Source organism: Microcebus murinus, chromosome 24, assembly GCF_040939455.1.
Source record: "Microcebus murinus isolate Inina chromosome 24, M.murinus_Inina_mat1.0, whole genome shotgun sequence".
Taxonomy (NCBI): Eukaryota; Metazoa; Chordata; class Mammalia; order Primates; family Cheirogaleidae; genus Microcebus; species Microcebus murinus.
Window position 1 is genome coordinate 31,766,867 of NC_134127.1, and position 110,831 is coordinate 31,877,697.

The following is a 110,831-nucleotide window of genomic DNA, read 5'->3' on the forward strand; positions in this document are numbered from 1 at the left end:
CCAAGGTGGAGCCCTCCCAGCCCCCCTCGTCTCCTCGCCCGGCCTCCTTCACCTACCCGCTGCCCACCCCCAGCGCGTCGCTGCCTGCCGCTGACTGCGCACGCGCGGGACGCTCGCCCTTTGACCCCAGCCAGGGGCCGCCCTCCCCCACAACCCCTTTCAGCTGCGCCCCCCCCCTCGCCCTGTGGGTGGGCTGCCGCCTATTCCCCCGGGCCAGGGCTGGGGCACAGCCAGTGTCTGGGGCGTCTCTCTCTGGGGATGTGTCCCATGGGTGGGGTGGGGTGGCGTGGTTTGGGGGGCGCTGAAGAAATCAGTCCCCTCCATCTCCTACCTCTGGAAAACGCCCAAGCCCGTGGAGAACTGCCGGCACCGCTTCGTGGGGGCCGGGACCCTCCTCCGTGTCCTCCTGTGGCCCAGTCCAAGGGGCCTGGGCCTGGCCGGGGCTGCATTGGACCCCGACCACCCTGGCGTGTGGACTCGCTAAAATCGGCCATTAGATATTGGATTCCAGCTTCCTGGAGGTCATTTCACTAATGAGTGCACCGGAAAGAGTTTCCTAATCCATCTGTGAGGGTGGCAACTGAAAGAGAATTTGAAAGCTGACAGAATAGGCGAGGGAAGGCATAGGAGATTTCCACACCCAGCAAGGAAGACTTTCCCGAAATGGAAGAAAGAAACGAGCAAACAGAGACACCGGTAGCCCGCCCGGAAAAGAGTCTGCCCCTTAGAGAAAGCACCCTGACCAGGTTCACCCGTGGGTGGGTGGCGAGCTAGCGGCATTCAGAAGAGCGAGGCCCGCAGTCTGTGCGGAAGACACCTGCGCTCGGGTGTGTGTGGCGGCGCGATTCACAAGCAGCTCTAGACGTTAAACCAAGGAGAAGCCAGGGAGTTCCCAACGCCCCAGGTGTCCTCAGCCCACGACTGGCTGCTGTGGGAATGCGAAGCCCGGCTCCTGGTCTCAGAGCGGGGTTCCCAGGAGGATCAGGCTGAAGCTGGGACTCGGCCTCAAAGTGTCCCCTCGCATGGCCACCCCCTTCCCCTTCCTGCTCCTCTACGCCTGGTGCCCCTCCATCCAGGGGCCAGACCTTAAAGAGTCACCGCAAGAGAATCCTGGTCCCAAAGGAGCCTTCTGGGGGACCGGTGCTGAGAGAGGTTGTGGGCATGGCCCGCTGGGGCTCTGCCCGACCCAGGGCTGAGAGATGCCACCTCCCAGCTCTGGGTCCCTGCAGGAAGTGTTGGCAAGCACAGGGCCGGTCCTCCAAAGGCCCAGGTGCAGGGAGCCCAGGCCAAGCAGCCTGTGGAAGAAGCCACTTGCCGTGCCACCCCGGGAACACGACTGCAGGCCCCGGCCCTTCCCACCTCCTCCTCCTCCTCCTCCTCCTCCTCCTCCTCCCCCCCCGGCCCCCCCCCCACAGGGCACAGGGCTCAGAGACACCTCAGACTCTTGCTACCCAAAGTGCAAAGGGCATCAGTTGCTCCTCCAACCCCCCCCCCCGCCCAGCAGACCACGTTGTCCAGCCAGCCCCCGGGCCTCCCTGGGGTGCCCAGCACAAAAGTGCAGACACCCACCGGACCCTCAATCTCAGTTTTCGGATGTTTTTGCCACTCTAAGGACCCGCAGGCCAGCTGGGCCTTCGGGCAGGACAGAGAGCCCCGGAATCCGACGTGGAGAGCTGCGTGTACGTCCCCATCAGGAGGCGGTCCCCACCTCCGCGGCTCTCCCCTTGCGGGGAGCGGCAGCCCAGCCGGCAGCCGCAGGGCCTCAGGGAAGACACCAGGCTGGGCCCCCGCGGCACAGCGGGGGCACGTCCCCCGCACTCACGCGACTTAGGGACGGCTGCTGGAGACTGCTGCGGCCACCCTGCTGCCGGGTTTCTGGAGGGCTTCCTGGAAGCAGCGTCCACACCAAGCCCTTGGAAGGCCCAGGCGACGGAGGAGCCGGTCAGGCAGGGGCCGAGGACGGTGAGAGGCCGGGCGGGCGGGAAGGAGCATGTCAGGCAGGGGCAGAGGACGGTGACAGGCCGGGCGGGGAGGAGCCGGTCAGGCGGGGGCCCAGGACAGTGACGGGCCTGGCCGGGGAGGAGTGCGTCAGGCAGGGGCAGAGGAGACGGGGGCTGGGTAAGGGTTAGGGTGACAGTTAGGGCACAATTCACAATCGCAAAGACGTGGAAGCGACCCGAGTGCCCATCCATCCAGGAGTGCATGAATAAAATGTGGCGCGTGGACACCACGGAGTGCCATTCGGCTGTGAGGAGCAGCGGTGAGAGGGCGCCTCTCGTGTTCTCCTGGCCAGAGCTGGAACCCGTTCCAGTAAGCCAGGTATCCCAAGAATGGACACACGAGCACCACGTGAGCGCGCTCACCAGCAAATTGGTACGAACGGATGGACGCCTAAGTGGACGGAGAGGAGTCACCTTCATCGGGTGGGTGTCGGGCGGGTGGGGGGAGGGGAGGGGCATACACATCCATTAGGCATGGGGTGGGTGCGCACCGACTGGGGGATGGGCGCACTTGAAGCTCTGACCCGAGGGGGGAGGCTTGGAGAGGGCAAGGCACCCGACCTTAACATTGGTACCCCCACAATACGCTGGAACAACATGAGAGGTATATGAATAAGAACACAGGGGGGGCCGGGCGCGGTAGCTCACGCCTGTAATCCTAGCTCTCTGGGAGGCCGAGGCGGGCGGATTGCTCCAGGTCAGGAGTTCGAAACCAGCCTGAGCAAGAGCGAGACCCCGTCTCTACTAAAAATAGAAAGAAATTAATTGGCCAACTAATATATATAGAAAAACAGAGCCGGGCGTGGTGGTGCATGCCTGTAGTCCCAACTACTCGGGAGGCTGAGGCAGCAGGATTGCTTGAGCCCGGAGATTGAGGTTGCTGTGAGCTAGGCTGACGCCATGGCACTCACTCTAGCCTGGGCAGCAAAACGAGACTCTGTCTCAAAAAAAAAAAAAAAAGAACACAGGGGGGAGGGGGGCACGGGCAACACATGTCACCTGAATACTTGTACTCCCATCATCTGCTTGAAGAGAGAGAGAAAAGAAAATGCAATCCTAGAGGTAAGAGACACTTTTTAAAAATAATGAATCCGAAGAGAAAAGTAAAAGGAGGCCTGTGGAGCAGGTCTGGGTGTGACTCCGGATCCCCCAACATCAGGTGCCACCACCAAAGATTCCTGCGTGTAGCCCATAGAACCCCAAAAGCAACGGGACGAGTTCTGGTCACATACTCCCTCAAAATGACATCCTGGCCTTCTTCTGGAACTCCCTCCCCTCTCAGACTCTCAAGGTTTCCTCCAGCGTGTCGGTTCCCACAGAGCAGACCTTTGGTCTGAGACCTGACAGTCCAGATGCCACGCATGCTGCCGCGTGGCGGCGGTGTCGCGGCTTGGGACAAGAGGAGGCCCCACGGTGCGGGCTGGGGCGCCAGGCACCGCGGGCGGGCGCTGAGGGTGGGGGTGACCCCCACCCCGGGCCGCCGCCGCGCTCCCAGAAAGGGGACAGAACAAGAGGCAAAAAAAAAAAAAAAAAAAAGCAGCAGCCTGTGGCACCCGGTATTCCCAGGCGGTCTCCCATCCAAGTACTAACCGGGCCCGACCCTGCTTAGCTTCCGAGACCAGACGAGATCGGGGGCGTTCAGGGTGGTGTGGCCCTAGACGGCGGCGGAGGGCGCCCCTGCCCCGCTCAAGAAGCCGAGCCTCTCTGGGCTTCCCCGCCGCCGCCGCCTCCCGCCCCAGGCCCCGCGCCGGGCCGGGCCGGGCCGGTTGAGTTCGCCGGCCGGGTCCCGCGGGCTCCCAGGGACGGGGGTGATGGGCGGGGCGGGGCGGGGCGGGGGGCTGTCTCTGTATACACACACACACACACTCACACTCACTCACACTCACACAAGATGCGCCTCCACGGCTGGACTCGCCAAGGTGGAGCCCTCCCAGCCCCCCTCGTCTCCTCGCCCGGCCTCCTTCACCTACCCGCTGCCCACCCCCAGCGCGTCGCTGCCTGCCGCTGACTGCGCACGCGCGGGACGCTCGCCCTTTGACCCCAGCCAGGGGCCGCCCTCCCCCACAACCCCTTTCAGCTGCGCCCCCCCCCTCGCCCTGTGGGTGGGCTGCCGCCTATTCCCCCGGGCCAGGGCTGGGGCACAGCCAGTGTCTGGGGCGTCTCTCTCTGGGGATGTGTCCCATGGGTGGGGTGGGGTGGCGTGGTTTGGGGGGCGCTGAAGAAATCAGTCCCCTCCATCTCCTACCTCTGGAAAACGCCCAAGCCCGTGGAGAACTGCCGGCACCGCTTCGTGGGGGCCGGGACCCTCCTCCGTGTCCTCCTGTGGCCCAGTCCAAGGGGCCTGGGCCTGGCCGGGGCTGCATTGGACCCCGACCACCCTGGCGTGTGGACTCGCTAAAAATCGGCCATTAGATATTGGATTCCAGCTTCCTGGAGGTCATTTCACTAATGAGTGCACCGGAAAGAGTTTCCTAATCCATCTGTGAGGGTGGCAACTGAAAGAGAATTTGAAAGCTGACAGAATAGGCGAGGGAAGGCATAGGAGATTTCCACACCCAGCAAGGAAGACTTTCCCGAAATGGAAGAAAGAAACGAGCAAACAGAGACACCGGTAGCCCGCCCGGAAAAGAGTCTGCCCCTGAGAGAAAGCACCCTGACCAGGTTCACCCGTGGGTGGGTGGCGAGCTAGCGGCATTCAGAAGAGCGAGGCCCGCAGTCTGTGCGGAAGACACCTGCGCTCGGGTGTGTGTGGCGGCGCGATTCACAAGCAGCTCTAGACGTTAAACCAAGGAGAAGCCAGGGAGTTCCCAACGCCCCAGGTGTCCTCAGCCCACGACTGGCTGCTGTGGGAATGCGAAGCCCGGCTCCTGGTCTCAGAGCGGGGTTCCCAGGAGGATCAGGCTGAAGCTGGGACTCGGCCTCAAAGTGTCCCCTCGCATGGCCACCCCCTTCCCCTTCCTGCTCCTCTACGCCTGGTGCCCCTCCATCCAGGGGCCAGACCTTAAAGAGTCACCGCAAGAGAATCCTGGTCCCAAAGGAGCCTTCTGGGGGACCGGTGCTGAGAGAGGTTGTGGGCATGGCCCGCTGGGGCTCTGCCCGACCCAGGGCTGAGAGATGCCACCTCCCAGCTCTGGGTCCCTGCAGGAAGTGTTGGCAAGCACAGGGCCGGTCCTCCAAAGGCCCAGGTGCAGGGAGCCCAGGCCAAGCAGCCTGTGGAAGAAGCCACTTGCCGTGCCACCCCGGGAACACGACTGCAGGCCCCGGCCCTTCCCACCTCCTCCTCCTCCTCCTCCTCCTCCTCCCCCCCCGGCCCCCCCCCACAGGGCACAGGGCTCAGAGACACCTCAGACTCTTGCTACCCAAAGTGCAAAGGGCATCAGTTGCTCCTCCAACCCCCCCCCCCGCCCAGCAGACCACGTTGTCCAGCCAGCCCCCGGGCCTCCCTGGGGTGCCCAGCACAAAAGTGCAGACACCCACCGGACCCTCAATCTCAGTTTTCGGATGTTTTTGCCACTCTAAGGACCCGCAGGCCAGCTGGGCCTTCGGGCAGGACAGAGAGCCCCGGAATCCGACGTGGAGAGCTGCGTGTACGTCCCCATCAGGAGGCGGTCCCCACCTCCGCGGCTCTCCCCTTGCGGGGAGCGGCAGCCCAGCCGGCAGCCGCAGGGCCTCAGGGAAGACACCAGGCTGGGCCCCCGCGGCACAGCGGGGGCACGTCCCCCGCACTCACGCGACTTAGGGACGGCTGCTGGAGACTGCTGCGGCCACCCTGCTGCCGGGTTTCTGGAGGGCTTCCTGGAAGCAGCGTCCACACCAAGCCCTTGGAAGGCCCAGGCGACGGAGGAGCCGGTCAGGCAGGGGCCGAGGACGGTGAGAGGCCGGGCGGGCGGGAAGGAGCATGTCAGGCAGGGGCAGAGGACGGTGACAGGCCGGGCGGGGAGGAGCCGGTCAGGCGGGGGCCCAGGACAGTGACGGGCCTGGCCGGGGAGGAGTGCGTCAGGCAGGGGCAGAGGAGACGGGGGCTGGGTAAGGGTTAGGGTGACAGTTAGGGCACAATTCACAATCGCAAAGACGTGGAAGCGACCCGAGTGCCCATCCATCCAGGAGTGCATGAATAAAATGTGGCGCGTGGACACCACGGAGTGCCATTCGGCTGTGAGGAGCAGCGGTGAGAGGGCGCCTCTCGTGTTCTCCTGGCCAGAGCTGGAACCCGTTCCAGTAAGCCAGGTATCCCAAGAATGGACACACGAGCACCACGTGAGCGCGCTCACCAGCAAATTGGTACGAACGGATGGACGCCTAAGTGGACAGAGAGGAGTCACCTTCATCGGGTGGGTGTCGGGCGGGTGGGGGGAGGGGAGGGGCATACACATCCATTAGGCATGGGGTGGGTGCGCACCGACTGGGGGATGGGCGCACTTGAAGCTCTGACCCGAGGGGGGAGGCTTGGAGAGGGCAAGGCACCCGACCTTAACATTGGTACCCCCACAATACGCTGGAACAACATGAGAGGTATATGAATAAGAACACAGGGGGGGCCGGGCGCGGTAGCTCACGCCTGTAATCCTAGCTCTCTGGGAGGCCGAGGCGGGCGGATTGCTCCAGGTCAGGAGTTCGAAACCAGCCTGAGCAAGAGCGAGACCCCGTCTCTACTAAAAATAGAAAGAAATTAATTGGCCAACTAATATATATAGAAAAACAGAGCCGGGCGTGGTGGTGCATGCCTGTAGTCCCAACTACTCGGGAGGCTGAGGCAGCAGGATTGCTTGAGCCCGGAGATTGAGGTTGCTGTGAGCTAGGCTGACGCCATGGCACTCACTCTAGCCTGGGCAGCAAAACGAGACTCTGTCTCAAAAAAAAAAAAAAAAGAACACAGGGGGGAGGGGGGCACGGGCAACACATGTCACCTGAATACTTGTACTCCCATCATCTGCTTGAAGAGAGAGAGAAAAGAAAATGCAATCCTAGAGGTAAGAGACACTTTTTAAAAATAATGAATCCGAAGAGAAAAGTAAAAGGAGGCCTGTGGAGCAGGTCTGGGTGTGACTCCGGATCCCCCAACATCAGGTGCCACCACCAAAGATTCCTGCGTGTAGCCCATAGAACCCCAAAAGCAACGGGACGAGTTCTGGTCACATACTCCCTCAAAATGACATCCTGGCCTTCTTCTGGAACTCCCTCCCCTCTCAGACTCTCAAGGTTTCCTCCAGCGTGTCGGTTCCCACAGAGCAGACCTTTGGTCTGAGACCTGACAGTCCAGATGCCACGCATGCTGCCGCGTGGCGGCGGTGTCGCGGCTTGGGACAAGAGGAGGCCCCACGGTGCGGGCTGGGGCGCCAGGCACCGCGGGCGGGCGCTGAGGGTGGGGGTGACCCCCACCCCGGGCCGCCGCCGCGCTCCCAGAAAGGGGACAGAACAAGAGGCAAAAAAAAAAAAAAAAAAAAGCAGCAGCCTGTGGCACCCGGTATTCCCAGGCGGTCTCCCATCCAAGTACTAACCGGGCCCGACCCTGCTTAGCTTCCGAGACCAGACGAGATCGGGGGCGTTCAGGGTGGTGTGGCCCTAGACGGCGGCGGAGGGCGCCCCTGCCCCGCTCAAGAAGCCGAGCCTCTCTGGGCTTCCCCGCCGCCGCCGCCTCCCGCCCCAGGCCCCGCGCCGGGCCGGGCCGGGCCGGTTGAGTTCGCCGGCCGGGTCCCGCGGGCTCCCAGGGACGGGGGTGATGGGCGGGGCGGGGCGGGGCGGGGGGCTGTCTCTGTATACACACACACACACACTCACACTCACTCACACTCACACAAGATGCGCCTCCACGGCTGGACTCGCCAAGGTGGAGCCCTCCCAGCCCCCCTCGTCTCCTCGCCCGGCCTCCTTCACCTACCCGCTGCCCACCCCCAGCGCGTCGCTGCCTGCCGCTGACTGCGCACGCGCGGGACGCTCGCCCTTTGACCCCAGCCAGGGGCCGCCCTCCCCCACAACCCCTTTCAGCTGCGCCCCCCCCCTCGCCCTGTGGGTGGGCTGCCGCCTATTCCCCCGGGCCAGGGCTGGGGCACAGCCAGTGTCTGGGGCGTCTCTCTCTGGGGATGTGTCCCATGGGTGGGGTGGGGTGGCGTGGTTTGGGGGGCGCTGAAGAAATCAGTCCCCTCCATCTCCTACCTCTGGAAAACGCCCAAGCCCGTGGAGAACTGCCGGCACCGCTTCGTGGGGGCCGGGACCCTCCTCCGTGTCCTCCTGTGGCCCAGTCCAAGGGGCCTGGGCCTGGCCGGGGCTGCATTGGACCCCGACCACCCTGGCGTGTGGACTCGCTAAAAATCGGCCATTAGATATTGGATTCCAGCTTCCTGGAGGTCATTTCACTAATGAGTGCACCGCAAAGAGTTTCCTAATCCATCTGTGAGGGTGGCAACTGAAAGAGAATTTGAAAGCTGACAGAATAGGCGAGGGAAGGCATAGGAGATTTCCACACCCAGCAAGGAAGACTTTCCCGAAATGGAAGAAAGAAACGAGCAAACAGAGACACCGGTAGCCCGCCCGGAAAAGAGTCTGCCCCTTAGAGAAAGCACCCTGACCAGGTTCACCCGTGGGTGGGTGGCGAGCTAGCGGCATTCAGAAGAGCGAGGCCCGCAGTCTGTGCGGAAGACACCTGCGCTCGGGTGTGTGTGGCGGCGCGATTCACAAGCAGCTCTAGACGTTAAACCAAGGAGAAGCCAGGGAGTTCCCAACGCCCCAGGTGTCCTCAGCCCACGACTGGCTGCTGTGGGAATGCGAAGCCCGGCTCCTGGTCTCAGAGCGGGGTTCCCAGGAGGATCAGGCTGAAGCTGGGACTCGGCCTCAAAGTGTCCCCTCGCATGGCCACCCCCTTCCCCTTCCTGCTCCTCTACGCCTGGTGCCCCTCCATCCAGGGGCCAGACCTTAAAGAGTCACCGCAAGAGAATCCTGGTCCCAAAGGAGCCTTCTGGGGGACCGGTGCTGAGAGAGGTTGTGGGCATGGCCCGCTGGGGCTCTGCCCGACCCAGGGCTGAGAGATGCCACCTCCCAGCTCTGGGTCCCTGCAGGAAGTGTTGGCAAGCACAGGGCCGGTCCTCCAAAGGCCCAGGTGCAGGGAGCCCAGGCCAAGCAGCCTGTGGAAGAAGCCACTTGCCGTGCCACCCCGGGAACACGACTGCAGGCCCCGGCCCTTCCCACCTCCTCCTCCTCCTCCTCCTCCTCCTCCCCCCCCGGCCCCCCCCCCACAGGGCACAGGGCTCAGAGACACCTCAGACTCTTGCTACCCAAAGTGCAAAGGGCATCAGTTGCTCCTCCAACCCCCCCCCCCCCGCCCAGCAGACCACGTTGTCCAGCCAGCCCCCGGGCCTCCCTGGGGTGCCCAGCACAAAAGTGCAGACACCCACCGGACCCTCAATCTCAGTTTTCGGATGTTTTTGCCACTCTAAGGACCCGCAGGCCAGCTGGGCCTTCGGGCAGGACAGAGAGCCCCGGAATCCGACGTGGAGAGCTGCGTGTACGTCCCCATCAGGAGGCGGTCCCCACCTCCGCGGCTCTCCCCTTGCGGGGAGCGGCAGCCCAGCCGGCAGCCGCAGGGCCTCAGGGAAGACACCAGGCTGGGCCCCCGCGGCACAGCGGGGGCACGTCCCCCGCACTCACGCGACTTAGGGACGGCTGCTGGAGACTGCTGCGGCCACCCTGCTGCCGGGTTTCTGGAGGGCTTCCTGGAAGCAGCGTCCACACCAAGCCCTTGGAAGGCCCAGGCGACGGAGGAGCCGGTCAGGCAGGGGCCGAGGACGGTGAGAGGCCGGGCGGGCGGGAAGGAGCATGTCAGGCAGGGGCAGAGGACGGTGACAGGCCGGGCGGGGAGGAGCCGGTCAGGCGGGGGCCCAGGACAGTGACGGGCCTGGCCGGGGAGGAGTGCGTCAGGCAGGGGCAGAGGAGACGGGGGCTGGGTAAGGGTTAGGGTGACAGTTAGGGCACAATTCACAATCGCAAAGACGTGGAAGCGACCCGAGTGCCCATCCATCCAGGAGTGCATGAATAAAATGTGGCGCGTGGACACCACGGAGTGCCATTCGGCTGTGAGGAGCAGCGGTGAGAGGGCGCCTCTCGTGTTCTCCTGGCCAGAGCTGGAACCCGTTCCAGTAAGCCAGGTATCCCAAGAATGGACACACGAGCACCACGTGAGCGCGCTCACCAGCAAATTGGTACGAACGGATGGACGCCTAAGTGGACAGAGAGGAGTCACCTTCATCGGGTGGGTGTCGGGCGGGTGGGGGGAGGGGAGGGGCATACACATCCATTAGGCATGGGGTGGGTGCGCACCGACTGGGGGATGGGCGCACTTGAAGCTCTGACCCGAGGGGGGAGGCTTGGAGAGGGCAAGGCACCCGACCTTAACATTGGTACCCCCACAATACGCTGGAACAACATGAGAGGTATATGAATAAGAACACAGGGGGGGCCGGGCGCGGTAGCTCACGCCTGTAATCCTAGCTCTCTGGGAGGCCGAGGCGGGCGGATTGCTCCAGGTCAGGAGTTCGAAACCAGCCTGAGCAAGAGCGAGACCCCGTCTCTACTAAAAATAGAAAGAAATTAATTGGCCAACTAATATATATAGAAAAACAGAGCCGGGCGTGGTGGTGCATGCCTGTAGTCCCAACTACTCGGGAGGCTGAGGCAGCAGGATTGCTTGAGCCCGGAGATTGAGGTTGCTGTGAGCTAGGCTGACGCCATGGCACTCACTCTAGCCTGGGCAGCAAAACGAGACTCTGTCTCAAAAAAAAAAAAAAAAGAACACAGGGGGGAGGGGGGCACGGGCAACACATGTCACCTGAATACTTGTACTCCCATCATCTGCTTGAAGAGAGAGAGAAAAGAAAATGCAATCCTAGAGGTAAGAGACACTTTTTAAAAATAATGAATCCGAAGAGAAAAGTAAAAGGAGGCCTGTGGAGCAGGTCTGGGTGTGACTCCGGATCCCCCAACATCAGGTGCCACCACCAAAGATTCCTGCGTGTAGCCCATAGAACCCCAAAAGCAACGGGACGAGTTCTGGTCACATACTCCCTCAAAATGACATCCTGGCCTTCTTCTGGAACTCCCTCCCCTCTCAGACTCTCAAGGTTTCCTCCAGCGTGTCGGTTCCCACAGAGCAGACCTTTGGTCTGAGACCTGACAGTCCAGATGCCACGCATGCTGCCGCGTGGCGGCGGTGTCGCGGCTTGGGACAAGAGGAGGCCCCACGGTGCGGGCTGGGGCGCCAGGCACCGCGGGCGGGCGCTGAGGGTGGGGGTGACCCCCACCCCGGGCCGCCGCCGCGCTCCCAGAAAGGGGACAGAACAAGAGGCAAAAAAAAAAAAAAAAAAAAGCAGCAGCCTGTGGCACCCGGTATTCCCAGGCGGTCTCCCATCCAAGTACTAACCGGGCCCGACCCTGCTTAGCTTCCGAGACCAGACGAGATCGGGGGCGTTCAGGGTGGTGTGGCCCTAGACGGCGGCGGAGGGCGCCCCTGCCCCGCTCAAGAAGCCGAGCCTCTCTGGGCTTCCCCGCCGCCGCCTCCCGCCCCAGGCCCCGCGCCGGGCCGGGCCGGGCCGGTTGAGTTCGCCGGCCGGGTCCCGCGGGCTCCCAGGGACGGGGGTGATGGGCGGGGCGGGGCGGGGCGGGGGGCTGTCTCTGTATACACACACACACACACACTCACACTCACTCACACTCACACAAGATGCGCCTCCACGGCTGGACTCGCCAAGGTGGAGCCCTCCCAGCCCCCCTCGTCTCCTCGCCCGGCCTCCTTCACCTACCCGCTGCCCACCCCCAGCGCGTCGCTGCCTGCCGCTGACTGCGCACGCGCGGGACGCTCGCCCTTTGACCCCAGCCAGGGGCCGCCCTCCCCCACAACCCCTTTCAGCTGCGCCCCCCCCCTCGCCCTGTGGGTGGGCTGCCGCCTATTCCCCCGGGCCAGGGCTGGGGCACAGCCAGTGTCTGGGGCGTCTCTCTCTGGGGATGTGTCCCATGGGTGGGGTGGGGTGGCGTGGTTTGGGGGGCGCTGAAGAAATCAGTCCCCTCCATCTCCTACCTCTGGAAAACGCCCAAGCCCGTGGAGAACTGCCGGCACCGCTTCGTGGGGGCCGGGACCCTCCTCCGTGTCCTCCTGTGGCCCAGTCCAAGGGGCCTGGGCCTGGCCGGGGCTGCATTGGACCCCGACCACCCTGGCGTGTGGACTCGCTAAAAATCGGCCATTAGATATTGGATTCCAGCTTCCTGGAGGTCATTTCACTAATGAGTGCACCGGAAAGAGTTTCCTAATCCATCTGTGAGGGTGGCAACTGAAAGAGAATTTGAAAGCTGACAGAATAGGCGAGGGAAGGCATAGGAGATTTCCACACCCAGCAAGGAAGACTTTCCCGAAATGGAAGAAAGAAACGAGCAAACAGAGACACCGGTAGCCCGCCCGGAAAAGAGTCTGCCCCTTAGAGAAAGCACCCTGACCAGGTTCACCCGTGGGTGGGTGGCGAGCTAGCGGCATTCAGAAGAGCGAGGCCCGCAGTCTGTGCGGAAGACACCTGCGCTCGGGTGTGTGTGGCGGCGCGATTCACAAGCAGCTCTAGACGTTAAACCAAGGAGAAGCCAGGGAGTTCCCAACGCCCCAGGTGTCCTCAGCCCACGACTGGCTGCTGTGGGAATGCGAAGCCCGGCTCCTGGTCTCAGAGCGGGGTTCCCAGGAGGATCAGGCTGAAGCTGGGACTCGGCCTCAAAGTGTCCCCTCGCATGGCCACCCCCTTCCCCTTCCTGCTCCTCTACGCCTGGTGCCCCTCCATCCAGGGGCCAGACCTTAAAGAGTCACCGCAAGAGAATCCTGGTCCCAAAGGAGCCTTCTGGGGGACCGGTGCTGAGAGAGGTTGTGGGCATGGCCCGCTGGGGCTCTGCCCGACCCAGGGCTGAGAGATGCCACCTCCCAGCTCTGGGTCCCTGCAGGAAGTGTTGGCAAGCACAGGGCCGGTCCTCCAAAGGCCCAGGTGCAGGGAGCCCAGGCCAAGCAGCCTGTGGAAGAAGCCACTTGCCGTGCCACCCCGGGAACACGACTGCAGGCCCCGGCCCTTCCCACCTCCTCCTCCTCCTCCTCCTCCTCCTCCCCCCCCGGCCCCCCCCCCACAGGGCACAGGGCTCAGAGACACCTCAGACTCTTGCTACCCAAAGTGCAAAGGGCATCAGTTGCTCCTCCAACCCCCCCCCCCCCCGCCCAGCAGACCACGTTGTCCAGCCAGCCCCCGGGCCTCCCTGGGGTGCCCAGCACAAAAGTGCAGACACCCACCGGACCCTCAATCTCAGTTTTCGGATGTTTTTGCCACTCTAAGGACCCGCAGGCCAGCTGGGCCTTCGGGCAGGACAGAGAGCCCCGGAATCCGACGTGGAGAGCTGCGTGTACGTCCCCATCAGGAGGCGGTCCCCACCTCCGCGGCTCTCCCCTTGCGGGGAGCGGCAGCCCAGCCGGCAGCCGCAGGGCCTCAGGGAAGACACCAGGCTGGGCCCCCGCGGCACAGCGGGGGCACGTCCCCCGCACTCACGCGACTTAGGGACGGCTGCTGGAGACTGCTGCGGCCACCCTGCTGCCGGGTTTCTGGAGGGCTTCCTGGAAGCAGCGTCCACACCAAGCCCTTGGAAGGCCCAGGCGACGGAGGAGCCGGTCAGGCAGGGGCCGAGGACGGTGAGAGGCCGGGCGGGCGGGAAGGAGCATGTCAGGCAGGGGCAGAGGACGGTGACAGGCCGGGCGGGGAGGAGCCGGTCAGGCGGGGGCCCAGGACAGTGACGGGCCTGGCCGGGGAGGAGTGCGTCAGGCAGGGGCAGAGGAGACGGGGGCTGGGTAAGGGTTAGGGTGACAGTTAGGGCACAATTCACAATCGCAAAGACGTGGAAGCGACCCGAGTGCCCATCCATCCAGGAGTGCATGAATAAAATGTGGCGCGTGGACACCACGGAGTGCCATTCGGCTGTGAGGAGCAGCGGTGAGAGGGCGCCTCTCGTGTTCTCCTGGCCAGAGCTGGAACCCGTTCCAGTAAGCCAGGTATCCCAAGAATGGACACACGAGCACCACGTGAGCGCGCTCACCAGCAAATTGGTACGAACGGATGGACGCCTAAGTGGACAGAGAGGAGTCACCTTCATCGGGTGGGTGTCGGGCGGGTGGGGGGAGGGGAGGGGCATACACATCCATTAGGCATGGGGTGGGTGCGCACCGACTGGGGGATGGGCGCACTTGAAGCTCTGACCCGAGGGGGGAGGCTTGGAGAGGGCAAGGCACCCGACCTTAACATTGGTACCCCCACAATACGCTGGAACAACATGAGAGGTATATGAATAAGAACACAGGGGGGGCCGGGCGCGGTAGCTCACGCCTGTAATCCTAGCTCTCTGGGAGGCCGAGGCGGGCGGATTGCTCCAGGTCAGGAGTTCGAAACCAGCCTGAGCAAGAGCGAGACCCCGTCTCTACTAAAAATAGAAAGAAATTAATTGGCCAACTAATATATATAGAAAAACAGAGCCGGGCGTGGTGGTGCATGCCTGTAGTCCCAACTACTCGGGAGGCTGAGGCAGCAGGATTGCTTGAGCCCGGAGATTGAGGTTGCTGTGAGCTAGGCTGACGCCATGGCACTCACTCTAGCCTGGGCAGCAAAACGAGACTCTGTCTCAAAAAAAAAAAAAAAAGAACACAGGGGGGAGGGGGGCACGGGCAACACATGTCACCTGAATACTTGTACTCCCATCATCTGCTTGAAGAGAGAGAGAAAAGAAAATGCAATCCTAGAGGTAAGAGACACTTTTTAAAAATAATGAATCCGAAGAGAAAAGTAAAAGGAGGCCTGTGGAGCAGGTCTGGGTGTGACTCCGGATCCCCCAACATCAGGTGCCACCACCAAAGATTCCTGCGTGTAGCCCATAGAACCCCAAAAGCAACGGGACGAGTTCTGGTCACATACTCCCTCAAAATGACATCCTGGCCTTCTTCTGGAACTCCCTCCCCTCTCAGACTCTCAAGGTTTCCTCCAGCGTGTCGGTTCCCACAGAGCAGACCTTTGGTCTGAGACCTGACAGTCCAGATGCCACGCATGCTGCCGCGTGGCGGCGGTGTCGCGGCTTGGGACAAGAGGAGGCCCCACGGTGCGGGCTGGGGCGCCAGGCACCGCGGGCGGGCGCTGAGGGTGGGGGTGACCCCCACCCCGGGCCGCCGCCGCGCTCCCAGAAAGGGGACAGAACAAGAGGCAAAAAAAAAAAAAAAAAAAAGCAGCAGCCTGTGGCACCCGGTATTCCCAGGCGGTCTCCCATCCAAGTACTAACCGGGCCCGACCCTGCTTAGCTTCCGAGACCAGACGAGATCGGGGGCGTTCAGGGTGGTGTGGCCCTAGACGGCGGCGGAGGGCGCCCCTGCCCCGCTCAAGAAGCCGAGCCTCTCTGGGCTTCCCCGCCGCCGCCGCCTCCCGCCCCAGGCCCCGCGCCGGGCCGGGCCGGGCCGGTTGAGTTCGCCGGCCGGGTCCCGCGGGCTCCCAGGGACGGGGGTGATGGGCGGGGCGGGGCGGGGCGGGGGGCTGTCTCTGTATACACACACACACACACACTCACACTCACTCACACTCACACAAGATGCGCCTCCACGGCTGGACTCGCCAAGGTGGAGCCCTCCCAGCCCCCCTCGTCTCCTCGCCCGGCCTCCTTCACCTACCCGCTGCCCACCCCCAGCGCGTCGCTGCCTGCCGCTGACTGCGCACGCGCGGGACGCTCGCCCTTTGACCCCAGCCAGGGGCCGCCCTCCCCCACAACCCCTTTCAGCTGCGCCCCCCCCCTCGCCCTGTGGGTGGGCTGCCGCCTATTCCCCCGGGCCAGGGCTGGGGCACAGCCAGTGTCTGGGGCGTCTCTCTCTGGGGATGTGTCCCATGGGTGGGGTGGGGTGGCGTGGTTTGGGGGGCGCTGAAGAAATCAGTCCCCTCCATCTCCTACCTCTGGAAAACGCCCAAGCCCGTGGAGAACTGCCGGCACCGCTTCGTGGGGGCCGGGACCCTCCTCCGTGTCCTCCTGTGGCCCAGTCCAAGGGGCCTGGGCCTGGCCGGGGCTGCATTGGACCCCGACCACCCTGGCGTGTGGACTCGCTAAAAATCGGCCATTAGATATTGGATTCCAGCTTCCTGGAGGTCATTTCACTAATGAGTGCACCGGAAAGAGTTTCCTAATCCATCTGTGAGGGTGGCAACTGAAAGAGAATTTGAAAGCTGACAGAATAGGCGAGGGAAGGCATAGGAGATTTCCACACCCAGCAAGGAAGACTTTCCCGAAATGGAAGAAAGAAACGAGCAAACAGAGACACCGGTAGCCCGCCCGGAAAAGAGTCTGCCCCTTAGAGAAAGCACCCTGACCAGGTTCACCCGTGGGTGGGTGGCGAGCTAGCGGCATTCAGAAGAGCGAGGCCCGCAGTCTGTGCGGAAGACACCTGCGCTCGGGTGTGTGTGGCGGCGCGATTCACAAGCAGCTCTAGACGTTAAACCAAGGAGAAGCCAGGGAGTTCCCAACGCCCCAGGTGTCCTCAGCCCACGACTGGCTGCTGTGGGAATGCGAAGCCCGGCTCCTGGTCTCAGAGCGGGGTTCCCAGGAGGATCAGGCTGAAGCTGGGACTCGGCCTCAAAGTGTCCCCTCGCATGGCCACCCCCTTCCCCTTCCTGCTCCTCTACGCCTGGTGCCCCTCCATCCAGGGGCCAGACCTTAAAGAGTCACCGCAAGAGAATCCTGGTCCCAAAGGAGCCTTCTGGGGGACCGGTGCTGAGAGAGGTTGTGGGCATGGCCCGCTGGGGCTCTGCCCGACCCAGGGCTGAGAGATGCCACCTCCCAGCTCTGGGTCCCTGCAGGAAGTGTTGGCAAGCACAGGGCCGGTCCTCCAAAGGCCCAGGTGCAGGGAGCCCAGGCCAAGCAGCCTGTGGAAGAAGCCACTTGCCGTGCCACCCCGGGAACACGACTGCAGGCCCCGGCCCTTCCCACCTCCTCCTCCTCCTCCTCCTCCTCCTCCCCCCCCGGCCCCCCCCCCACAGGGCACAGGGCTCAGAGACACCTCAGACTCTTGCTACCCAAAGTGCAAAGGGCATCAGTTGCTCCTCCAACCCCCCCCCCCCCCGCCCAGCAGACCACGTTGTCCAGCCAGCCCCCGGGCCTCCCTGGGGTGCCCAGCACAAAAGTGCAGACACCCACCGGACCCTCAATCTCAGTTTTCGGATGTTTTTGCCACTCTAAGGACCCGCAGGCCAGCTGGGCCTTCGGGCAGGACAGAGAGCCCCGGAATCCGACGTGGAGAGCTGCGTGTACGTCCCCATCAGGAGGCGGTCCCCACCTCCGCGGCTCTCCCCTTGCGGGGAGCGGCAGCCCAGCCGGCAGCCGCAGGGCCTCAGGGAAGACACCAGGCTGGGCCCCCGCGGCACAGCGGGGGCACGTCCCCCGCACTCACGCGACTTAGGGACGGCTGCTGGAGACTGCTGCGGCCACCCTGCTGCCGGGTTTCTGGAGGGCTTCCTGGAAGCAGCGTCCACACCAAGCCCTTGGAAGGCCCAGGCGACGGAGGAGCCGGTCAGGCAGGGGCCGAGGACGGTGAGAGGCCGGGCGGGCGGGAAGGAGCATGTCAGGCAGGGGCAGAGGACGGTGACAGGCCGGGCGGGGAGGAGCCGGTCAGGCGGGGGCCCAGGACAGTGACGGGCCTGGCCGGGGAGGAGTGCGTCAGGCAGGGGCAGAGGAGACGGGGGCTGGGTAAGGGTTAGGGTGACAGTTAGGGCACAATTCACAATCGCAAAGACGTGGAAGCGACCCGAGTGCCCATCCATCCAGGAGTGCATGAATAAAATGTGGCGCGTGGACACCACGGAGTGCCATTCGGCTGTGAGGAGCAGCGGTGAGAGGGCGCCTCTCGTGTTCTCCTGGCCAGAGCTGGAACCCGTTCCAGTAAGCCAGGTATCCCAAGAATGGACACACGAGCACCACGTGAGCGCGCTCACCAGCAAATTGGTACGAACGGATGGACGCCTAAGTGGACAGAGAGGAGTCACCTTCATCGGGTGGGTGTCGGGCGGGTGGGGGGAGGGGAGGGGCATACACATCCATTAGGCATGGGGTGGGTGCGCACCGACTGGGGGATGGGCGCACTTGAAGCTCTGACCCGAGGGGGGAGGCTTGGAGAGGGCAAGGCACCCGACCTTAACATTGGTACCCCCACAATACGCTGGAACAACATGAGAGGTATATGAATAAGAACACAGGGGGGGCCGGGCGCGGTAGCTCACGCCTGTAATCCTAGCTCTCTGGGAGGCCGAGGCGGGCGGATTGCTCCAGGTCAGGAGTTCGAAACCAGCCTGAGCAAGAGCGAGACCCCGTCTCTACTAAAAATAGAAAGAAATTAATTGGCCAACTAATATATATAGAAAAACAGAGCCGGGCGTGGTGGTGCATGCCTGTAGTCCCAACTACTCGGGAGGCTGAGGCAGCAGGATTGCTTGAGCCCGGAGATTGAGGTTGCTGTGAGCTAGGCTGACGCCATGGCACTCACTCTAGCCTGGGCAGCAAAACGAGACTCTGTCTCAAAAAAAAAAAAAAAAGAACACAGGGGGGAGGGGGGCACGGGCAACACATGTCACCTGAATACTTGTACTCCCATCATCTGCTTGAAGAGAGAGAGAAAAGAAAATGCAATCCTAGAGGTAAGAGACACTTTTTAAAAATAATGAATCCGAAGAGAAAAGTAAAAGGAGGCCTGTGGAGCAGGTCTGGGTGTGACTCCGGATCCCCCAACATCAGGTGCCACCACCAAAGATTCCTGCGTGTAGCCCATAGAACCCCAAAAGCAACGGGACGAGTTCTGGTCACATACTCCCTCAAAATGACATCCTGGCCTTCTTCTGGAACTCCCTCCCCTCTCAGACTCTCAAGGTTTCCTCCAGCGTGTCGGTTCCCACAGAGCAGACCTTTGGTCTGAGACCTGACAGTCCAGATGCCACGCATGCTGCCGCGTGGCGGCGGTGTCGCGGCTTGGGACAAGAGGAGGCCCCACGGTGCGGGCTGGGGCGCCAGGCACCGCGGGCGGGCGCTGAGGGTGGGGGTGACCCCCACCCCGGGCCGCCGCCGCGCTCCCAGAAAGGGGACAGAACAAGAGGCAAAAAAAAAAAAAAAAAAAAGCAGCAGCCTGTGGCACCCGGTATTCCCAGGCGGTCTCCCATCCAAGTACTAACCGGGCCCGACCCTGCTTAGCTTCCGAGACCAGACGAGATCGGGGGCGTTCAGGGTGGTGTGGCCCTAGACGGCGGCGGAGGGCGCCCCTGCCCCGCTCAAGAAGCCGAGCCTCTCTGGGCTTCCCCGCCGCCGCCGCCTCCCGCCCCAGGCCCCGCGCCGGGCCGGGCCGGGCCGGTTGAGTTCGCCGGCCGGGTCCCGCGGGCTCCCAGGGACGGGGGTGATGGGCGGGGCGGGGCGGGGCGGGGGGCTGTCTCTGTATACACACACACACACACTCACACTCACTCACACTCACACAAGATGCGCCTCCACGGCTGGACTCGCCAAGGTGGAGCCCTCCCAGCCCCCCTCGTCTCCTCGCCCGGCCTCCTTCACCTACCCGCTGCCCACCCCCAGCGCGTCGCTGCCTGCCGCTGACTGCGCACGCGCGGGACGCTCGCCCTTTGACCCCAGCCAGGGGCCGCCCTCCCCCACAACCCCTTTCAGCTGCGCCCCCCCCCTCGCCCTGTGGGTGGGCTGCCGCCTATTCCCCCGGGCCAGGGCTGGGGCACAGCCAGTGTCTGGGGCGTCTCTCTCTGGGGATGTGTCCCATGGGTGGGGTGGGGTGGCGTGGTTTGGGGGGCGCTGAAGAAATCAGTCCCCTCCATCTCCTACCTCTGGAAAACGCCCAAGCCCGTGGAGAACTGCCGGCACCGCTTCGTGGGGGCCGGGACCCTCCTCCGTGTCCTCCTGTGGCCCAGTCCAAGGGGCCTGGGCCTGGCCGGGGCTGCATTGGACCCCGACCACCCTGGCGTGTGGACTCGCTAAAAATCGGCCATTAGATATTGGATTCCAGCTTCCTGGAGGTCATTTCACTAATGAGTGCACCGGAAAGAGTTTCCTAATCCATCTGTGAGGGTGGCAACTGAAAGAGAATTTGAAAGCTGACAGAATAGGCGAGGGAAGGCATAGGAGATTTCCACACCCAGCAAGGAAGACTTTCCCGAAATGGAAGAAAGAAACGAGCAAACAGAGACACCGGTAGCCCGCCCGGAAAAGAGTCTGCCCCTTAGAGAAAGCACCCTGACCAGGTTCACCCGTGGGTGGGTGGCGAGCTAGCGGCATTCAGAAGAGCGAGGCCCGCAGTCTGTGCGGAAGACACCTGCGCTCGGGTGTGTGTGGCGGCGCGATTCACAAGCAGCTCTAGACGTTAAACCAAGGAGAAGCCAGGGAGTTCCCAACGCCCCAGGTGTCCTCAGCCCACGACTGGCTGCTGTGGGAATGCGAAGCCCTGCTCCTGGTCTCAGAGCGGGGTTCCCAGGAGGATCAGGCTGAAGCTGGGACTCGGCCTCAAAGTGTCCCCTCGCATGGCCACCCCCTTCCCCTTCCTGCTCCTCTACGCCTGGTGCCCCTCCATCCAGGGGCCAGACCTTAAAGAGTCACCGCAAGAGAATCCTGGTCCCAAAGGAGCCTTCTGGGGGACCGGTGCTGAGAGAGGTTGTGGGCATGGCCCGCTGGGGCTCTGCCCGACCCAGGGCTGAGAGATGCCACCTCCCAGCTCTGGGTCCCTGCAGGAAGTGTTGGCAAGCACAGGGCCGGTCCTCCAAAGGCCCAGGTGCAGGGAGCCCAGGCCAAGCAGCCTGTGGAAGAAGCCACTTGCCGTGCCACCCCGGGAACACGACTGCAGGCCCCGGCCCTTCCCACCTCCTCCTCCTCCTCCTCCTCCTCCTCCTCCTCCCCCCCCGGCCCCCCCCCACAGGGCACAGGGCTCAGAGACACCTCAGACTCTTGCTACCCAAAGTGCAAAGGGCATCAGTTGCTCCTCCAACCCCCCCCCCCGCCCAGCAGACCACGTTGTCCAGCCAGCCCCCGGGCCTCCCTGGGGTGCCCAGCACAAAAGTGCAGACACCCACCGGACCCTCAATCTCAGTTTTCGGATGTTTTTGCCACTCTAAGGACCCGCAGGCCAGCTGGGCCTTCGGGCAGGACAGAGAGCCCCGGAATCCGACGTGGAGAGCTGCGTGTACGTCCCCATCAGGAGGCGGTCCCCACCTCCGCGGCTCTCCCCTTGCGGGGAGCGGCAGCCCAGCCGGCAGCCGCAGGGCCTCAGGGAAGACACCAGGCTGGGCCCCCGCGGCACAGCGGGGGCACGTCCCCCGCACTCACGCGACTTAGGGACGGCTGCTGGAGACTGCTGCGGCCACCCTGCTGCCGGGTTTCTGGAGGGCTTCCTGGAAGCAGCGTCCACACCAAGCCCTTGGAAGGCCCAGGCGACGGAGGAGCCGGTCAGGCAGGGGCCGAGGACGGTGAGAGGCCGGGCGGGCGGGAAGGAGCATGTCAGGCAGGGGCAGAGGACGGTGACAGGCCGGGCGGGGAGGAGCCGGTCAGGCGGGGGCCCAGGACAGTGACGGGCCTGGCCGGGGAGGAGTGCGTCAGGCAGGGGCAGAGGAGACGGGGGCTGGGTAAGGGTTAGGGTGACAGTTAGGGCACAATTCACAATCGCAAAGACGTGGAAGCGACCCGAGTGCCCATCCATCCAGGAGTGCATGAATAAAATGTGGCGCGTGGACACCACGGAGTGCCATTCGGCTGTGAGGAGCAGCGGTGAGAGGGCGCCTCTCGTGTTCTCCTGGCCAGAGCTGGAACCCGTTCCAGTAAGCCAGGTATCCCAAGAATGGACACACGAGCACCACGTGAGCGCGCTCACCAGCAAATTGGTACGAACGGATGGACGCCTAAGTGGACAGAGAGGAGTCACCTTCATCGGGTGGGTGTCGGGCGGGTGGGGGGAGGGGAGGGGCATACACATCCATTAGGCATGGGGTGGGTGCGCACCGACTGGGGGATGGGCGCACTTGAAGCTCTGACCCGAGGGGGGAGGCTTGGAGAGGGCAAGGCACCCGACCTTAACATTGGTACCCCCACAATACGCTGGAACAACATGAGAGGTATATGAATAAGAACACAGGGGGGGCCGGGCGCGGTAGCTCACGCCTGTAATCCTAGCTCTCTGGGAGGCCGAGGCGGGCGGATTGCTCCAGGTCAGGAGTTCGAAACCAGCCTGAGCAAGAGCGAGACCCCGTCTCTACTAAAAATAGAAAGAAATTAATTGGCCAACTAATATATATAGAAAAACAGAGCCGGGCGTGGTGGTGCATGCCTGTAGTCCCAACTACTCGGGAGGCTGAGGCAGCAGGATTGCTTGAGCCCGGAGATTGAGGTTGCTGTGAGCTAGGCTGACGCCATGGCACTCACTCTAGCCTGGGCAGCAAAACGAGACTCTGTCTCAAAAAAAAAAAAAAAAGAACACAGGGGGGAGGGGGGCACGGGCAACACATGTCACCTGAATACTTGTACTCCCATCATCTGCTTGAAGAGAGAGAGAAAAGAAAATGCAATCCTAGAGGTAAGAGACACTTTTTAAAAATAATGAATCCGAAGAGAAAAGTAAAAGGAGGCCTGTGGAGCAGGTCTGGGTGTGACTCCGGATCCCCCAACATCAGGTGCCACCACCAAAGATTCCTGCGTGTAGCCCATAGAACCCCAAAAGCAACGGGACGAGTTCTGGTCACATACTCCCTCAAAATGACATCCTGGCCTTCTTCTGGAACTCCCTCCCCTCTCAGACTCTCAAGGTTTCCTCCAGCGTGTCGGTTCCCACAGAGCAGACCTTTGGTCTGAGACCTGACAGTCCAGATGCCACGCATGCTGCCGCGTGGCGGCGGTGTCGCGGCTTGGGACAAGAGGAGGCCCCACGGTGCGGGCTGGGGCGCCAGGCACCGCGGGCGGGCGCTGAGGGTGGGGGTGACCCCCACCCCGGGCCGCCGCCGCGCTCCCAGAAAGGGGACAGAACAAGAGGCAAAAAAAAAAAAAAAAAAAAGCAGCAGCCTGTGGCACCCGGTATTCCCAGGCGGTCTCCCATCCAAGTACTAACCGGGCCCGACCCTGCTTAGCTTCCGAGACCAGACGAGATCGGGGGCGTTCAGGGTGGTGTGGCCCTAGACGGCGGCGGAGGGCGCCCCTGCCCCGCTCAAGAAGCCGAGCCTCTCTGGGCTTCCCCGCCGCCGCCGCCTCCCGCCCCAGGCCCCGCGCCGGGCCGGGCCGGGCCGGTTGAGTTCGCCGGCCGGGTCCCGCGGGCTCCCAGGGACGGGGGTGATGGGCGGGGCGGGGCGGGGCGGGGGGCTGTCTCTGTATACACACACACACACACACTCACACTCACTCACACTCACACAAGATGCGCCTCCACGGCTGGACTCGCCAAGGTGGAGCCCTCCCAGCCCCCCTCGTCTCCTCGCCCGGCCTCCTTCACCTACCCGCTGCCCACCCCCAGCGCGTCGCTGCCTGCCGCTGACTGCGCACGCGCGGGACGCTCGCCCTTTGACCCCAGCCAGGGGCCGCCCTCCCCCACAACCCCTTTCAGCTGCGCCCCCCCCCCTCGCCCTGTGGGTGGGCTGCCGCCTATTCCCCCGGGCCAGGGCTGGGGCACAGCCAGTGTCTGGGGCGTCTCTCTCTGGGGATGTGTCCCATGGGTGGGGTGGGGTGGCGTGGTTTGGGGGGCGCTGAAGAAATCAGTCCCCTCCATCTCCTACCTCTGGAAAACGCCCAAGCCCGTGGAGAACTGCCGGCACCGCTTCGTGGGGGCCGGGACCCTCCTCCGTGTCCTCCTGTGGCCCAGTCCAAGGGGCCTGGGCCTGGCCGGGGCTGCATTGGACCCCGACCACCCTGGCGTGTGGACTCGCTAAAAATCGGCCATTAGATATTGGATTCCAGCTTCCTGGAGGTCATTTCACTAATGAGTGCACCGGAAAGAGTTTCCTAATCCATCTGTGAGGGTGGCAACTGAAAGAGAATTTGAAAGCTGACAGAATAGGCGAGGGAAGGCATAGGAGATTTCCACACCCAGCAAGGAAGACTTTCCCGAAATGGAAGAAAGAAACGAGCAAACAGAGACACCGGTAGCCCGCCCGGAAAAGAGTCTGCCCCTTAGAGAAAGCACCCTGACCAGGTTCACCCGTGGGTGGGTGGCGAGCTAGCGGCATTCAGAAGAGCGAGGCCCGCAGTCTGTGCGGAAGACACCTGCGCTCGGGTGTGTGTGGCGGCGCGATTCACAAGCAGCTCTAGACGTTAAACCAAGGAGAAGCCAGGGAGTTCCCAACGCCCCAGGTGTCCTCAGCCCACGACTGGCTGCTGTGGGAATGCGAAGCCCGGCTCCTGGTCTCAGAGCGGGGTTCCCAGGAGGATCAGGCTGAAGCTGGGACTCGGCCTCAAAGTGTCCCCTCGCATGGCCACCCCCTTCCCCTTCCTGCTCCTCTACGCCTGGTGCCCCTCCATCCAGGGGCCAGACCTTAAAGAGTCACCGCAAGAGAATCCTGGTCCCAAAGGAGCCTTCTGGGGGACCGGTGCTGAGAGAGGTTGTGGGCATGGCCCGCTGGGGCTCTGCCCGACCCAGGGCTGAGAGATGCCACCTCCCAGCTCTGGGTCCCTGCAGGAAGTGTTGGCAAGCACAGGGCCGGTCCTCCAAAGGCCCAGGTGCAGGGAGCCCAGGCCAAGCAGCCTGTGGAAGAAGCCACTTGCCGTGCCACCCCGGGAACACGACTGCAGGCCCCGGCCCTTCCCACCTCCTCCTCCTCCTCCTCCTCCTCCTCCTCCTCCCCCCCCGGCCCCCCCCCACAGGGCACAGGGCTCAGAGACACCTCAGACTCTTGCTACCCAAAGTGCAAAGGGCATCAGTTGCTCCTCCAACCCCCCCCCCCGCCCAGCAGACCACGTTGTCCAGCCAGCCCCCGGGCCTCCCTGGGGTGCCCAGCACAAAAGTGCAGACACCCACCGGACCCTCAATCTCAGTTTTCGGATGTTTTTGCCACTCTAAGGACCCGCAGGCCAGCTGGGCCTTCGGGCAGGACAGAGAGCCCCGGAATCCGACGTGGAGAGCTGCGTGTACGTCCCCATCAGGAGGCGGTCCCCACCTCCGCGGCTCTCCCCTTGCGGGGAGCGGCAGCCCAGCCGGCAGCCGCAGGGCCTCAGGGAAGACACCAGGCTGGGCCCCCGCGGCACAGCGGGGGCACGTCCCCCGCACTCACGCGACTTAGGGACGGCTGCTGGAGACTGCTGCGGCCACCCTGCTGCCGGGTTTCTGGAGGGCTTCCTGGAAGCAGCGTCCACACCAAGCCCTTGGAAGGCCCAGGCGACGGAGGAGCCGGTCAGGCAGGGGCCGAGGACGGTGAGAGGCCGGGCGGGCGGGAAGGAGCATGTCAGGCAGGGGCAGAGGACGGTGACAGGCCGGGCGGGGAGGAGCCGGTCAGGCGGGGGCCCAGGACAGTGACGGGCCTGGCCGGGGAGGAGTGCGTCAGGCAGGGGCAGAGGAGACGGGGGCTGGGTAAGGGTTAGGGTGACAGTTAGGGCACAATTCACAATCGCAAAGACGTGGAAGCGACCCGAGTGCCCATCCATCCAGGAGTGCATGAATAAAATGTGGCGCGTGGACACCACGGAGTGCCATTCGGCTGTGAGGAGCAGCGGTGAGAGGGCGCCTCTCGTGTTCTCCTGGCCAGAGCTGGAACCCGTTCCAGTAAGCCAGGTATCCCAAGAATGGACACACGAGCACCACGTGAGCGCGCTCACCAGCAAATTGGTACGAACGGATGGACGCCTAAGTGGACAGAGAGGAGTCACCTTCATCGGGTGGGTGTCGGGCGGGTGGGGGGAGGGGAGGGGCATACACATCCATTAGGCATGGGGTGGGTGCGCACCGACTGGGGGATGGGCGCACTTGAAGCTCTGACCCGAGGGGGGAGGCTTGGAGAGGGCAAGGCACCCGACCTTAACATTGGTACCCCCACAATACGCTGGAACAACATGAGAGGTATATGAATAAGAACACAGGGGGGGCCGGGCGCGGTAGCTCACGCCTGTAATCCTAGCTCTCTGGGAGGCCGAGGCGGGCGGATTGCTCCAGGTCAGGAGTTCGAAACCAGCCTGAGCAAGAGCGAGACCCCGTCTCTACTAAAAATAGAAAGAAATTAATTGGCCAACTAATATATATAGAAAAACAGAGCCGGGCGTGGTGGTGCATGCCTGTAGTCCCAACTACTCGGGAGGCTGAGGCAGCAGGATTGCTTGAGCCCGGAGATTGAGGTTGCTGTGAGCTAGGCTGACGCCATGGCACTCACTCTAGCCTGGGCAGCAAAACGAGACTCTGTCTCAAAAAAAAAAAAAAAAGAACACAGGGGGGAGGGGGGCACGGGCAACACATGTCACCTGAATACTTGTACTCCCATCATCTGCTTGAAGAGAGAGAGAAAAGAAAATGCAATCCTAGAGGTAAGAGACACTTTTTAAAAATAATGAATCCGAAGAGAAAAGTAAAAGGAGGCCTGTGGAGCAGGTCTGGGTGTGACTCCGGATCCCCCAACATCAGGTGCCACCACCAAAGATTCCTGCGTGTAGCCCATAGAACCCCAAAAGCAACGGGACGAGTTCTGGTCACATACTCCCTCAAAATGACATCCTGGCCTTCTTCTGGAACTCCCTCCCCTCTCAGACTCTCAAGGTTTCCTCCAGCGTGTCGGTTCCCACAGAGCAGACCTTTGGTCTGAGACCTGACAGTCCAGATGCCACGCATGCTGCCGCGTGGCGGCGGTGTCGCGGCTTGGGACAAGAGGAGGCCCCACGGTGCGGGCTGGGGCGCCAGGCACCGCGGGCGGGCGCTGAGGGTGGGGGTGACCCCCACCCCGGGCCGCCGCCGCGCTCCCAGAAAGGGGACAGAACAAGAGGCAAAAAAAAAAAAAAAAAAAAGCAGCAGCCTGTGGCACCCGGTATTCCCAGGCGGTCTCCCATCCAAGTACTAACCGGGCCCGACCCTGCTTAGCTTCCGAGACCAGACGAGATCGGGGGCGTTCAGGGTGGTGTGGCCCTAGACGGCGGCGGAGGGCGCCCCTGCCCCGCTCAAGAAGCCGAGCCTCTCTGGGCTTCCCCGCCGCCGCCGCCTCCCGCCCCAGGCCCCGCGCCGGGCCGGGCCGGGCCGGTTGAGTTCGCCGGCCGGGTCCCGCGGGCTCCCAGGGACGGGGGTGATGGGCGGGGCGGGGCGGGGCGGGGGGCTGTCTCTGTATACACACACACACACACACTCACACTCACTCACACTCACACAAGATGCGCCTCCACGGCTGGACTCGCCAAGGTGGAGCCCTCCCAGCCCCCCTCGTCTCCTCGCCCGGCCTCCTTCACCTACCCGCTGCCCACCCCCAGCGCGTCGCTGCCTGCCGCTGACTGCGCACGCGCGGGACGCTCGCCCTTTGACCCCAGCCAGGGGCCGCCCTCCCCCACAACCCCTTTCAGCTGCGCCCCCCCCCTCGCCCTGTGGGTGGGCTGCCGCCTATTCCCCCGGGCCAGGGCTGGGGCACAGCCAGTGTCTGGGGCGTCTCTCTCTGGGGATGTGTCCCATGGGTGGGGTGGGGTGGCGTGGTTTGGGGGGCGCTGAAGAAATCAGTCCCCTCCATCTCCTACCTCTGGAAAACGCCCAAGCCCGTGGAGAACTGCCGGCACCGCTTCGTGGGGGCCGGGACCCTCCTCCGTGTCCTCCTGTGGCCCAGTCCAAGGGGCCTGGGCCTGGCCGGGGCTGCATTGGACCCCGACCACCCTGGCGTGTGGACTCGCTAAAAATCGGCCATTAGATATTGGATTCCAGCTTCCTGGAGGTCATTTCACTAATGAGTGCACCGGAAAGAGTTTCCTAATCCATCTGTGAGGGTGGCAACTGAAAGAGAATTTGAAAGCTGACAGAATAGGCGAGGGAAGGCATAGGAGATTTCCACACCCAGCAAGGAAGACTTTCCCGAAATGGAAGAAAGAAACGAGCAAACAGAGACACCGGTAGCCCGCCCGGAAAAGAGTCTGCCCCTTAGAGAAAGCACCCTGACCAGGTTCACCCGTGGGTGGGTGGCGAGCTAGCGGCATTCAGAAGAGCGAGGCCCGCAGTCTGTGCGGAAGACACCTGCGCTAGGGTGTGTGTGGCGGCGCGATTCACAAGCAGCTCTAGACGTTAAACCAAGGAGAAGCCAGGGAGTTCCCAACGCCCCAGGTGTCCTCAGCCCACGACTGGCTGCTGTGGGAATGCGAAGCCCGGCTCCTGGTCTCAGAGCGGGGTTCCCAGGAGGATCAGGCTGAAGCTGGGACTCGGCCTCAAAGTGTCCCCTCGCATGGCCACCCCCTTCCCCTTCCTGCTCCTCTACGCCTGGTGCCCCTCCATCCAGGGGCCAGACCTTAAAGAGTCACCGCAAGAGAATCCTGGTCCCAAAGGAGCCTTCTGGGGGACCGGTGCTGAGAGAGGTTGTGGGCATGGCCCGCTGGGGCTCTGCCCGACCCAGGGCTGAGAGATGCCACCTCCCAGCTCTGGGTCCCTGCAGGAAGTGTTGGCAAGCACAGGGCCGGTCCTCCAAAGGCCCAGGTGCAGGGAGCCCAGGCCAAGCAGCCTGTGGAAGAAGCCACTTGCCGTGCCACCCCGGGAACACGACTGCAGGCCCCGGCCCTTCCCACCTCCTCCTCCTCCTCCTCCTCCTCCTCCCCCCCCGGCCCCCCCCCCACAGGGCACAGGGCTCAGAGACACCTCAGACTCTTGCTACCCAAAGTGCAAAGGGCATCAGTTGCTCCTCCAACCCCCCCCCCCCCGCCCAGCAGACCACGTTGTCCAGCCAGCCCCCGGGCCTCCCTGGGGTGCCCAGCACAAAAGTGCAGACACCCACCGGACCCTCAATCTCAGTTTTCGGATGTTTTTGCCACTCTAAGGACCCGCAGGCCAGCTGGGCCTTCGGGCAGGACAGAGAGCCCCGGAATCCGACGTGGAGAGCTGCGTGTACGTCCCCATCAGGAGGCGGTCCCCACCTCCGCGGCTCTCCCCTTGCGGGGAGCGGCAGCCCAGCCGGCAGCCGCAGGGCCTCAGGGAAGACACCAGGCTGGGCCCCCGCGGCACAGCGGGGGCACGTCCCCCGCACTCACGCGACTTAGGGACGGCTGCTGGAGACTGCTGCGGCCACCCTGCTGCCGGGTTTCTGGAGGGCTTCCTGGAAGCAGCGTCCACACCAAGCCCTTGGAAGGCCCAGGCGACGGAGGAGCCGGTCAGGCAGGGGCCGAGGACGGTGAGAGGCCGGGCGGGCGGGAAGGAGCATGTCAGGCAGGGGCAGAGGACGGTGACAGGCCGGGCGGGGAGGAGCCGGTCAGGCGGGGGCCCAGGACAGTGACGGGCCTGGCCGGGGAGGAGTGCGTCAGGCAGGGGCAGAGGAGACGGGGGCTGGGTAAGGGTTAGGGTGACAGTTAGGGCACAATTCACAATCGCAAAGACGTGGAAGCGACCCGAGTGCCCATCCATCCAGGAGTGCATGAATAAAATGTGGCGCGTGGACACCACGGAGTGCCATTCGGCTGTGAGGAGCAGCGGTGAGAGGGCGCCTCTCGTGTTCTCCTGGCCAGAGCTGGAACCCGTTCCAGTAAGCCAGGTATCCCAAGAATGGACACACGAGCACCACGTGAGCGCGCTCACCAGCAAATTGGTACGAACGGATGGACGCCTAAGTGGACAGAGAGGAGTCACCTTCATCGGGTGGGTGTCGGGCGGGTGGGGGGAGGGGAGGGGCATACACATCCATTAGGCATGGGGTGGGTGCGCACCGACTGGGGGATGGGCGCACTTGAAGCTCTGACCCGAGGGGGGAGGCTTGGAGAGGGCAAGGCACCCGACCTTAACATTGGTACCCCCACAATACGCTGGAACAACATGAGAGGTATATGAATAAGAACACAGGGGGGGCCGGGCGCGGTAGCTCACGCCTGTAATCCTAGCTCTCTGGGAGGCCGAGGCGGGCGGATTGCTCCAGGTCAGGAGTTCGAAACCAGCCTGAGCAAGAGCGAGACCCCGTCTCTACTAAAAATAGAAAGAAATTAATTGGCCAACTAATATATATAGAAAAACAGAGCCGGGCGTGGTGGTGCATGCCTGTAGTCCCAACTACTCGGGAGGCTGAGGCAGCAGGATTGCTTGAGCCCGGAGATTGAGGTTGCTGTGAGCTAGGCTGACGCCATGGCACTCACTCTAGCCTGGGCAGCAAAACGAGACTCTGTCTCAAAAAAAAAAAAAAAAGAACACAGGGGGGAGGGGGGCACGGGCAACACATGTCACCTGAATACTTGTACTCCCATCATCTGCTTGAAGAGAGAGAGAAAAGAAAATGCAATCCTAGAGGTAAGAGACACTTTTTAAAAATAATGAATCCGAAGAGAAAAGTAAAAGGAGGCCTGTGGAGCAGGTCTGGGTGTGACTCCGGATCCCCCAACATCAGGTGCCACCACCAAAGATTCCTGCGTGTAGCCCATAGAACCCCAAAAGCAACGGGACGAGTTCTGGTCACATACTCCCTCAAAATGACATCCTGGCCTTCTTCTGGAACTCCCTCCCCTCTCAGACTCTCAAGGTTTCCTCCAGCGTGTCGGTTCCCACAGAGCAGACCTTTGGTCTGAGACCTGACAGTCCAGATGCCACGCATGCTGCCGCGTGGCGGCGGTGTCGCGGCTTGGGACAAGAGGAGGCCCCACGGTGCGGGCTGGGGCGCCAGGCACCGCGGGCGGGCGCTGAGGGTGGGGGTGACCCCCACCCCGGGCCGCCGCCGCGCTCCCAGAAAGGGGACAGAACAAGAGGCAAAAAAAAAAAAAAAAAAAAGCAGCAGCCTGTGGCACCCGGTATTCCCAGGCGGTCTCCCATCCAAGTACTAACCGGGCCCGACCCTGCTTAGCTTCCGAGACCAGACGAGATCGGGGGCGTTCAGGGTGGTGTGGCCCTAGACGGCGGCGGAGGGCGCCCCTGCCCCGCTCAAGAAGCCGAGCCTCTCTGGGCTTCCCCGCCGCCGCCTCCCGCCCCAGGCCCCGCGCCGGGCCGGGCCGGGCCGGTTGAGTTCGCCGGCCGGGTCCCGCGGGCTCCCAGGGACGGGGGTGATGGGCGGGGCGGGGCGGGGCGGGGGGCTGTCTCTGTATACACACACACACACACTCACACTCACTCACACTCACACAAGATGCGCCTCCACGGCTGGACTCGCCAAGGTGGAGCCCTCCCAGCCCCCCTCGTCTCCTCGCCCGGCCTCCTTCACCTACCCGCTGCCCACCCCCAGCGCGTCGCTGCCTGCCGCTGACTGCGCACGCGCGGGACGCTCGCCCTTTGACCCCAGCCAGGGGCCGCCCTCCCCCACAACCCCTTTCAGCTGCGCCCCCCCCCTCGCCCTGTGGGTGGGCTGCCGCCTATTCCCCCGGGCCAGGGCTGGGGCACAGCCAGTGTCTGGGGCGTCTCTCTCTGGGGATGTGTCCCATGGGTGGGGTGGGGTGGCGTGGTTTGGGGGGCGCTGAAGAAATCAGTCCCCTCCATCTCCTACCTCTGGAAAACGCCCAAGCCCGTGGAGAACTGCCGGCACCGCTTCGTGGGGGCCGGGACCCTCCTCCGTGTCCTCCTGTGGCCCAGTCCAAGGGGCCTGGGCCTGGCCGGGGCTGCATTGGACCCCGACCACCCTGGCGTGTGGACTCGCTAAAAATCGGCCATTAGATATTGGATTCCAGCTTCCTGGAGGTCATTTCACTAATGAGTGCACCGCAAAGAGTTTCCTAATCCATCTGTGAGGGTGGCAACTGAAAGAGAATTTGAAAGCTGACAGAATAGGCGAGGGAAGGCATAGGAGATTTCCACACCCAGCAAGGAAGACTTTCCCGAAATGGAAGAAAGAAACGAGCAAACAGAGACACCGGTAGCCCGCCCGGAAAAGAGTCTGCCCCTTAGAGAAAGCACCCTGACCAGGTTCACCCGTGGGTGGGTGGCGAGCTAGCGGCATTCAGAAGAGCGAGGCCCGCAGTCTGTGCGGAAGACACCTGCGCTCGGGTGTGTGTGGCGGCGCGATTCACAAGCAGCTCTAGACGTTAAACCAAGGAGAAGCCAGGGAGTTCCCAACGCCCCAGGTGTCCTCAGCCCACGACTGGCTGCTGTGGGAATGCGAAGCCCGGCTCCTGGTCTCAGAGCGGGGTTCCCAGGAGGATCAGGCTGAAGCTGGGACTCGGCCTCAAAGTGTCCCCTCGCATGGCCACCCCCTTCCCCTTCCTGCTCCTCTACGCCTGGTGCCCCTCCATCCAGGGGCCAGACCTTAAAGAGTCACCGCAAGAGAATCCTGGTCCCAAAGGAGCCTTCTGGGGGACCGGTGCTGAGAGAGGTTGTGGGCATGGCCCGCTGGGGCTCTGCCCGACCCAGGGCTGAGAGATGCCACCTCCCAGCTCTGGGTCCCTGCAGGAAGTGTTGGCAAGCACAGGGCCGGTCCTCCAAAGGCCCAGGTGCAGGGAGCCCAGGCCAAGCAGCCTGTGGAAGAAGCCACTTGCCGTGCCACCCCGGGAACACGACTGCAGGCCCCGGCCCTTCCCACCTCCTCCTCCTCCTCCTCCTCCTCCTCCCCCCCCGGCCCCCCCCCACAGGGCACAGGGCTCAGAGACACCTCAGACTCTTGCTACCCAAAGTGCAAAGGGCATCAGTTGCTCCTCCAACCCCCCCCCCCGCCCAGCAGACCACGTTGTCCAGCCAGCCCCCGGGCCTCCCTGGGGTGCCCAGCACAAAAGTGCAGACACCCACCGGACCCTCAATCTCAGTTTTCGGATGTTTTTGCCACTCTAAGGACCCGCAGGCCAGCTGGGCCTTCGGGCAGGACAGAGAGCCCCGGAATCCGACGTGGAGAGCTGCGTGTACGTCCCCATCAGGAGGCGGTCCCCACCTCCGCGGCTCTCCCCTTGCGGGGAGCGGCAGCCCAGCCGGCAGCCGCAGGGCCTCAGGGAAGACACCAGGCTGGGCCCCCGCGGCACAGCGGGGGCACGTCCCCCGCACTCACGCGACTTAGGGACGGCTGCTGGAGACTGCTGCGGCCACCCTGCTGCCGGGTTTCTGGAGGGCTTCCTGGAAGCAGCGTCCACACCAAGCCCTTGGAAGGCCCAGGCGACGGAGGAGCCGGTCAGGCAGGGGCCGAGGACGGTGAGAGGCCGGGCGGGCGGGAAGGAGCATGTCAGGCAGGGGCAGAGGACGGTGACAGGCCGGGCGGGGAGGAGCCGGTCAGGCGGGGGCCCAGGACAGTGACGGGCCTGGCCGGGGAGGAGTGCGTCAGGCAGGGGCAGAGGAGACGGGGGCTGGGTAAGGGTTAGGGTGACAGTTAGGGCACAATTCACAATCGCAAAGACGTGGAAGCGACCCGAGTGCCCATCCATCCAGGAGTGCATGAATAAAATGTGGCGCGTGGACACCACGGAGTGCCATTCGGCTGTGAGGAGCAGCGGTGAGAGGGCGCCTCTCGTGTTCTCCTGGCCAGAGCTGGAACCCGTTCCAGTAAGCCAGGTATCCCAAGAATGGACACACGAGCACCACGTGAGCGCGCTCACCAGCAAATTGGTACGAACGGATGGACGCCTAAGTGGACAGAGAGGAGTCACCTTCATCGGGTGGGTGTCGGGCGGGTGGGGGGAGGGGAGGGGCATACACATCCATTAGGCATGGGGTGGGTGCGCACCGACTGGGGGATGGGCGCACTTGAAGCTCTGACCCGAGGGGGGAGGCTTGGAGAGGGCAAGGCACCCGACCTTAACATTGGTACCCCCACAATACGCTGGAACAACATGAGAGGTATATGAATAAGAACACAGGGGGGGCCGGGCGCGGTAGCTCACGCCTGTAATCCTAGCTCTCTGGGAGGCCGAGGCGGGCGGATTGCTCCAGGTCAGGAGTTCGAAACCAGCCTGAGCAAGAGCGAGACCCCGTCTCTACTAAAAATAGAAAGAAATTAATTGGCCAACTAATATATATAGAAAAACAGAGCCGGGCGTGGTGGTGCATGCCTGTAGTCCCAACTACTCGGGAGGCTGAGGCAGCAGGATTGCTTGAGCCCGGAGATTGAGGTTGCTGTGAGCTAGGCTGACGCCATGGCACTCACTCTAGCCTGGGCAGCAAAACGAGACTCTGTCTCAAAAAAAAAAAAAAAAGAACACAGGGGGGAGGGGGGCACGGGCAACACATGTCACCTGAATACTTGTACTCCCATCATCTGCTTGAAGAGAGAGAGAAAAGAAAATGCAATCCTAGAGGTAAGAGACACTTTTTAAAAATAATGAATCCGAAGAGAAAAGTAAAAGGAGGCCTGTGGAGCAGGTCTGGGTGTGACTCCGGATCCCCCAACATCAGGTGCCACCACCAAAGATTCCTGCGTGTAGCCCATAGAACCCCAAAAGCAACGGGACGAGTTCTGGTCACATACTCCCTCAAAATGACATCCTGGCCTTCTTCTGGAACTCCCTCCCCTCTCAGACTCTCAAGGTTTCCTCCAGCGTGTCGGTTCCCACAGAGCAGACCTTTGGTCTGAGACCTGACAGTCCAGATGCCACGCATGCTGCCGCGTGGCGGCGGTGTCGCGGCTTGGGACAAGAGGAGGCCCCACGGTGCGGGCTGGGGCGCCAGGCACCGCGGGCGGGCGCTGAGGGTGGGGGTGACCCCCACCCCGGGCCGCCGCCGCGCTCCCAGAAAGGGGACAGAACAAGAGGCAAAAAAAAAAAAAAAAAAAAGCAGCAGCCTGTGGCACCCGGTATTCCCAGGCGGTCTCCCATCCAAGTACTAACCGGGCCCGACCCTGCTTAGCTTCCGAGACCAGACGAGATCGGGGGCGTTCAGGGTGGTGTGGCCCTAGACGGCGGCGGAGGGCGCCCCTGCCCCGCTCAAGAAGCCGAGCCTCTCTGGGCTTCCCCGCCGCCGCCGCCTCCCGCCCCAGGCCCCGCGCCGGGCCGGGCCGGGCCGGTTGAGTTCGCCGGCCGGGTCCCGCGGGCTCCCAGGGACGGGGGTGATGGGCGGGGCGGGGCGGGGCGGGGGGCTGTCTCTGTATACACACACACACACACTCACACTCACTCACACTCACACAAGATGCGCCTCCACGGCTGGACTCGCCAAGGTGGAGCCCTCCCAGCCCCCCTCGTCTCCTCGCCCGGCCTCCTTCACCTACCCGCTGCCCACCCCCAGCGCGTCGCTGCCTGCCGCTGACTGCGCACGCGCGGGACGCTCGCCCTTTGACCCCAGCCAGGGGCCGCCCTCCCCCACAACCCCTTTCAGCTGCGCCCCCCCCCTCGCCCTGTGGGTGGGCTGCCGCCTATTCCCCCGGGCCAGGGCTGGGGCACAGCCAGTGTCTGGGGCGTCTCTCTCTGGGGATGTGTCCCATGGGTGGGGTGGGGTGGCGTGGTTTGGGGGGCGCTGAAGAAATCAGTCCCCTCCATCTCCTACCTCTGGAAAACGCCCAAGCCCGTGGAGAACTGCCGGCACCGCTTCGTGGGGGCCGGGACCCTCCTCCGTGTCCTCCTGTGGCCCAGTCCAAGGGGCCTGGGCCTGGCCGGGGCTGCATTGGACCCCGACCACCCTGGCGTGTGGACTCGCTAAAAATCGGCCATTAGATATTGGATTCCAGCTTCCTGGAGGTCATTTCACTAATGAGTGCACCGCAAAGAGTTTCCTAATCCATCTGTGAGGGTGGCAACTGAAAGAGAATTTGAAAGCTGACAGAATAGGCGAGGGAAGGCATAGGAGATTTCCACACCCAGCAAGGAAGACTTTCCCGAAATGGAAGAAAGAAACGAGCAAACAGAGACACCGGTAGCCCGCCCGGAAAAGAGTCTGCCCCTTAGAGAAAGCACCCTGACCAGGTTCACCCGTGGGTGGGTGGCGAGCTAGCGGCATTCAGAAGAGCGAGGCCCGCAGTCTGTGCGGAAGACACCTGCGCTCGGGTGTGTGTGGCGGCGCGATTCACAAGCAGCTCTAGACGTTAAACCAAGGAGAAGCCAGGGAGTTCCCAACGCCCCAGGTGTCCTCAGCCCACGACTGGCTGCTGTGGGAATGCGAAGCCCGGCTCCTGGTCTCAGAGCGGGGTTCCCAGGAGGATCAGGCTGAAGCTGGGACTCGGCCTCAAAGTGTCCCCTCGCATGGCCACCCCCTTCCCCTTCCTGCTCCTCTACGCCTGGTGCCCCTCCATCCAGGGGCCAGACCTTAAAGAGTCACCGCAAGAGAATCCTGGTCCCAAAGGAGCCTTCTGGGGGACCGGTGCTGAGAGAGGTTGTGGGCATGGCCCGCTGGGGCTCTGCCCGACCCAGGGCTGAGAGATGCCACCTCCCAGCTCTGGGTCCCTGCAGGAAGTGTTGGCAAGCACAGGGCCGGTCCTCCAAAGGCCCAGGTGCAGGGAGCCCAGGCCAAGCAGCCTGTGGAAGAAGCCACTTGCCGTGCCACCCCGGGAACACGACTGCAGGCCCCGGCCCTTCCCACCTCCTCCTCCTCCTCCCCCCCCGGCCCCCCCCCACAGGGCACAGGGCTCAGAGACACCTCAGACTCTTGCTACCCAAAGTGCAAAGGGCATCAGTTGCTCCTCCAACCCCCCCCCCGCCCAGCAGACCACGTTGTCCAGCCAGCCCCCGGGCCTCCCTGGGGTGCCCAGCACAAAAGTGCAGACACCCACCGGACCCTCAATCTCAGTTTTCGGATGTTTTTGCCACTCTAAGGACCCGCAGGCCAGCTGGGCCTTCGGGCAGGACAGAGAGCCCCGGAATCCGACGTGGAGAGCTGCGTGTACGTCCCCATCAGGAGGCGGTCCCCACCTCCGCGGCTCTCCCCTTGCGGGGAGCGGCAGCCCAGCCGGCAGCCGCAGGGCCTCAGGGAAGACACCAGGCTGGGCCCCCGCGGCACAGCGGGGGCACGTCCCCCGCACTCACGCGACTTAGGGACGGCTGCTGGAGACTGCTGCGGCCACCCTGCTGCCGGGTTTCTGGAGGGCTTCCTGGAAGCAGCGTCCACACCAAGCCCTTGGAAGGCCCAGGCGACGGAGGAGCCGGTCAGGCAGGGGCCGAGGACGGTGAGAGGCCGGGCGGGCGGGAAGGAGCATGTCAGGCAGGGGCAGAGGACGGTGACAGGCCGGGCGGGGAGGAGCCGGTCAGGCGGGGGCCCAGGACAGTGACGGGCCTGGCCGGGGAGGAGTGCGTCAGGCAGGGGCAGAGGAGACGGGGGCTGGGTAAGGGTTAGGGTGACAGTTAGGGCACAATTCACAATCGCAAAGACGTGGAAGCGACCCGAGTGCCCATCCATCCAGGAGTGCATGAATAAAATGTGGCGCGTGGACACCACGGAGTGCCATTCGGCTGTGAGGAGCAGCGGTGAGAGGGCGCCTCTCGTGTTCTCCTGGCCAGAGCTGGAACCCGTTCCAGTAAGCCAGGTATCCCAAGAATGGACACACGAGCACCACGTGAGCGCGCTCACCAGCAAATTGGTACGAACGGATGGACGCCTAAGTGGACAGAGAGGAGTCACCTTCATCGGGTGGGTGTCGGGCGGGTGGGGGGAGGGGAGGGGCATACACATCCATTAGGCATGGGGTGGGTGCGCACCGACTGGGGGATGGGCGCACTTGAAGCTCTGACCCGAGGGGGGAGGCTTGGAGAGGGCAAGGCACCCGACCTTAACATTGGTACCCCCACAATACGCTGGAACAACATGAGAGGTATATGAATAAGAACACAGGGGGGGCCGGGCGCGGTAGCTCACGCCTGTAATCCTAGCTCTCTGGGAGGCCGAGGCGGGCGGATTGCTCCAGGTCAGGAGTTCGAAACCAGCCTGAGCAAGAGCGAGACCCCGTCTCTACTAAAAATAGAAAGAAATTAATTGGCCAACTAATATATATAGAAAAACAGAGCCGGGCGTGGTGGTGCATGCCTGTAGTCCCAACTACTCGGGAGGCTGAGGCAGCAGGATTGCTTGAGCCCGGAGATTGAGGTTGCTGTGAGCTAGGCTGACGCCATGGCACTCACTCTAGCCTGGGCAGCAAAACGAGACTCTGTCTCAAAAAAAAAAAAAAAAGAACACAGGGGGGAGGGGGGCACGGGCAACACATGTCACCTGAATACTTGTACTCCCATCATCTGCTTGAAGAGAGAGAGAAAAGAAAATGCAATCCTAGAGGTAAGAGACACTTTTTAAAAATAATGAATCCGAAGAGAAAAGTAAAAGGAGGCCTGTGGAGCAGGTCTGGGTGTGACTCCGGATCCCCCAACATCAGGTGCCACCACCAAAGATTCCTGCGTGTAGCCCATAGAACCCCAAAAGCAACGGGACGAGTTCTGGTCACATACTCCCTCAAAATGACATCCTGGCCTTCTTCTGGAACTCCCTCCCCTCTCAGACTCTCAAGGTTTCCTCCAGCGTGTCGGTTCCCACAGAGCAGACCTTTGGTCTGAGACCTGACAGTCCAGATGCCACGCATGCTGCCGCGTGGCGGCGGTGTCGCGGCTTGGGACAAGAGGAGGCCCCACGGTGCGGGCTGGGGCGCCAGGCACCGCGGGCGGGCGCTGAGGGTGGGGGTGACCCCCACCCCGGGCCGCCGCCGCGCTCCCAGAAAGGGGACAGAACAAGAGGCAAAAAAAAAAAAAAAAAAAAGCAGCAGCCTGTGGCACCCGGTATTCCCAGGCGGTCTCCCATCCAAGTACTAACCGGGCCCGACCCTGCTTAGCTTCCGAGACCAGACGAGATCGGGGGCGTTCAGGGTGGTGTGGCCCTAGACGGCGGCGGAGGGCGCCCCTGCCCCGCTCAAGAAGCCGAGCCTCTCTGGGCTTCCCCGCCGCCGCCGCCTCCCGCCCCAGGCCCCGCGCCGGGCCGGGCCGGGCCGGTTGAGTTCGCCGGCCGGGTCCCGCGGGCTCCCAGGGACGGGGGTGATGGGCGGGGCGGGGCGGGGCGGGGGGCTGTCTCTGTATACACACACACACACACTCACACTCACTCACACTCACACAAGATGCGCCTCCACGGCTGGACTCGCCAAGGTGGAGCCCTCCCAGCCCCCCTCGTCTCCTCGCCCGGCCTCCTTCACCTACCCGCTGCCCACCCCCAGCGCGTCGCTGCCTGCCGCTGACTGCGCACGCGCGGGACGCTCGCCCTTTGACCCCAGCCAGGGGCCGCCCTCCCCCACAACCCCTTTCAGCTGCGCCCCCCCCCTCGCCCTGTGGGTGGGCTGCCGCCTATTCCCCCGGGCCAGGGCTGGGGCACAGCCAGTGTCTGGGGCGTCTCTCTCTGGGGATGTGTCCCATGGGTGGGGTGGGGTGGCGTGGTTTGGGGGGCGCTGAAGAAATCAGTCCCCTCCATCTCCTACCTCTGGAAAACGCCCAAGCCCGTGGAGAACTGCCGGCACCGCTTCGTGGGGGCCGGGACCCTCCTCCGTGTCCTCCTGTGGCCCAGTCCAAGGGGCCTGGGCCTGGCCGGGGCTGCATTGGACCCCGACCACCCTGGCGTGTGGACTCGCTAAAAATCGGCCATTAGATATTGGATTCCAGCTTCCTGGAGGTCATTTCACTAATGAGTGCACCGCAAAGAGTTTCCTAATCCATCTGTGAGGGTGGCAACTGAAAGAGAATTTGAAAGCTGACAGAATAGGCGAGGGAAGGCATAGGAGATTTCCACACCCAGCAAGGAAGACTTTCCCGAAATGGAAGAAAGAAACGAGCAAACAGAGACACCGGTAGCCCGCCCGGAAAAGAGTCTGCCCCTTAGAGAAAGCACCCTGACCAGGTTCACCCGTGGGTGGGTGGCGAGCTAGCGGCATTCAGAAGAGCGAGGCCCGCAGTCTGTGCGGAAGACACCTGCGCTCGGGTGTGTGTGGCGGCGCGATTCACAAGCAGCTCTAGACGTTAAACCAAGGAGAAGCCAGGGAGTTCCCAACGCCCCAGGTGTCCTCAGCCCACGACTGGCTGCTGTGGGAATGCGAAGCCCGGCTCCTGGTCTCAGAGCGGGGTTCCCAGGAGGATCAGGCTGAAGCTGGGACTCGGCCTCAAAGTGTCCCCTCGCATGGCCACCCCCTTCCCCTTCCTGCTCCTCTACGCCTGGTGCCCCTCCATCCAGGGGCCAGACCTTAAAGAGTCACCGCAAGAGAATCCTGGTCCCAAAGGAGCCTTCTGGGGGACCGGTGCTGAGAGAGGTTGTGGGCATGGCCCGCTGGGGCTCTGCCCGACCCAGGGCTGAGAGATGCCACCTCCCAGCTCTGGGTCCCTGCAGGAAGTGTTGGCAAGCACAGGGCCGGTCCTCCAAAGGCCCAGGTGCAGGGAGCCCAGGCCAAGCAGCCTGTGGAAGAAGCCACTTGCCGTGCCACCCCGGGAACACGACTGCAGGCCCCGGCCCTTCCCACCTCCTCCTCCTCCTCCTCCTCCTCCTCCCCCCCCGGCCCCCCCCCACAGGGCACAGGGCTCAGAGACACCTCAGACTCTTGCTACCCAAAGTGCAAAGGGCATCAGTTGCTCCTCCAACCCCCCCCCCGCCCAGCAGACCACGTTGTCCAGCCAGCCCCCGGGCCTCCCTGGGGTGCCCAGCACAAAAGTGCAGACACCCACCGGACCCTCAATCTCAGTTTTCGGATGTTTTTGCCACTCTAAGGACCCGCAGGCCAGCTGGGCCTTCGGGCAGGACAGAGAGCCCCGGAATCCGACGTGGAGAGCTGCGTGTACGTCCCCATCAGGAGGCGGTCCCCACCTCCGCGGCTCTCCCCTTGCGGGGAGCGGCAGCCCAGCCGGCAGCCGCAGGGCCTCAGGGAAGACACCAGGCTGGGCCCCCGCGGCACAGCGGGGGCACGTCCCCCGCACTCACGCGACTTAGGGACGGCTGCTGGAGACTGCTGCGGCCACCCTGCTGCCGGGTTTCTGGAGGGCTTCCTGGAAGCAGCGTCCACACCAAGCCCTTGGAAGGCCCAGGCGACGGAGGAGCCGGTCAGGCAGGGGCCAAGGACGGTGAGAGGCCGGGCGGGCGGGAAGGAGCATGTCAGGCAGGGGCAGAGGACGGTGACAGGCCGGGCGGGGAGGAGCCGGTCAGGCGGGGGCCCAGGACAGTGACGGGCCTGGCCGGGGAGGAGTGCGTCAGGCAGGGGCAGAGGAGACGGGGGCTGGGTAAGGGTTAGGGTGACAGTTAGGGCACAATTCACAATCGCAAAGACGTGGAAGCGACCCGAGTGCCCATCCATCCAGGAGTGCATGAATAAAATGTGGCGCGTGGACACCACGGAGTGCCATTCGGCTGTGAGGAGCAGCGGTGAGAGGGCGCCTCTCGTGTTCTCCTGGCCAGAGCTGGAACCCGTTCCAGTAAGCCAGGTATCCCAAGAATGGACACACGAGCACCACGTGAGCGCGCTCACCGGCAAATTGGTACGAACGGATGGACGCCTAAGTGGACAGAGAGGAGTCACCTTCATCGGGTGGGTGTCGGGCGGGTGGGGGGAGGGGAGGGGCATACACATCCATTAGGCATGGGGTGGGTGCGCACCGACTGGGGGATGGGCGCACTTGAAGCTCTGACCCGAGGGGGGAGGCTTGGAGAGGGCAAGGCACCCGACCTTAACATTGGTACCCCCACAATACGCTGGAACAACATGAGAGGTATATGAATAAGAACACAGGGGGGGCCGGGCGCGGTAGCTCACGCCTGTAATCCTAGCTCTCTGGGAGGCCGAGGCGGGCGGATTGCTCCAGGTCAGGAGTTCGAAACCAGCCTGAGCAAGAGCGAGACCCCGTCTCTACTAAAAATAGAAAGAAATTAATTGGCCAACTAATATATATAGAAAAACAGAGCCGGGCGTGGTGGTGCATGCCTGTAGTCCCAACTACTCGGGAGGCTGAGGCAGCAGGATTGCTTGAGCCCGGAGATTGAGGTTGCTGTGAGCTAGGCTGACGCCATGGCACTCACTCTAGCCTGGGCAGCAAAACGAGACTCTGTCTCAAAAAAAAAAAAAAAAAAAACACAGGGGGGAGGGGGGCACGGGCAACACATGTCACCTGAATACTTGTACTCCCATCATCTGCTTGAAGAGAGAGAGAAAAGAAAATGCAATCCTAGAGGTAAGAGACACTTTTTAAAAATAATGAATCCGAAGAGAAAAGTAAAAGGAGGCCTGTGGAGCAGGTCTGGGTGTGACTCCGGATCCCCCAACATCAGGTGCCACCACCAAAGATTCCTGCGTGTAGCCCATAGAACCCCAAAAGCAACGGGACGAGTTCTGGTCACATACTCCCTCAAAATGACATCCTGGCCTTCTTCTGGAACTCCCTCCCCTCTCAGACTCTCAAGGTTTCCTCCAGCGTGTCGGTTCCCACAGAGCAGACCTTTGGTCTGAGACCTGACAGTCCAGATGCCACGCATGCTGCCGCGTGGCGGCGGTGTCGCGGCTTGGGACAAGAGGAGGCCCCACGGTGCGGGCTGGGGCGCCAGGCACCGCGGGCGGGCGCTGAGGGTGGGGGTGACCCCCACCCCGGGCCGCCGCCGCGCTCCCAGAAAGGGGACAGAACAAGAGGCAAAAAAAAAAAAAAAAAAAGCAGCAGCCTGTGGCACCCGGTATTCCCAGGCGGTCTCCCATCCAAGTACTAACCGGGCCCGACCCTGCTTAGCTTCCGAGACCAGACGAGATCGGGGGCGTTCAGGGTGGTGTGGCCCTAGACGGCGGCGGAGGGCGCCCCTGCCCCGCTCAAGAAGCCGAGCCTCTCTGGGCTTCCCCGCCGCCGCCTCCCGCCCCAGGCCCCGCGCCGGGCCGGGCCGGGCCGGTTGAGTTCGCCGGCCGGGTCCCGCGGGCTCCCAGGGACGGGGGTGATGGGCGGGGCGGGGCGGGGCGGGGGGCTGTCTCTGTATACACACACACACACACTCACACTCACTCACACTCACACAAGATGCGCCTCCACGGCTGGACTCGCCAAGGTGGAGCCCTCCCAGCCCCCCTCGTCTCCTCGCCCGGCCTCCTTCACCTACCCGCTGCCCACCCCCAGCGCGTCGCTGCCTGCCGCTGACTGCGCACGCGCGGGACGCTCGCCCTTTGACCCCAGCCAGGGGCCGCCCTCCCCCACAACCCCTTTCAGCTGCGCCCCCCCCCTCGCCCTGTGGGTGGGCTGCCGCCTATTCCCCCGGGCCAGGGCTGGGGCACAGCCAGTGTCTGGGGCGTCTCTCTCTGGGGATGTGTCCCATGGGTGGGGTGGGGTGGCGTGGTTTGGGGGGCGCTGAAGAAATCAGTCCCCTCCATCTCCTACCTCTGGAAAACGCCCAAGCCCGTGGAGAACTGCCGGCACCGCTTCGTGGGGGCCGGGACCCTCCTCCGTGTCCTCCTGTGGCCCAGTCCAAGGGGCCTGGGCCTGGCCGGGGCTGCATTGGACCCCGACCACCCTGGCGTGTGGACTCGCTAAAAATCGGCCATTAGATATTGGATTCCAGCTTCCTGGAGGTCATTTCACTAATGAGTGCACCGCAAAGAGTTTCCTAATCCATCTGTGAGGGTGGCAACTGAAAGAGAATTTGAAAGCTGACAGAATAGGCGAGGGAAGGCATAGGAGATTTCCACACCCAGCAAGGAAGACTTTCCCGAAATGGAAGAAAGAAACGAGCAAACAGAGACACCGGTAGCCCGCCCGGAAAAGAGTCTGCCCCTTAGAGAAAGCACCCTGACCAGGTTCACCCGTGGGTGGGTGGCGAGCTAGCGGCATTCAGAAGAGCGAGGCCCGCAGTCTGTGCGGAAGACACCTGCGCTCGGGTGTGTGTGGCGGCGCGATTCACAAGCAGCTCTAGACGTTAAACCAAGGAGAAGCCAGGGAGTTCCCAACGCCCCAGGTGTCCTCAGCCCACGACTGGCTGCTGTGGGAATGCGAAGCCCGGCTCCTGGTCTCAGAGCGGGGTTCCCAGGAGGATCAGGCTGAAGCTGGGACTCGGCCTCAAAGTGTCCCCTCGCATGGCCACCCCCTTCCCCTTCCTGCTCCTCTACGCCTGGTGCCCCTCCATCCAGGGGCCAGACCTTAAAGAGTCACCGCAAGAGAATCCTGGTCCCAAAGGAGCCTTCTGGGGGACCGGTGCTGAGAGAGGTTGTGGGCATGGCCCGCTGGGGCTCTGCCCGACCCAGGGCTGAGAGATGCCACCTCCCAGCTCTGGGTCCCTGCAGGAAGTGTTGGCAAGCACAGGGCCGGTCCTCCAAAGGCCCAGGTGCAGGGAGCCCAGGCCAAGCAGCCTGTGGAAGAAGCCACTTGCCGTGCCACCCCGGGAACACGACTGCAGGCCCCGGCCCTTCCCACCTCCTCCTCCTCCTCCTCCTCCTCCTCCCCCCCCGGCCCCCCCCCACAGGGCACAGGGCTCAGAGACACCTCAGACTCTTGCTACCCAAAGTGCAAAGGGCATCAGTTGCTCCTCCAACCCCCCCCCCGCCCAGCAGACCACGTTGTCCAGCCAGCCCCCGGGCCTCCCTGGGGTGCCCAGCACAAAAGTGCAGACACCCACCGGACCCTCAATCTCAGTTTTCGGATGTTTTTGCCACTCTAAGGACCCGCAGGCCAGCTGGGCCTTCGGGCAGGACAGAGAGCCCCGGAATCCGACGTGGAGAGCTGCGTGTACGTCCCCATCAGGAGGCGGTCCCCACCTCCGCGGCTCTCCCCTTGCGGGGAGCGGCAGCCCAGCCGGCAGCCGCAGGGCCTCAGGGAAGACACCAGGCTGGGCCCCCGCGGCACAGCGGGGGCACGTCCCCCGCACTCACGCGACTTAGGGACGGCTGCTGGAGACTGCTGCGGCCACCCTGCTGCCGGGTTTCTGGAGGGCTTCCTGGAAGCAGCGTCCACACCAAGCCCTTGGAAGGCCCAGGCGACGGAGGAGCCGGTCAGGCAGGGGCCGAGGACGGTGAGAGGCCGGGCGGGCGGGAAGGAGCATGTCAGGCAGGGGCAGAGGACGGTGACAGGCCGGGCGGGGAGGAGCCGGTCAGGCGGGGGCCCAGGACAGTGACGGGCCTGGCCGGGGAGGAGTGCGTCAGGCAGGGGCAGAGGAGACGGGGGCTGGGTAAGGGTTAGGGTGACAGTTAGGGCACAATTCACAATCGCAAAGACGTGGAAGCGACCCGAGTGCCCATCCATCCAGGAGTGCATGAATAAAATGTGGCGCGTGGACACCACGGAGTGCCATTCGGCTGTGAGGAGCAGCGGTGAGAGGGCGCCTCTCGTGTTCTCCTGGCCAGAGCTGGAACCCGTTCCAGTAAGCCAGGTATCCCAAGAATGGACACACGAGCACCACGTGAGCGCGCTCACCAGCAAATTGGTACGAACGGATGGACGCCTAAGTGGACAGAGAGGAGTCACCTTCATCGGGTGGGTGTCGGGCGGGTGGGGGGAGGGGAGGGGCATACACATCCATTAGGCATGGGGTGGGTGCGCACCGACTGGGGGATGGGCGCACTTGAAGCTCTGACCCGAGGGGGGAGGCTTGGAGAGGGCAAGGCACCCGACCTTAACATTGGTACCCCCACAATACGCTGGAACAACATGAGAGGTATATGAATAAGAACACAGGGGGGGCCGGGCGCGGTAGCTCACGCCTGTAATCCTAGCTCTCTGGGAGGCCGAGGCGGGCGGATTGCTCCAGGTCAGGAGTTCGAAACCAGCCTGAGCAAGAGCGAGACCCCGTCTCTACTAAAAATAGAAAGAAATTAATTGGCCAACTAATATATATAGAAAAACAGAGCCGGGCGTGGTGGTGCATGCCTGTAGTCCCAACTACTCGGGAGGCTGAGGCAGCAGGATTGCTTGAGCCCGGAGATTGAGGTTGCTGTGAGCTAGGCTGACGCCATGGCACTCACTCTAGCCTGGGCAGCAAAACGAGACTCTGTCTCAAAAAAAAAAAAAAAAGAACACAGGGGGGAGGGGGGCACGGGCAACACATGTCACCTGAATACTTGTACTCCCATCATCTGCTTGAAGAGAGAGAGAAAAGAAAATGCAATCCTAGAGGTAAGAGACACTTTTTAAAAATAATGAATCCAGGCCGGGCGCTGTGGCTCACGCCTGTAATCCTAGCTCTTGGGAGGCCGAGGCGGGCGGATTGCTCAAGGTCAGGAGTTCAAAACCAGCCTGAGCAAGAGTGAGACCCCGTCTCTACTATAAATACAAAGAAATTAATTGGCCAACTGATATATATATAAAAAATTAGCCGGGCATGGTGGCGCATGCCTGTAGTCCCAGCTACCCGGGAGGCTGAGGCAGAAGGATCGCTCGAGCCCAGGAGTTTGAGGTTGCTGTGAGCTAGGCTGACGCCACGGCACTCACTCTAGCCTGGGCAACAAAGTGAGACTCTGTCTCAAAAAAAAAAAAAAAAAAAAAATAAAAAAAAAAAAAAAAAATAATGAATCCGAAGAGAAAAGTAAAAGGAGGCCTGTGGAGCAGGTCTGGGTGTGACTCCGGATCCCCCAACATCAGGTGCCACCACCAAAGATTCCTGCGTGTAGCCCATAGAACCCCAAAAGCAACGGGACGAGTTCTGGTCACATACTCCCTCAAAATGACATCCTGGCCTTCTTCTGGAACTCCCTCCCCTCTCAGACTCTCAAGGTTTCCTCCAGCGTGTCGGTTCCCACAGAGCAGACCTTTGGTCTGAGACCTGACAGTCCAGATGCCACGCATGCTGCCGCGTGGCGGCGGTGTCGCGGCTTGGGACAAGAGGAGGCCCCACGGTGCGGGCTGGGGCGCCAGGCACCGCGGGCGGGCGCTGAGGGTGGGGGTGACCCCCACCCCGGGCCGCCGCCGCGCTCCCAGAAAGGGGACAGAACAAGAGGCAAAAAAAAAAAAAAAAAAAAGCAGCAGCCTGTGGCACCCGGTATTCCCAGGCGGTCTCCCATCCAAGTACTAACCGGGCCCGACCCTGCTTAGCTTCCGAGACCAGACGAGATCGGGGGGGTTCAGGGTGGTGTGGCCCTAGACGGCGGCGGAGGGCGCCCCTGCCCCGCTCAAGAAGCCGAGCCTCTCTGGGCTTCCCCGCCGCCGCCGCCTCCCGCCCCAGGCCCCGCGCCGGGCCGGGCCGGGCCGGTTGAGTTCGCCGGCCGGGTCCCGCGGGCTCCCAGGGACGGGGGTGATGGGCGGGGCGGGGCGGGGCGGGGGGCTGTCTCTGTATACACACACACACACACTCACACTCACTCACACTCACACAAGATGCGCCTCCACGGCTGGACTCGCCAAGGTGGAGCCCTCCCAGCCCCCCTCGTCTCCTCGCCCGGCCTCCTTCACCTACCCGCTGCCCACCCCCAGCGCGTCGCTGCCTGCCGCTGACTGCGCACGCGCGGGACGCTCGCCCTTTGACCCCAGCCAGGGGCCGCCCTCCCCCACAACCCCTTTCAGCTGCGCCCCCCCCCTCGCCCTGTGGGTGGGCTGCCGCCTATTCCCCCGGGCCAGGGCTGGGGCACAGCCAGTGTCTGGGGCGTCTCTCTCTGGGGATGTGTCCCATGGGTGGGGTGGGGTGGCGTGGTTTGGGGGGCGCTGAAGAAATCAGTCCCCTCCATCTCCTACCTCTGGAAAACGCCCAAGCCCGTGGAGAACTGCCGGCACCGCTTCGTGGGGGCCGGGACCCTCCTCCGTGTCCTCCTGTGGCCCAGTCCAAGGGGCCTGGGCCTGGCCGGGGCTGCATTGGACCCCGACCACCCTGGCGTGTGGACTCGCTAAAAATCGGCCATTAGATATTGGATTCCAGCTTCCTGGAGGTCATTTCACTAATGAGTGCACCGCAAAGAGTTTCCTAATCCATCTGTGAGGGTGGCAACTGAAAGAGAATTTGAAAGCTGACAGAATAGGCGAGGGAAGGCATAGGAGATTTCCACACCCAGCAAGGAAGACTTTCCCGAAATGGAAGAAAGAAACGAGCAAACAGAGACACCGGTAGCCCGCCCGGAAAAGAGTCTGCCCCTTAGAGAAAGCACCCTGACCAGGTTCACCCGTGGGTGGGTGGCGAGCTAGCGGCATTCAGAAGAGCGAGGCCCGCAGTCTGTGCGGAAGACACCTGCGCTCGGGTGTGTGTGGCGGCGCGATTCACAAGCAGCTCTAGACGTTAAACCAAGGAGAAGCCAGGGAGTTCCCAACGCCCCAGGTGTCCTCAGCCCACGACTGGCTGCTGTGGGAATGCGAAGCCCGGCTCCTGGTCTCAGAGCGGGGTTCCCAGGAGGATCAGGCTGAAGCTGGGACTCGGCCTCAAAGTGTCCCCTCGCATGGCCACCCCCTTCCCCTTCCTGCTCCTCTACGCCTGGTGCCCCTCCATCCAGGGGCCAGACCTTAAAGAGTCACCGCAAGAGAATCCTGGTCCCAAAGGAGCCTTCTGGGGGACCGGTGCTGAGAGAGGTTGTGGGCATGGCCCGCTGGGGCTCTGCCCGACCCAGGGCTGAGAGATGCCACCTCCCAGCTCTGGGTCCCTGCAGGAAGTGTTGGCAAGCACAGGGCCGGTCCTCCAAAGGCCCAGGTGCAGGGAGCCCAGGCCAAGCAGCCTGTGGAAGAAGCCACTTGCCGTGCCACCCCGGGAACACGACTGCAGGCCCCGGCCCTTCCCACCTCCTCCTCCTCCTCCTCCTCCTCCTCCCCCCCCGGCCCCCCCCCACAGGGCACAGGGCTCAGAGACACCTCAGACTCTTGCTACCCAAAGTGCAAAGGGCATCAGTTGCTCCTCCAACCCCCCCCCCGCCCAGCAGACCACGTTGTCCAGCCAGCCCCCGGGCCTCCCTGGGGTGCCCAGCACAAAAGTGCAGACACCCACCGGACCCTCAATCTCAGTTTTCGGATGTTTTTGCCACTCTAAGGACCCGCAGGCCAGCTGGGCCTTCGGGCAGGACAGAGAGCCCCGGAATCCGACGTGGAGAGCTGCGTGTACGTCCCCATCAGGAGGCGGTCCCCACCTCCGCGGCTCTCCCCTTGCGGGGAGCGGCAGCCCAGCCGGCAGCCGCAGGGCCTCAGGGAAGACACCAGGCTGGGCCCCCGCGGCACAGCGGGGGCACGTCCCCCGCACTCACGCGACTTAGGGACGGCTGCTGGAGACTGCTGCGGCCACCCTGCTGCCGGGTTTCTGGAGGGCTTCCTGGAAGCAGCGTCCACACCAAGCCCTTGGAAGGCCCAGGCGACGGAGGAGCCGGTCAGGCAGGGGCCGAGGACGGTGAGAGGCCGGGCGGGCGGGAAGGAGCATGTCAGGCAGGGGCAGAGGACGGTGACAGGCCGGGCGGGGAGGAGCCGGTCAGGCGGGGGCCCAGGACAGTGACGGGCCTGGCCGGGGAGGAGTGCGTCAGGCAGGGGCAGAGGAGACGGGGGCTGGGTAAGGGTTAGGGTGACAGTTAGGGCACAATTCACAATCGCAAAGACGTGGAAGCGACCCGAGTGCCCATCCATCCAGGAGTGCATGAATAAAATGTGGCGCGTGGACACCACGGAGTGCCATTCGGCTGTGAGGAGCAGCGGTGAGAGGGCGCCTCTCGTGTTCTCCTGGCCAGAGCTGGAACCCGTTCCAGTAAGCCAGGTATCCCAAGAATGGACACACGAGCACCACGTGAGCGCGCTCACCGGCAAATTGGTACGAACGGATGGACGCCTAAGTGGACAGAGAGGAGTCACCTTCATCGGGTGGGTGTCGGGCGGGTGGGGGGAGGGGAGGGGCATACACATCCATTAGGCATGGGGTGGGTGCGCACCGACTGGGGGATGGGCGCACTTGAAGCTCTGACCCGAGGGGGGAGGCTTGGAGAGGGCAAGGCACCCGACCTTAACATTGGTACCCCCACAATACGCTGGAACAACATGAGAGGTATATGAATAAGAACACAGGGGGGGCCGGGCGCGGTAGCTCACGCCTGTAATCCTAGCTCTCTGGGAGGCCGAGGCGGGCGGATTGCTCCAGGTCAGGAGTTCGAAACCAGCCTGAGCAAGAGCGAGACCCCGTCTCTACTAAAAATAGAAAGAAATTAATTGGCCAACTAATATATATAGAAAAACAGAGCCGGGCGTGGTGGTGCATGCCTGTAGTCCCAACTACTCGGGAGGCTGAGGCAGCAGGATTGCTTGAGCCCGGAGATTGAGGTTGCTGTGAGCTAGGCTGACGCCATGGCACTCACTCTAGCCTGGGCAGCAAAACGAGACTCTGTCTCAAAAAAAAAAAAAAAAAAAACACAGGGGGGAGGGGGGCACGGGCAACACATGTCACCTGAATACTTGTACTCCCATCATCTGCTTGAAGAGAGAGAGAAAAGAAAATGCAATCCTAGAGGTAAGAGACACTTTTTAAAAATAATGAATCCGAAGAGAAAAGTAAAAGGAGGCCTGTGGAGCAGGTCTGGGTGTGACTCCGGATCCCCCAACATCAGGTGCCACCACCAAAGATTCCTGCGTGTAGCCCATAGAACCCCAAAAGCAACGGGACGAGTTCTGGTCACATACTCCCTCAAAATGACATCCTGGCCTTCTTCTGGAACTCCCTCCCCTCTCAGACTCTCAAGGTTTCCTCCAGCGTGTCGGTTCCCACAGAGCAGACCTTTGGTCTGAGACCTGACAGTCCAGATGCCACGCATGCTGCCGCGTGGCGGCGGTGTCGCGGCTTGGGACAAGAGGAGGCCCCACGGTGCGGGCTGGGGCGCCAGGCACCGCGGGCGGGCGCTGAGGGTGGGGGTGACCCCCACCCCGGGCCGCCGCCGCGCTCCCAGAAAGGGGACAGAACAAGAGGCAAAAAAAAAAAAAAAAAAAAGCAGCAGCCTGTGGCACCCGGTATTCCCAGGCGGTCTCCCATCCAAGTACTAACCGGGCCCGACCCTGCTTAGCTTCCGAGACCAGACGAGATCGGGGGCGTTCAGGGTGGTGTGGCCCTAGACGGCGGCGGAGGGCGCCCCTGCCCCGCTCAAGAAGCCGAGCCTCTCTGGGCTTCCCCGCCGCCGCCTCCCGCCCCAGGCCCCGCGCCGGGCCGGGCCGGGCCGGTTGAGTTCGCCGGCCGGGTCCCGCGGGCTCCCAGGGACGGGGGTGATGGGCGGGGCGGGGCGGGGCGGGGGGCTGTCTCTGTATACACACACACACACACTCACACTCACTCACACTCACACAAGATGCGCCTCCACGGCTGGACTCGCCAAGGTGGAGCCCTCCCAGCCCCCCTCGTCTCCTCGCCCGGCCTCCTTCACCTACCCGCTGCCCACCCCCAGCGCGTCGCTGCCTGCCGCTGACTGCGCACGCGCGGGACGCTCGCCCTTTGACCCCAGCCAGGGGCCGCCCTCCCCCACAACCCCTTTCAGCTGCGCCCCCCCCCTCGCCCTGTGGGTGGGCTGCCGCCTATTCCCCCGGGCCAGGGCTGGGGCACAGCCAGTGTCTGGGGCGTCTCTCTCTGGGGATGTGTCCCATGGGTGGGGTGGGGTGGCGTGGTTTGGGGGGCGCTGAAGAAATCAGTCCCCTCCATCTCCTACCTCTGGAAAACGCCCAAGCCCGTGGAGAACTGCCGGCACCGCTTCGTGGGGGCCGGGACCCTCCTCCGTGTCCTCCTGTGGCCCAGTCCAAGGGGCCTGGGCCTGGCCGGGGCTGCATTGGACCCCGACCACCCTGGCGTGTGGACTCGCTAAAAATCGGCCATTAGATATTGGATTCCAGCTTCCTGGAGGTCATTTCACTAATGAGTGCACCGCAAAGAGTTTCCTAATCCATCTGTGAGGGTGGCAACTGAAAGAGAATTTGAAAGCTGACAGAATAGGCGAGGGAAGGCATAGGAGATTTCCACACCCAGCAAGGAAGACTTTCCCGAAATGGAAGAAAGAAACGAGCAAACAGAGACACCGGTAGCCCGCCCGGAAAAGAGTCTGCCCCTTAGAGAAAGCACCCTGACCAGGTTCACCCGTGGGTGGGTGGCGAGCTAGCGGCATTCAGAAGAGCGAGGCCCGCAGTCTGTGCGGAAGACACCTGCGCTCGGGTGTGTGTGGCGGCGCGATTCACAAGCAGCTCTAGACGTTAAACCAAGGAGAAGCCAGGGAGTTCCCAACGCCCCAGGTGTCCTCAGCCCACGACTGGCTGCTGTGGGAATGCGAAGCCCGGCTCCTGGTCTCAGAGCGGGGTTCCCAGGAGGATCAGGCTGAAGCTGGGACTCGGCCTCAAAGTGTCCCCTCGCATGGCCACCCCCTTCCCCTTCCTGCTCCTCTACGCCTGGTGCCCCTCCATCCAGGGGCCAGACCTTAAAGAGTCACCGCAAGAGAATCCTGGTCCCAAAGGAGCCTTCTGGGGGACCGGTGCTGAGAGAGGTTGTGGGCATGGCCCGCTGGGGCTCTGCCCGACCCAGGGCTGAGAGATGCCACCTCCCAGCTCTGGGTCCCTGCAGGAAGTGTTGGCAAGCACAGGGCCGGTCCTCCAAAGGCCCAGGTGCAGGGAGCCCAGGCCAAGCAGCCTGTGGAAGAAGCCACTTGCCGTGCCACCCCGGGAACACGACTGCAGGCCCCGGCCCTTCCCACCTCCTCCTCCTCCTCCTCCTCCTCCTCCCCCCCCGGCCCCCCCCCACAGGGCACAGGGCTCAGAGACACCTCAGACTCTTGCTACCCAAAGTGCAAAGGGCATCAGTTGCTCCTCCAACCCCCCCCCCGCCCAGCAGACCACGTTGTCCAGCCAGCCCCCGGGCCTCCCTGGGGTGCCCAGCACAAAAGTGCAGACACCCACCGGACCCTCAATCTCAGTTTTCGGATGTTTTTGCCACTCTAAGGACCCGCAGGCCAGCTGGGCCTTCGGGCAGGACAGAGAGCCCCGGAATCCGACGTGGAGAGCTGCGTGTACGTCCCCATCAGGAGGCGGTCCCCACCTCCGCGGCTCTCCCCTTGCGGGGAGCGGCAGCCCAGCCGGCAGCCGCAGGGCCTCAGGGAAGACACCAGGCTGGGCCCCCGCGGCACAGCGGGGGCACGTCCCCCGCACTCACGCGACTTAGGGACGGCTGCTGGAGACTGCTGCGGCCACCCTGCTGCCGGGTTTCTGGAGGGCTTCCTGGAAGCAGCGTCCACACCAAGCCCTTGGAAGGCCCAGGCGACGGAGGAGCCGGTCAGGCAGGGGCCGAGGACGGTGAGAGGCCGGGCGGGCGGGAAGGAGCATGTCAGGCAGGGGCAGAGGACGGTGACAGGCCGGGCGGGGAGGAGCCGGTCAGGCGGGGGCCCAGGACAGTGACGGGCCTGGCCGGGGAGGAGTGCGTCAGGCAGGGGCAGAGGAGACGGGGGCTGGGTAAGGGTTAGGGTGACAGTTAGGGCACAATTCACAATCGCAAAGACGTGGAAGCGACCCGAGTGCCCATCCATCCAGGAGTGCATGAATAAAATGTGGCGCGTGGACACCACGGAGTGCCATTCGGCTGTGAGGAGCAGCGGTGAGAGGGCGCCTCTCGTGTTCTCCTGGCCAGAGCTGGAACCCGTTCCAGTAAGCCAGGTATCCCAAGAATGGACACACGAGCACCACGTGAGCGCGCTCACCAGCAAATTGGTACGAACGGATGGACGCCTAAGTGGACAGAGAGGAGTCACCTTCATCGGGTGGGTGTCGGGCGGGTGGGGGGAGGGGAGGGGCATACACATCCATTAGGCATGGGGTGGGTGCGCACCGACTGGGGGATGGGCGCACTTGAAGCTCTGACCCGAGGGGGGAGGCTTGGAGAGGGCAAGGCACCCGACCTTAACATTGGTACCCCCACAATACGCTGGAACAACATGAGAGGTATATGAATAAGAACACAGGGGGGGCCGGGCGCGGTAGCTCACGCCTGTAATCCTAGCTCTCTGGGAGGCCGAGGCGGGCGGATTGCTCCAGGTCAGGAGTTCGAAACCAGCCTGAGCAAGAGCGAGACCCCGTCTCTACTAAAAATAGAAAGAAATTAATTGGCCAACTAATATATATAGAAAAACAGAGCCGGGCGTGGTGGTGCATGCCTGTAGTCCCAACTACTCGGGAGGCTGAGGCAGCAGGATTGCTTGAGCCCGGAGATTGAGGTTGCTGTGAGCTAGGCTGACGCCATGGCACTCACTCTAGCCTGGGCAGCAAAACGAGACTCTGTCTCAAAAAAAAAAAAAAAAGAACACAGGGGGGAGGGGGGCACGGGCAACACATGTCACCTGAATACTTGTACTCCCATCATCTGCTTGAAGAGAGAGAGAAAAGAAAATGCAATCCTAGAGGTAAGAGACACTTTTTAAAAATAATGAATCCGAAGAGAAAAGTAAAAGGAGGCCTGTGGAGCAGGTCTGGGTGTGACTCCGGATCCCCCAACATCAGGTGCCACCACCAAAGATTCCTGCGTGTAGCCCATAGAACCCCAAAAGCAACGGGACGAGTTCTGGTCACATACTCCCTCAAAATGACATCCTGGCCTTCTTCTGGAACTCCCTCCCCTCTCAGACTCTCAAGGTTTCCTCCAGCGTGTCGGTTCCCACAGAGCAGACCTTTGGTCTGAGACCTGACAGTCCAGATGCCACGCATGCTGCCGCGTGGCGGCGGTGTCGCGGCTTGGGACAAGAGGAGGCCCCACGGTGCGGGCTGGGGCGCCAGGCACCGCGGGCGGGCGCTGAGGGTGGGGGTGACCCCCACCCCGGGCCGCCGCCGCGCTCCCAGAAAGGGGACAGAACAAGAGGCAAAAAAAAAAAAAAAAAAAAGCAGCAGCCTGTGGCACCCGGTATTCCCAGGCGGTCTCCCATCCAAGTACTAACCGGGCCCGACCCTGCTTAGCTTCCGAGACCAGACGAGATCGGGGGCGTTCAGGGTGGTGTGGCCCTAGACGGCGGCGGAGGGCGCCCCTGCCCCGCTCAAGAAGCCGAGCCTCTCTGGGCTTCCCCGCCGCCGCCGCCTCCCGCCCCAGGCCCCGCGCCGGGCCGGGCCGGGCCGGTTGAGTTCGCCGGCCGGGTCCCGCGGGCTCCCAGGGACGGGGGTGATGGGCGGGGCGGGGCGGGGCGGGGGGCTGTCTCTGTATACACACACACACACACTCACACTCACTCACACTCACACAAGATGCGCCTCCACGGCTGGACTCGCCAAGGTGGAGCCCTCCCAGCCCCCCTCGTCTCCTCGCCCGGCCTCCTTCACCTACCCGCTGCCCACCCCCAGCGCGTCGCTGCCTGCCGCTGACTGCGCACGCGCGGGACGCTCGCCCTTTGACCCCAGCCAGGGGCCGCCCTCCCCCACAACCCCTTTCAGCTGCGCCCCCCCCCTCGCCCTGTGGGTGGGCTGCCGCCTATTCCCCCGGGCCAGGGCTGGGGCACAGCCAGTGTCTGGGGCGTCTCTCTCTGGGGATGTGTCCCATGGGTGGGGTGGGGTGGCGTGGTTTGGGGGGCGCTGAAGAAATCAGTCCCCTCCATCTCCTACCTCTGGAAAACGCCCAAGCCCGTGGAGAACTGCCGGCACCGCTTCGTGGGGGCCGGGACCCTCCTCCGTGTCCTCCTGTGGCCCAGTCCAAGGGGCCTGGGCCTGGCCGGGGCTGCATTGGACCCCGACCACCCTGGCGTGTGGACTCGCTAAAAATCGGCCATTAGATATTGGATTCCAGCTTCCTGGAGGTCATTTCACTAATGAGTGCACCGCAAAGAGTTTCCTAATCCATCTGTGAGGGTGGCAACTGAAAGAGAATTTGAAAGCTGACAGAATAGGCGAGGGAAGGCATAGGAGATTTCCACACCCAGCAAGGAAGACTTTCCCGAAATGGAAGAAAGAAACGAGCAAACAGAGACACCGGTAGCCCGCCCGGAAAAGAGTCTGCCCCTTAGAGAAAGCACCCTGACCAGGTTCACCCGTGGGTGGGTGGCGAGCTAGCGGCATTCAGAAGAGCGAGGCCCGCAGTCTGTGCGGAAGACACCTGCGCTCGGGTGTGTGTGGCGGCGCGATTCACAAGCAGCTCTAGACGTTAAACCAAGGAGAAGCCAGGGAGTTCCCAACGCCCCAGGTGTCCTCAGCCCACGACTGGCTGCTGTGGGAATGCGAAGCCCGGCTCCTGGTCTCAGAGCGGGGTTCCCAGGAGGATCAGGCTGAAGCTGGGACTCGGCCTCAAAGTGTCCCCTCGCATGGCCACCCCCTTCCCCTTCCTGCTCCTCTACGCCTGGTGCCCCTCCATCCAGGGGCCAGACCTTAAAGAGTCACCGCAAGAGAATCCTGGTCCCAAAGGAGCCTTCTGGGGGACCGGTGCTGAGAGAGGTTGTGGGCATGGCCCGCTGGGGCTCTGCCCGACCCAGGGCTGAGAGATGCCACCTCCCAGCTCTGGGTCCCTGCAGGAAGTGTTGGCAAGCACAGGGCCGGTCCTCCAAAGGCCCAGGTGCAGGGAGCCCAGGCCAAGCAGCCTGTGGAAGAAGCCACTTGCCGTGCCACCCCGGGAACACGACTGCAGGCCCCGGCCCTTCCCACCTCCTCCTCCTCCTCCTCCTCCTCCTCCCCCCCCGGCCCCCCCCCACAGGGCACAGGGCTCAGAGACACCTCAGACTCTTGCTACCCAAAGTGCAAAGGGCATCAGTTGCTCCTCCAACCCCCCCCCCCCGCCCAGCAGACCACGTTGTCCAGCCAGCCCCCGGGCCTCCCTGGGGTGCCCAGCACAAAAGTGCAGACACCCACCGGACCCTCAATCTCAGTTTTCGGATGTTTTTGCCACTCTAAGGACCCGCAGGCCAGCTGGGCCTTCGGGCAGGACAGAGAGCCCCGGAATCCGACGTGGAGAGCTGCGTGTACGTCCCCATCAGGAGGCGGTCCCCACCTCCGCGGCTCTCCCCTTGCGGGGAGCGGCAGCCCAGCCGGCAGCCGCAGGGCCTCAGGGAAGACACCAGGATGGGCCCCCGCGGCACAGCGGGGGCACGTCCCCCGCACTCACGCGACTTAGGGACGGCTGCTGGAGACTGCTGCGGCCACCCTGCTGCCGGGTTTCTGGAGGGCTTCCTGGAAGCAGCGTCCACACCAAGCCCTTGGAAGGCCCAGGCGACGGAGGAGCCGGTCAGGCAGGGGCCGAGGACGGTGAGAGGCCGGGCGGGCGGGAAGGAGCATGTCAGGCAGGGGCAGAGGACGGTGACAGGCCGGGCGGGGAGGAGCCGGTCAGGCGGGGGCCCAGGACAGTGACGGGCCTGGCCGGGGAGGAGTGCGTCAGGCAGGGGCAGAGGAGACGGGGGCTGGGTAAGGGTTAGGGTGACAGTTAGGGCACAATTCACAATCGCAAAGACGTGGAAGCGACCCGAGTGCCCATCCATCCAGGAGTGCATGAATAAAATGTGGCGCGTGGACACCACGGAGTGCCATTCGGCTGTGAGGAGCAGCGGTGAGAGGGCGCCTCTCGTGTTCTCCTGGCCAGAGCTGGAACCCGTTCCAGTAAGCCAGGTATCCCAAGAATGGACACACGAGCACCACGTGAGCGCGCTCACCAGCAAATTGGTACGAACGGATGGACGCCTAAGTGGACAGAGAGGAGTCACCTTCATCGGGTGGGTGTCGGGCGGGTGGGGGGAGGGGAGGGGCATACACATCCATTAGGCATGGGGTGGGTGCGCACCGACTGGGGGATGGGCGCACTTGAAGCTCTGACCCGAGGGGGGAGGCTTGGAGAGGGCAAGGCACCCGACCTTAACATTGGTACCCCCACAATACGCTGGAACAACATGAGAGGTATATGAATAAGAACACAGGGGGGGCCGGGCGCGGTAGCTCACGCCTGTAATCCTAGCTCTCTGGGAGGCCGAGGCGGGCGGATTGCTCCAGGTCAGGAGTTCGAAACCAGCCTGAGCAAGAGCGAGACCCCGTCTCTACTAAAAATAGAAAGAAATTAATTGGCCAACTAATATATATAGAAAAACAGAGCCGGGCGTGGTGGTGCATGCCTGTAGTCCCAACTACTCGGGAGGCTGAGGCAGCAGGATTGCTTGAGCCCGGAGATTGAGGTTGCTGTGAGCTAGGCTGACGCCATGGCACTCACTCTAGCCTGGGCAGCAAAACGAGACTCTGTCTCAAAAAAAAAAAAAAAAGAACACAGGGGGGAGGGGGGCACGGGCAACACATGTCACCTGAATACTTGTACTCCCATCATCTGCTTGAAGAGAGAGAGAAAAGAAAATGCAATCCTAGAGGTAAGAGACACTTTTTAAAAATAATGAATCCGAAGAGAAAAGTAAAAGGAGGCCTGTGGAGCAGGTCTGGGTGTGACTCCGGATCCCCCAACATCAGGTGCCACCACCAAAGATTCCTGCGTGTAGCCCATAGAACCCCAAAAGCAACGGGACGAGTTCTGGTCACATACTCCCTCAAAATGACATCCTGGCCTTCTTCTGGAACTCCCTCCCCTCTCAGACTCTCAAGGTTTCCTCCAGCGTGTCGGTTCCCACAGAGCAGACCTTTGGTCTGAGACCTGACAGTCCAGATGCCACGCATGCTGCCGCGTGGCGGCGGTGTCGCGGCTTGGGACAAGAGGAGGCCCCACGGTGCGGGCTGGGGCGCCAGGCACCGCGGGCGGGCGCTGAGGGTGGGGGTGACCCCCACCCCGGGCCGCCGCCGCGCTCCCAGAAAGGGGACAGAACAAGAGGCAAAAAAAAAAAAAAAAAAAAGCAGCAGCCTGTGGCACCCGGTATTCCCAGGCGGTCTCCCATCCAAGTACTAACCGGGCCCGACCCTGCTTAGCTTCCGAGACCAGACGAGATCGGGGGCGTTCAGGGTGGTGTGGCCCTAGACGGCGGCGGAGGGCGCCCCTGCCCCGCTCAAGAAGCCGAGCCTCTCTGGGCTTCCCCGCCGCCGCCTCCCGCCCCAGGCCCCGCGCCGGGCCGGGCCGGGCCGGTTGAGTTCGCCGGCCGGGTCCCGCGGGCTCCCAGGGACGGGGGTGATGGGCGGGGCGGGGCGGGGCGGGGGGCTGTCTCTGTATACACACACACACACACACTCACACTCACTCACACTCACACAAGATGCGCCTCCACGGCTGGACTCGCCAAGGTGGAGCCCTCCCAGCCCCCCTCGTCTCCTCGCCCGGCCTCCTTCACCTACCCGCTGCCCACCCCCAGCGCGTCGCTGCCTGCCGCTGACTGCGCACGCGCGGGACGCTCGCCCTTTGACCCCAGCCAGGGGCCGCCCTCCCCCACAACCCCTTTCAGCTGCGCCCCCCCCCTCGCCCTGTGGGTGGGCTGCCGCCTATTCCCCCGGGCCAGGGCTGGGGCACAGCCAGTGTCTGGGGCGTCTCTCTCTGGGGATGTGTCCCATGGGTGGGGTGGGGTGGCGTGGTTTGGGGGGCGCTGAAGAAATCAGTCCCCTCCATCTCCTACCTCTGGAAAACGCCCAAGCCCGTGGAGAACTGCCGGCACCGCTTCGTGGGGGCCGGGACCCTCCTCCGTGTCCTCCTGTGGCCCAGTCCAAGGGGCCTGGGCCTGGCCGGGGCTGCATTGGACCCCGACCACCCTGGCGTGTGGACTCGCTAAAAATCGGCCATTAGATATTGGATTCCAGCTTCCTGGAGGTCATTTCACTAATGAGTGCACCGGAAAGAGTTTCCTAATCCATCTGTGAGGGTGGCAACTGAAAGAGAATTTGAAAGCTGACAGAATAGGCGAGGGAAGGCATAGGAGATTTCCACACCCAGCAAGGAAGACTTTCCCGAAATGGAAGAAAGAAACGAGCAAACAGAGACACCGGTAGCCCGCCCGGAAAAGAGTCTGCCCCTGAGAGAAAGCACCCTGACCAGGTTCACCCGTGGGTGGGTGGCGAGCTAGCGGCATTCAGAAGAGCGAGGCCCGCAGTCTGTGCGGAAGACACCTGCGCTCGGGTGTGTGTGGCGGCGCGATTCACAAGCAGCTCTAGACGTTAAACCAAGGAGAAGCCAGGGAGTTCCCAACGCCCCAGGTGTCCTCAGCCCACGACTGGCTGCTGTGGGAATGCGAAGCCCGGCTCCTGGTCTCAGAGCGGGGTTCCCAGGAGGATCAGGCTGAAGCTGGGACTCGGCCTCAAAGTGTCCCCTCGCATGGCCACCCCCTTCCCCTTCCTGCTCCTCTACGCCTGGTGCCCCTCCATCCAGGGGCCAGACCTTAAAGAGTCACCGCAAGAGAATCCTGGTCCCAAAGGAGCCTTCTGGGGGACCGGTGCTGAGAGAGGTTGTGGGCATGGCCCGCTGGGGCTCTGCCCGACCCAGGGCTGAGAGATGCCACCTCCCAGCTCTGGGTCCCTGCAGGAAGTGTTGGCAAGCACAGGGCCGGTCCTCCAAAGGCCCAGGTGCAGGGAGCCCAGGCCAAGCAGCCTGTGGAAGAAGCCACTTGCCGTGCCACCCCGGGAACACGACTGCAGGCCCCGGCCCTTCCCACCTCCTCCTCCTCCTCCTCCTCCTCCTCCCCCCCCGGCCCCCCCCCACAGGGCACAGGGCTCAGAGACACCTCAGACTCTTGCTACCCAAAGTGCAAAGGGCATCAGTTGCTCCTCCAACCCCCCCCCCGCCCAGCAGACCACGTTGTCCAGCCAGCCCCCGGGCCTCCCTGGGGTGCCCAGCACAAAAGTGCAGACACCCACCGGACCCTCAATCTCAGTTTTCGGATGTTTTTGCCACTCTAAGGACCCGCAGGCCAGCTGGGCCTTCGGGCAGGACAGAGAGCCCCGGAATCCGACGTGGAGAGCTGCGTGTACGTCCCCATCAGGAGGCGGTCCCCACCTCCGCGGCTCTCCCCTTGCGGGGAGCGGCAGCCCAGCCGGCAGCCGCAGGGCCTCAGGGAAGACACCAGGCTGGGCCCCCGCGGCACAGCGGGGGCACGTCCCCCGCACTCACGCGACTTAGGGACGGCTGCTGGAGACTGCTGCGGCCACCCTGCTGCCGGGTTTCTGGAGGGCTTCCTGGAAGCAGCGTCCACACCAAGCCCTTGGAAGGCCCAGGCGACGGAGGAGCCGGTCAGGCAGGGGCCGAGGACGGTGAGAGGCCGGGCGGGCGGGAAGGAGCATGTCAGGCAGGGGCAGAGGACGGTGACAGGCCGGGCGGGGAGGAGCCGGTCAGGCGGGGGCCCAGGACAGTGACGGGCCTGGCCGGGGAGGAGTGCGTCAGGCAGGGGCAGAGGAGACGGGGGCTGGGTAAGGGTTAGGGTGACAGTTAGGGCACAATTCACAATCGCAAAGACGTGGAAGCGACCCGAGTGCCCATCCATCCAGGAGTGCATGAATAAAATGTGGCGCGTGGACACCACGGAGTGCCATTCGGCTGTGAGGAGCAGCGGTGAGAGGGCGCCTCTCGTGTTCTCCTGGCCAGAGCTGGAACCCGTTCCAGTAAGCCAGGTATCCCAAGAATGGACACACGAGCACCACGTGAGCGCGCTCACCAGCAAATTGGTACGAACGGATGGACGCCTAAGTGGACAGAGAGGAGTCACCTTCATCGGGTGGGTGTCGGGCGGGTGGGGGGAGGGGAGGGGCATACACATCCATTAGGCATGGGGTGGGTGCGCACCGACTGGGGGATGGGCGCACTTGAAGCTCTGACCCGAGGGGGGAGGCTTGGAGAGGGCAAGGCACCCGACCTTAACATTGGTACCCCCACAATATGCTGGAACAACATGAGAGGTATATGAATAAGAACACAGGGGGGGCCGGGCGCGGTAGCTCACGCCTGTAATCCTAGCTCTCTGGGAGGCCGAGGCGGGCGGATTGCTCCAGGTCAGGAGTTCGAAACCAGCCTGAGCAAGAGCGAGACCCCGTCTCTACTAAAAATAGAAAGAAATTAATTGGCCAACTAATATATATAGAAAAACAGAGCCGGGCGTGGTGGTGCATGCCTGTAGTCCCAACTACTCGGGAGGCTGAGGCAGCAGGATTGCTTGAGCCCGGAGATTGAGGTTGCTGTGAGCTAGGCTGACGCCATGGCACTCACTCTAGCCTGGGCAGCAAAACGAGACTCTGTCTCAAAAAAAAAAAAAAAAGAACACAGGGGGGAGGGGGGCACGGGCAACACATGTCACCTGAATACTTGTACTCCCATCATCTGCTTGAAGAGAGAGAGAAAAGAAAATGCAATCCTAGAGGTAAGAGACACTTTTTAAAAATAATGAATCCGAAGAGAAAAGTAAAAGGAGGCCTGTGGAGCAGGTCTGGGTGTGACTCCGGATCCCCCAACATCAGGTGCCACCACCAAAGATTCCTGCGTGTAGCCCATAGAACCCCAAAAGCAACGGGACGAGTTCTGGTCACATACTCCCTCAAAATGACATCCTGGCCTTCTTCTGGAACTCCCTCCCCTCTCAGACTCTCAAGGTTTCCTCCAGCGTGTCGGTTCCCACAGAGCAGACCTTTGGTCTGAGACCTGACAGTCCAGATGCCACGCATGCTGCCGCGTGGCGGCGGTGTCGCGGCTTGGGACAAGAGGAGGCCCCACGGTGCGGGCTGGGGCGCCAGGCACCGCGGGCGGGCGCTGAGGGTGGGGGTGACCCCCACCCCGGGCCGCCGCCGCGCTCCCAGAAAGGGGACAGAACAAGAGGCAAAAAAAAAAAAAAAAAAAAGCAGCAGCCTGTGGCACCCGGTATTCCCAGGCGGTCTCCCATCCAAGTACTAACCGGGCCCGACCCTGCTTAGCTTCCGAGACCAGACGAGATCGGGGGCGTTCAGGGTGGTGTGGCCCTAGACGGCGGCGGAGGGCGCCCCTGCCCCGCTCAAGAAGCCGAGCCTCTCTGGGCTTCCCCGCCGCCGCCGCCTCCCGCCCCAGGCCCCGCGCCGGGCCGGGCCGGGCCGGTTGAGTTCGCCGGCCGGGTCCCGCGGGCTCCCAGGGACGGGGGTGATGGGCGGGGCGGGGCGGGGCGGGGGGCTGTCTCTGTATACACACACACACACACTCACACTCACTCACACTCACACAAGATGCGCCTCCACGGCTGGACTCGCCAAGGTGGAGCCCTCCCAGCCCCCCTCGTCTCCTCGCCCGGCCTCCTTCACCTACCCGCTGCCCACCCCCAGCGCGTCGCTGCCTGCCGCTGACTGCGCACGCGCGGGACGCTCGCCCTTTGACCCCAGCCAGGGGCCGCCCTCCCCCACAACCCCTTTCAGCTGCGCCCCCCCCCTCGCCCTGTGGGTGGGCTGCCGCCTATTCCCCCGGGCCAGGGCTGGGGCACAGCCAGTGTCTGGGGCGTCTCTCTCTGGGGATGTGTCCCATGGGTGGGGTGGGGTGGCGTGGTTTGGGGGGCGCTGAAGAAATCAGTCCCCTCCATCTCCTACCTCTGGAAAACGCCCAAGCCCGTGGAGAACTGCCGGCACCGCTTCGTGGGGGCCGGGACCCTCCTCCGTGTCCTCCTGTGGCCCAGTCCAAGGGGCCTGGGCCTGGCCGGGGCTGCATTGGACCCCGACCACCCTGGCGTGTGGACTCGCTAAAAATCGGCCATTAGATATTGGATTCCAGCTTCCTGGAGGTCATTTCACTAATGAGTGCACCGGAAAGAGTTTCCTAATCCATCTGTGAGGGTGGCAACTGAAAGAGAATTTGAAAGCTGACAGAATAGGCGAGGGAAGGCATAGGAGATTTCCACACCCAGCAAGGAAGACTTTCCCGAAATGGAAGAAAGAAACGAGCAAACAGAGACACCGGTAGCCCGCCCGGAAAAGAGTCTGCCCCTTAGAGAAAGCACCCTGACCAGGTTCACCCGTGGGTGGGTGGCGAGCTAGCGGCATTCAGAAGAGCGAGGCCCGCAGTCTGTGCGGAAGACACCTGCGCTCGGGTGTGTGTGGCGGCGCGATTCACAAGCAGCTCTAGACGTTAAACCAAGGAGAAGCCAGGGAGTTCCCAACGCCCCAGGTGTCCTCAGCCCACGACTGGCTGCTGTGGGAATGCGAAGCCCGGCTCCTGGTCTCAGAGCGGGGTTCCCAGGAGGATCAGGCTGAAGCTGGGACTCGGCCTCAAAGTGTCCCCTCGCATGGCCACCCCCTTCCCCTTCCTGCTCCTCTACGCCTGGTGCCCCTCCATCCAGGGGCCAGACCTTAAAGAGTCACCGCAAGAGAATCCTGGTCCCAAAGGAGCCTTCTGGGGGACCGGTGCTGAGAGAGGTTGTGGGCATGGCCCGCTGGGGCTCTGCCCGACCCAGGGCTGAGAGATGCCACCTCCCAGCTCTGGGTCCCTGCAGGAAGTGTTGGCAAGCACAGGGCCGGTCCTCCAAAGGCCCAGGTGCAGGGAGCCCAGGCCAAGCAGCCTGTGGAAGAAGCCACTTGCCGTGCCACCCCGGGAACACGACTGCAGGCCCCGGCCCTTCCCACCTCCTCCTCCTCCTCCTCCTCCTCCTCCTCCTCCCCCCCCGGCCCCCCCCCCACAGGGCACAGGGCTCAGAGACACCTCAGACTCTTGCTACCCAAAGTGCAAAGGGCATCAGTTGCTCCTCCAACCCCCCCCCCCGCCCAGCAGACCACGTTGTCCAGCCAGCCCCCGGGCCTCCCTGGGGTGCCCAGCACAAAAGTGCAGACACCCACCGGACCCTCAATCTCAGTTTTCGGATGTTTTTGCCACTCTAAGGACCCGCAGGCCAGCTGGGCCTTCGGGCAGGACAGAGAGCCCCGGAATCCGACGTGGAGAGCTGCGTGTACGTCCCCATCAGGAGGCGGTCCCCACCTCCGCGGCTCTCCCCTTGCGGGGAGCGGCAGCCCAGCCGGCAGCCGCAGGGCCTCAGGGAAGACACCAGGCTGGGCCCCCGCGGCACAGCGGGGGCACGTCCCCCGCACTCACGCGACTTAGGGACGGCTGCTGGAGACTGCTGCGGCCACCCTGCTGCCGGGTTTCTGGAGGGCTTCCTGGAAGCAGCGTCCACACCAAGCCCTTGGAAGGCCCAGGCGACGGAGGAGCCGGTCAGGCAGGGGCCGAGGACGGTGAGAGGCCGGGCGGGCGGGAAGGAGCATGTCAGGCAGGGGCAGAGGACGGTGACAGGCCGGGCGGGGAGGAGCCGGTCAGGCGGGGGCCCAGGACAGTGACGGGCCTGGCCGGGGAGGAGTGCGTCAGGCAGGGGCAGAGGAGACGGGGGCTGGGTAAGGGTTAGGGTGACAGTTAGGGCACAATTCACAATCGCAAAGACGTGGAAGCGACCCGAGTGCCCATCCATCCAGGAGTGCATGAATAAAATGTGGCGCGTGGACACCACGGAGTGCCATTCGGCTGTGAGGAGCAGCGGTGAGAGGGCGCCTCTCGTGTTCTCCTGGCCAGAGCTGGAACCCGTTCCAGTAAGCCAGGTATCCCAAGAATGGACACACGAGCACCACGTGAGCGCGCTCACCAGCAAATTGGTACGAACGGATGGACGCCTAAGTGGACAGAGAGGAGTCACCTTCATCGGGTGGGTGTCGGGCGGGTGGGGGGAGGGGAGGGGCATACACATCCATTAGGCATGGGGTGGGTGCGCACCGACTGGGGGATGGGCGCACTTGAAGCTCTGACCCGAGGGGGGAGGCTTGGAGAGGGCAAGGCACCCGACCTTAACATTGGTACCCCCACAATACGCTGGAACAACATGAGAGGTATATGAATAAGAACACAGGGGGGGCCGGGCGCGGTAGCTCACGCCTGTAATCCTAGCTCTCTGGGAGGCCGAGGCGGGCGGATTGCTCCAGGTCAGGAGTTCGAAACCAGCCTGAGCAAGAGCGAGACCCCGTCTCTACTAAAAATAGAAAGAAATTAATTGGCCAACTAATATATATAGAAAAACACAGCCGGGCGTGGTGGTGCATGCCTGTAGTCCCAACTACTCGGGAGGCTGAGGCAGCAGGATTGCTTGAGCCCGGAGATTGAGGTTGCTGTGAGCTAGGCTGACGCCATGGCACTCACTCTAGCCTGGGCAGCAAAACGAGACTCTGTCTCAAAAAAAAAAAAAAAAGAACACAGGGGGGAGGGGGGCACGGGCAACACATGTCACCTGAATACTTGTACTCCCATCAGCTTGAAGAGAGAGAGAAAAGAAAATGCAATCCTAGAGGTAAGAGACACTTTTTAAAAATAATGAATCCGAAGAGAAAAGTAAAAGGAGGCCTGTGGAGCAGGTCTGGGTGTGACTCCGGATCCCCCAACATCAGGTGCCACCACCAAAGATTCCTGCGTGTAGCCCATAGAACCCCAAAAGCAACGGGACGAGTTCTGGTCACATACTCCCTCAAAATGACATCCTGGCCTTCTTCTGGAACTCCCTCCCCTCTCAGACTCTCAAGGTTTCCTCCAGCGTGTCGGTTCCCACAGAGCAGACCTTTGGTCTGAGACCTGACAGTCCAGATGCCACGCATGCTGCCGCGTGGCGGCGGTGTCGCGGCTTGGGACAAGAGGAGGCCCCACGGTGCGGGCTGGGGCGCCAGGCACCGCGGGCGGGCGCTGAGGGTGGGGGTGACCCCCACCCCGGGCCGCCGCCGCGCTCCCAGAAAGGGGACAGAACAAGAGGCAAAAAAAAAAAAAAAAAAAAGCAGCAGCCTGTGGCACCCGGTATTCCCAGGCGGTCTCCCATCCAAGTACTAACCGGGCCCGACCCTGCTTAGCTTCCGAGACCAGACGAGATCGGGGGCGTTCAGGGTGGTGTGGCCCTAGACGGCGGCGGAGGGCGCCCCTGCCCCGCTCAAGAAGCCGAGCCTCTCTGGGCTTCCCCGCCGCCGCCGCCTCCCGCCCCAGGCCCCGCGCCGGGCCGGGCCGGGCCGGTTGAGTTCGCCGGCCGGGTCCCGCGGGCTCCCAGGGACGGGGGTGATGGGCGGGGCGGGGCGGGGCGGGGGGCTGTCTCTGTATACACACACACACACACACTCACACTCACTCACACTCACACAAGATGCGCCTCCACGGCTGGACTCGCCAAGGTGGAGCCCTCCCAGCCCCCCTCGTCTCCTCGCCCGGCCTCCTTCACCTACCCGCTGCCCACCCCCAGCGCGTCGCTGCCTGCCGCTGACTGCGCACGCGCGGGACGCTCGCCCTTTGACCCCAGCCAGGGGCCGCCCTCCCCCACAACCCCTTTCAGCTGCGCCCCCCCCCTCGCCCTGTGGGTGGGCTGCCGCCTATTCCCCCGGGCCAGGGCTGGGGCACAGCCAGTGTCTGGGGCGTCTCTCTCTGGGGATGTGTCCCATGGGTGGGGTGGGGTGGCGTGGTTTGGGGGGCGCTGAAGAAATCAGTCCCCTCCATCTCCTACCTCTGGAAAACGCCCAAGCCCGTGGAGAACTGCCGGCACCGCTTCGTGGGGGCCGGGACCCTCCTCCGTGTCCTCCTGTGGCCCAGTCCAAGGGGCCTGGGCCTGGCCGGGGCTGCATTGGACCCCGACCACCCTGGCGTGTGGACTCGCTAAAAATCGGCCATTAGATATTGGATTCCAGCTTCCTGGAGGTCATTTCACTAATGAGTGCACCGGAAAGAGTTTCCTAATCCATCTGTGAGGGTGGCAACTGAAAGAGAATTTGAAAGCTGACAGAATAGGCGAGGGAAGGCATAGGAGATTTCCACACCCAGCAAGGAAGACTTTCCCGAAATGGAAGAAAGAAACGAGCAAACAGAGACACCGGTAGCCCGCCCGGAAAAGAGTCTGCCCCTTAGAGAAAGCACCCTGACCAGGTTCACCCGTGGGTGGGTGGCGAGCTAGCGGCATTCAGAAGAGCGAGGCCCGCAGTCTGTGCGGAAGACACCTGCGCTCGGGTGTGTGTGGCGGCGCGATTCACAAGCAGCTCTAGACGTTAAACCAAGGAGAAGCCAGGGAGTTCCCAACGCCCCAGGTGTCCTCAGCCCACGACTGGCTGCTGTGGGAATGCGAAGCCCGGCTCCTGGTCTCAGAGCGGGGTTCCCAGGAGGATCAGGCTGAAGCTGGGACTCGGCCTCAAAGTGTCCCCTCGCATGGCCACCCCCTTCCCCTTCCTGCTCCTCTACGCCTGGTGCCCCTCCATCCAGGGGCCAGACCTTAAAGAGTCACCGCAAGAGAATCCTGGTCCCAAAGGAGCCTTCTGGGGGACCGGTGCTGAGAGAGGTTGTGGGCATGGCCCGCTGGGGCTCTGCCCGACCCAGGGCTGAGAGATGCCACCTCCCAGCTCTGGGTCCCTGCAGGAAGTGTTGGCAAGCACAGGGCCGGTCCTCCAAAGGCCCAGGTGCAGGGAGCCCAGGCCAAGCAGCCTGTGGAAGAAGCCACTTGCCGTGCCACCCCGGGAACACGACTGCAGGCCCCGGCCCTTCCCACCTCCTCCTCCTCCTCCTCCTCCTCCTCCTCCTCCCCCCCCGGCCCCCCCCCCACAGGGCACAGGGCTCAGAGACACCTCAGACTCTTGCTACCCAAAGTGCAAAGGGCATCAGTTGCTCCTCCAACCCCCCCCCCCGCCCAGCAGACCACGTTGTCCAGCCAGCCCCCGGGCCTCCCTGGGGTGCCCAGCACAAAAGTGCAGACACCCACCGGACCCTCAATCTCAGTTTTCGGATGTTTTTGCCACTCTAAGGACCCGCAGGCCAGCTGGGCCTTCGGGCAGGACAGAGAGCCCCGGAATCCGACGTGGAGAGCTGCGTGTACGTCCCCATCAGGAGGCGGTCCCCACCTCCGCGGCTCTCCCCTTGCGGGGAGCGGCAGCCCAGCCGGCAGCCGCAGGGCCTCAGGGAAGACACCAGGCTGGGCCCCCGCGGCACAGCGGGGGCACGTCCCCCGCACTCACGCGACTTAGGGACGGCTGCTGGAGACTGCTGCGGCCACCCTGCTGCCGGGTTTCTGGAGGGCTTCCTGGAAGCAGCGTCCACACCAAGCCCTTGGAAGGCCCAGGCGACGGAGGAGCCGGTCAGGCAGGGGCCGAGGACGGTGAGAGGCCGGGCGGGCGGGAAGGAGCATGTCAGGCAGGGGCAGAGGACGGTGACAGGCCGGGCGGGGAGGAGCCGGTCAGGCGGGGGCCCAGGACAGTGACGGGCCTGGCCGGGGAGGAGTGCGTCAGGCAGGGGCAGAGGAGACGGGGGCTGGGTAAGGGTTAGGGTGACAGTTAGGGCACAATTCACAATCGCAAAGACGTGGAAGCGACCCGAGTGCCCATCCATCCAGGAGTGCATGAATAAAATGTGGCGCGTGGACACCACGGAGTGCCATTCGGCTGTGAGGAGCAGCGGTGAGAGGGCGCCTCTCGTGTTCTCCTGGCCAGAGCTGGAACCCGTTCCAGTAAGCCAGGTATCCCAAGAATGGACACACGAGCACCACGTGAGCGCGCTCACCAGCAAATTGGTACGAACGGATGGACGCCTAAGTGGACAGAGAGGAGTCACCTTCATCGGGTGGGTGTCGGGCGGGTGGGGGGAGGGGAGGGGCATACACATCCATTAGGCATGGGGTGGGTGCGCACCGACTGGGGGATGGGCGCACTTGAAGCTCTGACCCGAGGGGGGAGGCTTGGAGAGGGCAAGGCACCCGACCTTAACATTGGTACCCCCACAATACGCTGGAACAACATGAGAGGTATATGAATAAGAACACAGGGGGGGCCGGGCGCGGTAGCTCACGCCTGTAATCCTAGCTCTCTGGGAGGCCGAGGCGGGCGGATTGCTCCAGGTCAGGAGTTCGAAACCAGCCTGAGCAAGAGCGAGACCCCGTCTCTACTAAAAATAGAAAGAAATTAATTGGCCAACTAATATATATAGAAAAACAGAGCCGGGCGTGGTGGTGCATGCCTGTAGTCCCAACTACTCGGGAGGCTGAGGCAGCAGGATTGCTTGAGCCCGGAGATTGAGGTTGCTGTGAGCTAGGCTGACGCCATGGCACTCACTCTAGCCTGGGCAGCAAAACGAGACTCTGTCTCAAAAAAAAAAAAAAAAGAACACAGGGGGGAGGGGGGCACGGGCAACACATGTCACCTGAATACTTGTACTCCCATCATCTGCTTGAAGAGAGAGAGAAAAGAAAATGCAATCCTAGAGGTAAGAGACACTTTTTAAAAATAATGAATCCGAAGAGAAAAGTAAAAGGAGGCCTGTGGAGCAGGTCTGGGTGTGACTCCGGATCCCCCAACATCAGGTGCCACCACCAAAGATTCCTGCGTGTAGCCCATAGAACCCCAAAAGCAACGGGACGAGTTCTGGTCACATACTCCCTCAAAATGACATCCTGGCCTTCTTCTGGAACTCCCTCCCCTCTCAGACTCTCAAGGTTTCCTCCAGCGTGTCGGTTCCCACAGAGCAGACCTTTGGTCTGAGACCTGACAGTCCAGATGCCACGCATGCTGCCGCGTGGCGGCGGTGTCGCGGCTTGGGACAAGAGGAGGCCCCACGGTGCGGGCTGGGGCGCCAGGCACCGCGGGCGGGCGCTGAGGGTGGGGGTGACCCCCACCCCGGGCCGCCGCCGCGCTCCCAGAAAGGGGACAGAACAAGAGGCAAAAAAAAAAAAAAAAAAAAGCAGCAGCCTGTGGCACCCGGTATTCCCAGGCGGTCTCCCATCCAAGTACTAACCGGGCCCGACCCTGCTTAGCTTCCGAGACCAGACGAGATCGGGGGCGTTCAGGGTGGTGTGGCCCTAGACGGCGGCGGAGGGCGCCCCTGCCCCGCTCAAGAAGCCGAGCCTCTCTGGGCTTCCCCGCCGCCGCCGCCTCCCGCCCCAGGCCCCGCGCCGGGCCGGGCCGGGCCGGTTGAGTTCGCCGGCCGGGTCCCGCGGGCTCCCAGGGACGGGGGTGATGGGCGGGGCGGGGCGGGGCGGGGGGCTGTCTCTGTATACACACACACACACACACTCACACTCACTCACACTCACACAAGATGCGCCTCCACGGCTGGACTCGCCAAGGTGGAGCCCTCCCAGCCCCCCTCGTCTCCTCGCCCGGCCTCCTTCACCTACCCGCTGCCCACCCCCAGCGCGTCGCTGCCTGCCGCTGACTGCGCACGCGCGGGACGCTCGCCCTTTGACCCCAGCCAGGGGCCGCCCTCCCCCACAACCCCTTTCAGCTGCGCCCCCCCCCTCGCCCTGTGGGTGGGCTGCCGCCTATTCCCCCGGGCCAGGGCTGGGGCACAGCCAGTGTCTGGGGCGTCTCTCTCTGGGGATGTGTCCCATGGGTGGGGTGGGGTGGCGTGGTTTGGGGGGCGCTGAAGAAATCAGTCCCCTCCATCTCCTACCTCTGGAAAACGCCCAAGCCCGTGGAGAACTGCCGGCACCGCTTCGTGGGGGCCGGGACCCTCCTCCGTGTCCTCCTGTGGCCCAGTCCAAGGGGCCTGGGCCTGGCCGGGGCTGCATTGGACCCCGACCACCCTGGCGTGTGGACTCGCTAAAAATCGGCCATTAGATATTGGATTCCAGCTTCCTGGAGGTCATTTCACTAATGAGTGCACCGGAAAGAGTTTCCTAATCCATCTGTGAGGGTGGCAACTGAAAGAGAATTTGAAAGCTGACAGAATAGGCGAGGGAAGGCATAGGAGATTTCCACACCCAGCAAGGAAGACTTTCCCGAAATGGAAGAAAGAAACGAGCAAACAGAGACACCGGTAGCCCGCCCGGAAAAGAGTCTGCCCCTTAGAGAAAGCACCCTGACCAGGTTCACCCGTGGGTGGGTGGCGAGCTAGCGGCATTCAGAAGAGCGAGGCCCGCAGTCTGTGCGGAAGACACCTGCGCTCGGGTGTGTGTGGCGGCGCGATTCACAAGCAGCTCTAGACGTTAAACCAAGGAGAAGCCAGGGAGTTCCCAACGCCCCAGGTGTCCTCAGCCCACGACTGGCTGCTGTGGGAATGCGAAGCCCGGCTCCTGGTCTCAGAGCGGGGTTCCCAGGAGGATCAGGCTGAAGCTGGGACTCGGCCTCAAAGTGTCCCCTCGCATGGCCACCCCCTTCCCCTTCCTGCTCCTCTACGCCTGGTGCCCCTCCATCCAGGGGCCAGACCTTAAAGAGTCACCGCAAGAGAATCCTGGTCCCAAAGGAGCCTTCTGGGGGACCGGTGCTGAGAGAGGTTGTGGGCATGGCCCGCTGGGGCTCTGCCCGACCCAGGGCTGAGAGATGCCACCTCCCAGCTCTGGGTCCCTGCAGGAAGTGTTGGCAAGCACAGGGCCGGTCCTCCAAAGGCCCAGGTGCAGGGAGCCCAGGCCAAGCAGCCTGTGGAAGAAGCCACTTGCCGTGCCACCCCGGGAACACGACTGCAGGCCCCGGCCCTTCCCACCTCCTCCTCCTCCTCCTCCTCCTCCTCCTCCTCCCCCCCCGGCCCCCCCCCACAGGGCACAGGGCTCAGAGACACCTCAGACTCTTGCTACCCAAAGTGCAAAGGGCATCAGTTGCTCCTCCAACCCCCCCCCCCGCCCAGCAGACCACGTTGTCCAGCCAGCCCCCGGGCCTCCCTGGGGTGCCCAGCACAAAAGTGCAGACACCCACCGGACCCTCAATCTCAGTTTTCGGATGTTTTTGCCACTCTAAGGACCCGCAGGCCAGCTGGGCCTTCGGGCAGGACAGAGAGCCCCGGAATCCGACGTGGAGAGCTGCGTGTACGTCCCCATCAGGAGGCGGTCCCCACCTCCGCGGCTCTCCCCTTGCGGGGAGCGGCAGCCCAGCCGGCAGCCGCAGGGCCTCAGGGAAGACACCAGGCTGGGCCCCCGCGGCACAGCGGGGGCACGTCCCCCGCACTCACGCGACTTAGGGACGGCTGCTGGAGACTGCTGCGGCCACCCTGCTGCCGGGTTTCTGGAGGGCTTCCTGGAAGCAGCGTCCACACCAAGCCCTTGGAAGGCCCAGGCGACGGAGGAGCCGGTCAGGCAGGGGCCGAGGACGGTGAGAGGCCGGGCGGGCGGGAAGGAGCATGTCAGGCAGGGGCAGAGGACGGTGACAGGCCGGGCGGGGAGGAGCCGGTCAGGCGGGGGCCCAGGACAGTGACGGGCCTGGCCGGGGAGGAGTGCGTCAGGCAGGGGCAGAGGAGACGGGGGCTGGGTAAGGGTTAGGGTGACAGTTAGGGCACAATTCACAATCGCAAAGACGTGGAAGCGACCCGAGTGCCCATCCATCCAGGAGTGCATGAATAAAATGTGGCGCGTGGACACCACGGAGTGCCATTCGGCTGTGAGGAGCAGCGGTGAGAGGGCGCCTCTCGTGTTCTCCTGGCCAGAGCTGGAACCCGTTCCAGTAAGCCAGGTATCCCAAGAATGGACACACGAGCACCACGTGAGCGCGCTCACCAGCAAATTGGTACGAACGGATGGACGCCTAAGTGGACAGAGAGGAGTCACCTTCATCGGGTGGGTGTCGGGCGGGTGGGGGGAGGGGAGGGGCATACACATCCATTAGGCATGGGGTGGGTGCGCACCGACTGGGGGATGGGCGCACTTGAAGCTCTGACCCGAGGGGGGAGGCTTGGAGAGGGCAAGGCACCCGACCTTAACATTGGTACCCCCACAATACGCTGGAACAACATGAGAGGTATATGAATAAGAACACAGGGGGGGCCGGGCGCGGTAGCTCACGCCTGTAATCCTAGCTCTCTGGGAGGCCGAGGCGGGCGGATTGCTCCAGGTCAGGAGTTCGAAACCAGCCTGAGCAAGAGCGAGACCCCGTCTCTACTAAAAATAGAAAGAAATTAATTGGCCAACTAATATATATAGAAAAACAGAGCCGGGCGTGGTGGTGCATGCCTGTAGTCCCAACTACTCGGGAGGCTGAGGCAGCAGGATTGCTTGAGCCCGGAGATTGAGGTTGCTGTGAGCTAGGCTGACGCCATGGCACTCACTCTAGCCTGGGCAGCAAAACGAGACTCTGTCTCAAAAAAAAAAAAAAAAGAACACAGGGGGGAGGGGGGCACGGGCAACACATGTCACCTGAATACTTGTACTCCCATCATCTGCTTGAAGAGAGAGAGAAAAGAAAATGCAATCCTAGAGGTAAGAGACACTTTTTAAAAATAATGAATCCGAAGAGAAAAGTAAAAGGAGGCCTGTGGAGCAGGTCTGGGTGTGACTCCGGATCCCCCAACATCAGGTGCCACCACCAAAGATTCCTGCGTGTAGCCCATAGAACCCCAAAAGCAACGGGACGAGTTCTGGTCACATACTCCCTCAAAATGACATCCTGGCCTTCTTCTGGAACTCCCTCCCCTCTCAGACTCTCAAGGTTTCCTCCAGCGTGTCGGTTCCCACAGAGCAGACCTTTGGTCTGAGACCTGACAGTCCAGATGCCACGCATGCTGCCGCGTGGCGGCGGTGTCGCGGCTTGGGACAAGAGGAGGCCCCACGGTGCGGGCTGGGGCGCCAGGCACCGCGGGCGGGCGCTGAGGGTGGGGGTGACCCCCACCCCGGGCCGCCGCCGCGCTCCCAGAAAGGGGACAGAACAAGAGGCAAAAAAAAAAAAAAAAAAAAGCAGCAGCCTGTGGCACCCGGTATTCCCAGGCGGTCTCCCATCCAAGTACTAACCGGGCCCGACCCTGCTTAGCTTCCGAGACCAGACGAGATCGGGGGCGTTCAGGGTGGTGTGGCCCTAGACGGCGGCGGAGGGCGCCCCTGCCCCGCTCAAGAAGCCGAGCCTCTCTGGGCTTCCCCGCCGCCGCCGCCTCCCGCCCCAGGCCCCGCGCCGGGCCGGGCCGGGCCGGTTGAGTTCGCCGGCCGGGTCCCGCGGGCTCCCAGGGACGGGGGTGATGGGCGGGGCGGGGCGGGGCGGGGGGCTGTCTCTGTATACACACACACACACACACTCACACTCACTCACACTCACACAAGATGCGCCTCCACGGCTGGACTCGCCAAGGTGGAGCCCTCCCAGCCCCCCTCGTCTCCTCGCCCGGCCTCCTTCACCTACCCGCTGCCCACCCCCAGCGCGTCGCTGCCTGCCGCTGACTGCGCACGCGCGGGACGCTCGCCCTTTGACCCCAGCCAGGGGCCGCCCTCCCCCACAACCCCTTTCAGCTGCGCCCCCCCCCTCGCCCTGTGGGTGGGCTGCCGCCTATTCCCCCGGGCCAGGGCTGGGGCACAGCCAGTGTCTGGGGCGTCTCTCTCTGGGGATGTGTCCCATGGGTGGGGTGGGGTGGCGTGGTTTGGGGGGCGCTGAAGAAATCAGTCCCCTCCATCTCCTACCTCTGGAAAACGCCCAAGCCCGTGGAGAACTGCCGGCACCGCTTCGTGGGGGCCGGGACCCTCCTCCGTGTCCTCCTGTGGCCCAGTCCAAGGGGCCTGGGCCTGGCCGGGGCTGCATTGGACCCCGACCACCCTGGCGTGTGGACTCGCTAAAAATCGGCCATTAGATATTGGATTCCAGCTTCCTGGAGGTCATTTCACTAATGAGTGCACCGGAAAGAGTTTCCTAATCCATCTGTGAGGGTGGCAACTGAAAGAGAATTTGAAAGCTGACAGAATAGGCGAGGGAAGGCATAGGAGATTTCCACACCCAGCAAGGAAGACTTTCCCGAAATGGAAGAAAGAAACGAGCAAACAGAGACACCGGTAGCCCGCCCGGAAAAGAGTCTGCCCCTTAGAGAAAGCACCCTGACCAGGTTCACCCGTGGGTGGGTGGCGAGCTAGCGGCATTCAGAAGAGCGAGGCCCGCAGTCTGTGCGGAAGACACCTGCGCTCGGGTGTGTGTGGCGGCGCGATTCACAAGCAGCTCTAGACGTTAAACCAAGGAGAAGCCAGGGAGTTCCCAACGCCCCAGGTGTCCTCAGCCCACGACTGGCTGCTGTGGGAATGCGAAGCCCGGCTCCTGGTCTCAGAGCGGGGTTCCCAGGAGGATCAGGCTGAAGCTGGGACTCGGCCTCAAAGTGTCCCCTCGCATGGCCACCCCCTTCCCCTTCCTGCTCCTCTACGCCTGGTGCCCCTCCATCCAGGGGCCAGACCTTAAAGAGTCACCGCAAGAGAATCCTGGTCCCAAAGGAGCCTTCTGGGGGACCGGTGCTGAGAGAGGTTGTGGGCATGGCCCGCTGGGGCTCTGCCCGACCCAGGGCTGAGAGATGCCACCTCCCAGCTCTGGGTCCCTGCAGGAAGTGTTGGCAAGCACAGGGCCGGTCCTCCAAAGGCCCAGGTGCAGGGAGCCCAGGCCAAGCAGCCTGTGGAAGAAGCCACTTGCCGTGCCACCCCGGGAACACGACTGCAGGCCCCGGCCCTTCCCACCTCCTCCTCCTCCTCCTCCTCCTCCTCCTCCTCCCCCCCCGGCCCCCCCCCACAGGGCACAGGGCTCAGAGACACCTCAGACTCTTGCTACCCAAAGTGCAAAGGGCATCAGTTGCTCCTCCAACCCCCCCCCCCGCCCAGCAGACCACGTTGTCCAGCCAGCCCCCGGGCCTCCCTGGGGTGCCCAGCACAAAAGTGCAGACACCCACCGGACCCTCAATCTCAGTTTTCGGATGTTTTTGCCACTCTAAGGACCCGCAGGCCAGCTGGGCCTTCGGGCAGGACAGAGAGCCCCGGAATCCGACGTGGAGAGCTGCGTGTACGTCCCCATCAGGAGGCGGTCCCCACCTCCGCGGCTCTCCCCTTGCGGGGAGCGGCAGCCCAGCCGGCAGCCGCAGGGCCTCAGGGAAGACACCAGGCTGGGCCCCCGCGGCACAGCGGGGGCACGTCCCCCGCACTCACGCGACTTAGGGACGGCTGCTGGAGACTGCTGCGGCCACCCTGCTGCCGGGTTTCTGGAGGGCTTCCTGGAAGCAGCGTCCACACCAAGCCCTTGGAAGGCCCAGGCGACGGAGGAGCCGGTCAGGCAGGGGCCGAGGACGGTGAGAGGCCGGGCGGGCGGGAAGGAGCATGTCAGGCAGGGGCAGAGGACGGTGACAGGCCGGGCGGGGAGGAGCCGGTCAGGCGGGGGCCCAGGACAGTGACGGGCCTGGCCGGGGAGGAGTGCGTCAGGCAGGGGCAGAGGAGACGGGGGCTGGGTAAGGGTTAGGGTGACAGTTAGGGCACAATTCACAATCGCAAAGACGTGGAAGCGACCCGAGTGCCCATCCATCCAGGAGTGCATGAATAAAATGTGGCGCGTGGACACCACGGAGTGCCATTCGGCTGTGAGGAGCAGCGGTGAGAGGGCGCCTCTCGTGTTCTCCTGGCCAGAGCTGGAACCCGTTCCAGTAAGCCAGGTATCCCAAGAATGGACACACGAGCACCACGTGAGCGCGCTCACCAGCAAATTGGTACGAACGGATGGACGCCTAAGTGGACAGAGAGGAGTCACCTTCATCGGGTGGGTGTCGGGCGGGTGGGGGGAGGGGAGGGGCATACACATCCATTAGGCATGGGGTGGGTGCGCACCGACTGGGGGATGGGCGCACTTGAAGCTCTGACCCGAGGGGGGAGGCTTGGAGAGGGCAAGGCACCCGACCTTAACATTGGTACCCCCACAATACGCTGGAACAACATGAGAGGTATATGAATAAGAACACAGGGGGGGCCGGGCGCGGTAGCTCACGCCTGTAATCCTAGCTCTCTGGGAGGCCGAGGCGGGCGGATTGCTCCAGGTCAGGAGTTCGAAACCAGCCTGAGCAAGAGCGAGACCCCGTCTCTACTAAAAATAGAAAGAAATTAATTGGCCAACTAATATATATAGAAAAACAGAGCCGGGCGTGGTGGTGCATGCCTGTAGTCCCAACTACTCGGGAGGCTGAGGCAGCAGGATTGCTTGAGCCCGGAGATTGAGGTTGCTGTGAGCTAGGCTGACGCCATGGCACTCACTCTAGCCTGGGCAGCAAAACGAGACTCTGTCTCAAAAAAAAAAAAAAAAGAACACAGGGGGGAGGGGGGCACGGGCAACACATGTCACCTGAATACTTGTACTCCCATCATCTGCTTGAAGAGAGAGAGAAAAGAAAATGCAATCCTAGAGGTAAGAGACACTTTTTAAAAATAATGAATCCGAAGAGAAAAGTAAAAGGAGGCCTGTGGAGCAGGTCTGGGTGTGACTCCGGATCCCCCAACATCAGGTGCCACCACCAAAGATTCCTGCGTGTAGCCCATAGAACCCCAAAAGCAACGGGACGAGTTCTGGTCACATACTCCCTCAAAATGACATCCTGGCCTTCTTCTGGAACTCCCTCCCCTCTCAGACTCTCAAGGTTTCCTCCAGCGTGTCGGTTCCCACAGAGCAGACCTTTGGTCTGAGACCTGACAGTCCAGATGCCACGCATGCTGCCGCGTGGCGGCGGTGTCGCGGCTTGGGACAAGAGGAGGCCCCACGGTGCGGGCTGGGGCGCCAGGCACCGCGGGCGGGCGCTGAGGGTGGGGGTGACCCCCACCCCGGGCCGCCGCCGCGCTCCCAGAAAGGGGACAGAACAAGAGGCAAAAAAAAAAAAAAAAAAAAGCAGCAGCCTGTGGCACCCGGTATTCCCAGGCGGTCTCCCATCCAAGTACTAACCGGGCCCGACCCTGCTTAGCTTCCGAGACCAGACGAGATCGGGGGCGTTCAGGGTGGTGTGGCCCTAGACGGCGGCGGAGGGCGCCCCTGCCCCGCTCAAGAAGCCGAGCCTCTCTGGGCTTCCCCGCCGCCGCCGCCTCCCGCCCCAGGCCCCGCGCCGGGCCGGGCCGGGCCGGTTGAGTTCGCCGGCCGGGTCCCGCGGGCTCCCAGGGACGGGGGTGATGGGCGGGGCGGGGCGGGGCGGGGGGCTGTCTCTGTATACACACACACACACACACTCACACTCACTCACACTCACACAAGATGCGCCTCCACGGCTGGACTCGCCAAGGTGGAGCCCTCCCAGCCCCCCTCGTCTCCTCGCCCGGCCTCCTTCACCTACCCGCTGCCCACCCCCAGCGCGTCGCTGCCTGCCGCTGACTGCGCACGCGCGGGACGCTCGCCCTTTGACCCCAGCCAGGGGCCGCCCTCCCCCACAACCCCTTTCAGCTGCGCCCCCCCCCTCGCCCTGTGGGTGGGCTGCCGCCTATTCCCCCGGGCCAGGGCTGGGGCACAGCCAGTGTCTGGGGCGTCTCTCTCTGGGGATGTGTCCCATGGGTGGGGTGGGGTGGCGTGGTTTGGGGGGCGCTGAAGAAATCAGTCCCCTCCATCTCCTACCTCTGGAAAACGCCCAAGCCCGTGGAGAACTGCCGGCACCGCTTCGTGGGGGCCGGGACCCTCCTCCGTGTCCTCCTGTGGCCCAGTCCAAGGGGCCTGGGCCTGGCCGGGGCTGCATTGGACCCCGACCACCCTGGCGTGTGGACTCGCTAAAAATCGGCCATTAGATATTGGATTCCAGCTTCCTGGAGGTCATTTCACTAATGAGTGCACCGGAAAGAGTTTCCTAATCCATCTGTGAGGGTGGCAACTGAAAGAGAATTTGAAAGCTGACAGAATAGGCGAGGGAAGGCATAGGAGATTTCCACACCCAGCAAGGAAGACTTTCCCGAAATGGAAGAAAGAAACGAGCAAACAGAGACACCGGTAGCCCGCCCGGAAAAGAGTCTGCCCCTTAGAGAAAGCACCCTGACCAGGTTCACCCGTGGGTGGGTGGCGAGCTAGCGGCATTCAGAAGAGCGAGGCCCGCAGTCTGTGCGGAAGACACCTGCGCTCGGGTGTGTGTGGCGGCGCGATTCACAAGCAGCTCTAGACGTTAAACCAAGGAGAAGCCAGGGAGTTCCCAACGCCCCAGGTGTCCTCAGCCCACGACTGGCTGCTGTGGGAATGCGAAGCCCGGCTCCTGGTCTCAGAGCGGGGTTCCCAGGAGGATCAGGCTGAAGCTGGGACTCGGCCTCAAAGTGTCCCCTCGCATGGCCACCCCCTTCCCCTTCCTGCTCCTCTACGCCTGGTGCCCCTCCATCCAGGGGCCAGACCTTAAAGAGTCACCGCAAGAGAATCCTGGTCCCAAAGGAGCCTTCTGGGGGACCGGTGCTGAGAGAGGTTGTGGGCATGGCCCGCTGGGGCTCTGCCCGACCCAGGGCTGAGAGATGCCACCTCCCAGCTCTGGGTCCCTGCAGGAAGTGTTGGCAAGCACAGGGCCGGTCCTCCAAAGGCCCAGGTGCAGGGAGCCCAGGCCAAGCAGCCTGTGGAAGAAGCCACTTGCCGTGCCACCCCGGGAACACGACTGCAGGCCCCGGCCCTTCCCACCTCCTCCTCCTCCTCCTCCTCCTCCTCCCCCCCCGGCCCCCCCCCCACAGGGCACAGGGCTCAGAGACACCTCAGACTCTTGCTACCCAAAGTGCAAAGGGCATCAGTTGCTCCTCCAACCCCCCCCCCCCCGCCCAGCAGACCACGTTGTCCAGCCAGCCCCCGGGCCTCCCTGGGGTGCCCAGCACAAAAGTGCAGACACCCACCGGACCCTCAATCTCAGTTTTCGGATGTTTTTGCCACTCTAAGGACCCGCAGGCCAGCTGGGCCTTCGGGCAGGACAGAGAGCCCCGGAATCCGACGTGGAGAGCTGCGTGTACGTCCCCATCAGGAGGCGGTCCCCACCTCCGCGGCTCTCCCCTTGCGGGGAGCGGCAGCCCAGCCGGCAGCCGCAGGGCCTCAGGGAAGACACCAGGCTGGGCCCCCGCGGCACAGCGGGGGCACGTCCCCCGCACTCACGCGACTTAGGGACGGCTGCTGGAGACTGCTGCGGCCACCCTGCTGCCGGGTTTCTGGAGGGCTTCCTGGAAGCAGCGTCCACACCAAGCCCTTGGAAGGCCCAGGCGACGGAGGAGCCGGTCAGGCAGGGGCCGAGGACGGTGAGAGGCCGGGCGGGCGGGAAGGAGCATGTCAGGCAGGGGCAGAGGACGGTGACAGGCCGGGCGGGGAGGAGCCGGTCAGGCGGGGGCCCAGGACAGTGACGGGCCTGGCCGGGGAGGAGTGCGTCAGGCAGGGGCAGAGGAGACGGGGGCTGGGTAAGGGTTAGGGTGACAGTTAGGGCACAATTCACAATCGCAAAGACGTGGAAGCGACCCGAGTGCCCATCCATCCAGGAGTGCATGAATAAAATGTGGCGCGTGGACACCACGGAGTGCCATTCGGCTGTGAGGAGCAGCGGTGAGAGGGCGCCTCTCGTGTTCTCCTGGCCAGAGCTGGAACCCGTTCCAGTAAGCCAGGTATCCCAAGAATGGACACACGAGCACCACGTGAGCGCGCTCACCAGCAAATTGGTACGAACGGATGGACGCCTAAGTGGACAGAGAGGAGTCACCTTCATCGGGTGGGTGTCGGGCGGGTGGGGGGAGGGGAGGGGCATACACATCCATTAGGCATGGGGTGGGTGCGCACCGACTGGGGGATGGGCGCACTTGAAGCTCTGACCCGAGGGGGGAGGCTTGGAGAGGGCAAGGCACCCGACCTTAACATTGGTACCCCCACAATACGCTGGAACAACATGAGAGGTATATGAATAAGAACACAGGGGGGGCCGGGCGCGGTAGCTCACGCCTGTAATCCTAGCTCTCTGGGAGGCCGAGGCGGGCGGATTGCTCCAGGTCAGGAGTTCGAAACCAGCCTGAGCAAGAGCGAGACCCCGTCTCTACTAAAAATAGAAAGAAATTAATTGGCCAACTAATATATATAGAAAAACAGAGCCGGGCGTGGTGGTGCATGCCTGTAGTCCCAACTACTCGGGAGGCTGAGGCAGCAGGATTGCTTGAGCCCGGAGATTGAGGTTGCTGTGAGCTAGGCTGACGCCATGGCACTCACTCTAGCCTGGGCAGCAAAACGAGACTCTGTCTCAAAAAAAAAAAAAAAAGAACACAGGGGGGAGGGGGGCACGGGCAACACATGTCACCTGAATACTTGTACTCCCATCATCTGCTTGAAGAGAGAGAGAAAAGAAAATGCAATCCTAGAGGTAAGAGACACTTTTTAAAAATAATGAATCCGAAGAGAAAAGTAAAAGGAGGCCTGTGGAGCAGGTCTGGGTGTGACTCCGGATCCCCCAACATCAGGTGCCACCACCAAAGATTCCTGCGTGTAGCCCATAGAACCCCAAAAGCAACGGGACGAGTTCTGGTCACATACTCCCTCAAAATGACATCCTGGCCTTCTTCTGGAACTCCCTCCCCTCTCAGACTCTCAAGGTTTCCTCCAGCGTGTCGGTTCCCACAGAGCAGACCTTTGGTCTGAGACCTGACAGTCCAGATGCCACGCATGCTGCCGCGTGGCGGCGGTGTCGCGGCTTGGGACAAGAGGAGGCCCCACGGTGCGGGCTGGGGCGCCAGGCACCGCGGGCGGGCGCTGAGGGTGGGGGTGACCCCCACCCCGGGCCGCCGCCGCGCTCCCAGAAAGGGGACAGAACAAGAGGCAAAAAAAAAAAAAAAAAAAAGCAGCAGCCTGTGGCACCCGGTATTCCCAGGCGGTCTCCCATCCAAGTACTAACCGGGCCCGACCCTGCTTAGCTTCCGAGACCAGACGAGATCGGGGGCGTTCAGGGTGGTGTGGCCCTAGACGGCGGCGGAGGGCGCCCCTGCCCCGCTCAAGAAGCCGAGCCTCTCTGGGCTTCCCCGCCGCCGCCTCCCGCCCCAGGCCCCGCGCCGGGCCGGGCCGGGCCGGTTGAGTTCGCCGGCCGGGTCCCGCGGGCTCCCAGGGACGGGGGTGATGGGCGGGGCGGGGCGGGGCGGGGGGCTGTCTCTGTATACACACACACACACACTCACACTCACTCACACTCACACAAGATGCGCCTCCACGGCTGGACTCGCCAAGGTGGAGCCCTCCCAGCCCCCCTCGTCTCCTCGCCCGGCCTCCTTCACCTACCCGCTGCCCACCCCCAGCGCGTCGCTGCCTGCCGCTGACTGCGCACGCGCGGGACGCTCGCCCTTTGACCCCAGCCAGGGGCCGCCCTCCCCCACAACCCCTTTCAGCTGCGCCCCCCCCCTCGCCCTGTGGGTGGGCTGCCGCCTATTCCCCCGGGCCAGGGCTGGGGCACAGCCAGTGTCTGGGGCGTCTCTCTCTGGGGATGTGTCCCATGGGTGGGGTGGGGTGGCGTGGTTTGGGGGGCGCTGAAGAAATCAGTCCCCTCCATCTCCTACCTCTGGAAAACGCCCAAGCCCGTGGAGAACTGCCGGCACCGCTTCGTGGGGGCCGGGACCCTCCTCCGTGTCCTCCTGTGGCCCAGTCCAAGGGGCCTGGGCCTGGCCGGGGCTGCATTGGACCCCGACCACCCTGGCGTGTGGACTCGCTAAAAATCGGCCATTAGATATTGGATTCCAGCTTCCTGGAGGTCATTTCACTAATGAGTGCACCGGAAAGAGTTTCCTAATCCATCTGTGAGGGTGGCAACTGAAAGAGAATTTGAAAGCTGACAGAATAGGCGAGGGAAGGCATAGGAGATTTCCACACCCAGCAAGGAAGACTTTCCCGAAATGGAAGAAAGAAACGAGCAAACAGAGACACCGGTAGCCCGCCCGGAAAAGAGTCTGCCCCTTAGAGAAAGCACCCTGACCAGGTTCACCCGTGGGTGGGTGGCGAGCTAGCGGCATTCAGAAGAGCGAGGCCCGCAGTCTGTGCGGAAGACACCTGCGCTCGGGTGTGTGTGGCGGCGCGATTCACAAGCAGCTCTAGACGTTAAACCAAGGAGAAGCCAGGGAGTTCCCAACGCCCCAGGTGTCCTCAGCCCACGACTGGCTGCTGTGGGAATGCGAAGCCCGGCTCCTGGTCTCAGAGCGGGGTTCCCAGGAGGATCAGGCTGAAGCTGGGACTCGGCCTCAAAGTGTCCCCTCGCATGGCCACCCCCTTCCCCTTCCTGCTCCTCTACGCCTGGTGCCCCTCCATCCAGGGGCCAGACCTTAAAGAGTCACCGCAAGAGAATCCTGGTCCCAAAGGAGCCTTCTGGGGGACCGGTGCTGAGAGAGGTTGTGGGCATGGCCCGCTGGGGCTCTGCCCGACCCAGGGCTGAGAGATGCCACCTCCCAGCTCTGGGTCCCTGCAGGAAGTGTTGGCAAGCACAGGGCCGGTCCTCCAAAGGCCCAGGTGCAGGGAGCCCAGGCCAAGCAGCCTGTGGAAGAAGCCACTTGCCGTGCCACCCCGGGAACACGACTGCAGGCCCCGGCCCTTCCCACCTCCTCCTCCTCCTCCTCCTCCTCCTCCCCCCCCGGCCCCCCCCCACAGGGCACAGGGCTCAGAGACACCTCAGACTCTTGCTACCCAAAGTGCAAAGGGCATCAGTTGCTCCTCCAACCCCCCCCCCCCGCCCAGCAGACCACGTTGTCCAGCCAGCCCCCGGGCCTCCCTGGGGTGCCCAGCACAAAAGTGCAGACACCCACCGGACCCTCAATCTCAGTTTTCGGATGTTTTTGCCACTCTAAGGACCCGCAGGCCAGCTGGGCCTTCGGGCAGGACAGAGAGCCCCGGAATCCGACGTGGAGAGCTGCGTGTACGTCCCCATCAGGAGGCGGTCCCCACCTCCGCGGCTCTCCCCTTGCGGGGAGCGGCAGCCCAGCCGGCAGCCGCAGGGCCTCAGGGAAGACACCAGGCTGGGCCCCCGCGGCACAGCGGGGGCACGTCCCCCGCACTCACGCGACTTAGGGACGGCTGCTGGAGACTGCTGCGGCCACCCTGCTGCCGGGTTTCTGGAGGGCTTCCTGGAAGCAGCGTCCACACCAAGCCCTTGGAAGGCCCAGGCGACGGAGGAGCCGGTCAGGCAGGGGCCGAGGACGGTGAGAGGCCGGGCGGGCGGGAAGGAGCATGTCAGGCAGGGGCAGAGGACGGTGACAGGCCGGGCGGGGAGGAGCCGGTCAGGCGGGGGCCCAGGACAGTGACGGGCCTGGCCGGGGAGGAGTGCGTCAGGCAGGGGCAGAGGAGACGGGGGCTGGGTAAGGGTTAGGGTGACAGTTAGGGCACAATTCACAATCGCAAAGACGTGGAAGCGACCCGAGTGCCCATCCATCCAGGATTGCATGAATAAAATGTGGCGCGTGGACACCACGGAGTGCCATTCGGCTGTGAGGAGCAGCGGTGAGAGGGCGCCTCTCGTGTTCTCCTGGCCAGAGCTGGAACCCGTTCCAGTAAGCCAGGTATCCCAAGAATGGACACACGAGCACCACGTGAGCGCGCTCACCAGCAAATTGGTACGAACGGATGGACGCCTAAGTGGACAGAGAGGAGTCACCTTCATCGGGTGGGTGTCGGGCGGGTGGGGGGAGGGGAGGGGCATACACATCCATTAGGCATGGGGTGGGTGCGCACCGACTGGGGGATGGGCGCACTTGAAGCTCTGACCCGAGGGGGGAGGCTTGGAGAGGGCAAGGCACCCGACCTTAACATTGGTACCCCCACAATACGCTGGAACAACATGAGAGGTATATGAATAAGAACACAGGGGGGGCCGGGCGCGGTAGCTCACGCCTGTAATCCTAGCTCTCTGGGAGGCCGAGGCGGGCGGATTGCTCCAGGTCAGGAGTTCGAAACCAGCCTGAGCAAGAGCGAGACCCCGTCTCTACTAAAAATAGAAAGAAATTAATTGGCCAACTAATATATATAGAAAAACAGAGCCGGGCGTGGTGGTGCATGCCTGTAGTCCCAACTACTCGGGAGGCTGAGGCAGCAGGATTGCTTGAGCCCGGAGATTGAGGTTGCTGTGAGCTAGGCTGACGCCATGGCACTCACTCTAGCCTGGGCAGCAAAACGAGACTCTGTCTCAAAAAAAAAAAAAAAAGAACACAGGGGGGAGGGGGGCACGGGCAACACATGTCACCTGAATACTTGTACTCCCATCATCTGCTTGAAGAGAGAGAGAAAAGAAAATGCAATCCTAGAGGTAAGAGACACTTTTTAAAAATAATGAATCCGAAGAGAAAAGTAAAAGGAGGCCTGTGGAGCAGGTCTGGGTGTGACTCCGGATCCCCCAACATCAGGTGCCACCACCAAAGATTCCTGCGTGTAGCCCATAGAACCCCAAAAGCAACGGGACGAGTTCTGGTCACATACTCCCTCAAAATGACATCCTGGCCTTCTTCTGGAACTCCCTCCCCTCTCAGACTCTCAAGGTTTCCTCCAGCGTGTCGGTTCCCACAGAGCAGACCTTTGGTCTGAGACCTGACAGTCCAGATGCCACGCATGCTGCCGCGTGGCGGCGGTGTCGCGGCTTGGGACAAGAGGAGGCCCCACGGTGCGGGCTGGGGCGCCAGGCACCGCGGGCGGGCGCTGAGGGTGGGGGTGACCCCCACCCCGGGCCGCCGCCGCGCTCCCAGAAAGGGGACAGAACAAGAGGCAAAAAAAAAAAAAAAAAAAAGCAGCAGCCTGTGGCACCCGGTATTCCCAGGCGGTCTCCCATCCAAGTACTAACCGGGCCCGACCCTGCTTAGCTTCCGAGACCAGACGAGATCGGGGGCGTTCAGGGTGGTGTGGCCCTAGACGGCGGCGGAGGGCGCCCCTGCCCCGCTCAAGAAGCCGAGCCTCTCTGGGCTTCCCCGCCGCCGCCGCCTCCCGCCCCAGGCCCCGCGCCGGGCCGGGCCGGGCCGGTTGAGTTCGCCGGCCGGGTCCCGCGGGCTCCCAGGGACGGGGGTGATGGGCGGGGCGGGGCGGGGCGGGGGGCTGTCTCTGTATACACACACACACACACTCACACTCACTCACACTCACACAAGATGCGCCTCCACGGCTGGACTCGCCAAGGTGGAGCCCTCCCAGCCCCCCTCGTCTCCTCGCCCGGCCTCCTTCACCTACCCGCTGCCCACCCCCAGCGCGTCGCTGCCTGCCGCTGACTGCGCACGCGCGGGACGCTCGCCCTTTGACCCCAGCCAGGGGCCGCCCTCCCCCACAACCCCTTTCAGCTGCGCCCCCCCCCTCGCCCTGTGGGTGGGCTGCCGCCTATTCCCCCGGGCCAGGGCTGGGGCACAGCCAGTGTCTGGGGCGTCTCTCTCTGGGGATGTGTCCCATGGGTGGGGTGGGGTGGCGTGGTTTGGGGGGCGCTGAAGAAATCAGTCCCCTCCATCTCCTACCTCTGGAAAACGCCCAAGCCCGTGGAGAACTGCCGGCACCGCTTCGTGGGGGCCGGGACCCTCCTCCGTGTCCTCCTGTGGCCCAGTCCAAGGGGCCTGGGCCTGGCCGGGGCTGCATTGGACCCCGACCACCCTGGCGTGTGGACTCGCTAAAAATCGGCCATTAGATATTGGATTCCAGCTTCCTGGAGGTCATTTCACTAATGAGTGCACCGCAAAGAGTTTCCTAATCCATCTGTGAGGGTGGCAACTGAAAGAGAATTTGAAAGCTGACAGAATAGGCGAGGGAAGGCATAGGAGATTTCCACACCCAGCAAGGAAGACTTTCCCGAAATGGAAGAAAGAAACGAGCAAACAGAGACACCGGTAGCCCGCCCGGAAAAGAGTCTGCCCCTTAGAGAAAGCACCCTGACCAGGTTCACCCGTGGGTGGGTGGCGAGCTAGCGGCATTCAGAAGAGCGAGGCCCGCAGTCTGTGCGGAAGACACCTGCGCTCGGGTGTGTGTGGCGGCGCGATTCACAAGCAGCTCTAGACGTTAAACCAAGGAGAAGCCAGGGAGTTCCCAACGCCCCAGGTGTCCTCAGCCCACGACTGGCTGCTGTGGGAATGCGAAGCCCGGCTCCTGGTCTCAGAGCGGGGTTCCCAGGAGGATCAGGCTGAAGCTGGGACTCGGCCTCAAAGTGTCCCCTCGCATGGCCACCCCCTTCCCCTTCCTGCTCCTCTACGCCTGGTGCCCCTCCATCCAGGGGCCAGACCTTAAAGAGTCACCGCAAGAGAATCCTGGTCCCAAAGGAGCCTTCTGGGGGACCGGTGCTGAGAGAGGTTGTGGGCATGGCCCGCTGGGGCTCTGCCCGACCCAGGGCTGAGAGATGCCACCTCCCAGCTCTGGGTCCCTGCAGGAAGTGTTGGCAAGCACAGGGCCGGTCCTCCAAAGGCCCAGGTGCAGGGAGCCCAGGCCAAGCAGCCTGTGGAAGAAGCCACTTGCCGTGCCACCCCGGGAACACGACTGCAGGCCCCGGCCCTTCCCACCTCCTCCTCCTCCTCCCCCCCCGGCCCCCCCCCACAGGGCACAGGGCTCAGAGACACCTCAGACTCTTGCTACCCAAAGTGCAAAGGGCATCAGTTGCTCCTCCAACCCCCCCCCCGCCCAGCAGACCACGTTGTCCAGCCAGCCCCCGGGCCTCCCTGGGGTGCCCAGCACAAAAGTGCAGACACCCACCGGACCCTCAATCTCAGTTTTCGGATGTTTTTGCCACTCTAAGGACCCGCAGGCCAGCTGGGCCTTCGGGCAGGACAGAGAGCCCCGGAATCCGACGTGGAGAGCTGCGTGTACGTCCCCATCAGGAGGCGGTCCCCACCTCCGCGGCTCTCCCCTTGCGGGGAGCGGCAGCCCAGCCGGCAGCCGCAGGGCCTCAGGGAAGACACCAGGCTGGGCCCCCGCGGCACAGCGGGGGCACGTCCCCCGCACTCACGCGACTTAGGGACGGCTGCTGGAGACTGCTGCGGCCACCCTGCTGCCGGGTTTCTGGAGGGCTTCCTGGAAGCAGCGTCCACACCAAGCCCTTGGAAGGCCCAGGCGACGGAGGAGCCGGTCAGGCAGGGGCCGAGGACGGTGAGAGGCCGGGCGGGCGGGAAGGAGCATGTCAGGCAGGGGCAGAGGACGGTGACAGGCCGGGCGGGGAGGAGCCGGTCAGGCGGGGGCCCAGGACAGTGACGGGCCTGGCCGGGGAGGAGTGCGTCAGGCAGGGGCAGAGGAGACGGGGGCTGGGTAAGGGTTAGGGTGACAGTTAGGGCACAATTCACAATCGCAAAGACGTGGAAGCGACCCGAGTGCCCATCCATCCAGGAGTGCATGAATAAAATGTGGCGCGTGGACACCACGGAGTGCCATTCGGCTGTGAGGAGCAGCGGTGAGAGGGCGCCTCTCGTGTTCTCCTGGCCAGAGCTGGAACCCGTTCCAGTAAGCCAGGTATCCCAAGAATGGACACACGAGCACCACGTGAGCGCGCTCACCAGCAAATTGGTACGAACGGATGGACGCCTAAGTGGACAGAGAGGAGTCACCTTCATCGGGTGGGTGTCGGGCGGGTGGGGGGAGGGGAGGGGCATACACATCCATTAGGCATGGGGTGGGTGCGCACCGACTGGGGGATGGGCGCACTTGAAGCTCTGACCCGAGGGGGGAGGCTTGGAGAGGGCAAGGCACCCGACCTTAACATTGGTACCCCCACAATACGCTGGAACAACATGAGAGGTATATGAATAAGAACACAGGGGGGGCCGGGCGCGGTAGCTCACGCCTGTAATCCTAGCTCTCTGGGAGGCCGAGGCGGGCGGATTGCTCCAGGTCAGGAGTTCGAAACCAGCCTGAGCAAGAGCGAGACCCCGTCTCTACTAAAAATAGAAAGAAATTAATTGGCCAACTAATATATATAGAAAAACAGAGCCGGGCGTGGTGGTGCATGCCTGTAGTCCCAACTACTCGGGAGGCTGAGGCAGCAGGATTGCTTGAGCCCGGAGATTGAGGTTGCTGTGAGCTAGGCTGACGCCATGGCACTCACTCTAGCCTGGGCAGCAAAACGAGACTCTGTCTCAAAAAAAAAAAAAAAAGAACACAGGGGGGAGGGGGGCACGGGCAACACATGTCACCTGAATACTTGTACTCCCATCATCTGCTTGAAGAGAGAGAGAAAAGAAAATGCAATCCTAGAGGTAAGAGACACTTTTTAAAAATAATGAATCCGAAGAGAAAAGTAAAAGGAGGCCTGTGGAGCAGGTCTGGGTGTGACTCCGGATCCCCCAACATCAGGTGCCACCACCAAAGATTCCTGCGTGTAGCCCATAGAACCCCAAAAGCAACGGGACGAGTTCTGGTCACATACTCCCTCAAAATGACATCCTGGCCTTCTTCTGGAACTCCCTCCCCTCTCAGACTCTCAAGGTTTCCTCCAGCGTGTCGGTTCCCACAGAGCAGACCTTTGGTCTGAGACCTGACAGTCCAGATGCCACGCATGCTGCCGCGTGGCGGCGGTGTCGCGGCTTGGGACAAGAGGAGGCCCCACGGTGCGGGCTGGGGCGCCAGGCACCGCGGGCGGGCGCTGAGGGTGGGGGTGACCCCCACCCCGGGCCGCCGCCGCGCTCCCAGAAAGGGGACAGAACAAGAGGCAAAAAAAAAAAAAAAAAAAAGCAGCAGCCTGTGGCACCCGGTATTCCCAGGCGGTCTCCCATCCAAGTACTAACCGGGCCCGACCCTGCTTAGCTTCCGAGACCAGACGAGATCGGGGGCGTTCAGGGTGGTGTGGCCCTAGACGGCGGCGGAGGGCGCCCCTGCCCCGCTCAAGAAGCCGAGCCTCTCTGGGCTTCCCCGCCGCCGCCGCCTCCCGCCCCAGGCCCCGCGCCGGGCCGGGCCGGGCCGGTTGAGTTCGCCGGCCGGGTCCCGCGGGCTCCCAGGGACGGGGGTGATGGGCGGGGCGGGGCGGGGCGGGGGGCTGTCTCTGTATACACACACACACACACTCACACTCACTCACACTCACACAAGATGCGCCTCCACGGCTGGACTCGCCAAGGTGGAGCCCTCCCAGCCCCCCTCGTCTCCTCGCCCGGCCTCCTTCACCTACCCGCTGCCCACCCCCAGCGCGTCGCTGCCTGCCGCTGACTGCGCACGCGCGGGACGCTCGCCCTTTGACCCCAGCCAGGGGCCGCCCTCCCCCACAACCCCTTTCAGCTGCGCCCCCCCCCTCGCCCTGTGGGTGGGCTGCCGCCTATTCCCCCGGGCCAGGGCTGGGGCACAGCCAGTGTCTGGGGCGTCTCTCTCTGGGGATGTGTCCCATGGGTGGGGTGGGGTGGCGTGGTTTGGGGGGCGCTGAAGAAATCAGTCCCCTCCATCTCCTACCTCTGGAAAACGCCCAAGCCCGTGGAGAACTGCCGGCACCGCTTCGTGGGGGCCGGGACCCTCCTCCGTGTCCTCCTGTGGCCCAGTCCAAGGGGCCTGGGCCTGGCCGGGGCTGCATTGGACCCCGACCACCCTGGCGTGTGGACTCGCTAAAAATCGGCCATTAGATATTGGATTCCAGCTTCCTGGAGGTCATTTCACTAATGAGTGCACCGGAAAGAGTTTCCTAATCCATCTGTGAGGGTGGCAACTGAAAGAGAATTTGAAAGCTGACAGAATAGGCGAGGGAAGGCATAGGAGATTTCCACACCCAGCAAGGAAGACTTTCCCGAAATGGAAGAAAGAAACGAGCAAACAGAGACACCGGTAGCCCGCCCGGAAAAGAGTCTGCCCCTTAGAGAAAGCACCCTGACCAGGTTCACCCGTGGGTGGGTGGCGAGCTAGCGGCATTCAGAAGAGCGAGGCCCGCAGTCTGTGCGGAAGACACCTGCGCTCGGGTGTGTGTGGCGGCGCGATTCACAAGCAGCTCTAGACGTTAAACCAAGGAGAAGCCAGGGAGTTCCCAACGCCCCAGGTGTCCTCAGCCCACGACTGGCTGCTGTGGGAATGCGAAGCCCGGCTCCTGGTCTCAGAGCGGGGTTCCCAGGAGGATCAGGCTGAAGCTGGGACTCGGCCTCAAAGTGTCCCCTCGCATGGCCACCCCCTTCCCCTTCCTGCTCCTCTACGCCTGGTGCCCCTCCATCCAGGGGCCAGACCTTAAAGAGTCACCGCAAGAGAATCCTGGTCCCAAAGGAGCCTTCTGGGGGACCGGTGCTGAGAGAGGTTGTGGGCATGGCCCGCTGGGGCTCTGCCCGACCCAGGGCTGAGAGATGCCACCTCCCAGCTCTGGGTCCCTGCAGGAAGTGTTGGCAAGCACAGGGCCGGTCCTCCAAAGGCCCAGGTGCAGGGAGCCCAGGCCAAGCAGCCTGTGGAAGAAGCCACTTGCCGTGCCACCCCGGGAACACGACTGCAGGCCCCGGCCCTTCCCACCTCCTCCTCCTCCTCCTCCTCCTCCTCCCCCCCCGGCCCCCCCCCACAGGGCACAGGGCTCAGAGACACCTCAGACTCTTGCTACCCAAAGTGCAAAGGGCATCAGTTGCTCCTCCAACCCCCCCCCCGCCCAGCAGACCACGTTGTCCAGCCAGCCCCCGGGCCTCCCTGGGGTGCCCAGCACAAAAGTGCAGACACCCACCGGACCCTCAATCTCAGTTTTCGGATGTTTTTGCCACTCTAAGGACCCGCAGGCCAGCTGGGCCTTCGGGCAGGACAGAGAGCCCCGGAATCCGACGTGGAGAGCTGCGTGTACGTCCCCATCAGGAGGCGGTCCCCACCTCCGCGGCTCTCCCCTTGCGGGGAGCGGCAGCCCAGCCGGCAGCCGCAGGGCCTCAGGGAAGACACCAGGCTGGGCCCCCGCGGCACAGCGGGGGCACGTCCCCCGCACTCACGCGACTTAGGGACGGCTGCTGGAGACTGCTGCGGCCACCCTGCTGCCGGGTTTCTGGAGGGCTTCCTGGAAGCAGCGTCCACACCAAGCCCTTGGAAGGCCCAGGCGACGGAGGAGCCGGTCAGGCAGGGGCCAAGGACGGTGAGAGGCCGGGCGGGCGGGAAGGAGCATGTCAGGCAGGGGCAGAGGACGGTGACAGGCCGGGCGGGGAGGAGCCGGTCAGGCGGGGGCCCAGGACAGTGACGGGCCTGGCCGGGGAGGAGTGCGTCAGGCAGGGGCAGAGGAGACGGGGGCTGGGTAAGGGTTAGGGTGACAGTTAGGGCACAATTCACAATCGCAAAGACGTGGAAGCGACCCGAGTGCCCATCCATCCAGGAGTGCATGAATAAAATGTGGCGCGTGGACACCACGGAGTGCCATTCGGCTGTGAGGAGCAGCGGTGAGAGGGCGCCTCTCGTGTTCTCCTGGCCAGAGCTGGAACCCGTTCCAGTAAGCCAGGTATCCCAAGAATGGACACACGAGCACCACGTGAGCGCGCTCACCAGCAAATTGGTACGAACGGATGGACGCCTAAGTGGACAGAGAGGAGTCACCTTCATCGGGTGGGTGTCGGGCGGGTGGGGGGAGGGGAGGGGCATACACATCCATTAGGCATGGGGTGGGTGCGCACCGACTGGGGGATGGGCGCACTTGAAGCTCTGACCCGAGGGGGGAGGCTTGGAGAGGGCAAGGCACCCGACCTTAACATTGGTACCCCCACAATACGCTGGAACAACATGAGAGGTATATGAATAAGAACACAGGGGGGGCCGGGCGCGGTAGCTCACGCCTGTAATCCTAGCTCTCTGGGAGGCCGAGGCGGGCGGATTGCTCCAGGTCAGGAGTTCGAAACCAGCCTGAGCAAGAGCGAGACCCCGTCTCTACTAAAAATAGAAAGAAATTAATTGGCCAACTAATATATATAGAAAAACAGAGCCGGGCGTGGTGGTGCATGCCTGTAGTCCCAACTACTCGGGAGGCTGAGGCAGCAGGATTGCTTGAGCCCGGAGATTGAGGTTGCTGTGAGCTAGGCTGACGCCATGGCACTCACTCTAGCCTGGGCAGCAAAACGAGACTCTGTCTCAAAAAAAAAAAAAAAAAAACACAGGGGGGAGGGGGGCACGGGCAACACATGTCACCTGAATACTTGTACTCCCATCATCTGCTTGAAGAGAGAGAGAAAAGAAAATGCAATCCTAGAGGTAAGAGACACTTTTTAAAAATAATGAATCCGAAGAGAAAAGTAAAAGGAGGCCTGTGGAGCAGGTCTGGGTGTGACTCCGGATCCCCCAACATCAGGTGCCACCACCAAAGATTCCTGCGTGTAGCCCATAGAACCCCAAAAGCAACGGGACGAGTTCTGGTCACATACTCCCTCAAAATGACATCCTGGCCTTCTTCTGGAACTCCCTCCCCTCTCAGACTCTCAAGGTTTCCTCCAGCGTGTCGGTTCCCACAGAGCAGACCTTTGGTCTGAGACCTGACAGTCCAGATGCCACGCATGCTGCCGCGTGGCGGCGGTGTCGCGGCTTGGGACAAGAGGAGGCCCCACGGTGCGGGCTGGGGCGCCAGGCACCGCGGGCGGGCGCTGAGGGTGGGGGTGACCCCCACCCCGGGCCGCCGCCGCGCTCCCAGAAAGGGGACAGAACAAGAGGCAAAAAAAAAAAAAAAAAAAGCAGCAGCCTGTGGCACCCGGTATTCCCAGGCGGTCTCCCATCCAAGTACTAACCGGGCCCGACCCTGCTTAGCTTCCGAGACCAGACGAGATCGGGGGCGTTCAGGGTGGTGTGGCCCTAGACGGCGGCGGAGGGCGCCCCTGCCCCGCTCAAGAAGCCGAGCCTCTCTGGGCTTCCCCGCCGCCGCCTCCCGCCCCAGGCCCCGCGCCGGGCCGGGCCGGGCCGGTTGAGTTCGCCGGCCGGGTCCCGCGGGCTCCCAGGGACGGGGGTGATGGGCGGGGCGGGGCGGGGCGGGGGGCTGTCTCTGTATACACACACACACACACTCACACTCACTCACACTCACACAAGATGCGCCTCCACGGCTGGACTCGCCAAGGTGGAGCCCTCCCAGCCCCCCTCGTCTCCTCGCCCGGCCTCCTTCACCTACCCGCTGCCCACCCCCAGCGCGTCGCTGCCTGCCGCTGACTGCGCACGCGCGGGACGCTCGCCCTTTGACCCCAGCCAGGGGCCGCCCTCCCCCACAACCCCTTTCAGCTGCGCCCCCCCCCTCGCCCTGTGGGTGGGCTGCCGCCTATTCCCCCGGGCCAGGGCTGGGGCACAGCCAGTGTCTGGGGCGTCTCTCTCTGGGGATGTGTCCCATGGGTGGGGTGGGGTGGCGTGGTTTGGGGGGCGCTGAAGAAATCAGTCCCCTCCATCTCCTACCTCTGGAAAACGCCCAAGCCCGTGGAGAACTGCCGGCACCGCTTCGTGGGGGCCGGGACCCTCCTCCGTGTCCTCCTGTGGCCCAGTCCAAGGGGCCTGGGCCTGGCCGGGGCTGCATTGGACCCCGACCACCCTGGCGTGTGGACTCGCTAAAAATCGGCCATTAGATATTGGATTCCAGCTTCCTGGAGGTCATTTCACTAATGAGTGCACCGCAAAGAGTTTCCTAATCCATCTGTGAGGGTGGCAACTGAAAGAGAATTTGAAAGCTGACAGAATAGGCGAGGGAAGGCATAGGAGATTTCCACACCCAGCAAGGAAGACTTTCCCGAAATGGAAGAAAGAAACGAGCAAACAGAGACACCGGTAGCCCGCCCGGAAAAGAGTCTGCCCCTTAGAGAAAGCACCCTGACCAGGTTCACCCGTGGGTGGGTGGCGAGCTAGCGGCATTCAGAAGAGCGAGGCCCGCAGTCTGTGCGGAAGACACCTGCGCTCGGGTGTGTGTGGCGGCGCGATTCACAAGCAGCTCTAGACGTTAAACCAAGGAGAAGCCAGGGAGTTCCCAACGCCCCAGGTGTCCTCAGCCCACGACTGGCTGCTGTGGGAATGCGAAGCCCGGCTCCTGGTCTCAGAGCGGGGTTCCCAGGAGGATCAGGCTGAAGCTGGGACTCGGCCTCAAAGTGTCCCCTCGCATGGCCACCCCCTTCCCCTTCCTGCTCCTCTACGCCTGGTGCCCCTCCATCCAGGGGCCAGACCTTAAAGAGTCACTGCAAGAGAATCCTGGTCCCAAAGGAGCCTTCTGGGGGACCGGTGCTGAGAGAGGTTGTGGGCATGGCCCGCTGGGGCTCTGCCCGACCCAGGGCTGAGAGATGCCACCTCCCAGCTCTGGGTCCCTGCAGGAAGTGTTGGCAAGCACAGGGCCGGTCCTCCAAAGGCCCAGGTGCAGGGAGCCCAGGCCAAGCAGCCTGTGGAAGAAGCCACTTGCCGTGCCACCCCGGGAACACGACTGCAGGCCCCGGCCCTTCCCACCTCCTCCTCCTCCTCCTCCTCCTCCTCCCCCCCCGGCCCCCCCCCACAGGGCACAGGGCTCAGAGACACCTCAGACTCTTGCTACCCAAAGTGCAAAGGGCATCAGTTGCTCCTCCAACCCCCCCCCCGCCCAGCAGACCACGTTGTCCAGCCAGCCCCCGGGCCTCCCTGGGGTGCCCAGCACAAAAGTGCAGACACCCACCGGACCCTCAATCTCAGTTTTCGGATGTTTTTGCCACTCTAAGGACCCGCAGGCCAGCTGGGCCTTCGGGCAGGACAGAGAGCCCCGGAATCCGACGTGGAGAGCTGCGTGTACGTCCCCATCAGGAGGCGGTCCCCACCTCCGCGGCTCTCCCCTTGCGGGGAGCGGCAGCCCAGCCGGCAGCCGCAGGGCCTCAGGGAAGACACCAGGCTGGGCCCCCGCGGCACAGCGGGGGCACGTCCCCCGCACTCACGCGACTTAGGGACGGCTGCTGGAGACTGCTGCGGCCACCCTGCTGCCGGGTTTCTGGAGGGCTTCCTGGAAGCAGCGTCCACACCAAGCCCTTGGAAGGCCCAGGCGACGGAGGAGCCGGTCAGGCAGGGGCCGAGGACGGTGAGAGGCCGGGCGGGCGGGAAGGAGCATGTCAGGCAGGGGCAGAGGACGGTGACAGGCCGGGCGGGGAGGAGCCGGTCAGGCGGGGGCCCAGGACAGTGACGGGCCTGGCCGGGGAGGAGTGCGTCAGGCAGGGGCAGAGGAGACGGGGGCTGGGTAAGGGTTAGGGTGACAGTTAGGGCACAATTCACAATCGCAAAGACGTGGAAGCGACCCGAGTGCCCATCCATCCAGGAGTGCATGAATAAAATGTGGCGCGTGGACACCACGGAGTGCCATTCGGCTGTGAGGAGCAGCGGTGAGAGGGCGCCTCTCGTGTTCTCCTGGCCAGAGCTGGAACCCGTTCCAGTAAGCCAGGTATCCCAAGAATGGACACACGAGCACCACGTGAGCGCGCTCACCAGCAAATTGGTACGAACGGATGGACGCCTAAGTGGACAGAGAGGAGTCACCTTCATCGGGTGGGTGTCGGGCGGGTGGGGGGAGGGGAGGGGCATACACATCCATTAGGCATGGGGTGGGTGCGCACCGACTGGGGGATGGGCGCACTTGAAGCTCTGACCCGAGGGGGGAGGCTTGGAGAGGGCAAGGCACCCGACCTTAACATTGGTACCCCCACAATACGCTGGAACAACATGAGAGGTATATGAATAAGAACACAGGGGGGGCCGGGCGCGGTAGCTCACGCCTGTAATCCTAGCTCTCTGGGAGGCCGAGGCGGGCGGATTGCTCCAGGTCAGGAGTTCGAAACCAGCCTGAGCAAGAGCGAGACCCCGTCTCTACTAAAAATAGAAAGAAATTAATTGGCCAACTAATATATATAGAAAAACAGAGCCGGGCGTGGTGGTGCATGCCTGTAGTCCCAACTACTCGGGAGGCTGAGGCAGCAGGATTGCTTGAGCCCGGAGATTGAGGTTGCTGTGAGCTAGGCTGACGCCATGGCACTCACTCTAGCCTGGGCAGCAAAACGAGACTCTGTCTCAAAAAAAAAAAAAAAAGAACACAGGGGGGAGGGGGGCACGGGCAACACATGTCACCTGAATACTTGTACTCCCATCATCTGCTTGAAGAGAGAGAGAAAAGAAAATGCAATCCTAGAGGTAAGAGACACTTTTTAAAAATAATGAATCCGAAGAGAAAAGTAAAAGGAGGCCTGTGGAGCAGGTCTGGGTGTGACTCCGGATCCCCCAACATCAGGTGCCACCACCAAAGATTCCTGCGTGTAGCCCATAGAACCCCAAAAGCAACGGGACGAGTTCTGGTCACATACTCCCTCAAAATGACATCCTGGCCTTCTTCTGGAACTCCCTCCCCTCTCAGACTCTCAAGGTTTCCTCCAGCGTGTCGGTTCCCACAGAGCAGACCTTTGGTCTGAGACCTGACAGTCCAGATGCCACGCATGCTGCCGCGTGGCGGCGGTGTCGCGGCTTGGGACAAGAGGAGGCCCCACGGTGCGGGCTGGGGCGCCAGGCACCGCGGGCGGGCGCTGAGGGTGGGGGTGACCCCCACCCCGGGCCGCCGCCGCGCTCCCAGAAAGGGGACAGAACAAGAGGCAAAAAAAAAAAAAAAAAAAAGCAGCAGCCTGTGGCACCCGGTATTCCCAGGCGGTCTCCCATCCAAGTACTAACCGGGCCCGACCCTGCTTAGCTTCCGAGACCAGACGAGATCGGGGGCGTTCAGGGTGGTGTGGCCCTAGACGGCGGCGGAGGGCGCCCCTGCCCCGCTCAAGAAGCCGAGCCTCTCTGGGCTTCCCCGCCGCCGCCGCCTCCCGCCCCAGGCCCCGCGCCGGGCCGGGCCGGGCCGGTTGAGTTCGCCGGCCGGGTCCCGCGGGCTCCCAGGGACGGGGGTGATGGGCGGGGCGGGGCGGGGCGGGGGGCTGTCTCTGTATACACACACACACACACACTCACACTCACTCACACTCACACAAGATGCGCCTCCACGGCTGGACTCGCCAAGGTGGAGCCCTCCCAGCCCCCCTCGTCTCCTCGCCCGGCCTCCTTCACCTACCCGCTGCCCACCCCCAGCGCGTCGCTGCCTGCCGCTGACTGCGCACGCGCGGGACGCTCGCCCTTTGACCCCAGCCAGGGGCCGCCCTCCCCCACAACCCCTTTCAGCTGCGCCCCCCCCCTCGCCCTGTGGGTGGGCTGCCGCCTATTCCCCCGGGCCAGGGCTGGGGCACAGCCAGTGTCTGGGGCGTCTCTCTCTGGGGATGTGTCCCATGGGTGGGGTGGGGTGGCGTGGTTTGGGGGGCGCTGAAGAAATCAGTCCCCTCCATCTCCTACCTCTGGAAAACGCCCAAGCCCGTGGAGAACTGCCGGCACCGCTTCGTGGGGGCCGGGACCCTCCTCCGTGTCCTCCTGTGGCCCAGTCCAAGGGGCCTGGGCCTGGCCGGGGCTGCATTGGACCCCGACCACCCTGGCGTGTGGACTCGCTAAAAATCGGCCATTAGATATTGGATTCCAGCTTCCTGGAGGTCATTTCACTAATGAGTGCACCGGAAAGAGTTTCCTAATCCATCTGTGAGGGTGGCAACTGAAAGAGAATTTGAAAGCTGACAGAATAGGCGAGGGAAGGCATAGGAGATTTCCACACCCAGCAAGGAAGACTTTCCCGAAATGGAAGAAAGAAACGAGCAAACAGAGACACCGGTAGCCCGCCCGGAAAAGAGTCTGCCCCTTAGAGAAAGCACCCTGACCAGGTTCACCCGTGGGTGGGTGGCGAGCTAGCGGCATTCAGAAGAGCGAGGCCCGCAGTCTGTGCGGAAGACACCTGCGCTCGGGTGTGTGTGGCGGCGCGATTCACAAGCAGCTCTAGACGTTAAACCAAGGAGAAGCCAGGGAGTTCCCAACGCCCCAGGTGTCCTCAGCCCACGACTGGCTGCTGTGGGAATGCGAAGCCCGGCTCCTGGTCTCAGAGCGGGGTTCCCAGGAGGATCAGGCTGAAGCTGGGACTCGGCCTCAAAGTGTCCCCTCGCATGGCCACCCCCTTCCCCTTCCTGCTCCTCTACGCCTGGTGCCCCTCCATCCAGGGGCCAGACCTTAAAGAGTCACCGCAAGAGAATCCTGGTCCCAAAGGAGCCTTCTGGGGGACCGGTGCTGAGAGAGGTTGTGGGCATGGCCCGCTGGGGCTCTGCCCGACCCAGGGCTGAGAGATGCCACCTCCCAGCTCTGGGTCCCTGCAGGAAGTGTTGGCAAGCACAGGGCCGGTCCTCCAAAGGCCCAGGTGCAGGGAGCCCAGGCCAAGCAGCCTGTGGAAGAAGCCACTTGCCGTGCCACCCCGGGAACACGACTGCAGGCCCCGGCCCTTCCCACCTCCTCCTCCTCCTCCTCCTCCTCCTCCTCCTCCCCCCCCGGCCCCCCCCCACAGGGCACAGGGCTCAGAGACACCTCAGACTCTTGCTACCCAAAGTGCAAAGGGCATCAGTTGCTCCTCCAACCCCCCCCCCCGCCCAGCAGACCACGTTGTCCAGCCAGCCCCCGGGCCTCCCTGGGGTGCCCAGCACAAAAGTGCAGACACCCACCGGACCCTCAATCTCAGTTTTCGGATGTTTTTGCCACTCTAAGGACCCGCAGGCCAGCTGGGCCTTCGGGCAGGACAGAGAGCCCCGGAATCCGACGTGGAGAGCTGCGTGTACGTCCCCATCAGGAGGCGGTCCCCACCTCCGCGGCTCTCCCCTTGCGGGGAGCGGCAGCCCAGCCGGCAGCCGCAGGGCCTCAGGGAAGACACCAGGCTGGGCCCCCGCGGCACAGCGGGGGCACGTCCCCCGCACTCACGCGACTTAGGGACGGCTGCTGGAGACTGCTGCGGCCACCCTGCTGCCGGGTTTCTGGAGGGCTTCCTGGAAGCAGCGTCCACACCAAGCCCTTGGAAGGCCCAGGCGACGGAGGAGCCGGTCAGGCAGGGGCCGAGGACGGTGAGAGGCCGGGCGGGCGGGAAGGAGCATGTCAGGCAGGGGCAGAGGACGGTGACAGGCCGGGCGGGGAGGAGCCGGTCAGGCGGGGGCCCAGGACAGTGACGGGCCTGGCCGGGGAGGAGTGCGTCAGGCAGGGGCAGAGGAGACGGGGGCTGGGTAAGGGTTAGGGTGACAGTTAGGGCACAATTCACAATCGCAAAGACGTGGAAGCGACCCGAGTGCCCATCCATCCAGGAGTGCATGAATAAAATGTGGCGCGTGGACACCACGGAGTGCCATTCGGCTGTGAGGAGCAGCGGTGAGAGGGCGCCTCTCGTGTTCTCCTGGCCAGAGCTGGAACCCGTTCCAGTAAGCCAGGTATCCCAAGAATGGACACACGAGCACCACGTGAGCGCGCTCACCAGCAAATTGGTACGAACGGATGGACGCCTAAGTGGACAGAGAGGAGTCACCTTCATCGGGTGGGTGTCGGGCGGGTGGGGGGAGGGGAGGGGCATACACATCCATTAGGCATGGGGTGGGTGCGCACCGACTGGGGGATGGGCGCACTTGAAGCTCTGACCCGAGGGGGGAGGCTTGGAGAGGGCAAGGCACCCGACCTTAACATTGGTACCCCCACAATACGCTGGAACAACATGAGAGGTATATGAATAAGAACACAGGGGGGGCCGGGCGCGGTAGCTCACGCCTGTAATCCTAGCTCTCTGGGAGGCCGAGGCGGGCGGATTGCTCCAGGTCAGGAGTTCGAAACCAGCCTGAGCAAGAGCGAGACCCCGTCTCTACTAAAAATAGAAAGAAATTAATTGGCCAACTAATATATATAGAAAAACAGAGCCGGGCGTGGTGGTGCATGCCTGTAGTCCCAACTACTCGGGAGGCTGAGGCAGCAGGATTGCTTGAGCCCGGAGATTGAGGTTGCTGTGAGCTAGGCTGACGCCATGGCACTCACTCTAGCCTGGGCAGCAAAACGAGACTCTGTCTCAAAAAAAAAAAAAAAAGAACACAGGGGGGAGGGGGGCACGGGCAACACATGTCACCTGAATACTTGTACTCCCATCATCTGCTTGAAGAGAGAGAGAAAAGAAAATGCAATCCTAGAGGTAAGAGACACTTTTTAAAAATAATGAATCCGAAGAGAAAAGTAAAAGGAGGCCTGTGGAGCAGGTCTGGGTGTGACTCCGGATCCCCCAACATCAGGTGCCACCACCAAAGATTCCTGCGTGTAGCCCATAGAACCCCAAAAGCAACGGGACGAGTTCTGGTCACATACTCCCTCAAAATGACATCCTGGCCTTCTTCTGGAACTCCCTCCCCTCTCAGACTCTCAAGGTTTCCTCCAGCGTGTCGGTTCCCACAGAGCAGACCTTTGGTCTGAGACCTGACAGTCCAGATGCCACGCATGCTGCCGCGTGGCGGCGGTGTCGCGGCTTGGGACAAGAGGAGGCCCCACGGTGCGGGCTGGGGCGCCAGGCACCGCGGGCGGGCGCTGAGGGTGGGGGTGACCCCCACCCCGGGCCGCCGCCGCGCTCCCAGAAAGGGGACAGAACAAGAGGCAAAAAAAAAAAAAAAAAAAAGCAGCAGCCTGTGGCACCCGGTATTCCCAGGCGGTCTCCCATCCAAGTACTAACCGGGCCCGACCCTGCTTAGCTTCCGAGACCAGACGAGATCGGGGGCGTTCAGGGTGGTGTGGCCCTAGACGGCGGCGGAGGGCGCCCCTGCCCCGCTCAAGAAGCCGAGCCTCTCTGGGCTTCCCCGCCGCCGCCGCCTCCCGCCCCAGGCCCCGCGCCGGGCCGGGCCGGGCCGGTTGAGTTCGCCGGCCGGGTCCCGCGGGCTCCCAGGGACGGGGGTGATGGGCGGGGCGGGGCGGGGCGGGGGGCTGTCTCTGTATACACACACACACACACACTCACACTCACTCACACTCACACAAGATGCGCCTCCACGGCTGGACTCGCCAAGGTGGAGCCCTCCCAGCCCCCCTCGTCTCCTCGCCCGGCCTCCTTCACCTACCCGCTGCCCACCCCCAGCGCGTCGCTGCCTGCCGCTGACTGCGCACGCGCGGGACGCTCGCCCTTTGACCCCAGCCAGGGGCCGCCCTCCCCCACAACCCCTTTCAGCTGCGCCCCCCCCCTCGCCCTGTGGGTGGGCTGCCGCCTATTCCCCCGGGCCAGGGCTGGGGCACAGCCAGTGTCTGGGGCGTCTCTCTCTGGGGATGTGTCCCATGGGTGGGGTGGGGTGGCGTGGTTTGGGGGGCGCTGAAGAAATCAGTCCCCTCCATCTCCTACCTCTGGAAAACGCCCAAGCCCGTGGAGAACTGCCGGCACCGCTTCGTGGGGGCCGGGACCCTCCTCCGTGTCCTCCTGTGGCCCAGTCCAAGGGGCCTGGGCCTGGCCGGGGCTGCATTGGACCCCGACCACCCTGGCGTGTGGACTCGCTAAAAATCGGCCATTAGATATTGGATTCCAGCTTCCTGGAGGTCATTTCACTAATGAGTGCACCGGAAAGAGTTTCCTAATCCATCTGTGAGGGTGGCAACTGAAAGAGAATTTGAAAGCTGACAGAATAGGCGAGGGAAGGCATAGGAGATTTCCACACCCAGCAAGGAAGACTTTCCCGAAATGGAAGAAAGAAACGAGCAAACAGAGACACCGGTAGCCCGCCCGGAAAAGAGTCTGCCCCTTAGAGAAAGCACCCTGACCAGGTTCACCCGTGGGTGGGTGGCGAGCTAGCGGCATTCAGAAGAGCGAGGCCCGCAGTCTGTGCGGAAGACACCTGCGCTCGGGTGTGTGTGGCGGCGCGATTCACAAGCAGCTCTAGACGTTAAACCAAGGAGAAGCCAGGGAGTTCCCAACGCCCCAGGTGTCCTCAGCCCACGACTGGCTGCTGTGGGAATGCGAAGCCCGGCTCCTGGTCTCAGAGCGGGGTTCCCAGGAGGATCAGGCTGAAGCTGGGACTCGGCCTCAAAGTGTCCCCTCGCATGGCCACCCCCTTCCCCTTCCTGCTCCTCTACGCCTGGTGCCCCTCCATCCAGGGGCCAGACCTTAAAGAGTCACCGCAAGAGAATCCTGGTCCCAAAGGAGCCTTCTGGGGGACCGGTGCTGAGAGAGGTTGTGGGCATGGCCCGCTGGGGCTCTGCCCGACCCAGGGCTGAGAGATGCCACCTCCCAGCTCTGGGTCCCTGCAGGAAGTGTTGGCAAGCACAGGGCCGGTCCTCCAAAGGCCCAGGTGCAGGGAGCCCAGGCCAAGCAGCCTGTGGAAGAAGCCACTTGCCGTGCCACCCCGGGAACACGACTGCAGGCCCCGGCCCTTCCCACCTCCTCCTCCTCCTCCTCCTCCTCCTCCTCCTCCCCCCCCGGCCCCCCCCCCACAGGGCACAGGGCTCAGAGACACCTCAGACTCTTGCTACCCAAAGTGCAAAGGGCATCAGTTGCTCCTCCAACCCCCCCCCCCGCCCAGCAGACCACGTTGTCCAGCCAGCCCCCGGGCCTCCCTGGGGTGCCCAGCACAAAAGTGCAGACACCCACCGGACCCTCAATCTCAGTTTTCGGATGTTTTTGCCACTCTAAGGACCCGCAGGCCAGCTGGGCCTTCGGGCAGGACAGAGAGCCCCGGAATCCGACGTGGAGAGCTGCGTGTACGTCCCCATCAGGAGGCGGTCCCCACCTCCGCGGCTCTCCCCTTGCGGGGAGCGGCAGCCCAGCCGGCAGCCGCAGGGCCTCAGGGAAGACACCAGGCTGGGCCCCCGCGGCACAGCGGGGGCACGTCCCCCGCACTCACGCGACTTAGGGACGGCTGCTGGAGACTGCTGCGGCCACCCTGCTGCCGGGTTTCTGGAGGGCTTCCTGGAAGCAGCGTCCACACCAAGCCCTTGGAAGGCCCAGGCGACGGAGGAGCCGGTCAGGCAGGGGCCGAGGACGGTGAGAGGCCGGGCGGGCGGGAAGGAGCATGTCAGGCAGGGGCAGAGGACGGTGACAGGCCGGGCGGGGAGGAGCCGGTCAGGCGGGGGCCCAGGACAGTGACGGGCCTGGCCGGGGAGGAGTGCGTCAGGCAGGGGCAGAGGAGACGGGGGCTGGGTAAGGGTTAGGGTGACAGTTAGGGCACAATTCACAATCGCAAAGACGTGGAAGCGACCCGAGTGCCCATCCATCCAGGAGTGCATGAATAAAATGTGGCGCGTGGACACCACGGAGTGCCATTCGGCTGTGAGGAGCAGCGGTGAGAGGGCGCCTCTCGTGTTCTCCTGGCCAGAGCTGGAACCCGTTCCAGTAAGCCAGGTATCCCAAGAATGGACACACGAGCACCACGTGAGCGCGCTCACCAGCAAATTGGTACGAACGGATGGACGCCTAAGTGGACAGAGAGGAGTCACCTTCATCGGGTGGGTGTCGGGCGGGTGGGGGGAGGGGAGGGGCATACACATCCATTAGGCATGGGGTGGGTGCGCACCGACTGGGGGATGGGCGCACTTGAAGCTCTGACCCGAGGGGGGAGGCTTGGAGAGGGCAAGGCACCCGACCTTAACATTGGTACCCCCACAATACGCTGGAACAACATGAGAGGTATATGAATAAGAACACAGGGGGGGCCGGGCGCGGTAGCTCACGCCTGTAATCCTAGCTCTCTGGGAGGCCGAGGCGGGCGGATTGCTCCAGGTCAGGAGTTCGAAACCAGCCTGAGCAAGAGCGAGACCCCGTCTCTACTAAAAATAGAAAGAAATTAATTGGCCAACTAATATATATAGAAAAACAGAGCCGGGCGTGGTGGTGCATGCCTGTAGTCCCAACTACTCGGGAGGCTGAGGCAGCAGGATTGCTTGAGCCCGGAGATTGAGGTTGCTGTGAGCTAGGCTGACGCCATGGCACTCACTCTAGCCTGGGCAGCAAAACGAGACTCTGTCTCAAAAAAAAAAAAAAAAAGAACACAGGGGGGAGGGGGGCACGGGCAACACATGTCACCTGAATACTTGTACTCCCATCATCTGCTTGAAGAGAGAGAGAAAAGAAAATGCAATCCTAGAGGTAAGAGACACTTTTTAAAAATAATGAATCCGAAGAGAAAAGTAAAAGGAGGCCTGTGGAGCAGGTCTGGGTGTGACTCCGGATCCCCCAACATCAGGTGCCACCACCAAAGATTCCTGCGTGTAGCCCATAGAACCCCAAAAGCAACGGGACGAGTTCTGGTCACATACTCCCTCAAAATGACATCCTGGCCTTCTTCTGGAACTCCCTCCCCTCTCAGACTCTCAAGGTTTCCTCCAGCGTGTCGGTTCCCACAGAGCAGACCTTTGGTCTGAGACCTGACAGTCCAGATGCCACGCATGCTGCCGCGTGGCGGCGGTGTCGCGGCTTGGGACAAGAGGAGGCCCCACGGTGCGGGCTGGGGCGCCAGGCACCGCGGGCGGGCGCTGAGGGTGGGGGTGACCCCCACCCCGGGCCGCCGCCGCGCTCCCAGAAAGGGGACAGAACAAGAGGCAAAAAAAAAAAAAAAAAAAAGCAGCAGCCTGTGGCACCCGGTATTCCCAGGCGGTCTCCCATCCAAGTACTAACCGGGCCCGACCCTGCTTAGCTTCCGAGACCAGACGAGATCGGGGGCGTTCAGGGTGGTGTGGCCCTAGACGGCGGCGGAGGGCGCCCCTGCCCCGCTCAAGAAGCCGAGCCTCTCTGGGCTTCCCCGCCGCCGCCTCCCGCCCCAGGCCCCGCGCCGGGCCGGGCCGGGCCGGTTGAGTTCGCCGGCCGGGTCCCGCGGGCTCCCAGGGACGGGGGTGATGGGCGGGGCGGGGCGGGGCGGGGGGCTGTCTCTGTATACACACACACACACACACTCACACTCACTCACACTCACACAAGATGCGCCTCCACGGCTGGACTCGCCAAGGTGGAGCCCTCCCAGCCCCCCTCGTCTCCTCGCCCGGCCTCCTTCACCTACCCGCTGCCCACCCCCAGCGCGTCGCTGCCTGCCGCTGACTGCGCACGCGCGGGACGCTCGCCCTTTGACCCCAGCCAGGGGCCGCCCTCCCCCACAACCACTTTCAGCTGCGCCCCCCCCCTCGCCCTGTGGGTGGGCTGCCGCCTATTCCCCCGGGCCAGGGCTGGGGCACAGCCAGTGTCTGGGGCGTCTCTCTCTGGGGATGTGTCCCATGGGTGGGGTGGGGTGGCGTGGTTTGGGGGGCGCTGAAGAAATCAGTCCCCTCCATCTCCTACCTCTGGAAAACGCCCAAGCCCGTGGAGAACTGCCGGCACCGCTTCGTGGGGGCCGGGACCCTCCTCCGTGTCCTCCTGTGGCCCAGTCCAAGGGGCCTGGGCCTGGCCGGGGCTGCATTGGACCCCGACCACCCTGGCGTGTGGACTCGCTAAAAATCGGCCATTAGATATTGGATTCCAGCTTCCTGGAGGTCATTTCACTAATGAGTGCACCGCAAAGAGTTTCCTAATCCATCTGTGAGGGTGGCAACTGAAAGAGAATTTGAAAGCTGACAGAATAGGCGAGGGAAGGCATAGGAGATTTCCACACCCAGCAAGGAAGACTTTCCCGAAATGGAAGAAAGAAACGAGCAAACAGAGACACCGGTAGCCCGCCCGGAAAAGAGTCTGCCCCTTAGAGAAAGCACCCTGACCAGGTTCACCCGTGGGTGGGTGGCGAGCTAGCGGCATTCAGAAGAGCGAGGCCCGCAGTCTGTGCGGAAGACACCTGCGCTCGGGTGTGTGTGGCGGCGCGATTCACAAGCAGCTCTAGACGTTAAACCAAGGAGAAGCCAGGGAGTTCCCAACGCCCCAGGTGTCCTCAGCCCACGACTGGCTGCTGTGGGAATGCGAAGCCCGGCTCCTGGTCTCAGAGCGGGGTTCCCAGGAGGATCAGGCTGAAGCTGGGACTCGGCCTCAAAGTGTCCCCTCGCATGGCCACCCCCTTCCCCTTCCTGCTCCTCTACGCCTGGTGCCCCTCCATCCAGGGGCCAGACCTTAAAGAGTCACCGCAAGAGAATCCTGGTCCCAAAGGAGCCTTCTGGGGGACCGGTGCTGAGAGAGGTTGTGGGCATGGCCCGCTGGGGCTCTGCCCGACCCAGGGCTGAGAGATGCCACCTCCCAGCTCTGGGTCCCTGCAGGAAGTGTTGGCAAGCACAGGGCCGGTCCTCCAAAGGCCCAGGTGCAGGGAGCCCAGGCCAAGCAGCCTGTGGAAGAAGCCACTTGCCGTGCCACCCCGGGAACACGACTGCAGGCCCCGGCCCTTCCCACCTCCTCCTCCTCCTCCTCCTCCTCCTCCCCCCCCGGCCCCCCCCCACAGGGCACAGGGCTCAGAGACACCTCAGACTCTTGCTACCCAAAGTGCAAAGGGCATCAGTTGCTCCTCCAACCCCCCCCCCCCGCCCAGCAGACCACGTTGTCCAGCCAGCCCCCGGGCCTCCCTGGGGTGCCCAGCACAAAAGTGCAGACACCCACCGGACCCTCAATCTCAGTTTTCGGATGTTTTTGCCACTCTAAGGACCCGCAGGCCAGCTGGGCCTTCGGGCAGGACAGAGAGCCCCGGAATCCGACGTGGAGAGCTGCGTGTACGTCCCCATCAGGAGGCGGTCCCCACCTCCGCGGCTCTCCCCTTGCGGGGAGCGGCAGCCCAGCCGGCAGCCGCAGGGCCTCAGGGAAGACACCAGGCTGGGCCCCCGCGGCACAGCGGGGGCACGTCCCCCGCACTCACGCGACTTAGGGACGGCTGCTGGAGACTGCTGCGGCCACCCTGCTGCCGGGTTTCTGGAGGGCTTCCTGGAAGCAGCGTCCACACCAAGCCCTTGGAAGGCCCAGGCGACGGAGGAGCCGGTCAGGCAGGGGCCGAGGACGGTGAGAGGCCGGGCGGGCGGGAAGGAGCATGTCAGGCAGGGGCAGAGGACGGTGACAGGCCGGGCGGGGAGGAGCCGGTCAGGCGGGGGCCCAGGACAGTGACGGGCCTGGCCGGGGAGGAGTGCGTCAGGCAGGGGCAGAGGAGACGGGGGGCTGGGTAAGGGTTAGGGTGACAGTTAGGGCACAATTCACAATCGCAAAGACGTGGAAGCGACCCGAGTGCCCATCCATCCAGGAGTGCATGAATAAAATGTGGCGCGTGGACACCACGGAGTGCCATTCGGCTGTGAGGAGCAGCGGTGAGAGGGCGCCTCTCGTGTTCTCCTGGCCAGAGCTGGAACCCGTTCCAGTAAGCCAGGTATCCCAAGAATGGACACACGAGCACCACGTGAGCGCGCTCACCAGCAAATTGGTACGAACGGATGGACGCCTAAGTGGACAGAGAGGAGTCACCTTCATCGGGTGGGTGTCGGGCGGGTGGGGGGAGGGGAGGGGCATACACATCCATTAGGCATGGGGTGGGTGCGCACCGACTGGGGGATGGGCGCACTTGAAGCTCTGACCCGAGGGGGGAGGCTTGGAGAGGGCAAGGCACCCGACCTTAACATTGGTACCCCCACAATACGCTGGAACAACATGAGAGGTATATGAATAAGAACACAGGGGGGGCCGGGCGCGGTAGCTCACGCCTGTAATCCTAGCTCTCTGGGAGGCCGAGGCGGGCGGATTGCTCCAGGTCAGGAGTTCGAAACCAGCCTGAGCAAGAGCGAGACCCCGTCTCTACTAAAAATAGAAAGAAATTAATTGGCCAACTAATATATATAGAAAAACAGAGCCGGGCGTGGTGGTGCATGCCTGTAGTCCCAACTACTCGGGAGGCTGAGGCAGCAGGATTGCTTGAGCCCGGAGATTGAGGTTGCTGTGAGCTAGGCTGACGCCATGGCACTCACTCTAGCCTGGGCAGCAAAACGAGACTCTGTCTCAAAAAAAAAAAAAAAAGAACACAGGGGGGAGGGGGGCACGGGCAACACATGTCACCTGAATACTTGTACTCCCATCATCTGCTTGAAGAGAGAGAGAAAAGAAAATGCAATCCTAGAGGTAAGAGACACTTTTTAAAAATAATGAATCCGAAGAGAAAAGTAAAAGGAGGCCTGTGGAGCAGGTCTGGGTGTGACTCCGGATCCCCCAACATCAGGTGCCACCACCAAAGATTCCTGCGTGTAGCCCATAGAACCCCAAAAGCAACGGGACGAGTTCTGGTCACATACTCCCTCAAAATGACATCCTGGCCTTCTTCTGGAACTCCCTCCCCTCTCAGACTCTCAAGGTTTCCTCCAGCGTGTCGGTTCCCACAGAGCAGACCTTTGGTCTGAGACCTGACAGTCCAGATGCCACGCATGCTGCCGCGTGGCGGCGGTGTCGCGGCTTGGGACAAGAGGAGGCCCCACGGTGCGGGCTGGGGCGCCAGGCACCGCGGGCGGGCGCTGAGGGTGGGGGTGACCCCCACCCCGGGCCGCCGCCGCGCTCCCAGAAAGGGGACAGAACAAGAGGCAAAAAAAAAAAAAAAAAAAAGCAGCAGCCTGTGGCACCCGGTATTCCCAGGCGGTCTCCCATCCAAGTACTAACCGGGCCCGACCCTGCTTAGCTTCCGAGACCAGACGAGATCGGGGGCGTTCAGGGTGGTGTGGCCCTAGACGGCGGCGGAGGGCGCCCCTGCCCCGCTCAAGAAGCCGAGCCTCTCTGGGCTTCCCCGCCGCCGCCGCCTCCCGCCCCAGGCCCCGCGCCGGGCCGGGCCGGGCCGGTTGAGTTCGCCGGCCGGGTCCCGCGGGCTCCCAGGGACGGGGGTGATGGGCGGGGCGGGGCGGGGCGGGGGGCTGTCTCTGTATACACACACACACACACTCACACTCACTCACACTCACACAAGATGCGCCTCCACGGCTGGACTCGCCAAGGTGGAGCCCTCCCAGCCCCCCTCGTCTCCTCGCCCGGCCTCCTTCACCTACCCGCTGCCCACCCCCAGCGCGTCGCTGCCTGCCGCTGACTGCGCACGCGCGGGACGCTCGCCCTTTGACCCCAGCCAGGGGCCGCCCTCCCCCACAACCCCTTTCAGCTGCGCCCCCCCCCTCGCCCTGTGGGTGGGCTGCCGCCTATTCCCCCGGGCCAGGGCTGGGGCACAGCCAGTGTCTGGGGCGTCTCTCTCTGGGGATGTGTCCCATGGGTGGGGTGGGGTGGCGTGGTTTGGGGGGCGCTGAAGAAATCAGTCCCCTCCATCTCCTACCTCTGGAAAACGCCCAAGCCCGTGGAGAACTGCCGGCACCGCTTCGTGGGGGCCGGGACCCTCCTCCGTGTCCTCCTGTGGCCCAGTCCAAGGGGCCTGGGCCTGGCCGGGGCTGCATTGGACCCCGACCACCCTGGCGTGTGGACTCGCTAAAAATCGGCCATTAGATATTGGATTCCAGCTTCCTGGAGGTCATTTCACTAATGAGTGCACCGCAAAGAGTTTCCTAATCCATCTGTGAGGGTGGCAACTGAAAGAGAATTTGAAAGCTGACAGAATAGGCGAGGGAAGGCATAGGAGATTTCCACACCCAGCAAGGAAGACTTTCCCGAAATGGAAGAAAGAAACGAGCAAACAGAGACACCGGTAGCCCGCCCGGAAAAGAGTCTGCCCCTTAGAGAAAGCACCCTGACCAGGTTCACCCGTGGGTGGGTGGCGAGCTAGCGGCATTCAGAAGAGCGAGGCCCGCAGTCTGTGCGGAAGACACCTGCGCTCGGGTGTGTGTGGCGGCGCGATTCACAAGCAGCTCTAGACGTTAAACCAAGGAGAAGCCAGGGAGTTCCCAACGCCCCAGGTGTCCTCAGCCCACGACTGGCTGCTGTGGGAATGCGAAGCCCGGCTCCTGGTCTCAGAGCGGGGTTCCCAGGAGGATCAGGCTGAAGCT

The 110,831-nt window shown here is 63.2% G+C and overlaps 27 non-coding genes and 1 pseudogene across 27 annotated transcripts; all 28 read right to left on the reverse strand.

Annotated features, from left to right (window-relative positions):
* Positions 1-3,541: 3,541 nt before the first annotated feature.
* Positions 3,542-3,660, reverse strand: LOC142864171 (5S ribosomal RNA). Its single transcript, XR_012914756.1, has one exon. It is a non-coding gene; the product is annotated as a 5S ribosomal RNA (ribosomal RNA).
* A 3,789-nt stretch (positions 3,661-7,449) lies between these two features.
* On the reverse strand, positions 7,450-7,568 carry LOC142864172 (5S ribosomal RNA). Its single transcript, XR_012914757.1, has one exon. It is a non-coding gene; the product is annotated as a 5S ribosomal RNA (ribosomal RNA).
* Positions 7,569-11,360: 3,792 nt separating this feature from the next.
* On the reverse strand, positions 11,361-11,479 carry LOC142864173 (5S ribosomal RNA). The gene has a single exon (XR_012914758.1). It is a non-coding gene; the product is annotated as a 5S ribosomal RNA (ribosomal RNA).
* Positions 11,480-15,271: 3,792 nt separating this feature from the next.
* On the reverse strand, positions 15,272-15,390 carry LOC142864174 (5S ribosomal RNA). The gene has a single exon (XR_012914759.1). It is a non-coding gene; the product is annotated as a 5S ribosomal RNA (ribosomal RNA).
* Positions 15,391-19,185: 3,795 nt separating this feature from the next.
* LOC142864175 (5S ribosomal RNA) lies at positions 19,186-19,304 on the reverse strand. The gene has a single exon (XR_012914760.1). It is a non-coding gene; the product is annotated as a 5S ribosomal RNA (ribosomal RNA).
* Positions 19,305-23,099: 3,795 nt separating this feature from the next.
* Positions 23,100-23,218, reverse strand: LOC142864176 (5S ribosomal RNA). The gene has a single exon (XR_012914761.1). It is a non-coding gene; the product is annotated as a 5S ribosomal RNA (ribosomal RNA).
* Positions 23,219-27,016: 3,798 nt separating this feature from the next.
* LOC142864177 (5S ribosomal RNA) lies at positions 27,017-27,135 on the reverse strand. The gene has a single exon (XR_012914762.1). It is a non-coding gene; the product is annotated as a 5S ribosomal RNA (ribosomal RNA).
* A 3,794-nt stretch (positions 27,136-30,929) lies between these two features.
* LOC142864178 (5S ribosomal RNA) lies at positions 30,930-31,048 on the reverse strand. Its single transcript, XR_012914763.1, has one exon. It is a non-coding gene; the product is annotated as a 5S ribosomal RNA (ribosomal RNA).
* Positions 31,049-34,834: 3,786 nt separating this feature from the next.
* On the reverse strand, positions 34,835-34,953 carry LOC142864179 (5S ribosomal RNA). The gene has a single exon (XR_012914764.1). It is a non-coding gene; the product is annotated as a 5S ribosomal RNA (ribosomal RNA).
* A 3,776-nt stretch (positions 34,954-38,729) lies between these two features.
* On the reverse strand, positions 38,730-38,848 carry LOC142864181 (5S ribosomal RNA). Its single transcript, XR_012914766.1, has one exon. It is a non-coding gene; the product is annotated as a 5S ribosomal RNA (ribosomal RNA).
* Positions 38,849-42,636: 3,788 nt separating this feature from the next.
* Positions 42,637-42,755, reverse strand: LOC142864182 (5S ribosomal RNA). The gene has a single exon (XR_012914767.1). It is a non-coding gene; the product is annotated as a 5S ribosomal RNA (ribosomal RNA).
* Positions 42,756-46,908: 4,153 nt separating this feature from the next.
* On the reverse strand, positions 46,909-47,027 carry LOC142864214 (uncharacterized; annotated as a pseudogene).
* A 3,789-nt stretch (positions 47,028-50,816) lies between these two features.
* On the reverse strand, positions 50,817-50,935 carry LOC142864183 (5S ribosomal RNA). The gene has a single exon (XR_012914768.1). It is a non-coding gene; the product is annotated as a 5S ribosomal RNA (ribosomal RNA).
* A 3,785-nt stretch (positions 50,936-54,720) lies between these two features.
* On the reverse strand, positions 54,721-54,839 carry LOC142864184 (5S ribosomal RNA). The gene has a single exon (XR_012914769.1). It is a non-coding gene; the product is annotated as a 5S ribosomal RNA (ribosomal RNA).
* A 3,790-nt stretch (positions 54,840-58,629) lies between these two features.
* Positions 58,630-58,748, reverse strand: LOC142864185 (5S ribosomal RNA). The gene has a single exon (XR_012914770.1). It is a non-coding gene; the product is annotated as a 5S ribosomal RNA (ribosomal RNA).
* A 3,787-nt stretch (positions 58,749-62,535) lies between these two features.
* LOC142864186 (5S ribosomal RNA) lies at positions 62,536-62,654 on the reverse strand. Its single transcript, XR_012914771.1, has one exon. It is a non-coding gene; the product is annotated as a 5S ribosomal RNA (ribosomal RNA).
* A 3,793-nt stretch (positions 62,655-66,447) lies between these two features.
* Positions 66,448-66,566, reverse strand: LOC142864187 (5S ribosomal RNA). Its single transcript, XR_012914772.1, has one exon. It is a non-coding gene; the product is annotated as a 5S ribosomal RNA (ribosomal RNA).
* A 3,798-nt stretch (positions 66,567-70,364) lies between these two features.
* On the reverse strand, positions 70,365-70,483 carry LOC142864188 (5S ribosomal RNA). The gene has a single exon (XR_012914773.1). It is a non-coding gene; the product is annotated as a 5S ribosomal RNA (ribosomal RNA).
* A 3,797-nt stretch (positions 70,484-74,280) lies between these two features.
* On the reverse strand, positions 74,281-74,399 carry LOC142864189 (5S ribosomal RNA). Its single transcript, XR_012914774.1, has one exon. It is a non-coding gene; the product is annotated as a 5S ribosomal RNA (ribosomal RNA).
* Positions 74,400-78,196: 3,797 nt separating this feature from the next.
* On the reverse strand, positions 78,197-78,315 carry LOC142864190 (5S ribosomal RNA). Its single transcript, XR_012914775.1, has one exon. It is a non-coding gene; the product is annotated as a 5S ribosomal RNA (ribosomal RNA).
* A 3,794-nt stretch (positions 78,316-82,109) lies between these two features.
* Positions 82,110-82,228, reverse strand: LOC142864192 (5S ribosomal RNA). Its single transcript, XR_012914777.1, has one exon. It is a non-coding gene; the product is annotated as a 5S ribosomal RNA (ribosomal RNA).
* Positions 82,229-86,015: 3,787 nt separating this feature from the next.
* On the reverse strand, positions 86,016-86,134 carry LOC142864193 (5S ribosomal RNA). The gene has a single exon (XR_012914778.1). It is a non-coding gene; the product is annotated as a 5S ribosomal RNA (ribosomal RNA).
* Positions 86,135-89,910: 3,776 nt separating this feature from the next.
* Positions 89,911-90,029, reverse strand: LOC142864194 (5S ribosomal RNA). The gene has a single exon (XR_012914779.1). It is a non-coding gene; the product is annotated as a 5S ribosomal RNA (ribosomal RNA).
* Positions 90,030-93,816: 3,787 nt separating this feature from the next.
* On the reverse strand, positions 93,817-93,935 carry LOC142864195 (5S ribosomal RNA). The gene has a single exon (XR_012914780.1). It is a non-coding gene; the product is annotated as a 5S ribosomal RNA (ribosomal RNA).
* Positions 93,936-97,720: 3,785 nt separating this feature from the next.
* Positions 97,721-97,839, reverse strand: LOC142864196 (5S ribosomal RNA). Its single transcript, XR_012914781.1, has one exon. It is a non-coding gene; the product is annotated as a 5S ribosomal RNA (ribosomal RNA).
* Positions 97,840-101,636: 3,797 nt separating this feature from the next.
* Positions 101,637-101,755, reverse strand: LOC142864197 (5S ribosomal RNA). Its single transcript, XR_012914782.1, has one exon. It is a non-coding gene; the product is annotated as a 5S ribosomal RNA (ribosomal RNA).
* A 3,799-nt stretch (positions 101,756-105,554) lies between these two features.
* LOC142864198 (5S ribosomal RNA) lies at positions 105,555-105,673 on the reverse strand. The gene has a single exon (XR_012914783.1). It is a non-coding gene; the product is annotated as a 5S ribosomal RNA (ribosomal RNA).
* Positions 105,674-109,463: 3,790 nt separating this feature from the next.
* On the reverse strand, positions 109,464-109,582 carry LOC142864199 (5S ribosomal RNA). Its single transcript, XR_012914784.1, has one exon. It is a non-coding gene; the product is annotated as a 5S ribosomal RNA (ribosomal RNA).
* Positions 109,583-110,831: the final 1,249 nt, after the last annotated feature.